General features: G+C 42.9%; 2 protein-coding genes across 2 annotated transcripts; both read right to left on the bottom strand.

Annotated features, from left to right (window-relative positions):
* Window positions 1-50,318: 50,318 nt before the first annotated feature.
* LOC139407257 (ras-related protein Rab-32-like) lies at window positions 50,319-90,976 on the bottom strand. Its single transcript, XM_071150881.1, has 3 exons — window positions 90,582-90,976; window positions 63,636-63,913; window positions 50,319-51,662 (listed from the first exon to the last, which is right to left on the bottom strand). The coding sequence occupies exons 1-3, from the start codon at window positions 90,793-90,795 to the stop codon at window positions 51,513-51,515; spliced, it is 642 nt and encodes a 213-aa protein (XP_071006982.1). The 5' UTR covers window positions 90,796-90,976; the 3' UTR covers window positions 50,319-51,512.
* Window positions 90,977-91,352: 376 nt separating this feature from the next.
* LOC139407245 (metabotropic glutamate receptor 1-like) lies at window positions 91,353-135,920 on the bottom strand. Its single transcript, XM_071150847.1, has 11 exons — window positions 135,869-135,920; window positions 133,983-134,844; window positions 130,512-130,764; window positions 103,649-103,884; window positions 103,346-103,354; window positions 103,063-103,074; window positions 101,779-102,025; window positions 100,867-101,035; window positions 99,616-99,742; window positions 96,036-96,966; window positions 91,353-94,747 (listed from the first exon to the last, which is right to left on the bottom strand). The coding sequence occupies exons 2-11, from the start codon at window positions 134,707-134,709 to the stop codon at window positions 93,922-93,924; spliced, it is 3,537 nt and encodes a 1,178-aa protein (XP_071006948.1). The 5' UTR covers window positions 134,710-134,844; window positions 135,869-135,920; the 3' UTR covers window positions 91,353-93,921.
* Window positions 135,921-144,179: the final 8,259 nt, after the last annotated feature.

Below are 144,179 nucleotides of genomic sequence, written 5' to 3'. Positions count from 1 at the left end.
CACCCTCTCTCTCTCCTCACCCTGCGGGATCGAATGAGTTTCCAGTGGGGCACGGAGGATGGTTTAGGGGGCTCCACCAGGTGAGGGTATGGGTCACCAAGACCGGGTGGCTGTAGAGCCGGGACAGACCGTAGTGCCTCAGCCGCTCAGATGAATCCATCTGGAACATCACAGGAGATACAGGGTCAGATCTTTCTTTATGTCGCCAATGGTTAACGTCAGGATTGAGGATTGTAAAATCTGACACCGGATCTGTGGTTGAGGGGGAAGTTCTCGAGAATATAGGGCTGGAAAAGCAGGGATGAATCATAGAGTTATAATGGGTTAGTATGGTGTATAAATTATGGAAGATGCGTAGTAGAGGCTAACAATCCAAATAGAGCAGAAAATGCCCCAGAACAAGATCCTTCGTTGGCACGTTTCATCTCCACCGCCACCCGCTGTTTATGAGGCCTGGGTACATTGGTTTAGTGCCTTCAGAAAGTATTCACACCTCTTGACTTTTTCAAAATGTTGTTGTGTTACAGCCTGAATTTAAAACTGCTTAAATTGAGATTTTGTGTCACTGGCCTACACACAATACCTTAAAATTGTACAAATGAATAAAACATATAAAGCTAAAATGTCTTGAGTCAATCATTATTCAACCCCTTTGTTATAAAAAATAATATGTTGGCCTCACTCTGTGTGCAATAACAGTGTTTAACATGATTTTTGAATGACTACCTTATCTCTGTACCCACACATACAATTATCTATAATATCTATAAGGTCCCTCAGTCAGTGAATTTAAAACACAGATTTAACCACAAAGACCAGGGACGTTTTCCAATGCCTCGCAAGGAATGGTACCTATTGGTAGATGGGTAAAAATTTAAAGGAGACATTGAATATCCTTTTGAGCATGGTGAAGTTGTTAATTACACTGTGGATGCTGTATCAATACACCCAGTCACTACAAAGATACAGGCGTCCTTCCTAACTAAGTTGCTGAGAGGAAGGAAATAGCTCAGGGATTTCACCATGAAGCCAATGGTGACTTTAAAACAGTCACAGAGTTGAATGGCTGTAATAGGAGAAAACTGAGGATGGATCAACATTGTAGTTACTCCACAATACTAACCTAAATGACAGAGTGAAAAGAAGGAAGCCTGTACAGAATACAAATATTCCAAAACATGCATTCTGTTTGCAACAAGGCACTAAAGGACAACAACAAAATACATGTACTTTATGTCCTAAGTACCAACGTTCATATTTTCAAGCATGGTGGTGGCTGCATCATGTTACGGATATGCTTGTCATCGGCAAGGACAAGGGATTTTTTTTACAGAATAGAGCTAAGCACAGGAAAAATCCTAGAGGAAAACCTGGTTCAGTCTGCTGGTAACAACCTTTCAGCAGGACAATAACCTAAAACACAAATATACACTGGAGCTGCTTACCAAGACCAAATGTTATGTTTTTGAGTGGCCTAGTTACAGTTTTGACTTAAATCGGCTTGATAATCTATGGCAAGACTTGAAAATGGCTGTCTAGCAATGATCAACAACCAACTTGACAGAGCTTGAAGAATTTTAATGTGCAAAACCATATTTTATATTGTACTGTATAATCCAGATGTGCAAAGCTCTTAAAAACATACCTAGAAAGGCTCTCTGTGATTGCTGCCAAAGGTAATTCAAATGTATTTTTCAAATCAAATTTATTTTTATATAGCCCTTCGTACATCAGCTGATATCTCAAAGTGCTGTACAGAAACCCAGCCTAAAACCCCAAACAGCAAGCAATGCAGGTGTAGAAGCACGGTGGCTAGGAAAAACTCCCTAGAAAGGCCAAAACCTAGGAAGAAACCTAGAGAGGAACCAGGCTATGTGGGGTGGCCAGTCCTCTTCTGGCTGTGCCGGGTGGAGATTATAACAGAACATGGCCAAGATGTTCAAATGTTCATAAATGACCAGCATGGTCGAATAATAATAAGGCAGAACAGTTGAAACTGGAGCAGCAGCACAGTCAGGTGGACTGGGGACAGCAAGGAGTCATCATGTCAGGTATTCCTGGGGCATGGTCCTAGGGCTCAGGTCCTCCGAGAGAGAGAAAGAAAGAAAGAGAGAATTAGAGAGAGCATATGTGGGATGGCCAGTCCTCTTCTGGCTGTGCCGGGTGGAGATTATAACAGAACATGGCCAAGATGTTCAAATGTTCATAAATGACCAGCATGGTCAAATAATCATAAGGCAGAACAGTTGAAACTGGAGCAGCAGCACGGCCAGGTGGACTGGGGACAGCAAGGAGTCATCATGTCAGGTAGTCCTGGGGCATGGTCCTAGGGCTCAGGTCCTCCGAGAGAGAGAAAGAGAGAAGGAGAGAATTAGAGAACGCACAATTAGATTCACACAGGACACCGAATAGGACAGGAGAAGTACTCCAGATATAACAAACTGACCCTAGCCCCCCGACACATAAACTACTGCAGCATAAATACTGGAGGCTGAGACAGGAGGGGTCAGGAGACAGGAGACACTGTGTAATTCTAACACATATTGTCCCAGGGGGTTGAATGCTTTTTTAATCAAGATATTTTAGTGTTTAATTTTCATAATGTTTGTTACAAATGTTAGAATTTTTCTTAAACTTTCAAATTACAAAGTTTTTTCTACAGATCATTGACAAAAAATGACAATTCAATCCATTTTAATCCCACCTTGTAACACAACAACATGTAGAAAAAGTCAAGGGGTGTGAAGACTTTCTGAATGCACTGTATAGGTTACTACAGATTGTTATTTACATGGATAGTGATCAGTTTCAGTGTAAAATGTTTTAAATAAGCAGGTTTTAGAGTTACAACGTGACAAGCACCTGGACGTGCTATAATGTAAAGAATTTAGACTGACCTAAAGGCTCATTTAAAAATAAATAGTATTTAACCACCACAGCTGGATAGAGTGTACCATGTGTCCCAGTAAAGAGGTGTTCTGCTTCAGGTGTAAAGACAGAGACAGAGAAAGAGAGAGAGAGAGAGAAGAGAGATTGGGGAATAGTATGTAGGCCTGGAAACATGGAAAATCAATTTGAGTAGTGCAGGGTAAATACACAGACACTGGATCTGTGAGGGACTGATATACTGTAGAAGATGCACACATAGAGAATTGAATGGAGAAGGAATGACGTCTATGCAAGGTTAATAATACAATCTATATGAAAATGAAAGGTAAATGTATCTACTGTATAAATACAACGTTTTAGTGTGTGTGTGTGTGTGTGTGTGTGTGTGTGTGTGTGTGTGTGTGTGTGTGTGTGTGTGTGTGTGTGTGTGTGTGTGTGTGTGTGTGTGTGTGTGTGTGTGTGTGTGTGTGTGCGTGTGTGTGCGTGTGTGTGTGTGTGTGTGTGTGTGTGTGTGTGTGTGTGCTTCACAGAGTTCAAGTAACAGACACATCTCAACAACAACTCTTCAGAGGAGACTGCGTGAATCAGGCCTTCATGGTCTAATTGCTGCAAAGAAACCATTACTGAAGGACACCGATAAGAAAAAGAGACTTGCTTGGGCCAAGAAACACAAGCATGTCACGCCTGCTCCCGCGCTCCCTCTCTGGCGCTCGAGGGTGCCAGGCTGCCCTTCATTACATACACCTGTCACCATCATTACGCACATAAGAGCTCACTGAACTCACCTGGACCCCTTCACTTTGTTGATTGCTCCATCTATATCTGTCTGTTTCCTCCGTTGGTTCCCCGTGTTAGCCTTAATGTCATTATGTTTTCATGTCCAGACGCTATCCTGTCCTGTTCCATGTCCGTTGTTAATAAAAATTTCACTCCCTGTACTTGCTTCTCGTCTACCAGAGAGACAGGCCGAGTCACCCCAACCTACACTACCGGTCAAAAGTGTGGGGTCACTTAGAAATGCCCTTGTTTTTGTCCATTAAAATAACATCAAATGTATCAGAAATACAGTGGACATTGTTAATGTTGTAAATTAATATTGCAGCTAGAAACAATTTATTTTTTATGGAATGTCTACATAGGCATACAGAGGCCCATTATCGGCAACCATCACACCTGTGTTCCAATGGCACGTTGTGTTAGCTAATCCAAGTTTATAATTTAACCTCTTGATCCTACTTGAGACGCAGACGTCTCAAGCAGGCACCTGGAAATGCAAATGCGCTACGCTAAATGCTAAATGTACTCGTTAAAACTCAAACGTTCATTAAAATACACATGCAGGGTATTGAATTAAAGCTACACTCGTTGTGAATCTAGCCAACAAGTCAGATTTTTAAAATGCTTTTCGGCAAAAGCATGAGAAGCTATTATCTGATACCATGCAACACCCCCAATATACCTGAAGGGGACGTAAACAAAAGAGTTAGCGTAGCCGGCGCTACACAAAAACGCAGAAATAAAATATAAAACATTCATTACCTTTGATGATATTCTTTGTTGGCACTCCTATATGTCCCATAAACATCACAAATTGGTCTTTTTCCCGATTAAATCCGTCCAAGTATGCCCAAAATATCCATTTGTATAGCCTGTCTGCTTCAGGAAAAAAGCTCTCTTCCAACACGCAACGTCATTTTTAAAAATTATATAAGTTGCCTATATTCTTTGACAAAACACTTCAACCTACTTTTGTAACCCAACTTTAGGTATTTGTAAACGTTAATAAGCGATCAAATTGATCACTGGGCGATCTGTATTCAATAGCAGCTACTCAAGAAAACAATGTCCATTTTTCAATCTTCCAAAATCGATTGTTGTAGGCTGGATGGAATGACGGATCTATTGGTAATGTCTCAAAGGATTTTTGTCAATGAAAATGACGTTTTTGGCGACATCGTGTGGAAGCTGTAGGAATTGCATCCGTGTCCATATTAAATTTGGTGTCCTTTAACTTCTTGAGAATACTTGACACGCAGACGTCCCAAGTATGCCCCTGGAAATGCAAATGCGCTACGCTAAATGCTAAATGTACTCGTTACAACTCAATCTTTGATCAAAATTCACAAGCAGGGTATTGAATTAAAGCTACACTCGTTGTGAACCTAGCCAGCAAGTCAGATTTTTAAAATGCTTTTCGGCGAAAGCATCAGAAGCTATTATCTGATAGCATGCACCCCCCAAAATGCCAGCTCGACACGTAAACAACAGATTTTGCGATAGCCGGCGCTACCCAAAACGCAGAAATAAAATATAAAACATTCATTACCTTAGACGAGCTTCTTTCTTGGCACTCCTATATGCCCCATAAACATCACTATTGGGTCTTTTTTTCGTTTAAATCGGTCCATATATACCCAAAATAGCTTTGTATGGAAGTTGTGTCATTCAGAAAAAATCATCGTTTTTAAACGCTGCGTAATTTTATAAAATTAAAAAAGTCGACGATAAACTTTCACAAAACACTTCGAAATCCTTTTGTAATCCAACTTTAGGTATTAGTAAACGTTTATAATCTATCAAAATGATTACAGGGCGATGTCTCTTCAATAGGTCTTCACTTCAAAAACAATGCCATCTGATATCTCCCTCAACTGCATCCGGGTGAAGACTGGGAAAATGGAGGTCAGATAGATGGATTTTCCAACAATTAATTCAATTGAAAATTAGGACAATGGCGCCATCGTGCGGAATTTGTATGAATTGCAGGCAGATTCCCATTAAATTCTGTTCTCTTTTAACAACTGGTGGAAGTGACTTATGGAAATTATTTTTTGCTTTCAGAGAGCAGTTTTTCTTGCGTTTTTCAATGAAACACACGATCTGTTATAGTCACAGCCGTGATTTAACCAGTTTTAGAAACTTCAGAGTGTTTTCTATCCACACATACTAATCATATGCATATACTATATTCCTGGCATGAGTAGCAGGACGCTGAAATGTTGCGCGATTTTTAACAGAATGTTCGAAAAAGGAGGGGGTAGGATGAAGAGGTTTTAAAAGGCTAAATGATCATTAGAAAACCATTTTGGAATTCTGTTAGCACAGCTGAAAACTGTTGTCCTGATTAAAGAAGCAATAAAACTGGCCTTCTTTAGACTAGTTGAGTATCTGGAGCATCAGCATTTGTGGGTTCAGTTACAGTGTCACGTATCCCTCGAGAACTGCCTTTACGCACACATGGTCCCTATTCCCATTGATTAGTAACTGTATAAGTTTGCCCTTTGTTCACCCTTGTCCTGTCAATTATTGTTCCAATGTCCGTTGGTCGTGTGAGTACTTGTGCTGTGTTGTTTTGGCTTTCGTGCCTCGTGTATGGTGCAGATGATTAGGGGTCTCGTCCTGTGTGGAATCATTGTGCGCTTGTGTATTTATTTGAGGTACTCCTCGCTCTTTTGTTTGGGTCTCAACCCTGTGTTTTGTATAATGTTTGTTTGGTCTTTGTCCCCGTGCCTGTACATGGCACGCTGTAATTTGGGTAAATAAAAACCCCTATTACGCATTCCTGCGCCTGTCTCCCGACCATATACCAACGTGACATACAGGCTCAAAATGGCCACACAACGCTGTGTACTACTCCCTTCACAGAACAGCGCAAACTGGCTCTAACCAGAATAGAAAGAGGAGTGGGAAGCCCCGGTGCACAACTGAGTAAGAGGACAAGTACATTAGAGTGTCCAGTTTGAGAAACAGACGTCTCACAAGTCCTCAACTGGCAGCTTCAATAAATAATACCCGCAAAACATTAACATGTAGACATTGTTCATCTTGTAAATGACTATTGTAGCTGGAAACTAATGATTTTTTATGGAATATCTACATAGTCAGCTTCAATAAATAATATCCGCAAAACATCAGTCGCAACGCAACAGTGAAGAGGCGATTCTGTGATGCTGGCCTTCTAGGCAGACTTGCAAAGAAAAAGCCATATCTCAGACTGGCCAATAAATTAAAAGATTAAGATGGGCAAAAGAACACAGACACTGGACAGAGGAACTCTGCCTAGAAGGCCAGCATCACGGTATCGCCTCTTCACTGTTGACGTTGCGACTGATGTTTTGCAGGTATTATTTATTGAAGCTGCCTATGTAGATATTCCATAAAAAATCATTAGTTTCCAGCTACAATAGTCATTTACAAGATTAACAATGTCTACACAGTATTTCTGATAAATTTGATGTTATTTTAATGGACAAAAAATTAGCTTTTCTTTGAAAAACAAGGACATTTCTAAGTGACCCCAAACTTTTGAACGGTAGTGTATTTACCTCAATTACCTCGTACCCCTGCACATGGACTCGGTACTGGTACTCCGTGTAATTGCCAAGTTATCATTACTCATTGTGTATTTCTTCCTAATTTATTCCACAATACAATTTAATTTGATTTGTGTGTGTGTATGCTTCAAAAGTAACACCAATAACTTCCCTTCATGTGTGTAAAACAAGAGAGACAGAAAAATAGAGAGGGGGCAGGAGCTAGAACAGCTGACAGAACAGTTCCAAACAAATCAACCAACGCAACAGTGATTTAATGACTTCAATAAACCTCTTCTGCATCATACTGTCCAACATGTATCTTCAAGATAACATAAAATAAAACCCCTATATATTAAATGTAGTTACAGTATCACAAAAGTCATTACCTCAACAAGTGCCGCATTATTAGGGTGAATGTTTCTTCTGAGTGCTCTGTCAGACTTTAACCACCCTTGACTGGGGTAGATCTTTAGCCCTGCAGGCTCACCAAATAATTCAGCCTGCTCTGTGGCTCTGTGGCTCTCTGCTATGGCTCTCTCTGTCAGGTGCTGGCTGGTTTATTCATGGCTGGGTGATACACACATCAAGCTACACTGGGCTGGGCTGGGCTGGCTGCATGGATCCATATTGCATGAGAAGAAGGGCTATAACAGGAAGTGATGCATGAAAAAGCAGGCTGGGCCATTTCCTGCTACCTGGGGTGGGTAGCGTGTTTTACAGACAATGTAACCTGACCTTGACCTTGGTCAGGTCACATGTGGTCACGGAGATGGGGTGAGGGGTGAGTTTTAGGGGTGATCAATAAATGATTTAGGGTGCAAGGGTATTATTGCCACCATACAGGGTATAATTATTAATGTGTGTTTTCAAAGAGAATATGGAGTGTTTCTGTATGACAATAAAATATTAATATTCACACTCCTTACTATCTGAATTATGGACGGGGAAGAAAGCTGGAGCTTTTCACATATACATGTACACCCATACACAAACTAACACACACATAGTAATACACACCCATACACAAACTAACACGCACATAGTAATACACACCCATACAAAAACTAACACACACATAATAATACACACCCATACACAAACTAACACACACATAGTAATACACACCCATACACAAACTAACACGCACATAGTAATACACACCCATACAAAAACTAACACACACATAATAATACACACATACACAAAAACTCAGCAAAAAAGAAACGTCCTCTCACTGTCAACTGTGTTTATTTTCAGAAAACTTAACATGTGTAAATATTTGTATGAACATAACAAGATTCAACAACTGAGACATAAACTGAACAAGTTCCACAGACATGTGACTAACAGAAATTGAATAATGTGTCCCTGAACAAAGGGGGGTCAAAATCAAAAGTAACAGTCAGTATCTGGTGTGGCCACCAGCTGCATTAACCTCTTGAAGCTAGGGGGCACTATTTTTATGTTTGGAAAAATGTTGTTCCCAAAGTAAACAGCCTATTTCTCAGGACCAGATGCTAGAATATGCATGTAACTGACAGATTAGGATAAAAAACACTCTAACGTTTCCAAAACTGTCAAAATATTGTCTGTGAGTATAACAGAACTGATATTGCAGGCGAAACCCTGAGGAAAATCCAATCATGAAGTGCCTCTTATTTTGAAACCCTTCTGTTCCTATGCATGCCTATCCTCCATTTTTAAAGAGATATCAACCAGATTCCTTTTTCTATGGCTTCCCTAAGGTGTCAACAGTCTTTAGACATAGTTTCAGGCTTAAATTTTGAAAAATTAGCGTGAAAGATCAGATTGCGTACGGTGGGGCAAAAAAGTATTTAGTCAGCCACCAATTGTGCAAGTTCTCCCACTTAAAAAGATGAGAGAGGCCTTTAATTTTCATCATTGGTACACTTCAACTATGACAAACAAAATTAGAAAAAAAATCCAGAAAATCACATTGTAGGATTTTTAATGAATTTATTTGCAAATATGGTGGAAAATAAGTATTTGGTCACCTACAAACAAGTAAAATGTCTGGCTCTCACAGACCTGTAACTTCTTCTTTAAGAGGCTCCTCTGTCCTCCACTCGTTACCTGTATTAATGGCACCTGTTTGAACTTGTTATCAGTATAAAAGACACCTGTCCACAACCTCAAACAGCCACACTCCAAACTTCACTATGGCCAAGACCAAAGAGCTGTCAAAGGACACCAGAAACAAAATTGTAGACCTGCACCAGGCTGGGAAGACTGAATCTGCAATAGGTAAGCAGCTTGGTTTGAATAAATCAACTGTGGGAGCAATTATTAGGAAATGGAAGACATACAAGACCACTGATAACCTCCCTCGAACTGGGGCTCCACGCAAGATCTCACCCCGTGGGGTCAAAATGATCACAAGAACGGTGAGCAAAAATCCCAGAACCACGACCTAGTGAATGACCTGCAGAGAGCTGGGACCAAAGTAACAAAGCCTACCATCAGTAACACACTACGCCGCCAGAGACTCAAATCCTGCAGTGCCAGACGTGTCCCCCTGCTTAAGCCAGTACATGTCCAGGCCCGTCTGAAGTTTGCTAGAGAGCATTTGGATGATCCAGAAGAAGATTGGGAGAATGTCATATGGTCAGATGAAACCAAAATATAACTTTTTGGTAAAAACTCAACTCGTCGTGTTTGGAGGACAAAGAATGCTGAGTTGCATCCAAATAACACCATACCTACTGTGAAGCATGGGGGTGGAAACATCATGCTCTATGGCTGTTTTTCTGCAAAGGGACCAGGACGACTGATCTGTGTAAAGGAAAGAATGAATGGGGCCATGTATCGTGAGATTTTGAGTGAAAACCTCCTTTCATCAGCAAGGGCATTGAAGATGAAACGTGGCTGGGTCTTTCAGCATGACAATGATCCCAAACACTGCCCGGGCAACGAAGGAGTGGCTTCCTAAGAAGCATTTCAAGGTCCTGGAGTGGCCTAGCCAGTCTCCAGATCTCAACCCCATAGAAAATCTTTGGAGGGAGTTGAAAGTCTGTGTTGCCCAGCAACCGCCCCAAAACATCACTGCTCTAGAGGAGATCTGCATGGAGGAATGAGCCAAAATACCAGCAACAGTGTGCGAAAACCTTTTGAAGACTTCCAGAAAACGTTTGACCTCTGTCATTGCCAACAAAGGGTATATAACAAAGTATTGAGATAAACTTTTGTTATTGACCAAATACTTATTTTCCACCATAATTTGCAAATAAATTCATTAAAAATCCTACAATGTGATTTTCTGGATTTTTTTCCCTCATTTTGTCTGTCATAGTTGATGTGTACCTATGATGAAAATTACAGGCCTCTCTCATCTTTTTAAGTGGGAGAACTTGCACAATTGGTGGCTGACTAAGTACTTTTTTGCCCCACTGTATGTGTCTCTATGTATGTGTACGTGTTTGTATCCATGTGTATGTATGTGTATACAAGGGTGGAAGTAGACTCAATTTCTTCCCGGTGAGGGACCTATGATGAGTGACCTATAGTGAGGGACCTATGGTGAGAGACCTACTGTATGAGGAGAGACCTATGGTCAGGGACCTATGGTGAGGGACCTGCTGTATGGTGAGGGACCTATGGTGAGGGACCTGCTGTATGAGGAGAGACCTATGGTCAGGGACCTATGGTGAGGGACCTGCTGTATGGTGAGGGACCTATGGTGAGGGACTTGCTGTATGGTGAGGAACTTATGGTGAGGGACCTTGATGGCCTCATCATAGAACTACATATAGAATCCCTACTAATTCAATAGGATCTCTGTGAGTCTTAAAGATTTGTGATTTAACTTTTAAAATGTATGACCTTTTACCTTGGCATAACCTCAACCAGTCATGATGTCTTCATCTGATTGTCAAACAATCACCTCAAAGGGCTCCTTTACTACCACGCATGTTCATCTACTCACAACATATCTCCAACCTCTAAACAGTGGTGAATGGAAAGATACCTCTTCTACACAACACACCAAAAAGTGTAATGACACTTGACGATTGTAATTAGGCCCAAATTGATGCGCCCACACTGTCAACGCGCATCTCGGTGTTGGTAGCTCATCTCTGCCATGGCAAAATGTCAGTGTTGTCATTGAACAACATTGCATTTTGGAGCGTAGGCTTTCCTAATGTTGGAAACAAACATCATTATATTGTCATCCAGGCACATTTTACCTTCATTTACCTTCATTTTACCTTCATTTAACTAGGCAAGTCAGTAGCGAACAATGTTTTACATACAGCATGTGTTTAAAGGACCAAAGACTTTGGTCTGCTTTGTGTTTTCATTTTTGCCATGGAAAAAAATATTGCGATACTGGCATCGTCACAGCCCTAATGTACAGTATGTGTGTGTGACTTACTGTCTATAGTGTTGGTCTGGACAGCATTGGGCTGGGATGACTTTCTGTCCCTGTCCATATCTTTCCATTTCGTCTTGGCTGAATCTGACACCGACATAGCACTCAAAAGGAAAACATACCAAATACCTGAGTGAATAGGAAGATGGAAAACATAATTTCCATTGTGGGAAAAGGTAGTGAAGCTCTGTCTACCACAGCACCTACATTTTCTCCCAGAGACAGTTCAGTCAATCCTTTTATCAGTTGCTTAACTCAAACCCTCTACACTCGATTAGATAAAACAGCCTCCCCCCCCCACACACACACAAGTGATACTAATCTAATCGATGACTTCATTGACTCTCTCAATTAGACGGTGTGTAATCAAAGCAGTTTAATCAGTGCATGTGTACTTGTTATCTGTGGTAGGTTCAGGGGGACAGACAGACAAAGCAGTTTAATCAGTGCATGTGTAATTGTTATCTGTGGTAGGTTCAGGGGGACAGACAGACAAAGCAGTTTAATCAGTGCATGTGTAATTGTTATCTGTGGTAGGTTCAGGGGGACAGACAGACAAAGCAGTTTAATCAGTGCATGTGTAATTGTTATCTGTGGTAGGTTCAGGGGGACAGACAGACAAAGCAGTTTAATCAGTGCATGTGTAATTGTTATCTGTGGTAGGTTCAGGGGGACAGACAGACAAAGCAGTTTAATCAGTGCATGTGTAATTCTTATCTCTGGTAGGTTCAGGGGGACAGACAGACAAAGCAGTTTAATCAGTGCATGTGTAATTGTTATCTCTGGTAGGTTCAGGGGGACAGACAGACAAAGCAGTTTAATCAGTGCATGTGTAATTGCTATCTGTGGTAGGTTCAGGGGGACAGACAGACAAAGAGAGAGAGCTTTTCTCTGGGGTCCTGGTTGCTATGGCAGACACGCTCTTACAATCATTGTGTCTGGATCCCCTACCTCTGGTGTTTCCCGTGGTCAGGTCCTTCTCCACCAAGCTCTTCTCCACATAATTTTTTTTATTGAACCTTTATTTAACTAGGCAATTCAGTTAAGATCAAATTCTCAATTACGGTGCCATTCAGGAAATCCCACACCTTTCCCAGGTCCAGTACATCACACTGTAATAAAGCACTTGCGAACACCTATCCAAGTGTGTTAGATTTATAGAATTAGACATGCTAGTGCTGAGTTGGAACATAAGGTACAGCTAACTGACTAATTAAAATGTTATTTGTGTCTTCTATGTAGTTTTAGTCCTGTCGATTAGCCACAATGATACAGAATATGTGTAAAAATAGATGAGTGTTGTGAGTGGTGATCAATGTTATTTACCTCTGGACATGTTCCATATGAATTCATTACAGGCTTTATTTGGAGACTTCCCGATGGTGATTCCAACCCAGGCATTTTAATTAGGCTAACTGAATGATTTGGTTGTCATTATGCTGTTTATAAAAAGCCTTTTGACTGTTGTCTCCTCCTGCCTTGGCTGCCTGCTCTGGAGTCGCTGTGAAGATATGCCTGGAGGTAAAACAGTAATATTAGCTGGCAGTGTGTGTTAGGGCTGCCCCCAACTAAACAAAATCTTGGTTGAGTGAAAGTTGTCTGTCCATTGGTCGACATTTTTAAACGCGTTTTTTTTTTTACATAGACAGACATTTTAATAAAATGATCTATACTGTACGCACTGTGCTTGTCTGATGCTTAAAGTTTGCGGTTTGATGAAATAAGACAAATGCCTCAAGAGGGCGGCAGATACAGTATCTAAATCATCAGAAGAAGAAAAAACTTAACCTGACCCAACTATTCTCCTCACACTCCTGCTGGCTTTTGCAGATTCTACCATTACTCTCTTGAAGTTGCTGGTAATAGGTTACATGAGAAGTCGGGAAACTTTCTCATGTGGAATGCCAATTTGTCTTACCATTTCTACCGATTTGCATGCCAGTTATGGTTTTCATATGCACATTTTTATGAAACAGGACAATCAGCTGTCCTTCCTATCTCCCTGCAGTGCTGTCTTAGGCATCTCACAGTACGGATATTGCAATTTATTGCCCTGGCCACATCTGCAGTCCTCATGCCTCCTTGCAGCATGCCTAAGGCATGTTCAAATCAAATCAAATCAAATCAAATCAAATCAAATTTTATTTGTCACATACACATGGTTAGCAGATGTTAATGCGAGTGTAGCGAAATGCTTGTGCTTCTAGTTCCGACAATGCAGTAATAACAAGTAATCTAACTAACAATTCCAAAACTACTGTCTTGTACACAGTGTAAGGGGATAAAGAATATGTACATAAGGATATATGAATGAGTGATGGTAGAGAGCAGCATAGGCAAGATACAGTAGATGGTATTGAGTACAGTATGTACAAATGAGATGAGTATGTAAACAAAGTGGCATAGTTTAAAGTGTCTAGTGATACATGTATTACATAAGGATACAGTCGATGATATAGAGTACAGTATATACGTATGCATATGAGATGAATAATGTAGGGTAAGTAACATTATATAAGGTAGCATTGTTTAAAGTGGCTAGTGATATATTTACATAATTTCCCATCAATTCCCATTATTAAAGTGGCTGGAGTTGAGTCAGTGTCAGTGTGTTGGCAGCAGCCACTCAGTGTTAGTGGTGGCTGTTTAACAGTCTGATGGCCTTGAGATAGAAGCTGTTTTTCAGTCTCTCGGTCCCAGCTTTGATGCACCTGTACTGACCTCGCCTTCTGGATGATAGCGGGGTGAACAGGCAGTGGCTCGGGTGGTTGATGTCCTTGATGATCTTTATGGCCTTCCTGTGACATCGGGTGGTGTAGGTGTCCTGGAGGGCAGGTAGTTTGCCCCCGGTGATGCGTTGTGCAGACCTCACTACCCTCTGGAGAGCCTTACGGTTGAGGGCGGTGCAGTTGCCATACCAGGCGGTGATACAGCCCGCCAGGATGCTCTCGATTGTGCATCTGTAGAAGTTTGTGAGTGCTTTTGGTGACAAGCCGAATTTCTTCAGCCTCCTGAGGTTGAAGAGGCGCTGCTGCGCCTTCTTCACGATGCTGTCTGTGTGAGTGGACCAATTCAGTTTGTCTGTGATGTGTATGCCGAGGAACTTAAAACTTGCTACCCTCTCCACTACTGTTCCATCGATGTGGATAGGGGGGTGTTCCCTCTGCTGTTTCCTGAAGTCCACAATCATCTCCTTAGTTTTGTTGACGTTGAGTGTGAGGTTATTTTCCTGACACCACACTCCGAGGGCCCTCACCTCCTCCCTGTAGGCCGTCTCGTCGTTGTTGGTAATCAAGCCTACCACTGTTGTGTCGTCCGCAAACTTGATGATTGAGTTGGAGGCGTGCGTGGCCACGCAGTCGTGGGTGAACAGGGAGTACAGGAGAGGGCTCAGAACGCACCCTTGTGGGGCCCCAGTGTTGAGGATCAGCGGGGAGGAGATGTTGTTGCCTACCCTCACCACCTGGGGGCGGCCCGTCAGGAAGTCCAGTACCCAGTTGCACAGGGCGGGGTCGAGACCCAGAGTCTCGAGCTTGATGACGAGCTTGGAGGGTACTATGGTGTTGAATGCCGAGCTGTAGTCGATGAACAGCATTCTCACATAGGTATTCCTCTTGTCCAGATGGGTTAGGGCAGTGTGCAGTGTGGTTGAGATTGCATCGTCTGTGGACCTATTTGGGTGGTAAGCAAATTGGAGTGGGTCTAGGGTGTCAGGTAGGGTGGAGGTGATATGGTCCTTGACTAGTCTCTCAAAGCACTTCATGATGACGGATGTGAGTGCTACGGGGCGGTAGTCGTTTAGCTCAGTTACCTTAGATTTCTTGGGAACAGGAACAATGGTGGCCCTCTTGAAGCATGTGGGAACAGCAGACTGGTATAGGGATTGATTGAATATGTCCGTAAACACACCGGCCAGCTGGTCTGCGCATGCTCTGAGGGCGCGGCTGGGGATGCCGTCTGGGCCTGCAGCCTTGCGAGGGTTAACACGTTTAAATGTCTTACTCACCTCGGCTGCAGTGAAGGAGAGACCGCATGTTTTCGTTGCAGGCCGTGTCAGTGGCACTGTATTGTCCTCAAAGCGGGCAAAAAAGTTATTTAGTCTGCCTGGGAGCAAGACATCCTGGTTCCTGACTGGGCTGGATTTCTTCCTGTAGTCCGTGATTGACTGTAGACCCTGCCACATGCCTCTTGTGTCTGAGCCGTTGAATTGAGATTCTACTTTGTCTCTGTACTGGCGCTTAGCTTGTTTGATAGCCTTGTGGAGGGAATAGCTGCACTGTTTGTATTCGGTCATGCTACCAGACACCTTGCCCTGATTAAAAGCAGTGGTTCGCGCTTTCAGTTTCACACGAATGCTGCCATCAATCCACGGTTTCTGGTTAGGGAATGTTTTAATCGTTGCTATGGGAACGACATCTTCAACGCACGTTCTAATGAACTTGCACACCGAATCAGCGTATTCGTCAATGTTGTTATCTGACGCAATACGAAACATCTCCCAGTCCACGTGATGGAAGCAGTCTTGGAGTGTGGAGTCAGCTTGGTCGGACCAGCGTTGGACAGACCTCAGCGTGGGAGCCTCTTGTTTTAGTTTCTGTCTGTAGAAACTGTAGAAACTCTCTTTCGGAGTCGTTTTTTTTGGGTCGCTGCATAGGATCCACTCCGTTGTCCTGTTTGTAAGGCAGAACACAGGGTCCGCGTCGCGAAAAACATATTCTTGGTCGTACTGATGGTGAGTTGACGCTGATCTTATATTCAGTAGTTCTTCTCGACTGGATGTAATGAAACCTAAGATGACCTGGGGTACTAATGTAAGAAATAACACGTAAAAAAACAAAAAGTTTCCTAGTTTCCTAGGAACGCGAAGCGAGGCGGCCATCTCTGTCGGCGCCGGAAGTGTTGACGCAGATGAGCAGGGACCCTGGGCATCTTTCTTTTGGTGCTTTTCAGAGTCAGTAGAAAGGCCTCTTTAGTGTCCTAACTTTTCAGAACTGTGACCTTTATTGCCTACCGTCTGTAAGCTGTTAGTGTCTTAACGACCGTTCCACAGGTGCATGTTCATCAGTTGTTTAGCATGGGAAACAGTGTTCAAACCCTTTACAATGAAGATCTGTGAAGTTATTTTGATTTTTATGAATTATCTTTGAAAGACAGGGTCCTGAAAAAGGGACCTTTCTTTTTTTGCTGAGTTTACATGCTTGACATACAAGCACACAGTCCCACATACACACACTGATGCATGCTTACCCATACACACCATATTTAGACTAAGAAACACTAGACAACTAAGATTTGTATACAGTATGTGTCTCTATGTATGTGTACGTGCTTGTATCCATGTGTATGTATGTGTATACAAGGGTGGAAGTAGACTAAATTTCTTCCCGATGAGGAACCTATGATGAGGGACCTATAGTGAGAGACCTATGGTGAGGGACCTTGATGGCCTAATCATAGAACTACATATAGAATTCAATAGGATCTCTGTGAGTCTTAAAGATTTGTGATTTAACTTTTAAAATGTATGACCTTTTACCTTGGCATAACCTCAACCAGTCATGATGTCTTCATCTGATTGTCAAACAATCACCTCAAAGGGCTCCTTTACTACCACGCATGTTCATCTACTCACAACATATCTCCAACCTCTAAACACATTTTTATGAAACAGTTTCATTTAATTTATAATAATGTCTTCATATCTCAAAATCATTGTCAAGTGGTTTAATCAAAATTAATGAAAATGATACAAACCTAAAAAGTAACAAGACGAACTACAAGACGGACATACAAGACAAACTGGCAACAAACAGACAGAGAACACAGGAATAAATACACAGGGGATGATATTGAAGATGGGCAACCCCTGGAGGGGGGGGGGGTGAAGACAAGCACAAGGACAGGTGAAACAGAGCAGGGCGTGACACAAATAAAACATTGCAGCCCACAGGTAGAAAATAACCTGATAAAAATAAATATCCTATAAATCACATTGGCTATACATGGCCTGTCTGCAACGAACTTCAAACATTGTATCAACTATAAACTTGGGTCCAGCCCGAAGCTTATGCTAGCAAATTTGCAACATTGTATAAAATATTCTGGGCCCTCAGCTTCCTGCACCAGTGAGCTCGGGACAGACACAGCTGTAGGCTATTTGCACAAGGGATAAGAAGCAGTGCTTGACTTGGACAGGAGCTCACCGGAGCTGAATACCGGCACCTCAAATGTTCTACTGCTTGAGCTCCTGTTCCTCATAGAATAGTAGAATACTTCCTCATAGAATACTTGAGTGTGTTCCAGTCCGGGTTGGCGCTCCCCCTTGGGTTGTGCCATGGGGAAGATCTTCGTAGGCTATACTCGGCTTTGTCTCAGGATGGAAAGTTGGTGGTTGAAGATATCCCTCTAGTAGTGTGGGGGCTATGCTTTGGCAAAGTGGGTGGGGTTATATCCTGCCTGTTTGGCCCTGTCTGGGGGTATCGTCGGACGGGGCCACAGTGTCTCCCGACCCCTCCTGTCTCAGCCTCCAGTATTTATGCTGCAATAGTTTATGTGTCTGGGGGCTAGGGTCAGCCTGTTATATCTGGAGTATTTCTCCTGTCTTTTCCGGTGTCCTGTGTGAATTTAAGTATGATCTCTCTAATTATCTCGCTTTTTCTCTCTCTTCCTCTCTTTCTTTCATTATTTCTCTCTCTTGGAGGACCTGAACCCTAGGATCATGCCTCAGGACTACTTGGCCTGATAACTCCTTGCTGTCCCCAGTCCACCTGGTCGTGCTGCTGCTCCAGTTTCAACGGTTCTGCCTGCGACTAAGGAACCCTGAACCTGTTCACCGGACATGCTACCTGTCCAGACCTGCTGTTTTCAACTCTCCAGAGACAGCAGGAGCAGTTGATATACTCTCAATGATCGGCTATGAAAAGCCAACTGACATTTACTCACACCTGTTGCACCCTCGACAACCACTGTGATTATTATTATTTGACCCTGCTGGTCATTTATGAACATTTGAACATCTTGGCCATGTTCTGTAATAATCTCCACCCGGCACAGCCAGAAGAGGACTGGCCCCCCTCAGAGTCTGGTTCCCCTCTAGGTTTCTTCCTAGGTTCTGGCCTTTCTAGTTTTTCCTAGCCACCGTGCTTCTACACCTGTTTTGCTTGCTGTTTGGGGTTTTAGGCTGGGATTCTGTACAGCACTTTGTGATCAGCTGATGTAAGAAGGGTTTTAAAAATACATTTGATTGATTTGATTGATTGATTGATTGATAGCTCAAAAGTATTGTGGAGCTCCTGCACCTTAAATATAAACGGTACCAGCACCCAAAATGAGTGCCCGAACCTATTTCAGTCCAAATCAAGCACTGATAAGAAGTAATCAGGTATGACGTTTCTATTGGATCAAAGTATTACATTTTTCCCTTTCACGCTGTGGTTATACATTGAAGAACTATTGTAATTATCAATAGATGTAAAAACAGACTTTGTTTGCTTGCTGTTTGAGGTGAAGAAAACATTACTTTGAGATGTTCCACAGTTCATTAGTTGTGGTGTATTACGCCAATCAGAAATACTATCAGATCCCCAAATGGGCATATTTTTATGCCTACATTTGAGTGCAGGCCAGGTAGCCTATAGGCCTACTTCTATGCTTGCGTGTACTTACTCAACATTGACAGGAGCGCTCCAAACAAAAGACAATGAATAAATTGACAAAACAAGTGTAGCATAGGTTGTGCACTCTGCAAACAATGTGTCCACTCCGACAATGAGAACGGGAAAACTGGAATAATAATATTGAATGCATTAAAATATATATTACCTTAACCAAAGTAATGAACATTGTAGATTAGAAATTACAGGAATTAAAACCTCTTAAGGATATCTACAGATCGGTGTCCCACCCTCGGAACGGTTGAGCTAATGTGCGCTAATGTGATTAGCATGACATTGCAAGTAACAAGAATATTTCCCAGGATATAGACATGTCTGATATTGGCAGAAAGCTTAAACTATTGTTAATCTAACCTCCCTGTCCCATTTACAGTAGCTATTACAGTGAAAGAATACCATGCCATTGTTTGAGGAGAGTGCACAGCTATGAACTTGAAATGTTATTAATAAACAAATTAGGCACATTTGGGCAGTCTTGATACAACATTTTGAACATAAATGCAACGATTCATTGGATCTACAACTTTGCACATACACTGCTGCCATCTAGTGGCCAAAATCTAAACGGGGCCTGGGCTGGAATAATACATTATAATACATTATGGCCTTTCTCTTTCTCTATTTCAAAGATGATGGTACAAAAAAAATACAAAAAAACTGTAGTATTTTTCTTTGTATTATCTTTTACCAGATCTAATGTGTTACATTGTTCTACATAAATTTCCCATTTCCACATACTTCAAAGTGTTTCCTTTCAAGTAGTATCAATAATGTGCATATCATTGCTTCAGGTCCTAAGCTACAGGCAGTTAGATTTTGGTATGTCTTAGGCGAAAATGGAAATAAAAGGGCAGATCCTTAAGAGGTTGGTAAATGTACTACTGGTGATATATGTAACGGGGAATTGATATACACTAACAATCAAACGCAAACTATTCTGGAGAGAGAAGGGCATTGTGCATCTGGGTGCATGGTCAATCCGACGTCTGCAGTGGCCATGCAGAATTATTGGTTATATGGCCTCAGCAGAAGTCAGGCCATTCAAACTTGTTGTCAAGGAAGTGAGTTTGTGTTTATACAGGATGTACTGCCCCCATCCACCGTCAAAAAATCATGTCAATGTGGTGCTATACAGAGCCCTCTGCATTGTTACAAAAATGTCGGAGGGGAGCTCGTTTTGGCCTCTGCAAGCCCCTGGAGTCTACGCTATTGTGTCACACCCTCAATATGGAGCCTCCTACCACATTTTCGAATCAAGCATAAATTGTCTTTTAGTCTAGGCGCCACAATGGATTAGTTGACTGAGATGGGTGAAAAATATATATATATATTTGTTACTGCTTGACTAAAACAATCTGCTTGACTAAAACAATCTCGGTCGACCAACAGCCTAACGACCAAACAATCGGCCAGATGACTAATTGAGGTCAGCCTTAGTGTGTGTGCATGTGTGTGCATGCATGTGTCCCCAACCCCACAGTAGTGTTAGCTAGCAGTGTGTGTGTGTTCCCAGCCCGAACCAGATTTAACATAGAGTAAATTACAATGGGACCTCCCACAGCCCCCTGTAAAGCTGCTGCACTAACATTTGCCTGGTGGGTGTCTGTGTGTCTGTCTGTGATAGAATAAAGTGAGAGAGAAATTGTAATTATTTGGCTAATAATAATAAGGGCCTCAAGGAAAAAAATGGACCGGTGTGTTAGAAATGCCAGGGACCATTTCTGGTCCCAGTCCGCCCCTGCACACACCCACACCCTCTCTGACTGTGTTGGCTGATAGTGTCCCCAAGGGGTCCAATAAACACAGCTAACCTACTGAGGCAGAGAGAACAACACCCTCCTAATTCCCCAAACACAGTTTCTCCACTTTAAGTTAAGACTCACTGCATCCACTTTAGGTTGCAGGTACCAGGCCTTTGGGTACCAGGCCTTTGGGTACCAGGCCTTTGGGTACCAGGCCTTTGGGTACCCGGCATCATAGGGCAAAATGGACTACATGTTTTTTTAGCAACAACAGCAATAACAGCAATAGTTGAGAACACATTCTATTGTATAAAACAAGGGCCTAATGAAGTATGGCTGTGAAAAAATAAAGCTGCAAGTGTGTCTCTTGATGTAGTGTTTATATGTCCTTGGATCCATCCGAGCGTGGATGACAGTAAACTCTCCCAGCTCCGTCCTGACACGACACTGCAACACAAACACACATACATACATTACACCAGAATATACATTGCACACATTAGAGTAAATTACAATTGTACCACTGTAGTGTGCACCAACACACACACACACACACACACACACACACACACACACACACACACACACACACACACACACACACACACACACACACACACACACACACACACACACACACACACACACACACACACACAGTATCACAGCAGCTATTAGAAGGGATAGTCAGAGATGGACAGTAGCTTCTCAGGCATACAGAGGAAAACAATGTCATTTTATGCTGACTGTTTATGAAATACACAAACAGAAGTTGATACGAGAGAAACTCTATCATATGATCTGCATGTGTGTATCTGTGTCTTTCTGTGTGCATGCGTCTGAGTCTATGTGTGTGTGTGTGTGTCCTGGTAGTGTTCTTGTAATGAAACAGATGGTCGTGGGTCTAATTGCACCTCGTGGGACACTGTGCCCAACCTGTCCAGTAGACAGTAATGAATCGCAAAAAAGAAGTTGATCGATGTTTACCGTATGGCCTTACTCATTATCTAACACTGAAAACTATAAACCATCCAAAAACTCTATACCAAAACGGATATGGAAGATTCCAGATTTAGACAATGCTTTTTATGAGGAGCTGTCCAGACAGACATGGGGAAAGTTCCTTCAGAGCTTTGTCTCCTCTGAACTTTAACTCTGAGCTGTAAGATTTCCTGGCTGGGATTAAACGTTTATGTCCCAACCTTTGACATCCATACAACCACAACTACATACAGTCGTGGCCAAAAGTTTTGAGAATGACACAAATATTAATTTCCACAAAGTTTGCTGCTTCAGTGTCTTTAGATATTTTTGTCAGATGTTACTATGGAATACTGAAGTATAATTATAAGCATTTCATAAGTGTCAAAGGCTTTTATGACAATTACATGAAGTTGATGCAAAAAGTCAATATTTGCAGTGTTGACACTTCTTCTTCAAGCCCTCGGCAATCCGCCCTGGCATGCTGTCAATTAACTTCTGGGCCACATCCTGACTGATGTCATCCTGACTGACAGCCCATTCTTGCATAATCAATGCTTGGAGTTTGTCAGAATTTGTGGGTTTTTGTTTGAGGATTGACCACAAGTTCTCAATGGAATTAAGGTCTTGGGAGTTTCCTGGCCATGGACCCAAAATATTGATGTTTTGTTCCCCGAGTCACTTAGTTATCACTTTTGCCTTATGGCAAGGTGCTCCATCATGCTGGAAAAGGCATTGCTTGTCACCAAACTGTTCCTGGATGGTTGGGAGAAGTTTCTCTCGGAGGATGTGTTGGTACCATTCTTTATTCATGGCTGTGTTTATAGGCAAAGGAAGCAACTGGCTGAGAAGCAACCCCACACATGAATGGTCTCAGGATGCTTTACTGTTGGCATGACACAGGACTGATGGTAGCGCTCACCTTGTCTTCTCCGGACAAGCTTTTTTTCGGATGCCCCAAACAATCGGAAAGGGTATTCATCAGAGAAAATGACTTTACCCCAGTCCTCAGCAGTCCAATCTCTGTACCTTTTGCAGAATATCAGTCTGCCCCTGATGTTTTTCCTGGAGGGAAGTGGCTTCTTTGCTGCCCTTCTTGACACCAGGCCATCCACCAAAAGCCTTCGCCTCACTGTGCGTGCAGATGTACTCACACCTGCCTGCTGCCATTCCTGAGCAAGCTCTGTACTGGTGGTGCCCCGATTCCGCAGCTGAATTAACTTGAATTAAGCTTGCTGGAAATTCTTGGGCGCCCTGAAGCCTTCTTCACAACAATTGAACTGCTCTTCTTGAAGTGCTTGAAGATCCGATAAGTGGTTGATTTAGGTGCAATCTTACTGGCAGCAATATCCTTGCCTGTGAAGCTATTTTTGTGCAAAGCAATGATGATGGCACGTGTTTGCTTGCAGGTAACCATGGTTGACAGAGGAAGAACAAGGATTCCAAGCACCACCCTCATTTTGAAGCTTCCAGTCTGTTATTCGAACTCAATCAGCATGACAGAGTGATCGCCAGCCTTGTCCTCGTCAACACTCACACCTGTGTTAACAAGAGAATAACTGACATGATGTCAGCTGGTCCTTTTGTGGCAGGGCTGAAATGCAGTGGAAATGTTTTTGGTGATTCAGTTCATTTGCATGGCAAAGAGGGACTTTGCAATTAATGATCACTCTTCATAACATTCAACATTTCCATCATACAAACTGAGGCAGTAGACTTTGTGAAAATTAATATTTATGTCATTCTCAAATCTTTTGACCACGACTGTACACTACCGGTCAAAAGTTTTAGAACACCTACACGGCTTGCGAAAGTATTCACCATCTTGGCATTTTTTCTATTTTATTGCCTTACAACCTGGAATTACAATTATTATTTTTTTTTGGGGGGGGGGGGGGGGGGGGCGGTTGTATCATTTGATTTGCACAATATGCCTACCACTTTGAAGATGCTAAATATTTTTTTATTGTAAAACAAACAAGAAATAAGACAAAAAAAACAGAAAACTTGAGTGTGCATAACTATTCACCCCCCAAAGTCAATAGTTTGTAGAGCCACCTTTGCAACAATTACAGCTGCAAGTCTCTTGGGGTATGTCTCTATAAGCTTGGCACATTTAACCACTAGGATTTTTGCCCATTCTTCAAGGAAAAACTGCTCCAGCTCCTTCAAGTTGGATGGTTTCCGCTGGTGTACAGCAATCTTTAAGTCATACCACAGATTCTCAATTGGATTGAGGTCTGGGCTTTGACTAGGCCATTCCAAGACATTTAAATGTTTCCCCTTAAAACACTTGAGTGTTGCTTTAGCAGTATGCTTAGGGTAATTGTCCTGCTGAAAGGTGAACCTTCATCCCAGTCACAAATCTCTTGAAGACTGAAACAGGTTTCCCCCAAGAATTTCCCTGTATTTAGCGGCAACCATCATTCCTTCAATTCTGACCAGTTTCCCAGTCCCTGCCGATGAAAAACATCCCCACTGCATGATGCTGCCACCACCATGCTTCACTGGGGATGATGTTCTCGTCGGGGTGATGAGAGGTGTTGGGTTTGCGCCAGACATAGCGTTTTCCTTGATGGCCAAAAAGCTCAATTTTAGTCTCATCTGACCAGAGTACCTTCTTCCATATGTTTGGGGAGTCTCCCTCATGCCTTTTGGCGAACACCTAACGTGTTTTCTTATTTCTTTCTGTAAGCAATGGCTATTTTCTGGTCACTTCTCCGTAAAGCCCAGCTCTGTGGAGTGTACCGCTTAAAGTGGTCCTATGGACAGATACTCCAATCTCCCCTGTGGAGCTTTGCAGCTCCTTCAGGATTGGTCTCTTTGTTACCTCTCTGATTAATGCCCTCCTTGCCTGGTCTGTGAGTTTTGGGGGGTGGCCCTCTCTTGGCAGGTTTGTTGTGGTGACATATTCTTTCAATTTTTTTTATAATGGATTTAATGGTGCTCCGTGGGATGTTCAAAGTTTCTGATATAACCCAACCCTGATCTGTACATCTCCACAACTTTGTCCCTGACCTGTTTGGAGAGCTCCTTGGTCTTCATGGTGCCACTTGCTTGGTGGTGCCCCTTGCTTAGTGGTGTTGCAGACTCTGGGGCCTTTCAGAACAGGTGTATATATACTGAGATCATGTGACAGATCATGTGACACTTAGATTGCTCACAGGTGGACATTATTTAACTAATTATGTGACTTCTGAAGGTAATTGGTTGCACCAGATCTTATTTAGGGGCTTCTTAGCAAAGAGGGTGAATACATACACACGCACCACTTTTCCGTATTTTTTTATTTATTTTTTAAACAAGTTCTTTTGTTCATTTCACTTCACCAATTTAGACTATTTTGTGTATGTCCATTACATGAAATCCAAATAAAAATCAATTTAGATTACAGGTTGTAACGCAACAAAATAGGTAAAACGCCAAGGGGGTGAATACTTTTGCAAGACACTGCACTCATTCAAGGGTTTTTCTTCATTTTGACTATTATCTACACTGTATAATAATAGTGAAGACATCAAAATTATGGAATAGTACATATGGAATCATGTAGTAACAAAGTATTTGAGATTCTTCAAATAGCCACCCTTTGCCTTGATGAAGAAAAACCCTTGGATGAGTAGGTGTACTCAAACTTTTGACCGGTAGTGTAAATCCAATAATCACACACACAAGTCACCAAATTATAAAGTGACAGACTGGGAAATCGACCCGGTGTATCTCTTTTTGCAATGTTAGCTAAGGAGCCCAGCAGAGAGTGTGTGTGTGTGTGTGTGTGTGTGTGTGTGTGTGTGTGTGTGTGTGTGTGTGTGTGACTAGACTGTCTGAGTGTGTGTGTGTGTGTGTGTGTGTGTGTGTGTGTGTGTGTGTGTGTGTGTGTGTGTGTGTGTGTGTGTGTGTGTGTGTGTGTGTGTGTGTGTGTGTGTGTGTGTGACTAGACTGTCTGAGAGTGTGTGTGTGTGTGTATGTGTGACTAGACTGTCTGAGTGTGTGTGTGTGTGTGTGTGTGTGTGTGTGTGTGTGTGTGTGTGTGTGTGTGTGTGTGTGTGTGTGTGTGTGTGTGTGTGTGTGTGTGTGTGTGTGTGTGTGTGTGTGTGTGTGTGTGTGTGTGTGTGTGTGTGTGTGTGTGTGTGTGTGTGTGTGTGTGTGTGTGTGTGTGTGACTAGACTGTCTGAGTGTGTGCTGCTGTAGTGTATTGTTAACGTTCCTTCCCCAGCATGTACAGCAGGGGTTCTGGGACCCAAATTAGAAATGCTTTGTTGTCCTGGGACCCAAGCTTATGAAAACATGCAACTATAGGTAAATATCGGTGTAACGATGTGCGCTGAGAGTCGGGAAGCAAGTTCAGGGAGTGAGTGTTTTAATACAATAAACGGAACATAATACTAACACTAACAGCACACAGACATGAAACAGAAACAAAAACAATAACGCCTGGGGAAGGAACCAAAGGGAGTGACATATATAGGGAAGGAACCAAAGGGAGTGACACATATAGGGAAGGTAATCAGGGAAGTGACGGAGTCCAGGTGATTCTGATGACGTGCATATGCACGTAACGATGGTGACAGGTGTGCGCCATAATGACCTAGAAGCCGGAGAGGGAGCACACGTGACAATCAGTACATGATGTCAGTCTAAAACAAATGCAATAAGGACAAATAACAATGAAAATAAATATAAATAGCTATTCATGTTATTTTACCCCATTAAAAACACTGTCTAGGTTGGAACTGTTGCTGTTAAAATGTAATAAATATGTTTTAGTTTTGACAGTGCAACCCTAAGTAACAGTACAGATGAAAGATTCAGGCCTACTGTACATGTACATGTAAAATCTAGGTTGTAACTGTTGCTGTTAAAATACAATAAATAATTTGTATTCTGAATTGGAATACAGTATTAAAGTCCTGTGTAAGCTTGTGATGGCGTAAAAAAAATCTATACAGTTACATATCACAATAACATTTTCAATTATATTATATCGATACTTTGACTGCAAGTCTAGATTTGATTTTTGCTAGGTAGAGTTAGCTAGATCTAGTCAGCTGTACCTGTGCCAAAACGACGGTATCTTATTTTTAAATAGCGAGCCAAAATGTTTTCAGCACTTTCCCTGACTGATCAAGAAAAATGTATAATGGCTCTCTCTTGTCACTCTGCAGCAGACATATGGTGAGAAATATGTTTGGATTATCGAATCGCAATAAAATCGCAATACGGATTGTAATACATATAGAATCGTGAGAATTTTGAGAATCGGAAAATACATATCGGCACCTAATTATCTTGATAATATCGTATTGTGGTCAGATGACGCGGATGCTGCGCTACAGGACTGTTTTGCTAGCAAAGACTGGAATATGTTCTGGGATTCATGCAATGGCATTGAGGAGTATACCACCTCAGTCACCGGCTTCATCAATAAGTGCACGACATCGTCCCCTCAGTGACCGTGCGTACATATCCCAACCAGAATCCATGGATTACAGGCAACATCTGCACGAGCTAAAAGGCTAGAGTTGCTGCTTTTAAGGAGCAGGACACTAATCTGGACACTTATACTTAATCCTGCTTGCTATGAATCGTCATACAGGCAAAGAGTCAATACAGGACTAATATTGAATCCTACTACACCGGCTCTGATGCTGTCAAATGTAGCAGGGCTTGCAAACTATTACGGACTACAAAGGGAATCCCAGCCGCGCGCTGCCCAGTGATGCGAGCCTACAAGACGAGCTAAATATATTTTATGCTCGCTTCGAGGCAAGAAACGCAGACGCATGCATGAGAGCATTAGGCTGTTCCGAACAACTGTGTGTGATCAAGCTCTCCATAGCCGATGTGAGCAAGACCTTTAAACAGGTCAACATTCACAAGGACACGGGGCCAGACGAATTAACAGGAAATGCACTCAGAGCATGCGCGAACAAAATGGCAAGTGTCTTCACTGACATTCTCGACCTCTCTGTGACCGAGTCTGTAATACCTACGTTTCAAGTAGACCACCATAGTCCCCGTGCCCAAGGAAGCGAAGGTAACCTGCCTAACCTCGGTAGCCATGAAGTGCTTTAAAAGGCTGGCCATGACTCACATCCACACCATCATTTCGGGAAACCCTAGACCCACTCCAATTCGCATACTGCCCCAACAGAACCACAAATGACGCAATCTCAATCACGCTCCACAATGCCCTTTCTCACCTGGACAAAAATAACACCTATGTGAAAATGCTATTCATTGACTACAGTTCAGCATTCATCATCATAGTGCCCACAAAGCTTATCACTGAACTAAGGACCCTGGGACTAAACACCTCCCTCTGCAACTGGATCCTGGACATCCTAACGGGCCGCCCCCAGGTGGTAAGGGTAGTTAACAACACATCTGCCATGCTGATCCTCAACACTGGGGCCCCTCAGGGGTACCTGCTTAGTCCCATCCTGTACTCCCTGTTTACCCACAACTGCGTGGCCAAGCACCACTCCAACACCATCATTAAGTTTGCTGACGACACAACAATGGTAGGCCTGATCATCAACAACGATGAGACAGCCTATAGGGAGGAGGTCAGAGACCTGGCAGTGTGGTGCCAGGACAACAAACAAACTTCTGACTTCAACTGTACATACTAATTAGGCGGTGTCAGAGGAAGGCCCAAAAATTTCAAAGACTCACCCAAGTCATAGACTGTTTTCTCTGCTACCGCATGGCAAGCTGTACGGGAGCGCCAAGTCTAGGTTCAAAAGGCTCCTTAACAGCTTTTGGGGCCCCTCAGGGGTGCCTGCTTAGTCCCCTCCTGTACTCCCTGTTTACCCACAACTGAGTGACCAAGCACCACGCCAACATCTCTCTCTCTCTCTCTCTCTTCTGAAAAGGAAGAGAGAGAGAGAGAGAGAAGAGAGAAAAAGGAAGAGAGAAAATGAAGAGAGAGAGAGAGAGAGAGAGAGAGAGAGAGAGAGAGAGGGAGAGAGGGAGAGAGAGGGAGAGGGAGAGGGAGAGAGAGAGAGAGAGAGAGAGCGAGAGAGAGAGAGAGAGAGAGAGAGAGAATATTAGGATCTGGCTAAAAATACTTGGTTGTGAGGTCTGGGGTCCGCTCACCAACCAAGAATTCACAAAGTGGGACAAACACCAAATTGAGTATCTGCATGCAGAATTATGCAAAACATATCCTCCGTGTACAATGTAAAAGACCAAATAATGCATGCAGAGCAGAATTAGGCCGATACCCGCTAATTATCAATATCCAGAAAAGAGCCGTTAAATTCTACAACCACCGAAAAGGAAGCTATTCCCAAACATTCCATCACCTACAAAGCCATCACCTACAGTGCCTTGCGAAAGTATTCGGCCCCCTTGAACTTTGCGACCTTTTGCCACATTTCAGGCTTCAAACATAAAGATATAAAACTGTATTTTTTTGTGAAGAATCAACAACAAGTGGGACACAATCATGAAGTGGAACGACATTTATTGGATATTTCTAACTTTTTTAACAAATCAAAAACTGAAAAATTGGGCGTGCAAAATTATTCGGCCCCCTTAAGTTAATACTTTGTAGCACCACCTTTTGCTGCGATTACAGCTGTAAGTCGCTTGGGGTATGTCTCTATCAGTTTTGCACATCGAGAGACTGACATTTTTTCCCATTCCTCCTTGCAAAACAGCTCGAGCTCAGTGAGGTTGGATGGAGAGCATTTGTGAACAGCAGTTTTCAGTTCTTTCCACAGATTCTCGATTGGATTCAGGTCTGGACTTTGACTTGGCCATTCTAACACCAGGATATGTTTATTTTTGAACCATTCCATTGTAGATTTTGCTTTATGTTTTGGATCATTGTCTTGTTGGAAGACAAATCTCCGTCCCAGTCTCAGGTCTTTTGCAGACTCCATCAGGTTTTCTTCCAGAATGGTCCTGTATTTGGCTCCATCCATCTTCCCATCAATTTTAACCATCTTCCCTGTCCCTGCTGAAGAAAAGCAGGCCCAAACCATGATGCTGCCACCACCATGTTTGACAGTGGGGATGGTGTGTTCAGGGTGATGAGCTGTGTTGCTTTTACGCCTAACATAACGTTTTGCATTGTTGCCAAAAAGTTCAATTTTGGTTTCATCTGACCAGAGCACCTTCTTCCACATGTTTGGTGTGTCTCCCAGGTGGCTTGTGGCAAACTTTAAACAACACTTTTTATGGATATCTTTAAGAAATGGCTTTCTTCTTGCCACTCTTCCATAAAGGCCAGATTTGTGCAATATACGACTGATTGTTGTCCTATGGACAGAGTCTCCCACCTCAGCTGTAGATCTCTGCAGTTCATCCAGAGTGATCATGGGCCTCTTGGCTGCATCTCTGATCAGTCTTCTCCTTGTATGAGCTGAATGTTTAGAGGGACGGCCAGGTCTTGGTAGATTTGCAGTGGTCTGATACTCCTTCCATTTCAATATTATCGCTTGCACAGTGCTCCTTGGGATGTTTAAAGCTTGGGAAATATTTTTGTATCCAAATCCGGCTTTAAACTTCTTCACAACAGTATCTCGGACCTGCCTGGTGTGTTCCTTGTTCTTCATGATGCTCTCTGCACTTTTAACGGACCTCTGAGACTATCACAGTGCAGGTGCATTTATACGGAGACTTGATTACACACAGGTGGATTGTATTTATCATCATTAGTCATTTAGGTCAACATTGGATCATTCGGAGATCCTCACTGAACTTCTGGAGAGAGTTTGCTGCACTGAAAGTAAAGGGGCTGAATAATTTTGCACGCCCAATTTTTCAGTTTTTGATTTGTTAAAAAAGTTTGAAATATCCACTAAATGTTGTTCCACTTCATGATTGTGTCCCACTTGTTGTTGATTCTTCACAAAAAAATACAGTTTTATATCTTTATGTTTGAAGCCTGAAATGTGGCAAAAGGTCGCAAAGTTCAAGGGGGCCGAATACTTTCGCAAGGCACTGTAAAAAGAGATTAACCTGGAGAAGAGTCCCCTAAGCAAGCTGGTCCTTGGGCTCTGTTCACAAACACAAACAGACCCCACAGAGCCCCAGGGCAGCAATACAATTAGACCCAACCAAATCATGAGAAAAAAATAAATAATTACTTGACACATTGGAAAGAATTAACAAAAAAACTAAGCAAACTAGAATGCTATTTGGCCCTTAACAGAGACTACACAATGGCAGAATACCTGACTACTGTGACTGACCCAAACTTAAGGAAAACGCTGACTATGTACAGATACAGTGAGCATAGCCTTGCTATTGAGAAAGGCCGCCATAGGCAGACATGGCTCTCGAGAAGACAGGCTATGTGCTCACTGCCCACAAAATGAGATGGAAACTGAGATGCACTTCCTAACCTCCTGCCCAATGTATGACCATATTAGAGACACATATTTCCCTCAGATTACACATATACACAAAGAATTAGAAAAAAAACGATTTTGATAAACTCCCATATCTACTGGGTGAAATATCACAGTGTGCCATCACAGCAGCAAGATTTGTGACCTGTTGCCACAAGAAAAGGTCAACCAGTGAAGAACAAACACCATTGTAAATACAACCCATTATGTTTGTTTATTTCCCCTTTTGTACTTTAACCATTTGCACATCATTACAACACTGTATATATATGTAATGTTTACTGCTCATTTTTATTGTTTATTTCACTTTGGTATATTATCTACCTCACTTGCTTTGGCAATGTTAACACATGTTTCCCATGCCAATAAAGCCCCTTGAATTTAATTGAGAGGAGGGGAGTTAGAGAGCGAGGGAGAGATAGAGAGAAATTGACAAAGTGAGAAAAGGGAGTTTCATTTCCCAGACCATTACAGGAGCAATACTTGCAATGTATCGTTCTTTTTTTTTTTGGATTAGTTTAATAGCTACATATAATCTAATTTCCACTGGCCAGACAGTTAACATTGAGATGACGACATAATATGGAAGTGTTTACTTCAACAGATTTGCTGTTTAAAACATTAAGGACCAATAGTGACCTGCTCTGTAAGAGCGCTGTGTAAGCAATGCTTTTTGAAACGGAGCTCTATAAGGGGTCGTTATGACCTCCATTGTCCATTTGTCATGTAAGTACTGTATTTGATTGCTGCACCCTTGAGTTTGATTTGCACACACCTGAGAGCACCACTACAGTTACTGAATACAGAAGGGAAGAGATGGAGAAGTGGTGGGCTGGGACTCTTTCGCACAGCACTGTTGATAAGTGAAAATTGTCCTTTTTGTCCTTTTTACCCCATATATTTTTCATTCCTATAGCTAGCCTATTAAATAGATATTGATGAAGGAGATTCCTACTCCCACCATTCCATTTACCCTGCCTATCTGCTTCCAGGCATCCATATTTCCCTTCCAACCAGTGGCAGACTGTCAGTGTATGTTCTCCATGTCCACTGGTTGTCTTTGGGAGTTACACAGTGTTATACAGTGATGTGCAGCTTCAGTCTTTAGACGCACACTGTAATTTGACTGACTGATCACAGCTGTGCCTCTCTCTCTCTCTGTCTCTCTCTCTCCTCCCCCCATCCTAATCATCACCCTCAGGAGCTGCTCAACCTCTCTGTAGATGAGACTGGACGTGCTGTGAAGGAGCTAACTTCATTAAGAGACAGGGAAAGATGCATAGGAGTATGGGAGAGAGAGTGGGAGGGAAGTGAAGAGGGAGAGAGATAAACAAGAAGAGAGAGGGGGGACGAGAGATAGAGGAGAGAGGGGGAGAACAGAGAGAGAGGGGAGATGGGGAGAACATTAGAGAAAGGAGAGAGGGGGAGAACATTAGAGAGAGGGGAGAGGGGGAGAACATTAGAGAGAGGGGAGAGGGGGAGAACATTAGAGAGAGGAGAGAGGGGGGAGCATTAGAGAGAGGAGAGTGGGGGAGAACATTAGAGAGAGGGGAGAGGGGGAGAACATTAGAGAGAGAGGGGGGACGGGTGAGAGGGAGAGAGGGAGAGAGATAAACAAGAAGAGAGAGGGGGGACAAGCGAGAGAGGAGAGAGGGGGAGAACAGAAAGAGAGGGGAGAGGGGGAGAACATTAGAGAGAGGGGAGAGGGGGAGAACATTAGAGAGAGGGGAGAGGGGGAGAACATTAGAGAGAGGGGAGAGGGGGAGAACATTAGAGAGAGAGGGGGGACGGGTGAGAGGGAGAGAGGGAGAGAGATAAACAAGAAGAGAGAGGGGGGACAAGCGAGAGAGGAGAGAGGGGGAGAACAGAAAGAGAGGGGAGAGGGGGAGAACATTAGAGAGAGGGGAGAGGGGGAGAACATTAGAGAGAGGGGAGAGGGGGAGAACACTAGAGAGAGGAGAGAGGGGGAGAACATTAGAGAGAGGGGAGAGGGGGAGAACATTAGAGAGAGGAGAGTGGGGGAGAACATTAGAGAGAGGGGAGAGGGGGAGAACATTAGAGAGAGAGGGGGGACGGGTGAGAGGGAGAGAGGGAGAGAGATAAACAAGAAGAGAGAGGGGGGACAAGCGAGAGAGGAGAGAGGGGGAGAACAGAGAGAGAGGGGAGAGGGGGAGAGCATTAGAGAGAGGAGAGTGGGGGAGAACATTAGAGAGAGGGGAGAGGGGGAGAACATTAGAGAGAGAGGGGGGACGGGTGAGAGGGAGAGAGGGAGAGAGATAAACAAGAAGAGAGAGGGGGGACAAGCGAGAGAGGAGAGAGGGGGAGAACAGAGAGAGAGGGGAGAGGGGGAGAACATTAGAGAGAGCGAGAGAGAGAGAGAGAGAGAGAGAGAGAGAGAGAGATGAAAAAGGAGAGAGGGGATGAGAAAGAGAGTACCCTAGGCCGTTTTGTGTCTCCATATCCATCTGTTGGCATGTCAGTGTTGCCACGGGAGCTGCTACTTCCAATCTTGTCATGCGTGTCAGTGAGTTTAACTGTTAGGTTCTTTCTTCCTATATCTATATCTCACAATCTCTCTGTTATTACTGTGTTTGAGCATTGACATAGTCCAGTGTTTTCATTTTCAGAAACATCTACTTCACATCGAAAATCCAACAATTTGATAAGAATGGAATAGGCCTTTCTTCACCACTCAAAACCTGTAGGAAAATACATCACAAGTACAGGAAATAGATTACCATATTCCTAAAAACCATTTGCAAATGCAGTCTGACAGAAGTGAGTTCCGTCATCATACCTTATTGACTACTGACATTGCTTTGGAATTATCCAATTCAGGACGACCCATAGCAAGACTCGGAGTGCCACCCCCTTGCTGTCTTAAAGGTGATATCCCGAGGCTGATGACTCCTGTAAAGCCCTATTTATTCATCAGACGACGTGCGAAGCATCTTCGCATTAGCACAACTGCGAGACTGATTGATTCGTGCCTGAGTGGATAAGGCTGCCTGCAACTGCGTCCTCCATTCTATGTGCAGCCCACTGAAATGAATTATGGATTGTCTTTTTCTCCCAGTTGCACCGGTGGAAATTAGCTGACCGGTGGAGTTCAGAGGCAGCGAGGTTGTCTTCGGGTATGGGGACGTTCCAGGATTTAACATGGTATGAACATGGGGGTAAATTCAAACATCTGGAAGCAACAAATACAGTAGCATTCACTGCATCTTGTAAAGAGTTTTCACAGACCCAGATTCACAGACTAAAAATGTGGGTCTATGAAACTGGCTGAAAATGACATTTATGTTAGCTGTATTCATACTTGGTTACTGTATTCATACTAACCCTAGAGGATATCGCTATGAATCACCATCCAGTAAAGTTTGACCATGTACTCCCCATAGACGTTATAGAGAGGCTTGTGGCCCTTGACCACCTTACACAGTGAGTAGATGTGTTCCCAAGGCTTCCAGACGTCAGACCCCTGCTCTACTGGCGGCCATTACAGATCTTCCACACTATGTAAATCTCACTCACTATCCACCTTAAGAGCTGGGGAGAGAGATAATGGAAAACACGAAGGAACAGAGACCTATAATGGTTTAATAACAAAACAATCAATTCATTAATAAATCAATGAATCAATTACTTGAATGAACCAAATCGATCAATCACTTAATCTATGAGTGTCCCTATCTCATTCATTGTTGTTCATCAGATATCACACAGGTAGATTACAACAGTGTGTGGCAAGAGCTCACCTCACTGCAGAGCAGGTGCTCAGTGGGCTCTGTGCAATTGATGATGCTCTGAATGTTACTGAACTGCATAATCTGTTTCAAAATGCAACATGACACAGACAATCTTTGTCAAACGGCATTGGGAAGATTACTAGATTACTCTCTGATAAACAGGTTACCTGTTTAAAATTAAAATATTCATGAAACTCAATAATCTTACTTTTCAAATATGCTTCTCTTAAAGAATCTGCCAGAATCTATCCAGGACTCCTCAAGAGGGCATGTTTTCAATGAATATTTGATTAGGGAGTTAATAGACTCCAAAAGGAAACTAATCAAATACAAATTAAAGACCCCACCGATCACCAATTGCTTTGGGTCAAGGGAGATTCTTTATTAATTTTTTCTCTTACACTCCCCCTTCATGGAGCGCCCTTCCATTGTCATGGCAACCGTACATAAAAGCCAAAACCTTGATTCATTCCGCCAATTAAGGGGTTCTAGAATGCGGCTCGTGGAAAGGGGAAGGAAGAGACAGAACAGTATCTGTGCCTGATTGCGTTGGTGATTATTCCTGTGCATTTCCTTTTAATTGGAAATTAATGAAACCCTTTTGACATCGCTGAGTGGAAGACGCCCCATGACCTGTGCTGGTAAGCACTAATTCAAAGAGCAGGAAGCTTAATTGCTTAGTGTTGCACAAAGAGAGAGAGAGAGAGAGAGAGAGAGAGAGAGAGAGAGAGAGAGAGAGAGAGGAAGAAAGAAAGAAAGAAAGAAAGCAAGAAAGAGAGCGTGAAAGAGTGGGGGAGTGGAGAGATTTGAGAGAGACACAGAGAGAAGATTCTGTTAATTAGGCCGTGTTACAGGGTGGAAAAGAATTACTCTTTGTTAACAGCCACACATTCCTGCTCACTACATGGTGGTGTGGCCTGGCCATCTATGGCATTCTGCTGAACTTTGTAATATGGGCTAGTAGTTTCAAGTTTCATTTCTTTAATGTCACATGCACAAGTACAGTGAAATGCCTTTCTTGAAAACTCAAAACCCAACAATACAATAATCCATAACAATGCTATACTAGAACACTTTCAGCGACGGTGGCAGCCCAACCTTTCCCTCTGGATCCTCAAAGAATGGATGTGGACCTGGGACAAAAGCCCCCTAGGATACAAAAACAAAAGGGCCTTTTGCAGAGGCCCAAACCAGATGGTGGACTAGGTCTACCAGATTTCAGATTCTATTATTGGGCCGCTAACCTTAGGATCATTCAGTACTGGTTACAGAGCAGAGAGATATTCCCACCCCTAATTTGGCTAGAGATGGAGGCCGCCTAATCTACACCGGCATCATTGTCTTCCCTTACTCCTCCTTCACCAAAAATATGTGTGTCAAAACAACATTGAAGATCTGGAATCAATTTAGGCACCACTTTGGGTTTCAAACAACCTCTTTTGCTCCGGTAGCCTCAAACCCAGCCTTTTCCCCATCTATGGTTGATGGTGCTTTCTCAACATGGTCTCGGTATTAAAAGATTCAGAGATCTCTATATTAATAATACATTTAGTACGTTTGAACAATTATCAGCTAAATTCGGTATCCCCAGACATCATTCCTTTAGGTTCTTACAAGTCCGGAGTTACGTCCACAGCATAGATCCCTGATTCCCCACCCTTCCTGGTGAAACACAGTTTGACACATTTCTTATACCACTTCCTACTGTGAAAGGCACCTTGTCAATAATGTAAAGTCAAATTTGTTCACTACAAACCACCTCATTAAACAATATTAAATCCTCATGAGAGGAGGAACTGGGTGAGGAAATATCTGATGAACTATGGGAAGGGGCACTCAAAAGGGTACATAGCTTATTTATTTGCGCTCGAGACGGTCTCATTCAATGCAAACTCATTCACAGGATCCACTGGACCAAAGAAAAATTTATAAGGATGTTAACCCTAATTGTGTACGATGTAACCAGATGTGGACAAGAGCCAAAGAAACATGAGAAGCACTGCAGGCCTACAGAGTCTATGAAATCCTTCCATAGATGGATACCCTTAGGTACATGCAGAGCACATGCCCCTTTGTCTTTCCATTCTCCAAAGTGTCCTTTTGAGTGGTGGTATGATTCCCAATTTATTTATTATTATTTTATTTTTTTTGTCATCATTATTCTGAACCCACTACCCGCAAGTCGTCGTCAAGTTCAACCTGAACCAGGTTTTCCTCTAGGATGTCACATTCTGACCTTTATTTCCTTTATTTTGTCTTTATTTAGTATGGTCAGGGCGTGAGTTGGGGTGGGCAGTCTATGTTTGTTTTTCTATGTTTGGTTTCTGTTTTGGCCTAGTATGGTTCTCAATCAGAGGCAGGTGTCGTTAGTTATCTCTGATTGAGAATCATACTTAGGTAGCCTGGGTTTCACTGTTGGTTTGTGGGTGTTTGTTTCCGTGTGTGTGTTTGTCGCTGTTTCGGTTGTTGTAGATTTCACGTTATCGTTTATTGTTTTTGTTCGAGTGTTAATTTGTCTGCATTAAAAACATTATGGACACTTACCACGCTGCATCTTGGTCCGATCCTTACTCCTCTTCAGACGAAGAGGAGATCTGCCGTTACATAGGACTTTGCCTCTGCTTAACTCTATTCTTTTTATTTTTATCCTAAAAATCTCTCTAGTCCTTGCTGATGACAAGCATACCCACAACAGGATGCAGCCACCACCATATTGGAAAATATCAGTGATGGTACTCAGGGATGTGTTGTGTTGGATTTGCCCCAAACATAATGTTTTGTATTCAGGACAAAAAGTGTATTTTTTGTCACTAAAAACTTACTTTAGTGCCTTATCGCAAACAGGATGCATACTCTGTACATGCTTCCTTCTTTTCACTAGTGATTGGGTGTATTGATACACCACCCAAATTGTAATTAATAACTTCACCATGCTTGCTAAAAGGGATATTCAATGTCTGCTTCTTTTTTTACCCATCTACCAATAGGTGGCCTTCTTTGCGAGCTATTGGAAAACCTCCCTGGTCTTTGTGGTTGAATCTGTGCTTGAAATTCACTGCCCAACTGAGGGACCTTACAGATAATTTTGTGTGGGGTACAGAGAGGCGGTGGTCATTCAAAATTCATGTTAAACACCATTATTGCACAAAGTGCTAGTCCATGGCATGCAACTTCTTATCTGACTTGTTAGGCACATTTTTTATCCTGAAGTTATTTAGGCTTGCCATAGCAACGGCGTTTTCTATACTTATTGATTTAAGACATTTCAACTTTTCATTTTTTATTAATTTGTAAAAATGTCTAAAAACATAATTCCACTTCGACATTATTGGGTATTGTGTGTAGATCAGTGACACACAATCTAAATGCAATCCATTTACTGTGTGTGTGTGTGTGTGTGTGTAGTGCAAGGCCAGCCATGCTGTGGGATCCATAAACCCAAGATGAAAGAAAAGGGATGCCTATATTTATCCAGCCTGCTCAAGTAACTCCTCTCTTCGCTGGCATAGGCCTCCAGTGCTTTGTGGAAGCAGGGCATAGGCCTATCTTCAACTGATGATGAATAGCTTTCCTCTGACCTCACAGTTGCTGAAATTCAACCCACAGCACTGTTTAGGCTCTGCATATTACTTCTGATATAGACTGATACATTTTCCTTGGTGGTGGTATTGACACAATAATATGACCCCTTCCCCACACAGTCAGTAGCTTGGATGGGAAGAGCCAATGGGCAGGGATTTCAAAGAAGAACCCTGGCAAGTTGCCCCCTGTACAGCTGGTGCATGAATTCAGTGGTTGGGCGTTTTGGAAATCGAGAGCAAAGCGAACCCTGAAGCTAGAGAAAACTAATGGCAGCTTGCAGGCTTGCTACATATCCAAAATAACAAGAAGCTGTTATTTAAGAGCAAGCTACCTAGCTAGTGAGAAAGATGCTGAAAATTGTCTAAACTTGTTGTGTCTAAAATTACGCAACTTTAACTATATTTCTTCTGGCAGAGGTTCAAATTTCAAGGGCTTAAGCGCAAAGAAGACGGAAGTGACGAATCACGTACAGCAGTAAGCCTGGTTCGGAGTCCCCGCCCAGGTCGCCCCTCCCACATTAACTGAGAGGGACATGATGATTGATTGACAAACGTTCCTCAATCAAGGGATGAAAAATGCCTTGTACTCTGAATTGTCCTCATATCCTAACTGTTACACAAGCAGATGAAATACTGCTAGTTTTATGGAAAACGGTCTATTTCAAATAAAATCTAATTGTATTGGTCACATACACATGTTTAGCAGATGTTATTGCGGGTGTTGCGAAATGCTTGTGTTTATAGCTCCAACAGTGCAGTAATATCTAATAAGTAATATCTAACAATTTCACAACAATACACACAATACATACAAATTTAAAGTAAAGGAATAGAATTAAGAATATATCAATATTTGGACGAGCAATGTCGGAGCGGCATAGATTAAAATACAGTAGAATACAATATAATACAGTATATAAGAGATGAGTAGTGCAAAATATGTAAACATTATTAAAGTGACTAGTGTTCCAATTATTAAAGTGGCCAGTGATTTCAAGTCTATGTATATAGGGCAGCAGCCTCTAACATGCTACTGGTGGCTATTTGACAGTCTGATGGCCTTGAGATAGAAGCTATTTTTCAGTCTCTCAGTCCCAGCTTTGATGCACCTTTACTGACCTCGCCTTCTGGATGATAGCGCGGTGAACAGGCAGTGGCTCTGGTGGTTGTTGTCCTTGATGATCTTTTTGGCCTTCCTGTGACATGTAGGTGTCCTGGAGGGCAGGTAGTTTGCCCGCGGTGATGTATAGGGCAGACCACACCACCTTCTGGAGAGCCCTGCTGTTGCGGGCGGTGCAGATGCCATACCAGGCTGTGATACAGTCCGACCGACAAGACGCTCTCAATTGTGCATCTGTAAAGGTTTGTGAGGGTTTTAGGTGCCAAGCCAAATATCTTCAGTCTCCTGTGGTTGAAGAGGAGCTGTTGTGCCTTCTTCACCACACTGTCTGTGTGGGTGGACCATTTTCGTCCTCATACTATGTAGAAGGGCTGAGAATTGCCAGAAACTTCACTATACGATCACAATACTTAGGTGCCGATACAATACAGTGGGGCAAATAAGTATTTAGTCAGACAAAAATTGTACAAGTTCTCCTACTTAAAAAGATGAGAGAGGCCTGTCATTTTCATCATAGGTACACTTCAACTATGACAGACAAAATGAGAAAAAAACATCCAGAAAATCACATTGTAGGATTTTTTATGAATTTATTTGCAAATTTGCAAAGGGTATATAACAAAGTATTGAGATAAACTTTTGTTATTGACCAAATACTTATTTTCCACCATAATTTGCAAATAAATTCATTAAAAATCCTACAATGTGATTTTCTGGATTTTTCTTCTCATTTTGTTGAAGTGTACTTATGATGAAAATTACAGGCCTCTCTCATCTTTTTAAGTGGGAGAACTTGCACAATTGGTGGCTGATTAAATACTTTTTTGCCACACTGTATGTATTGCAATTCTCACGATTCTATATGTACTGCGATTCAATACTGTGATTATATTGCAATTCAATGGTCCAAACATATTTCTCACCATATGTCTGCTACAGAGTGACAAGAGAGAGCCATGAGATAACTAGTTTTGATCAGTCATCAAAATAAAAGTGCTAAAAACAAATTGGCTCCCTAATTAAAAAGAAGAAGGAGAACAAGCTATGAAGAAAAAATACTGGAGTTTTGGTGCATGTACAGCCAACTAAGGCAAAAACAATATTGAGATATTGTCAAAACGATACGATACATTGTCAAAAATAATATCCCGATATGTAACTGTATTGATTTTTTCCCCACATCACTACTAGGTAGCAGAAATCAAAGCAGCCATTTTGGAATGGCAGTCAGCCAATCAACTCATTTATTGTTCAACACGAAGTGCCATTCTATAATCGATGCTGTGGCTAGTACTAGCTCGTATGAGGACAAAAACAGTAGTTTACTTAAAAAACTAGCAGTCATTAAATCTTCTTGGTGTAACAGTTTGGACAATGGGACAATTCGGAGTACAACGCATTTCTCATCCCTGGATTGAGGTATATGTTTCCAAGCCTTGCACCGGCTCCGCTGTGTCTTAATCTACACAGGAATGCTGTCTGACTATAGTGCAGCTGTAAGTAAGCGGGTCGGCTCTGCTGGTTACCAGTGCTTGACTTATGCTGGGGGAACTGTGTACCAGCTCCTCTATAAAACAAAGTGACCTATCACTGGCCCGGATTCACACACAGCGTCAAAAAAAGGTTGATCAATGCGGAATGAAGGCAGGATCTGCATTCAAATCAAATCAAATTTATTTATATAAATTTATTTATATATTTATACAGAAACCCAGCCTAAAACCCCAAACAGCAAGCAATGCAGGTGTAGAAGCACGGTGGCTAGGAAAAACTCCCTAGAAACGCCAAAACCTAGGAAGAAACCTAGAGAGGAACCAGGCTATGTGGGGTGGCCAGTCCTCTTCTGGCTGTGCCGGGTGGAGATAATTCCATTGAATAGCAATGGAGAGTGGGCATTCAAATCCTTATTCAAGATTAATTTCCACTAGTCTGTGAATCTGGTTTATGCACACCAGTAGACTTTGAGTTTGAGAATGCGCAGATTGAAAATGCGCAAGCCTGAATGCGCAGGATGCGCTGTTCAAAATGGTCAAATTAGGGGTTTTATGGTTATGAAAAAAGAAAAGTAATGCAATTTTAATATTGTGTTTTCCTTTTTAAATATATTATGAATCACTTAAAAATCTACATATCACATATCACCCATAATCAGAATTAGGCCTATACCCTGTGTCTCTCTGTGTGTGCTGCATATCATCTGAGTGTGTGACAGTGGAAATGGGCCATTGTCAGAGGAGCAAGAGAGAGACATTTTAGCAGCAGGTAGCCTATAAAATAATGATAGACTAATTATATAGCATAGCCTGTTAAAACGGCCAGCTGATTCTAGCCATCCCTTCCGGTTAGTTCTAGTGGGACAGTTTAGTCTCCCATTCAGAGGACCCCCACTTTTGTTAGTGTCTTATTGGTCAAGGTCACGCCAAATAATTATCAAGACATCTCCTTCAGCCTATCAGAGGCCTTGATTTGCGGGACTACAGTTTCAGTTAGTATATGACCCCAGCCCGCTGTGTGGTCAGAAAACTGCTTTCCCCATGCTGATGAGCACTTCCGCAGTTTTCCCATCCTGCTGAACTTCCTCCTGTGGATTGAGTACCTGTATGTCTGATGTTTAATTGTGAGTGCATCTAAAGCTAAGTTTGGTGGTTTATTGTGTACAATTACCGTGTGTTGAGCTTGTTAGCTAGCTCGCGCTCCCGCTAGCGTTAGCACTATTGTTAGCATTTTGCATTGGAATGCATGAGCGTAGGCTGTTAAGTCTATTGCCATGTGACTAGGCCTTCTGCCTGCTGTAGTGTATACCCCTTGCTGTTTTATAGTTACCTGTGCTAGCCTATACAGCGATGTCATTCATATTATAGAAGTGCTATGGCCTGTTTTCTTTCACCTCTTTTCTTTCAGGACCACATAGTTTTTTGTCAGTTCTCACAAGACATGATTCTAAGTTATCTGAACCCTGAGTGGTCCACATTCACACACACATCTGACATCTTATTCCATTAAACTTATCTTATAAAGAACAATCAATCTTCACATTATCACTAGTTAACTACACATGGTTGATGATATTACTAGGTTAACTAGCTTGTCCTGTGTTGCATATAATCAATGCAGTGCCTGTTAATTTATCATCGAATCACAGCATACTTCAACTTCGCCAAACAGGTGATGATTTAACAAAAGCGCATTCACGAAAAAAGCACAATCATTTGACAAATGTACCTAACCATAAACATCATTGCCTTTTTTTAAATCAATACATAGAGGTATATTTTTTTAAACCTGCATATTTAGTTAAAAGAATTTCATGTTAGCAGGCAATTTTAACTAGAGAAATTGTGTCACTTCTCTTGCGTTTAGTGCAAGCAGAGTCAGGGAATATCCAACTGGCTCCATTTGCGAACTGTGTGAAGACTAATTCATTTGCCAAAATGTTACATAATTATGACATAACATTGAAGGTGCAATGTAACAGCAATATTTAGACTTAGGGTTGCCACCCGATATCATGAAAACAGCCTACCCAGCTCAGCTAGAGCAAGTAAAATGGTCAGAGTGAGGTGTTCTCTCATTTGTCTGGCATTAGCTACCAAGCTAGCCAACTTTAGCCGGTTAGCTTGGGTGCTTGACTGCCATTGTGAGGTCCAAACGCTCACAGATCAACCCTACTCCTCCGCCAGTGTGCGCTCTGAACCCTTCTAGAGCAAAACGCTCTGAATCAGTCTACTGAATTTATGAATAGACAAGCTGACAATACTCTGAATTTACAAATGCCCAGAGCGCACTTTGAGCACTCTGAATTTACAACCACACCCTCACTCTTTTTGGTGTCTGTCATTGTGTGACTCGGCTGGAGGACTACTCATGTTTCTTTGGTGGAGCTTTTGACATTCTGGCTGTCTCTCCTGAACTAGTACCTAAAATAAATGATAGTGTTAGCTAGCTAGCTAATGTTAATGTTACATGACTTGAGAGAGCAGTTTCTTTTAACTGGGAAGCCAGAGAAAGGTTGATATGTTTCTTAACGACAAAGCCCCAGCCACAGAAGATCGAGGAGACCTTTGGCTGGAGCCTCCCTGGTCCCTAGGTTATCACTAGTTACCACAGCCACAATGTCAGGTTGACTTTAACAACAAATTTTTGAAAACAAACATTAGTTCTTTGGTCTGAATTTAAGGTCAGGCATAAAGTTAGCAGTGTGGTGAAGGTTAGGGCTAAACTTAATCTGATGTTAAGAATATAAATTGTAGAAATAGGCGTGGTTTATGATGTTGTGGATGTGGTAACTAGTGACGACAGGGTTGCCATGTTCGCAGTAAATCGACATTGTACGAGTTTGAAAACGATCTCGCTGGCGAAAATGCATTGGTCTCGGCAATTTCACTGTGCCCTTCTGCTGCTGACTATCAGGCAGTGAGTCAGCCTGTTTCTGAGTGAGTGAGTGAGTGGTGGGCAGGGCGGGGGCCCGGGCGGATGTGTGTGTTGAGACTGTGGACTGCAGCAGGCAGCTTAGTCTCGTGAGTGAAAGGAGACAGAGAAGCACGAGCGCACGTCGTGACAACCTTTTACCAAGTTGTAGGTAGGCTATTTAAATTGCCATTATGGAGAACTATTTCCAACCCTTTTTCGATAAAACATATTAATGCGCTAGAACTGATGCGCATCAAGAAATAACGGTGACAAAGCACAGAAAAGCGATTTTGGCAATCTAGAGCACATTACATAAATTCGCTCGGAGGTGGTTTAAACTGCATTCTAACATCGACTTTGCTTATGGAAGACCATATCAAGCCATGGGTTTTACGCATGCTTAGTTCTTGGGCCTCGGGCGTTGCGCGAGTGGAAATTTAAAATAGAAGTTAAAGAACTCCCTGGCAGTCGTTCTGGGGAGTCCACAAAGAAACTGACATTAAATGTGGACAATGATACATTTACATCTGTTGTCCATCAATTATCCTATTAATTTATATGCGTATGTAGACTACTGCAGTCTTCCACTTTATACAATAAATGCGTTGAAATGATCTTTTTTTTTACCCCATTTTCTCCCCAATTTCGTGGTATCCAATTGTTGTAGTAGCTACTATCTTGTCTCATCGCTACAACTCCCGTACGGGCTCGGGAGAGACGAAGGTTGAAAGTCATGAGTCCTCCGATACACAGTACTGCTTTTTAACACAGCACGCATCCAACCCGGAAGCCAGCCGCACCAATGTATCTGAGGCTACACCGTGCACCTGGCAACCTTGGTTAGCGCGCACTGCGCCCGGCCCGCCACAGGAGTCGCTGGTGCGCGATGAGACAAGGACATCCCTACCGACCAAGCCTTCCCTAACCCGGACGACGCTAGGCCAATTGTGCGTCGCCCCACGGACCTCCCGGTTACGACAGAGCCTGGGCGCGAACCCAGGGACTCTGATGGCACAGCTGGCGCTGCAGTACAGCGCCCTTAACCACTGCGCCAGAAATGATGATCACTGGAGTCATTGCAAGTCAATTTGTGCCACTTGTGTAGCCTACCTGGAACTGGCAAACAGATTTAATAAACAGCCTATAACTTCAGTTTATTGTTCTTGTAGCCTTGTGTTATTAAGCTATTATTAATGGCCATGTTTAGTTAATGAAATTGGAAGTTAGAACTGTGACTATGATCACAATCGCCATCAGCTGCATGTTTTTTTCCCCCACCTTTATTTAACCAGGCAGGCAAGTTGAGAACAAGTTCTCATTTACAACTGAGACCTGGCCACAATAAAGCAAAGCAGTTCGACACATACAACAACACAGTTACACATGGAGTAAAACAAACATACAGTCAATAATACAGTAGAAAAATAAGTCTATATACAATGTGAGCAAGTGAGGTGAGATAAGGGAGGTAAAGGCAAAAAAAAGTAAATACAATATAGCAATTAAAACACTGGAATGGTTGATTTGCAGTGGAAGAATGTGCAAAGTAGAGAGAGAAATAATGGGGTGCAAAGGAGCAAAATAAATACAGTAGGGAAAGAGGTAGTTGTTTAGGCTAAATTATAGATGGGCTATGTACAGGTGCAGTAATCTGTGAGCTGCTCTGACAGCTGGTGCTTAAAGCTAGTGAGGGAGATGTGTTTCCAGTTTCAGAGATTTTTGTAGTTCGTTCCAGTCATTGGCAGCAGAGAACTGGAAGGAGAGGCGGCCAAAGGAAGAATTGGTTTTGGAGGTGACCAGAGAGATATATCTGCTGGAGCGTGTGCTACAGGTGGGTGCTGCTATGGTGACCAGTGAGCTGAGATAAGGGGGGACTTTACCTAGCAGGGTCTTGTAGATGACCTGGAGCCAGTGGGTTTGGCGACGAGTATGAAGCCAGGGCCAGCCAACGAGAGCGTACAAGCCGCAGTGGTGTGTACTATATGGGGCTTTGGTGACAAAACGGATGGCACTCTGATAGACTGAATCCAATTTATTGAGTAGGGTATTGGAGGCTATTTTGTAAATGACACCGCCAAAGTCGAAGATTGGTAGGATGGTCAGTTTTACAAGGGTATGTTTGGCAGCATGAGTGAAGGATGCTTTGTTGCGAAATAGGAAGCCAATTCTAGATTTAACTTTGGATTGGAGATGTTTGATGTGAGTCTAGAAGGAGAGTTTATAGTCTAACCAGACACCTAGGTATGTAGTTTTGTCCTTGAGCTGTTATTATCTATTGATGTTCTGTATTATGTAATTCTGTATTATGTTTCATGTTTTGTGTAGCTGCTGCTTTTGCCACAGCTATTGGGGATCCTAATAAAATACCAACAAATCTGTTGTTAGAATGCTTTAGATTTAAGGTAAGTCAATCAAATTAGGCTACAGGTATAAAATTGTTGAAATTGTTGCATGTTGTGTTTATAGTTTTCACCTTGCTACAGTACATACATGCACACAGTCTACTACTGAACTGGGAGGGCAACAACAACACCGGGACACAGTGCCCTTGACAAGCACTACTGTCCGGCAACAGTGAGGGAGGGAAGTAGCTACCTGGTAGTCCATAAGCAATATGGGTGACAGTCATGAAGCAACAGTAAACCCATCATCAGTAGTTTTTATTTTTTAAATGATATTGTCAGTTTTATAACGGAACATTTACAAATATGTGTAAAACTAACAGTACTCAGACTCATCCTCTAGTCTCTAGTCTCAAAACAGATGACAAACTCTTGCAGTATGGTCAAAAAAATAAAACATCACTCAATCAAAACCGTCTAGAACGCTTTTAACACACCCACTCCTTTCCACACGCCCACTACTACTTTCCTTTCAACACACCCACTCCTTTCCACATGCCCACTACTACTTTCCTTTCAACACACCCACTCCTTTCAACACACCCACTCCTTTCCACATGCCCACTACTACTTTCCTTTCAACACACCCACTCCTTTCAACACACCCACTCCTTTCCACATGCCCACTACTACTTTCCTTTCAACACACCCACTCCTTTCCACACGCCCACTACTACTTTCCTTTTAACACACCCACTCCTTTCCACACACCCACTACTACTTTCCTTTCAACACACCCACTCCTTTCCACATGCCCACTACTACTTTCCTTTCAACACACCCACTCCTTTCAACACACCCACTCCTTTCCACACGCACACTACTACTTTCCTTTCAACACACCCACTCCTTTCTACACGCCCACTACTACTTTCCTTTCAACACACCCACTCCTTTCAACACACCCACTCCTTTCCACATGCACACTACTACTTTCCTTTCAACACACCCACTCCTTTCCACACGCCCACTACTACTTTCCTTTCAACACACCCACTCCTTTCAACACACCCACTCCTTTCCATACGCACACTACTACTTTCCTTTCAACACACCCACTCCTTTCCACACGCCCACTACTACTTTCCTTTCAACACACCCACTCCTTTCAACACACCCACTCCTTTCCACACGCCCACTACTACTTTCCTTTCAACACACCCACTCCTTTCTACACGCCCACTACTACTTTCCTTTCAACACACCCACTCCTTTCCACACGCCCACTACTACTTTCCTTTCAACACACCCACTCCTTTCAACACACCCACTCCTTTCCACACGCCCACTACTACTTTCCTTTCAACACACCCACTCCTTTCCACACGCCCACTACTACTTTCCTTTCAACACACCCACTCCTTTCCACACGCCCACTACTACTTTCCTTTCAACACACCCACTCCTTTCCACACGCCCACTACTACTTTCCTTTCAACACACCCACTCCTTTCCACACGCCCACTACTACTTTCCTTTCAACACACCCACTCCTTTCCACACGCCCACTACTACTTTCCTTTCAACACACCCACTCCTTTCCACATGCCCACTACTACTTTCCTTTCAACACACCCACTCCTTTCCACACGCCCACTACTACTTTCCTTTCAACACACCCACTCCTTTCAACACACCCACTCCTTTCCACACGCACACTACTACTTTCCTTTCAACACACCCACTCCTTTCCACACGCCCACTACTACTTTCCTTTCAACACACCCACTCCTTTCAACACACCCACTCCTTTCCACACGCCCACTACTACTTTCCTTTCAACACACCCACTCCTTTCTACACGCCCACTACTACTTTCCTTTCAACACACCCACTCCTTTCCACACGCCCACTACTACTTTCCTTTCAACACACCCACTCCTTTCAACACACCCACTCCTTTCCACACGCCCACTACTACTTTCCTTTCAACACACCCACTCCTTTCCACATGCCCACTACTACTTTCCTTTCAACACACCCACTCCTTTCAACACACCCACTCCTTTCCACACGCACACTACTACTTTCCTTTCAACACACCCACTCCTTTCCACACGCCCACTACTACTTTCCTTTCAACACACCCACTCCTTTCAACACACCCACTCCTTTCCACACGCCCACTACTACTTTCCTTTCAACACACCCACTCCTTTCTACACGCCCACTACTACTTTCCTTTCAACACACCCACTCCTTTCCACACGCCCACTACTACTTTCCTTTCAACACACCCACTCCTTTCAACACACCCACTACTACTTTCCTTTCAACACACCCACTCCTTTCCACACGCCCACTACTACTTTCCTTTCAACACACCCACTCCTTTCAACACACCCACTCCTTTCCACATGCCCACTACTACTTTCCTTTCAACACACCCACTCCTTTCCACACGCCCACTACTACTTTCCTTTTAACACACCCACTCCTTTCAACACACCCACTCCTTTCCACATGCCCACTACTACTTTCCTTTCAACACACCCACAACTTTCCTTTCGACACACCCACTTGTCCATACTCCAGTTGCCATATCGGGATGCAGTTACCCCGTCTTGTCAAATGACTTGCATCTGCCCTCATGCAGATTTACATTTTTGTAAAAAGCAATATCCCTTTCCTCTCTTCCCTTTAACATTTATGGGGGACTTTACTTTTCATACACTGACAAGATACACTGAGAAAAGAAGTGTGCATTAAAATAAAATTGCTTTTTAAAATTCTGTATTTCAAATCAGATTTATATAGGCCTATTGTACTCGTGTGCAGGCCTAATCTAATTTTCCGTTTATGTTTGGCTCCTGCTGACTAAAGGAATGCCACTGGTCAAAATAGAAAGACTGTTTCCTTGTCTGTTTCTGGGTATTGTCATTTATGAGATTAATTTGACTGTTGCGATTTCTTAAACAAAACATTAATTGGCTTCTTAAAACATATCCTATAAAGATAACCTTGACTATTTGAGTAGTCAAAGCTATGCATTCAAATCAAAACAGAAGGGAATGTAGCAACATTTCCTTTTCCTTTTGTATACATTACATTGGGTAGTTAAAAGCATTATTGTTATTACTAAATTAAGGGACACTGCTGGAGTGTGTTTAAGTATCAGCCAACTTGGCATAATGTCAAAACAGCTTTACTGTATATGGGGGAAATAGCAAGTAGGCCTAGTGTACATTTTGCCTTTATAAAATTCCACTTGTGTCCACTTTATAAAAGTAATCAGAGGCTTAGTTTTGTTGAACTGGCACTGATAGACCAGTACTGTTTTACAGTATAAATGAGCGGAAGTCAGTAGTGAGAAAGTGAATGGGCAGTAGTAGACATTGCTGAGTGTGTCTGTGTCCTGGAGGCCTTTGTGACGTTGGTTTCTTTTCTGGTAATAATAGGAGCATGGGAGAGCACGAGCTGCAGCGGTGAGCAGAACAGTCTGATGACTATCACACAAACACACAGCCTCCCCTAAGTGATACCGCATGGACATGCCTGACACACACACACACACGAGACCAGCGAATTATGTTGTGAAACATTTTATAACGTGAATTTCCATTTCTCTGATCACATTCAGTTCCTCCTATGTTGAGCCTTGAGGGATCACCTCCTACTAGTGTTTTCATTAACACACACTTTCAATTCCATTCTGTTAAATATTGTCACTAATAAAGGATTAAGCCAAGACGACAAAACATGCAATTAAAATGTTTTATTTTTTGTTCTTGTAGTTGATTCAATGTATAATGTCACATACATTTGATAGACCCAGCACTTTAAAAAAGCATTTACACTTGTCTATGATACTCAACTTCCTGGGCAGAGGGATGGTTCACTCCCCTGCCTGATGCTTTTTGTACCTCACAAGGAATTATACATCCATGATCAAACACAATGTTTAAAAAAAATACACCTCTTAGTACGAAAGAGTACATCTATCACAAAGACATCAAGTGAAAATCCAGCAACTGCAGAAAGAGGAAATTAGGAATATATGTATAATTAGTTAACTACATGCACCGTACATGTGAAAGCTGTAAGTAGCAGTATAAGTATTGTTGTCCGTTAGTTTACTCCAATCTGGGGAGGGGTGGTAGTGTTGGGTAAAAATAAACGGGATTAGAAATTATGCAAACTATTAGATTTTAGGTTCTATCAAATTATCTGTAATATTAAAACTGATCTATCCTATGGTACCCTCTATTTTTTTTCTTTCAAGACTTATTTGTGTGACTAGCATTGTCTAGAACACTCGAACATTACACAGATCATCATGATAAAAAACAGACAAAAACGTATTAGTTATGCCACAGCCTTAGTCCCACCTTTGTTCACACCTTAACATTATTATTCTTTTTAAACCTCTTGGCACCATTTATGAAACATGACAGTTACATGCATGATTGTGACAACAGTGTCAGAACAATGAGAACATACTGGTAACGGTAAGAGGGTAAGTTTCTATGTCTAATGTCACCTCCATCAGGGTGCTCCTCTGTCTTCCACAACCAGAGCCTCATAACACAGAGCATCAGGGAGGGCACTAGATCACGTCTGGGGGCAAGGAGGGGGGAAAAGTGGGGTGTTGGGATGGGGTTGGCAGGGTCCAGAGTCAGTGGGTTGAGATCTGCCGGGACCCACTCCCTGGACAGTACCCCTTCCGCATGGGGGGGTTAGAAGTTAGGAAGTCCATAGTAACGACAGCTTGGAGTGAGGGATTGGGTTCAGGGTCACACCCTCCCTGAACAGCAGCCCCTGTTGTGATAGTAGAGACAGAAGATGGGGGCTACGGTAGGGGGGGCTCGGAGACCCAGTCCTTGACCTCTAGGCCTTCTGTGTGAGGCGGGCTGGGGTGCGAGCCGGAGGGTGGACACAGAAGGAGTCCTCACTGCTAGCAGCAGCCTGACTTACTCTCGGCAGCCATCGTCTCCTGGTCCAGTTTGATGCGGTCTCCGTTGCTCTCCTCGTACGGCAGGCCCTTGTCATTCAGCAGGATGTTCTCCACCAGGAACCGAGCTGCCTCATCCACGTTGATGTTGTCCTGGGAAAGGTAAAACAAAGTCAACAGGCTTAGGGTTAAAGGTCATATCAACTCACATGAAAACACAAATACAGTTGCTGGGGGATATGGTTTTGGCAGTTACCTAATGAGGTGCAACATTGGTGAAACCGGTTTGGCCGCATCCATTTGTTACACAGAACATTAGTCTAAAAAATATATAAACCACTGGTTATTTCTCTAGCTTTCTCCTCTATCCAAGTAAAAGAAGATATGTTCTCAGCTGTCAACTCAAGATGACCACCTTCCCCATGACATATGGATGGAGTTTATGGTAGAGAAAATGAAAAAAATTATGGAACGATGCAGGGTCTCTTTCTGAGCTGTCCAACAGTTGATGTCCTGACCACAAGATGTCACAGAAAGTCATGTGACCCGTGTGCCTTCCCCAACCTTTAGGGACTGTAGCCTGAGGCGTGCTTCTGAATGCTTGGCCAACGCTTCACATGGTGACCAATGTTCCCTCTAAGCTGTGCACGCGCCCCCGGGACTGCCGCAGAGAAATATTAGCCCATAGAGCAGTGGCGGATTTAGGTATAGGCGACATGGATAGCCGCCATCTTGCCGGGGGCGGCACAGGGCCCCCGCACAAAAAAATTTGTGCAATCGGTTTTCTATCGCTCACTTGCACGTCACGTCAATGATATCATGTCACCGTGTGGAACTGTGGGTCAATTAACCTTGTCGGAGTGGGCGCCCTGATTCTAGTTTGTGACCCAGGCAGGCTACTGCCTGGGAAGGTCTCCCACTCAGATGTACGAGATGGGGGGGGGGGGGGGGGGGGGGGGGGGATAGGTTGACATTAGGTCTCCCCCACTGGAAGCCCGAGGGGGGAATCTATTAAATAGCGCACCTCTAACTTTGTACAGTACAAATGCAATTAGTAGTGCAATTTAGTTTGTGTTTCTTGTTTGAAGTGCAATAGTGTAATAATCAGGTTCTCTTCTTTATAAGTGTGTTATTCTATTTGTGTTTTTGTGTGATATAGGATTTGTGCAATTTAGTTTTATTTGTGTTTTTTGTTAGCAATAGGGTAAGTGTAATAATTCAGTTAATACAGTTAATGCAGAAAGGGGCCATTTTTTTGCCGTGGCAGCGGGGGTGCTGAAGGGGGCCATACAAGCTACAATTGCCACAGTGAGAAAGCACGAGATTGAACTTCACTCAACTCTCTAGAGCACTGGTCACCAACTGGTCGATCACGCTAAAAACCATAAAATACACGTTCTTCCTATTTCCCCTCAGCACTACAACAAGCACTGCAGCAGTAATGAAAGTAGGAAAGTGTATCTTTTAAGCTTGCATTGTTGTTATTATTAACGACTTGGGTCTTTTTTAATATGGAGGAATATTTAACTTTTTCTGTTCAATAGGAGTAGCATGAATTTGAGGCGGAAATAATGCGATGCGACTCGAGTTTCACCATCATATGGAAGATGGTGCTCCTTTTTGGTAAGGGAGAGCGGAGGGATGTTGAGAGGTGGACCCTCAGTCTGCTGCTCTCACCCTCTGCTGAGATACAGGCACAATCAGCCCAATAAAATAAAAAGCAACTTATTTAAAATGTATGCTGACTCAGCTGTGCTTCACAAGTAATACAACATCAGATCTATTACTGGTGTGATCATATAGCATACCCCAAATGTTGTAATATCATTTTTTCAAAGGCCCGAAAAACGATGCATTGGCAGGGCCATTCAAGCAAAGCCAATAAGCGGTGGTAATGTATTGTGCCTATAGCTTACTGCACAAACTTCATTGCAACAGTTCTGTTTCTAATTAGTTAATGTTGAATAGGCTTACATTTTTAATCATGTTAAAATCTGAGTGGTAGATCTCGGCTTGCATTTTGACACAGAAAAGGTTGGTGACCACTTCTAGTTAATCGACACTAATCGACGTTTCCCTTTACTGTGGCAATTGTGATCGAATCAGCTCAATATTAGCCACTTTCAATGCAACATACCAAAACAAATGAACTATGCAAGAGATTTTGTTGTAGGCAGAACGCATCGGAGTAGGATTCTATTGCATTGACATGCACTACTCAGCCCATACTCGTCTACACAGACCAGTGTGGCATAAACAATTCAGAGCTGCAGTAGGCCTATATGCAAATAGACCATTGCCATATATGGATCTGTGCCATTTACTTTGAACTGGACTGTGTTTACAGCATGAGCGGTTGTGAGTAGATGCACTTGTTTTAAGATCAAAGCGAGAGCTGCATGTAGCCACATGATTTAGCTCATAGGGCATGAAAATAATGCATTTTATTTTGTAAAGTGGTTTCTTGCATCAAACAACATTTTCAGTCACCTCCTTGTCTGAAAGACAAGTGGATAAACAGGTTAAGGTCAAGCTCTGCATGTTTTGTTTTTTTCCAAAAGTCTCATGGAATGTGGAATGTACATTGAACACCACACATTGGCTGCTACTTTAGGCTGAATGAGAACAGCTATTTCCTTGTTAAAATGTTACGGGATGCATTTTAGCCATTGTTTTTGATAGTAGGCAACACTCTGGTAGGCCTACATTATGATCAAATAGCCACAGTCGCCTACTTGGCCACTGTTAAAATTTTAACTTAAAAGCAGGTACAGCCTCAGTGTTCACAGTAAACGCGCGCTGGAAGTTGCACAGAATTTTAAATGTTCAAGGTAGCGAAATGCCTAACACTCAGAATTAGAGGTTATACCAGATTTTAGTCATTCTGATCAGACAGGTTTTTTACATGAATGATACATTGGAGACAATATACTGTATAACAACTGCTAGAAATAGAAGAAGAAACATCTAAGAAGCCAGGCCTGGTATTCATAGAAGATTTTTTAAAGGCTTTTTATATATGGATTGTATATATAAATGCCTGGATTTTTTCTAATCTTGGTGAGTCTCTTCTTCAAATGTATAGCAAACCCATGTGTAAAATAGTAAATAGCGGCTACTTCTCAGATAGTTTTGAACTGTGAAGAGGAGTTAAACAAGGTTGTCCGTGGTCACCATATCTATTCATTATGGCCTTCGAAATGCTATCTATTAAAATCAGATCAAATAATAATATTAGAGGATTAGAAATCCAAGGCTTAAAAACAAAGGTGTCCATGTATGCCGATGACTGAAGTTCTATATTAAGTCTGCAAGCAAGATCTCTGAAATGTCTCATTGAAGAGAGACTTTTTCTGGCCTCTCTGGACTAAAACCTAATTATGCTAAGTGTACCATATTATGTATTGTATCTTTAAAAACACAACATTTTTATATTACCCTGCAGCTTACCTATAAATGGGCTGACGGTGAAGTAGATGTACTTGGTATTCATATCACAAAAGCTATAAATAAGCGCTCTACAATGAATTTCAATAGAAAACTAGTAAAAATAGACAAGATCCTGAGGTAAATACCTGTCTATTTAATGGAAAAATTACACAGATTAACTCCTTAGTCATATCTCAGTTTACTCACTTATGGCGCTGCCTACTCCTGATTCGTTTTTCAAATCATATTTCACTTTATCTGGGACGCTAAACCAGACAAGATGAAGCGTGCCTATCTATAAAATGAATATGAACTGGGTAGGCTGAGATTATTAAATGTAAAAGCACTAAAACTCTAAAAGCTTCACTTATACAAAAGTTTTACTTTAACCCAAAATGGTTCTCAATTAGATACTAAGAAAAGCTCATCCCTTGTTTAAAAATTGCCTTTGTGCAGATTGCGGTCTCATTTTCGATTAATTGAAAATTAAACCCTGTTCAAAGTTTCTCTTTTTCAAACCAGCAATGCAGAGCAATTTCATCCCCCAGAAAATATATTTTAACAAATAATTATTTTGTTTTTAAATTATATTAGAATGGTAGAGTTCTGTCTTTCATGGAGCTATCGGAATTGTATGGGAAGGTCTGCGCAATCCAAGATTACAGCACTACTCCCCCCCAAAAAACTGTCAGAATAACAAAAATATAATAAATAGGAAAGTATACCGGTTTCATTTTGAGGACCAGGATGTTGACGGCTGTGCCATACAGATTGCAAAATAGCTGGGAAGAGATTTTTGATGTACCGATTTACATGGTACAAGGTGTATGAGTTGATATATAAAACGTCGCAAGATTCGAGACTTTGTGCTTTTTAGCTAAAACTATATATAGAAAATTCTTGAATATTTGGGGCATAGAATAACAGCAGCTCTGCAGATTTTGTTGTACTGAATCAATAGACCATTTGTCTGGTATTGCCCTCAGGTAGCCTGTTTCTGGTTTCAGGAATGACTAAAAAAGCATAATATTAAGTGTAAAATTGACTGTAGAAATAGCATTGTTGGGAGATTTGGAAAGACCTGTTCAGTAAATTACTAATATACTAATACTCTTAGTATAAGTATTTATCTTCAACTCACAATCTGTGGATTCTATTATTTGATAGATTCAAATTGTATGTTAAACATCACAGCATTGTTGAAAGATACACTATATATACAAAGGTATGTGGACACCCTTTCAAATGAGTGGAATCGTCTATTTCAGTCACATCCATTGTTGACAGGTGTATAAAATTGAGCACACATCCATGCAATCTCCATAGACAAACAATGGCAATAGAATGGCCTTACTGAAAAGCTCAGTGACTTTCAATGTGGCATCGTCATAGGATGCCACCTTTCCAACAAGTCAGTTCGTAACATTTCTGCCCTGCTAGAGCTGCCCCGGTCAACTGTAAGTGCTGTTACTGTGAAGTGGAAATGTCTAGGAGCAACAGCGGCTCAGCCGCGAAGTGGTAGGCCACACAAGCTCACAGAACTTGACCGCCGAGTGCTGAAGCGAGTAAAAATTGTCTGTCCTCGGTTGCAACACTCACTACCGAGTTCCAAACTCCCTCTGGAAGAAACATCAACACAAGAACTGTTCGTCAGGAGCTTTATGAAATGGGTTTCCATGACCGAGCAGCCGCACACAAGCCTAGGATCACCATGCGCAATGCCAAGCATCGGCTAGAGTGGTATAAAGCTTGCTGCCATTGGACTCTGGAGCAGTGGAAACGAGTTCTCTGGAGTGATAAATCCACCATCTGGCAGTCCGACAGACGAATCTGAGTTTGGCGGATGCCAGGAGAACACTACCTTCTCCAATGCATAGTGCCAACTGTAAAGAGTGGTGGAGTAGGAATAATGGTCTTGGGCTGTTTGTCATGGTTTGGGCTAGGCTCCTTAGTTCCTACAGCATACAATGACATTCTAGACGATTCTGTGCTCCCAACTTTGTGGCAACAGTTTGGGGAAGGCCCTTTCTGCTTCAGCATGCCCCGTGCACAAAGCGAAGTCCATATAGTAATAGAAGGGGAGATCTCGGATGGTTGAGGGGCATCTCTCGGTGAACTGTGTGGGGAGGGGCACTTGACCCTGGTTGCTCCTGTGGGTCGCTCTGGATGGGAGTGTCTGCTAGATGACTAAATGTAATTGTTGAGTGGCTACATTGCAGGTAGATTGTATGTTTTGAAAATTCAATACAAAAAAATGTATAATAAAAAGATGAATCCTGTATGGCTAACGTGGCCAACGCATTACTGAGCATCAACTGAAGTGTGAATGTCTAGGGCAAATGATTGTGCAAACTGCGTGTGTGTTCATGAACGTGGGGTGGTATACTTTGTCTTGTAACAAGTTCAACTAGCGTTTTGTTTGTTGTTTTGAGTCTATTTTTCCTGCTTGCTACAGTATATCTGCGGTGTAGCTGGTCGGTTCCCTAGAGCCAAGTAGTTTTTTCAGAATTCCTCAGTAATTCAGAAACATGAGGCTGGTGAGCTCTTCAGAGAGGCTTTCATGTTAGAGAGGGAGAGAAAGACAGACGAGGAAGGGAAGGAGAAAGGGAGAGAAGGAGGGGGACCGATGGAGAGAGGTAAATAGAGAAAGACAGCGAGAAGCAGAAGGAGAGAGAGTGATATTTCCCTTGAGTCTCATATTTAAGGAGATGGTTGTTAGAATAGAGGTTCAGCACAAAATAAGAGCAGACATGTCTCTAAAACACACGTGTGGTACGTGCCTTCACAGCCAGAGCTCCATGCCAACCATCTGAGTTATGTCCCCTAATAGAGTTATTTATCTCAGGAACATGTGCTGGTGCATGCTGGGTACTAGCACACCTTCTGTCACTCACATGAACACACACACACACTCACATGCGTATGCACAGCTGCAGGTGATGACAGAAAAGTAAATTCAGCAGCAGGGACATTTTGCGTTTCACGAAGGCTGAGATTTCCTGAAGGCTAATGTTTGCCATTCTGTTGAACTGTTTGACAGAAGTGCTTACTGCATACAATCCCACACACTAAAACACACACACACACAATTCTCAAGGCTTTGAACAGACATAGATAGTCTTTCTCACAATGAAGGTTAATAGGTGACCCTATGAGAAATTACACAGGAAATCAAGTTTAAAGCAAAGAACCTTCTACAGTACATCAGTATTTGACCATCAAGCTGTTGCAACAATCAGGGTGGCTTTATGAAGGCCATTTTACATTGGATATGAATATGGATTGTGCTACAAGATTCAACATGATGGCCTATTATGAGTATCTGTATAAGGTTGGACTTGACCGATTCTGCAGAGAGGAATTCTCTCCTATGGCAGAGATGGGGCTGAAATAGCAGTGGCCTGCTTTGGTTTCTAGTGGCACACGCTATGATCAGTCAAAGGACATGTCCACGCTCTTACAGGTCTAACAGCTCAGGATTAGAGCTGATAAAGACACTACGTTTGTGTGGCTCTAAAAGGTCTCCCCATGGGCTAGCGCAGTGGTTCCCAACCAGGACTACCTATCCACTGGGGGTACTTGAGAAGACTCATGAGGCCATAGACCTACTGGTGAAATGCATAGGAAGGGCTACTTCAGGGGTTCTCCATGCAGAGATAAACATATGTTGGTGGTGCAGTAACCTAAAAAGGTTGGAAACCACTGGGCTAGGGAATGGGGATGTCCCTGTGTGTGTGTGTGTGTGTGTGTGTGTGTGTGTGTGTGTGTGCGCATGCGTAAATGCTACAACTGCCTAAACAAACTCTGCTCAAACACATTGGTGTGTGTGACCCCTTGCTCAGACCTGGTACAGTGTCTGTCTGGAATGGTGCTACTGTGTGTAGAGGACAGGGACACTGCAGAGGGACATGTGTGAGAGGTAACTGTCATTTACCCAGGGTTGGTGGCTCGTGGGGGCATTAGAATTGAGGTGACAGGGGCAAGCAGAAACCGAAAGCCCCAGTGAATTGAGGCGCGCACACACAAACAGAGAGAGAGAGAGTACCCTCCAATGCTTCATGACAGGCAGACCCCAGTTTACCTAATTTTCACACAGAGAGCCGATTGCAGTACATTCGGAAAGTATACAGTATACATATACTTTTTCCACATTTTGTTACGTTACAGCCTTATTCTAATATGGATTAAATTATATATTTTTTCCTTGTCAATACACACAATACCCCATAATGACAAAGTGAAAACAGGTGGCATTGTGTTGTGCGACTAAACTGCACATTTTATTGTAACCAGCACAAGGTGCACCTGTGTAATGATCATGCTGTTTAATCAGCTTCTTGATATGCCACATGGATGGAGATGCCAGGGGGATGGATTATCTTGGCAAAGGAGAAATGTCCTTTTACAGGGATGTAAAGAATTTGTGTGCACAACATTTTAGAGAAATAAGCTTTTTGTGCATATGGAACATTTCTGAGATCTTTTATTTCAGCTCATGAAACATGGGACCAACACTTTACATGTTGCGTTTATATTTTTGTTCAGCATACATACTGTCGTATGAAAAAGTTTGGGCACCCCTCTGAGGCTGCATAATTTACTCTGTCGTCACAGAAAATGATCACAGTGGCATGCCATTCATTTTCTAATTAAAGCTGAGTGCTGGGGTATTGTCCAGACAAAGATTTTTAGTGTAGCAATATTAAGTTGTATGAAATTAAATCAGTCATGTCATTCTGTTGATTTGAATACCTGTAACTACTTAGCACTGATTAATTGGAACACAGTTGGTTTGGTGAGCTCATTAAGCCTTGAACTTCATAGAGAAAAGGTATTTAAGGTGGTCAATTGCAAGTTGTTGTTCTCTTTGACTCTCCTCTGAAGAGTGGAAACATGGGGGCCACAAAACAACTCTCAAATGACCTGAAAACAAAGATTGTTCAACATTATGGTTTAGAGGAAGGCTACAAAAAGCTATTGCAGAGATTTAAGCTGTCAGTGTCCATTGTGAGGAACATAGTGAGGAAATGGAAGACCACAGGCACAGTTCTTGTTAAGGCCAGAAGTGGCAGGCCGAGTAAAATATCAGAGAGGCAAAGACGAAGGATGGTGAGAACGGTCAAAAACAGCCCACAGACCACCTCCAAAGACCTACAACATAATCTTGCTGCAGATGGTGACACTGTGCATCGTTCAACAATTCAGCGCACTTTGCACAAGAAGAAGCTGTATGGGAGAGTGATGCGGAAGAAGCCTTTTCTGCACACACGCCACAAACAGAGTCGCTTGAGGTATGCAAATGCACATTTGGACAAGCCAGCTTCATTTTGGAATAAGTTGCTGTGGACTGATGAAACAATGATTGAGTTATTTGGTCATAACAAGGGACGTTATGCATGGAGGCAAAAGAACACAGCGTTCCAAGAAAAACACTTGCTACCCACAGTAAAATTTGGTGGGGGTTCCATCATGCTGTGGGGCTGTGTGGCCAGTGCCGGTACTGGGAATCTTGTTAAAGTTGAGGGTCGCATGGATTCCACTCAATATCAGCAGATTCTTGGGAATAATGTTGAAGAATCAGTCACAAAGTTGAAGTTATGCCGGGGCTGGATATTTCAATAAGACAACGACCCAAAACACTGCTCAAAATCTACCCGGGCATTTATGCAGAGGAACAAGTACCATGTTCTGGAATGGCCATCCCAGTCCCCAGACCTGAATATCATTAAGAATCTGTGGGATGATTTGAAGCGGGCTGTCCATGCTCGGCAACCATCAAACCTAACTGAACTGGAGACGTTTTGTAAGGAGGAATGGTCCAAAATACCTTCATCCAGAATCCAGACACTCATTAGAGGCTATGGGAAGCGTCTAGAGGCTGTTATTTTAGCAAAAGGAGGCTATACTAAATATTGTGATTTTTCTATTGGGGTGCCCAAATTTATGCACCTGTCTAATTTTGTTTTGATGCATATTGCACATTTTCTGTTAATCCAATAAACCTAATTTCACTACTGAAATATTACTGTGTCCATCAGTTATTTGATAGATCAAAATGAAATTGCTGATCCAAACACCCAGTTATTTATAAATGGAAAGCATGGAAATTGTCAGGGGTGCCCAAACTTTTTCATACGACTGTACATACACAAACTAACTAAATCCTGCTCACTGATCCCTAATTTAATTTCTCCCTAAAGGCCTTGCCTAACCACCTCCTTTAAGTTGTCAAACAAAATAGTGTTTTCAGATGAGGAAAAGCACTCAATTGAAGGCCTTTAACATATCTTGGAATGGCATTGAAGACAGCTTCCATTTTCGTTGTTATTGTGATGCTGGCTGGAACTGTTGGCGAGCATGCTAAAAGTGCTCAGTGTGGGGCCTCCCGGGTGGCGCAGTGGTTAAGGACGCTGTACTGCAGCGCCAGCTGTGCTATCAGAGTCCCTGGGTTCACGCCCAGGCTCTGTCGTAACCGGCCGCGGGGCGATGCACAATTGGCCTAGCGTCGCCCGGGTTAGGGAGGGCTTGGTCGGTAGGGGTGTCCTTGTCTCATCGCGCACCAGCGACTCTTGTGGCGGGCTGGGCGCAGTGTACGCTAACCAAGGTGGCCAGGTGCACGGTGTTTCCTCCTGCGCATTGGTGCGGCTGGCTTCCTGGTTGGATGCACGCTGTGTTAAGAAGCAGTGCGGCTTGGTTGGGTTGTGTATCGGAGGACGCATGACTTTCAACCTTCGTCTCTCCCGAGCCCGTACGGGAGTTGTAGCGATGAGACAAGATAGTAGCTACTACAACAATTGGATACCACGAAAAAGGGGTATTTTTTAAAAATACAAATAAAGTGCTCAGCGTGGCACGGTGGGGTATGCTTGTGTTTCCCAACTCTGCTCCTTTCAACAGCAGTACAAATACAGTACAAATAGTTAGATTTGGTAGTTAGTTAGTTAGATTTGCTATCAAATGTTTTGATTTAACTCCCCCTAGTCAGGGCTTAAACCACCAGTGACTTAACACGTGTGTTACATTACCTTTTCATGCTATTCTTGCCTTTGATTTTTCCCCATCTATTCAGTGTTCGATGTTCCACACTGCCTTTTCCCCCCTGGACAAAAGGAAGGCCTATGTCAGAATGCTGTTCATTGACTACAGCTCAGCATTCAACACTATAGTGCCCACGAAGCTCATCACTAAGCTAAGGACCCTGGGACTAAACCCCTCCCTCTGCAACTGGATCCTGGACTTCCTGACGGACACCCCCCAGGTGGTAAGGGTAGGAAACAACACATCTGCCATGCTGATCCTCAACACTGGGGCTCCTCAGGGGTGGGTGCTTAGTCTCCTTCTGTACTCCCTGTTCACCCACGACTGTGTGGCCAAGCACAACTCCAACACCATCATTAAGTTTGCTGACGACAAAACAGTGGTAGGCCTGATCACCGAGAATGATGAGACAGCCTATAGACAGGTGGTGAAAACAACCTCTCCCTCAATGTGAGCAAGACAAAGGAGCTGATCGTGGACTATAGGAAAATGAGGGCCAAATACACCCCAATTAACTTCTTAAGGTATTGGGGGCAGCATTTTCACTTTTGGATAAATAGCGTGCCCAATTTCAACTTTCTGCTACTCATGCCAAGAATATACGATATGCATATTATTAGGATAGAAAACACTCAGAAGTTTCTAAAACTGTTTGAATCATGTCTGTGAGTATAACATAACTTAGGTAAGGTATGGTCAGAGGAAGGCCCAAAATGTGTCAGTCTCTAGTAACCCAAGTCATAGACTGTTCTATCTGCTACCGCACGGTAAGTGGTACCGGAGCGCCAAGTCTAGGTCCAAGAGGCTTCTAAACAGTCTCTACCCACAAGCCATAAGACTGTGAACACTGCGACCTGGACTATTTACATTGACACCCCCCCCCCCCCCTTTGTTTTTACACTGCTACTACTTGCTGTTTATTATCTATAAATAGTCACTTTACAAATGACCTTGACTAACCTGTACCCCCGCACATTGACTCGGTACCGGTACCCCCTCGTTATTTTTATGTAATTTATGTAATTTTCTTGTTATTTTTTATTTTTTTTACTTTAGTTTATTTAATAAATATTTTCTTAACTCTATTTAACTCTATTTATTTTACTGCAATGTTAGTAAAGGGCTTGTAAAAGTAAGCATTTCACGGTAAGGTGAATTTATTTAAAATGAATCGAACAAAAGGAATACCTGTCGTCTTCGGCGTGTGTGACCAATAAGACTTTATTTGACAATCCACTTTCTTTTTTTTTTACTGAAAAGCAAACCTGTAAAACATCAGGAAACAACCTTGGAAACAAAGACCTACATTTACCTTCCATTCAAGCTGATAAAAAAAAGCCTAATGCACACACTAGCAATAATAGTACTTGTAGTACCATCACTGTAGTTAATGCTTACTGATTAGGGGAGATCTAATGGCAACAAAGCACACTGTTATAGCAGAGGAGGCTAGTCAGGGGAGGACTGCTCATAATAATGTCTGGAATGGAGTGAATGTAATAGTATCAAACAAATGGAAACCAGGTGTTTGATGTGTTTGAAACCATTCCAGCCATTACTATGAGCCTGTCCTCCCCATTTAAAGTACCACCAGCCACCACTGTGTTATAGTCTTATGGTGTAGGCATATTTGTGTGTCTGTGTGTGTGCGTGTCTTACCTTGGCCGAGGTCTCGAACCAGCCCAGGAAGCCAGTCTCTTTACAGAAGTTGTCCATGAGGGAAGTGTTGTTGGAGGTCTCATTTTTCTGGTCACACTTATTGGCCAGCAGCACTGAGGGGATAGGGCTCCCATTGGCCAGTTTCACCTTGCTGTCCAAGTCGTGTTTCCATTTGGACACGGCCTCAAACGTGGAGCCCCTTGTCACGTCAAACACCACGAATGCCCCCACCGCCTCCTTGTAGTACACCCGCGTCATGTTCCCAAATCGCTCCTGACCTGCATGGGGACAGGGAAGCAACACGATCAGTAACTCAATGGGTCAATGGTACAGTACACAATTAAACCTAGTAGGCCTGCATCAAAGTAACTAAGGAGATGGACTAGTTAGTAAACAAAAGGCTGTTGGGTCAATGGCTCAATGGGTTACCAGATGCAGAGATTCTGTTAGCCCATAAGAGGACATCAGAAAGGATTCAAGGAAAAAACAAGACATCTGAATGTACAAAACACAGGAGCCTATAGAGGGGTGGAAGCGACTTAGCCTTTGAGTGTTGCTAATGAGACAGCAAAGCAGGGTCTGTTCCTTCTGTACACACACAGATAGACCTGTGACAGGAGATTCCACAGGCCCCATTACCCAGCGCAGTGAGTACAGCACAACAAGGACCACTTGTGAGATCGATTACTCCACTAAAATCACTCACCACACTCCCATGAGACATTTAAAAAGGTGCCAGTTTGGGGAGAATTAGCCCAGTTTACCAGGAATATGTACATGTTTTAGACATGGATATAAAACTGAGTGAGGATTTGCCAGTGTTTCATCAGATGACAGAGGAAGGTAAAAGTAATTCAGAAGACAAACATATTTTATTCTCCTGCTCTAAAGTGCTGTGTGAGAGTAGTGTTTTGCCTTCATTTTGGTTTCCCTTCCCCACCAAATGACCAAAACGGATCTTGACCCACTTTTTCTAGTTTGTCATGACTCTAATCCAAAGACTCAAGCCAAGGAAGAAATCTGCCTCCTCGATAATGAACCCATTCTCTCCAGTCTTACTGGGAGAAATCTGGAATGATGCTTTACAAAGTGAAAGCAAGGGGAATTACCACCGGGATACTGGGTGTCACTACCAATCTAAGCAAGGCACTACTCAAAATACAGTCACAACGATGGCAAGACTATTATTCCATAGCCATATTATCAGTCTGTGTATTAGCTATTAATCTCAGAGAGGAGTGAACATGCAAACACTGATAATGAATGGCCAAAAGCCTGCGGCATTGATTAACAATTTGCATGCATAGGATTTCGATCTGCAAGCTTTAGTTGACATGGAGCATGGGTTGTACTCAATAATATGAGTATGATTCTCCTATCTAAATCACCCCCTTCGGTTTCTCACTTCATTTCTATGTATACCTTAAATAGAACTGAACAAACTACAAATTGATATTATGCTTTCAAGCATGTCCTCTATTGTATGTGTGGCAATTTGTTTGGGATATTACAAGATAATTGACCCTAACAATTTCAAAGTTCCATCAAATTACATTAATGAGCACTGGACAAAACCTTTAGAGCAAACAGATTTGAGGTGGAGCCCCATCTCCACAAACTATTTCCAGGACAATAATTTATAGAACCTTCAAGACTGCTGAAATCAATCAACCTGTGAGTGATTGTTCACTGAGGCGTACCTCAATTAAAGGTGAATCTTTGGTCGGGGGATTAATGGGAAGACTTTACCTCTGCTTTACCTGTTTGGGGTCCAGGATCACAACCATGCAGCAATTCTCTCTCTCTCTCTCTCTCTGATCCAGCCCTCTTCTACATGTTACGTCATTTGCAGATCATAAGGATTCCTACAGTTGTGTCAGGCAGGTTGTGTGTGAGACTGACAGCCATATCAGGGGATGAAAGAGCTTCTGCACTCCACTGAACCCTGAACACTGCTGCCTGCCCCACTGCCTCACAGACACAGTCCAAAAAGAGAGGAAAAAAGTGGAACAGGCAGAGCTGTGATCATCCTCCCATATCTGAGCTCTTGCGAATCCACACCTCTGCCGTCTCTCAGCAGAATACTTAATCAGAATGGAACATACAAGACTTCAGATTGTTCTGAGGTGTTCTGTTCAAGCATCCCAGAATGTTCAGGAATCATTTTTAGAATGCTAGAAGGCTCTGAGTTCCATGTCCGCGTGCCTGTATGGATGTTTACAACCATGTCCCTGTGTCTGTACGGATGTTTACAACCATGTCCCCGTGTCTGTATGGATGTTTACAACCATGTCCCCGTGTCTGTATGGATGTTTACAACCATGTCCCTGTGTCTGTATGGATGTTTACAACCATGTCCCCGTGTCTGTATGGATGTTTACAACCATGTCCCCGTGTCTGTATGGATGTTTACAACCATGTCCCCGTGTCTGTATGGATGTTTACAACCATGTCCCCGTGTCTGTATGGATGTTTACAACCATGTCCGCGTGTCTGTATGGATGTTTACAACCATGTCCCCGTGTCTGTATGGATGTTTACAACCATGTCCCCGTGTCTGTATGGATGTTTACAACCATGTCCCCGTGTCTGTATGGATGTTTACAACCATGTCCCCGTGTCTGTATGGATGTTTACAACCATGTCCCTGTGTCTGTATGGATGTTTACAACCATGTCCCCGTGTCTGTATGGATGTTTACAACCATGTCCCCGTGTCTGTATGGATGTTTACAACCATGTCCCCGTGTCTGTATGGATGTTTACAACCATGTCCCCGTGTCTGTATGGATGTTTACAACCATGTCCCCGTGTCTGTATGGATGTTTACAACCATGTCCCCGTGTCTGTATGGATGTTTACAACCATGTCCCCGTGTCTGTATGGATGTTTACAACCATGTCCCCGTGTCTGTATGGATGTTTACAACCATGTCCCCGTGTCTGTACGGATGTTTACAACCATGTCCCCGTGTCTGTACGGATGTTTACAACCATGTCCCCGTGTCTGTATGGATGTTTACAACCATGTCCCCGTGTCTGTATGGATGTTTACAACCATGTCCCCGTGTCTGTACGGATGTTTACAACCATGTCCCTGTGTCTGTACGGATGTTTACAACCATGTCCCCGTGTCTGTATGGATGTTTACAACCATGTCCCTGTGTCTGTACGGATGTTTACAACCATGTCCGCGTGTCTGTACGGATGTTTACAACCATGTCCCCGTGTCTGTACGGATGTTTACAACCATGTCCCCGTGTCTGTATGGATGTTTACAACCATGTCCCCGTGTCTGTATGGATGTTTACAACCATGTCCCCGTGTCTGTATGGATGTTTACAACCATGTCCCTGTGTCTGTACGGATGTTTACAACCATGTCCCTGTGTCTGTATGGATGTTTACAACCATGTCCCTGTGTCTGTATGGATGTTTACAACCATGTCCGCGTGTCTTTCTGGATGTTTACAACCATGTCCCTGTGTCTGTACGGATGTTTACAACCATGTCCCCGTGTCTGCATGGATGTTTACAACCATGTCCCTGTGTCTGTATGGATGTTTACAACCATGTCCCCGTGTCTGTATGGATGTTTACAACCATGTCCCCGTGTCTGTATGGATGTTTACAACCATGTCCCTGTGTCTGTATGGATGTTTACAACCATGTCCCTGTGTCTGTACGGATGTTTACAACCATGTCCCCGTGTCTGCATGGATGTTTACAACCATGTCCCTGTGTCTGTATGGATGTTTACAACCATGTCCCCGTGTCTGTATGGATGTTTACAACCATGTCCCCGTGTCTGTATGGATGTTTACAACCATGTCCCTGTGTCTGTATGGATGTTTACAACCATGTCCCTGTGTCTGTATGGATGTTTACAACCATGTCCCTGTGTCTGTATGGATGTTTACAACCATGTCCCTGTGTCTGTATGGATGTTTACAACCATGTCCCTGTGTCTGTATGGATGTTTACAACCATGTCCCTGTGTCTGTATGGATGTTTACAACCATGTCCCTGTGTCTGTATGGATGTTTACAACCATGTCCCTGTGTCTGTATGGATGTTTACAACCATGTCCGCGTGTCTGTATGGATGTTTACAACCATGTCCCCGTGTCTGTATGGATGTTTACAACCATGTCCCCGTGTCTGTATGGATGTTTACAACCATGTCCCCGTGTCTGTATGGATGTTTACAACCATGTCCCCGTGTCTGTATGGATGTTTACAACCATGTCCCTGTGTCTGTACGGATGTTTACAACCATGTCCCCGTGTCTGTACGGATGTTTACAACCATGTCCCCGTGTCTGTATGGATGTTTACAACCATGTCCGCGTGTCTTTCTGGATGTTTACAACCATGTCCCCGTGTCTGTACGGATGTTTACAACCATGTCCCTGTGTCTGTACGGATGTTTACAACCATGTCCGCGTGTCTGTACGGATGTTTACAACCATGTCCCCGTGTCTGTATGGATGTTTACAACCATGTCCCTGTGTCTGTATGGATGTTTACAACCATGTCCGCGTGTCTTTCTGGATGTTTACAACCATGTCCCCGTGTCTGTATGGATGTTTACAACCATGTCCCTGTGTCTGTATGGATGTTTACAACCATGTCCGCGTGTCTGTACGGATGTTTACAACCATGTCCCCGTGTCTGTACGGATGTTTACAACCATGTCCCTGTGTCTGTATGGATGTTTACAACCATGTCCCCGTGTCTGTACGGATGTTTACAACCATGTCCCCGTGTCTGTACGGATGTTTACAACCATGTCCGCGTGTCTGTACGGATGTTTACAACCATGTCCCCGTGTCTGTACGGATGTTTACAACCATGTCCCTGTGTCTGTATGGATGTTTACAACCATGTCCCCGTGTCTGTATGGATGTTTACAACCATGTCCGCGTGTCTTTCTGGATGTTTACAACCATGTCCCCGTGTCTGTATGGATGTTTACAACCATGTCCGCGTGTCTTTCTGGATGTTTACAACCATGTCCCCGTGTCTGTATGGATGTTTACAACCATGTCCCCGTGTCTGTATGGATGTTTACAACCATGTCCCTGTGTCTGTACGGATGTTTACAACCATGTCCGCGTGTCTGTACGGATGTTTACAACCATGTCCCCGTGTCTGTATGGATGTTTACAACCATGTCCCCGTGTCTGTATGGATGTTTACAACCATGTCCCCGTGTCTGTATGGATGTTTACAACCATGTCCCCGTGTCTGTATGGATGTTTACAACCATGTCCGCGTGTCTTTCTGGATGTTTACAACCATGTCCCCGTGTCTGTATGGATGTTTACAACCATGTCCCCGTGTCTGTATGGATGTTTACAACCATGTCCCTGTGTCTGTACGGATGTTTACAACCATGTCCGCGTGTCTGTACGGATGTTTACAACCATGTCCCCGTGTCTGTATGGATGTTTACAACCATGTCCCCGTGTCTGTATGGATGTTTACAACCATGTCCCCGTGTCTGTATGGATGTTTACAACCATGTCCCCGTGTCTGTATGGATGTTTACAACCATGTCCCTGTGTCTGTATGGATGTTTACAACCATGTCCCTGTGTCTGTATGGATGTTTACAACCATGTCCCTGTGTCTGTATGGATGTTTACAACCATGTCCCTGTGTCTGTATGGATGTTTACAACCATGTCCCTGTGTCTGTATGGATGTTTACAACCATGTCCCTGTGTCTGTATGGATGTTTACAACCATGTCCCTGTGTCTGTATGGATGTTTACAACCATGTCCCTGTGTCTGTATGGATGTTTACAACCATGTCCCTGTGTCTGTATGGATGTTTACAACCATGTCCCCGTGTCTGTACGGATGTTTACAACCATGTCCCCGTGTCTGTATGGATGTTTACAACCATGTCCGCGTGTCTTTCTGGATGTTTACAACCATGTCCCCGTGTCTGTATGGATGTTTACAACCATGTCCCCGTGTCTGTACGGATGTTTACAACCATGTGGGCACGGATGTAGAGACAGGCAGGCAGAGAGAGAGAGAGAGAGAGAGACAGACAAAGATTATCTATTCTAATGATATCACTCTGGGTTCTTTACCCTTTCACTATGACAGAAGAGTCTCATTAGAAGACAACAGAGCACCCATGGTATGTTATTGAAGAGATCTGGCAGGTTGCTATGCTAATATGGCAACAGCTCAGTTGGTTTTGATACATCTGAGCCTGGTGAATGATTGATTTATGGTCTAATTGCCAGTTCCACAAACAACAAACTAGTATGTACCAGCTCTGAGAGCAGGTGGCCAATGCCAATGCCAATATTTTAAGGGGTTGCATGACTCATGGTTACCTACTCACCTAATTCTAAAATGACCATCCAAGAAATAACTTTGTGTTGGAATGTGGACATCAAATTAGAAGGATAATGCCGTGGCAGTGTTTAAAAATGTTTGCACTGTCTGAACACATGCAACAGAAATGGACATTGCTGCTGCTGCACACAATCCAATTAAAGAATGAGGAGTAGCTCACCTCACTGCACAGCACTAGTCTCCACTGCATCCAAGTTAAACACTGAATAAAGAGAGCTGTTTCAGGAACCGTGACGGCAGTTTCTTCCCCTGCAGTTTCACTTCATTACAGGTACTTACCCAGCTACGTTTGGAAACTGCGTGTTGCCGTGCGGGTGTGAGTGAGGGAGTCAATACACTGAGGGGCCTACAGGCCTGCTCAGTAATTGCTCATAATTGAGAGTCTAAATTTAGTTGGTTTAACCCCAGGTGAATTCACTGGGGACACGGCACAGTGGGAAGGCGAGATGATGGATTGAAATGAAGGCTTTAATTTCCAGGCCTTTTGGTGCCCAGAGATCCAAGAGAAGAAGTCTTAGAAGAGGAATACAGAAATAAAAAACCTCACTTTATTAAACCTTTTCCGAGCATATTTCTTGGGTATCAATTTATTTTAAAGGGTAACTAAAACAGGTGTCAAGCCCTCAGATGTCCTTTTTAATATATACATATTTTTTAAATGTAAAAATGTTGTCGTTTCTCTGTAATACCACTAGCCACCTAGACATTTTATGAAGTTGGCTTTAGCTGCCCAGAGACTCCCAATGTACCAACCTCATAACTAGCTACCAAGAAGCCATTTCAGGCTATCAATCAAGTTAGAGTAGCTAGCCTGCCTAACTACTTTAGCTGGCATGCCTGTTGGCAACAACTTTAGAAAATAAAGCATTTACTTAATAAGACTCACATTCCTTTCAATCTTTTACCCAGATTCAGAGAAGCAGATTCAGTAAAAAAACAACATGTAAATATATATAAATTACCACACACATCAGGTGGATACAGACGGCTCAAGAGGTATGCTTAGATAAGCAGAAAAATATTATTTTTTTTGACATAGAATTAAGCACAATGATTATGTCTCTAGATTTCAGTAAAGATGTGTTTCAGGTGTTTGAAAAATGCTAAATTCCTACAACTTCCAGACCTAGCCCCTTGTCGAACCACCCCCCCAGCCATCCTCACTTTGTGCCCCCTCAGATTTTTGGGGTGCATGACACCCCTGGTACCTAATAAACCATTTATAAATTGTGTTCACCATTTATTAATCATTACTCCCACATTTGTAAAATGTTAGTAAGCTAGTTAGTCACCCATGTATATATAGATACTGACGGAATGTATCCCAATGACATGCCCATCCTTCTGTGAGAAGTCACACTGGCCAATCAAAACATTTATAAAGTACTTATAAAGTATAAAGCGCTCACTTTAGATTAGGGACTGCAAATATACTTAAATGATTAGTAAATTGTGGGAGTAATGATTAATAAACGGTGAATACACCATTTATATATGCCTTATAAATGGTTAATTAGGTACCCCTAAAATAAAGTGTTACCATTTATTGGCTTTTATTCGACAGGCTCCACACACACTTAACCCTCAGTCCGACCTCGAAGGAAAAAATACTTTTCAGTGTGAATCGAATTAACTAGTAGTCTGGGTAGTCAACAGAGAGAAAAAAATACTGGCAGAGGTACTCTAATACTTTCAAAATGTCAGCTATTTGTTGATGAGAGACGAGAGAGGATGGTACATTGAGAAGCTTCTGAAGGATACTCTCTTATTATTACCTATCCTGATGCCTAGTCACTTTACCATGCCAATATATCATACCCCTCCTGCACATTGATCTGGTACTGCTACACCCTGTATAGCCCCATTCTTGTGTATGCTTTTCCTCTGAGTTACAATTTTTTGTACTCTGCATTGTTGGGAAGAGCATGATGTATTCGGCGCATGTGACAAAACATTTTGATTGGATTTTATGTGGTTTTCACTCCCAACCTCAAAACAGGTTCACATACTGTAAATACCGAACTTTAGAAGTCTGTTTTCGCAAAAACCATACTTTCTAAGTTTGGTATGTATAGTATGTGAACCTGTCTCCAGGTTGTGAGTGACAACAAAGCAGTGAAACTCTCATTTTCATTGTTCTTCCTCTTTTCACCACTGTGCAAAAGTCAAGTAAGATGTTATGAAATGTTCCCTGCACATGGCCTTGTCTCTCTCTATTCACTGTAGTCAGACTACAGTGAGCGCTCTGCTACTTTTAAAGTTCTGATACATTTTATGAGCACCACCAAAACAGTGAATGGGAAAATGGATTGTCTGATTGGTCCCAGAAACTGATGGGTTGGACCAGAGCCAGAACACACGTAAGTAAAGCAATATTTGAAAATTCTGATTGGTTAGACGATTCAATCGCTGTTGACTGTTTAGTACAACGGCCCTCGTCAACACAAACGACTTCAATGATGGCAGATGTAGCGATAGATATAGCAGTGGAAGAATTCAGTCTGTCGGAGAAACTAGAATGATTTTCAAAAAAAATGTGTGATACAAATGTAAAAAGCATGTTTAACATTCTTCCAACATGCAGTTGTCATCCTGTTTAAAAGACACCACTGACTTTATATCGAAAATACAAAGTATACCAGTTATTAATGAAGGAAATTGGCCAGTCACTCGGTGTCTCACCATTATACACCAATATTACGAATGATGGAGGCCCTCAAATTCTTCCTCTCCGACCACGGATGCCTTGTGCCTTCAAATTATATAATTGAACTTGCGCAACTAGTGCTCACTAAAAACTATTTTGTATTTGACTAATATTACTACCTACAGACCTTTGGAACAGCAAATCTCTTTGGATTTAAATTTATGAAAATAATCAATACAAAGAACATTTCAAATTTTGGACCCGCTATAGACCAGACATTGGCAACTCTAGTCCTCAGGGCAGGAGTGGTGTCACACTCTGTCCACATCCCTAGCATCCACAACTGATTAAACAAATTGCATTCTAAACTGAAGATCATGATTAGTTGATTATTGGAATCAGGTGTGTTAGCTGGGACTGGGGCAAAAGTGTGACACCAATCAGGCCCCTGAGGACTGGAGTTTTTCCCACCCCTGATGTAGACAATTTCTTTATGATCTGGACGGGATCCGAAATTAAATTCAAATGAATATCTTAACTACATTAACTCTAGGGTACAATCAATTTCCTTCACTATGGAAAAGAATATCAACTCTGTCACTTTTTTGTAACCTAAGAAATGTATAATCTCTAAATACTACAGAAAACCTACAGATGAAAATACCATCCTGACAGATGATAGTTACTGTACCATCCTCTCCCCCTAAAAATAGGTTTACTAGTCATCCAACTCCATAGGCTGCATTGCATATCTGTGACACAGATTTTCAGCTCGAGGACACCCCGAGACCTGGCTTGATGAAGCTCCAAAACAAGTTAAAAGCTTGAACTGAAGCCAGTTACTTAATAAATCCCGACAAAAACTGAAGAAACAGTTTTCTGTAAACGGTTTACTTACTTTCAATGACAGCCGTAATGGCATCACGTCTTCGTCAATAAGCACTGGCATATACTATCAGACTCCTCTTTGCATTCTGCCATCCAGAATCCACCTTTTATTTACCTAGAAAACGATCAAGAAATCTACCAAACATATTGGTTTGATCAGATGTGGTCAGAGAGAGAAAAGAGACATTCATAAAAGGATGTTTCCCAGGTAGATCATGTACCTCATGTAGGACCATAACAAAATGTACTTGTATGCCCACAGACTTCTAGGACCTATGAGTTAAAGTCATGTATAACTTTTACTACTAAAGTAGTCATTTATATTTGACAATGTTCTTGCAATAAGATTTATATTGGAAAAACATCCCGCGCCTTGAAAGTACGCCGTGGTGTGAAACACTTTCTAGAACAAAATCACTCTAATCATTAATTGTGTTGCGTCATGATTTTAACAAAATCCACCACGCAGAGGAGTTGATGATGACAACAAATTACTCCAATCCATGTGAATATATAAATTCAACTCTGTATCCCCACACGTTTTAAACAACTAGATTACCTCCTTCCTACAGGCCAAATTTAGACCATTGTTCAAGGACAGTGTCCATATCATATTTTGCATATCATTTATGAGATAGCCCCACACATTTAAGAACGGCCGATGCGGAGGTCCTTTGTGGAAAGCTATCTCATGAATATATACAGTGCCTTGCGAAAGTATTCGGCCCCCTTGAACTTTGCGACCTTTTGCCACATTTCAGGCTTCAAACATAAAGATATAAAACTGTATTTTTTTGTGAGGAATCAACAACAAGTGGGACACAATCATGAAGTGGAACAACATTTATTGGATATTTCAAACTTTTTTAACAAATCAAAAACTGAAAAATTGGGCGTGCAAAATTATTCAGCCCCTTTACTTTCAGTGCAGCAAACTCTCTCCAGAAGTTCAGTGAGGATCTCTGAATGATCCAATGTTGACCTAAATGACTAATGAGGATAAATACAATCCACCTGTGTGTAATCAAGTCTCTGTATAAATGCAACTGCACTGTGATAGTCTCAGAGGTCCGTTAAAAGCGCAGAGAGCATCATGAAGAACAAGGAACATGCCAGGCAGGTCCGAGATACTGTTGTGAAGAAGTTTAAAGCCGGATTTGGATACAAAAAGATTTCCCAAGCTTTAAACATCCCAAGGAGCACTGTGCAAGCGATAATATTGAAATGGAAGGAGTATCAGACCACTGCAAATCTACCAAGACCTGGCCGTCCTTCTAAACTTTCAGCTCATACAAGGAGAAGACTGATCAGAGATGCAGCAAAGAGGCCCATGCTCACTCTGGATGAACTGCAGAGATCTACAGCTGAGGTGGGAGACTCTGTCCATAGGACAACAATCAGTCATATATTGCACAAATCTGGCCTTTATGGAAGAGTGGCAAGAAGAAAGCCATTTCTTAAAGATATCCATAAAAAGTGTTGTTTAAAGTTTGCCACAAGCCACCTGGGAGACACACCAAACATGTGGAAGAAGGTGCTCTGGTCAGATGAAACCAAAATTGAACTTTTTGGCAACAATTCAAAACGTTATGTTTGGCGTAAAAGCAACACAGCTGAACACACCATCCCCACTGTCAAACATGGTGGTGGCAGCATCATGGTTTGGGCCTGCTTTTCTTCAGCAAGGACAGGGAAGATGGTTAAAATTGATGGGAAGATGGATGGAGCCAAATACAGGACCATTCTGGAAGAAAACCTGATGGAGTCTGCAAAAGACCTGAGACTGGGACGGAGATTTGTCTTCCAACAAGACAATGATCCAAAACATAAAGCAAAATCTACAATGGAATGGTTCAAAAATAAACATATCCAGGTGTTAGAATGGCCAAGTCAAAGTCCAGACCTGAATCCAATCGAGAATCTGTGGAAAGAACTGAAAACTGCTGTTCACAAATGCTCTCCATCCAACCTCACTAAGCTCGAGCTGTTTTGCAAGGAGGAATGGGAAAAACATCTCTCGATGTGCAAAACTGATAGAGACATACCCCAAGCGACTTACAGCTGTAATCGCAGCAAAAGGTGGCGCTACAAAGTATTATCTTAAGGGGGCTGAATAATTTTGCACGCCCAATTTTTCAGTTTTTGATTTGTTAAAAAAGTTTGAAATATCCAATAAATGTCGTTCCACTTCATGATTGTGTCCCACTTGTTGTTGATTCTTCACAAAAAAATACAGTTTTATATCTTTATATTTGAAGCCTGAAATGTGGCAAAAGGTCGCAAAGTTCAAGGGGGCCGAATACTTTCGCAAGGCACTGTATATAATGTATCGAAGTGAGTAGACACCTAAGGCAATTAATTCATTAACAGTTTGCACCTGATGCCCCCCAATTACCCTTCGTGCCTGCATCCATACCCTATAATTCTGTACTTCTTTGTGAATGTAACTTGTAGACAAGGGAAGCCAGATCCCTGATTGGCAGATGAGTAGCAACACTGGTGCTCATCGATTGCTTTGAATGAAAAAGGTTTGTACCTACACACTGAAGGTGTCATGCTGGCATGGAATCAACCTGGAGCCGACTTAATAAGCTTCACTTCATTGAAAGCCATTGGAAATTGATTTATTCAATGCAATCATAAAAGGAGGTAAGAAGCTTAGGGGAAGACGATGTCAGAAGGAAACTTTTTTCCTTCAACACCTGGCTCAATATTCAGTGCCACTCAGATGGTGTGTTCGATATGTAAGCGTTGCTATTCTGCTGGAGTAGACCTCTAGCCTTGCTCACACACCCCATGTGACCACACAGCGAGGAAGACCTGTGACTCACTGGTCTGGACAGAAGGCGGTTTGTTAATGCAATATTTGTTCAGAAATTGAGCGGACGCATTGATTGGTTCTCTCAAACATTTTTTTTCTGGGAGATTGAGACCTCTCGTTGCTTGGAATTGAAAATCCAACAGTTGTAATGGAAGGGGGCAGCACTTAGAGGCTGTATGTGGCTGTGCCTGATTGATTGAGAAAGACACAAAGGAGAATCATCATGTAAAATCACAGCCCCCTTCATTATCAATGCATCATGCCGACAACATCAAAACAGCCTTACAGAACTCTGAAGTCAGGAGGACTTCTAGTTAAGTGCTAGCCAGACTAGTAGCCCTCACCTTCCCAGTGGGGGGGGGGGTCAAAACGATTCATAGAGATTGATTAAAGCGTTCAATACACCATAGTGATGATTTTAGTTTGTGCTGAGGTGTTTGGCCATTCGAGGCAGGATGAGGTTCAATGGTTAGACAATAGATGACTTGCTCTCTATCTATTATACTGCAACCTCCAAGGCAGTCTTGTAAATAGCTCCCCGATGGCATTACTTCAATGTAGGCTGCAATTCAACATTGTTAAGGTAGAACAGGATAACACTTAGGGTTGCAAAGTGTCGGAAACTTTCCGGTATATTTTCCATGGGAAGTTGAGCCCGGGAATTTGGGGAATTTTGCTTAAATTCATCAAAGAAGTTATTACAGTGAGCCTTTTTTGTGGGACACACAAGGCAATTTTAGGTCTTGAGGCATATTTTAGTTAAACTATCCCCAATTCAATGGAATTGCAACCCTCTGCATGCACAGTGTATTCTTCCATCACATCTACAGCTGATTCTCAAGATCTTGCACACTAATGAGATGCTATTGAGCCCACACTACTACATTGTCGGAGCCAAGGACTACATGCTTTCTGGTAAATTCTGATTACAATACTGGGTGGGGTGAATATATTTTATATGACATATATGATTTTTTGTTAACTAGTAAATAGTAACCTAAAGCAAAGTGTTTAAATGTTTTCTAACTTTAATCATTCTTCTAATCTTTACAGGAAAATGCCACAGGCACTATCTGATGTGTGGAGACATCTCACTGCAGCTAATGTTGAAGTAAAAGTTGTGTACATTTGCAAATACTGTGCCAAATGTGAAGAATGCAACAAAGATGCAGAATCATCTGACCAAGGCATAAAGTTCCCTCAGCACTCACAACAAGCAACCTTCTGACAAAAGTCCCTATACTTCTATTGGAGGTGAAAATGATGAACAAGATACCTTATCGATAGCAACAGCTCATGGTCCTCCCGGAATCAGAAGTTTTTGTTGACTTAATGTAGTCAGAGAAATGTTGAAGAATGTCTTGCTCGAGCTGTGTATGCAACTGGTTCAACCCTGATGCTCACAGGCAATGAGTATTGATAGAGATTTCTGACTGTTCTTTGCCCAGCATACAGCCCTCCAACCAGACGTGCTTTATCTACTCATTTGCTGGATGCAGAGTTCAACAGAGTTCAAGTGAAGGTCAAGCAAATCATAGAGAAAGCAGATAATCATCTCTGATGGGTGGTTGTATGTTCGTGGGCAAGAAATAATTAACTACATCATCTCCACCCCTCAACCAGTATTCTACAAAAGCACAGACACAAGGGACAACAGACACACCGGTCTCTACACTGTAGATGAGCTGAATGAAGGCAGTCATCAATGACCTTGGACCACAGAAGGTATTTGCACTGGTGACAGACAATGCTGCGAACATGAAGGCTGCTTCATGTTTGGTCTAAAGTGGTCAAAAGTGAAGGAGTCCTACCCTCACATTCATTGGCTGTGCTGCTCATGCATTGAATCTGCTCCTCAAGGACATAATGGCACTGAAAACAATGGATACACTCTACAAGAGAGCCAAGGAAATGGTTAGGTATGTAAAGGGTCATCAAGTTATAGCAGCAATCTACCTCACCAAGCAAAGTGAGATAAATAAGAGCACCACATTGAAGCCGCCCAGCAAAACCCGTTGGGGTGGTGTTGTCATCATGTTTGACATTCTTCTGGAGGGGAAGGAGTCTCTCCAAAAAATGGCCATATCACAGTCTGCCGATATGGAGAGCCCCATTGAGAGGATCCTCCTGGATGATGTATTTTGGGAGAGGGTGGTAAGCAGCCTGAAACTCCTGAAACCTATAGCAGTAGCCATTTTAGGGATTAAGGGAGACGATGCCATCCTGTCTGATGTTCAGACTCTGCTTGCAGATGTAAGAGAAGAAATCCGTAGTGCCCAGCCCACTTCACTGTTGCTCCAAGCAGAGGAAACTGCAGTTCTGAAATAAATCAAAAGGCGTGAAGACTTCTGCCTGAAGCCCATACATGCCGCAGCGTACATGTTGGACCCCAAGTATGCTGGCAAGAGCATCCTGTTTGGTGCAGAGATCAACAAGGCCTATGGTGCCATCACTACTGCATCTCGCCACCTTGGCCTGGATGAGGGCAAGGTTCTTGGCAGTCAGTAAGTACACTTCCAATCAAGGGTTTTGGGATGGAGATGCAATATGGCAGTTGTTCCAACATATCTCATCAGCCACCCGGTGAAAGGGACTTTGTGGATCTGAGGCTCTTTTCCCTGTTGCCTCCATCATCCTCCAAATCCCACCAATATCAGCCGCCTCAGTGCGCAACTAGTCCTTGTTTGGGAACACACACACACACCAAGGCACGCAACAGGATGACCAATACAAAGGTTGAAAAATTGGTGGAAATCTGGGCAAACTTGAGGCTTTTTGAGCCTAACAACGAGCCATCCTCAACAAGGTTGGAAAATGACAGTGAAGACAGAGTCTGATGTTCAAGAGGTGGACATTGAGGAGGTCCAGGGAGAAGACATGGAAGCCTGAGAGGAAGACAACCAAAGCCTTAGTTTCTTGACAATAATTTTACAGATGTGTTGAAAATGTTTTGGGGAGATGCGATGGATCCTTGGGGATCATCCCAAGTAAAGAGTCAACTCTTTTAATTACAGTTCAATTTGTAACTAAATAGTTTTTTTTTCTATTGGAAGGATTTAATCATTTGCAATTTTCTACTTATGATAAGGTAAAAGGTTTCTGTTTCTTTCTCCATATATGGTAAATATATACACTGCAAAAAACATCTACATTTAAATGGTATTAATATTAATTTGCATATATTTCCGTTAATTCCCATATATTCCAGTTAATACCCATATATTCCCTTTAATTCTCAAAGTTTCCACCTCTGAATTTTCCCAAAATAAAATAGCATTCATTGCTTAAGATCCTATGAGACCATTCTCATAGAACTTACAATGTTTATTCCAAGCATCAATGTCAGTAATTTAATGTATTTTAAAGTGGAAATGACAGCGTTTTAACACCTTTGCAGATATGAAACAGATAATCATAATATCAGTCAAAAATATCAAATTCCCAGTGGATGCTTCAAAACCAACTTTATAAAAATAGGTTATATTTAGCTCAAACGTCCATTAAGTACACTAAGGCATTGTTGGCAGTGGATGCAAGGCATGGATGCAGTTCAATGCATGATTAATATAATTCACCAATACATTTCTTGATAGTCCGAAAAATATTGCTATCAGGTTGTAAATCACAGCTGGCCTGGTACAATGTTTGCTGCCTCCACCCATTCAGGATGATGCACTGTTTCAGTTTAATGACTCAATATTCAGAATAAAAACGGACAACTGTAACGAAGGCTGGGAATGTCAATACAATCCAACTAGCAAGGGCAATGATCACAAGTCGGTCATAACATGGGTAATAGTCTAGAGCACGTGTCAAACACAAGGCGAGACACATTTCTATCCGATCCCGCACAATGATTTGGGTTGTCAATTTATTTTGGCCCACTACTAGAGGTCGACCGATTATGATTTTTCAACGCCGATACCGATACCGATTATTGGAGGACCAAAAAAGCCGATCCCGATTAAATCAGCCGATTCAAAAAAAAAATGTATTTGTAATAATGACAATTACAACAATACTGAATTAACACTTATTTTAACTTAATATAGCCTCAAGTAGATAATGAAACATGTTCAATTTGGTTTAAACAATGCAAAAACAAAGTGTTGGAGAAGAACGTAAATGTGCAATATGTGCTATGTAAGAAAGCTAACGTTTCAGTTCCTTGCTCAGAACATGAGAACATATGAAAGCGGGTGGTTTCTTTTAACATGAGTCTTCATGGCGGCAGGGTAGCCTAGTGGTTAGAGCGTTGGACTAGTAAACAGAAGGTTGCAAGTTCAAACCCTGAGCTGACAAGGTACAAATCTGTCTTTCTGCCACTGAACGAGGCAGTTAACCCACTGTTCCTAGGCCGTCATTGAAAATAAGAATGTGTTCTTAACTGACTTGCCTGGTTAAATAAAGATTTAAAATAATAATATATATATATATATTTTTTTTTAAATATTCCCAGGTAAGAAGTTTTAGGTTGTAGTTAATATAGTATTTCTCTCTATACCATTTGTATTTCATTAACCTTTGACTATTGGATGTTCTTATAGGCACTTTAGTATTGCCAGTGTAACAGTATAGCTTCCGTCCCTCTCCTCGCTCCTCCCTGGGCTCGAACCAGCAACACAACGACAGCAGCCACCACATCGAAGCGTTACCCATGCAGAGCAAGGGAAACAACCACCCCAAGGCGCCGAGCGAGTGAAGTTTGAAATGCTATTAGCGCGCGCTAACTAGCCAGCCATTTCACTTCGGTCACACCAGCCTCATCTCGGGAGTTGATAGATTTGAAGTCATAAATAGCGCAATGCTTGACGCATAAGGAAGAGCTGCTGGCAAAACTCACGAAAGTGCTCAGTCAGATACTTGTATGCTTGTATGCTCAGTCAGATTATATGCAACACAGGACACGCTAGATAATATCTAGCAATATCATCAACCATGTGTAGTTAACTAGTGATTATTTTATTTTATTTATTTTACCTTTATTTAACCAGGCAAGTCAGTTAAGAACAAATTCTTATTTTCAATGACGGCCTGGGAACAGTGGGTTAACTGCCTGTTCAGGGGCAGAACGACAGATTTGTACCTTGTCAGCTCGGGGGTTTGAACTCGCAACCTTCCGGTTACTAGTCCAACGCTCTAACCACTAGGCTACCCTGCCGCCCCCAATTATGATTGATTGTTTTTTATAAGATAAGTTTAATGCTAGCTAGCAACTTACCTTGGCTTACTGCATCTGCGTAACAGGCAGTCTCCTTGTGGAGTGCAACGAGAGAGAGGCAGGTCGTTATTGCGTTGGATTAGTTAACTGTAAGGTTGCAAGATTGGATCCCCCGAGCTGACAAGGTGAAAATCTGTCTTTCTGCCACTGAACGAGGCAGTTAGTTCCTAGGCCGTCATTGAAAATAAGAATGTGTTCTTAACTGACTTGCCTAGTTAAATAAAGATTAAATAAAGGTGTAAAAAAAATTACATTAAAAATATTTTTTTTTCTTTTTTTTCTTAAAAAAAAAATATATATATAAATAAATAAATAAATTTTTAAAAAATCAGCACACAAAAAAAATACAGATTTCCGATTGTTATGAAAACTTGAAATTGGCCATTCCGATTAATCGGTCGACCCCTACCCCCTACCATACAGCCAGCGTTGCACTAGTCACAGCAAGCACTGCCAACATGCTGCACACAAAACGGCAGTGCGTTGCCACACGCACACATAACCCTCCTCCCAGAACCACAAGCACATGAGCAAGCCAGTGCACTATATCATATCATCACTAATAGCACTGACCGAATCTCCTGCCGGACCGACAGTTTAGACATGTTGAAGGCTAAACGTCCATGCCAAGTTTCGGGTTCCAACAGCTCATTGCTGTAACCTACAGAAAATGCAATAAAATAAAATTGTATTTGTCACATCTGCCAAATACAACAGGTGTAGGTAGACCTTACTGTGAAATTCTTACCTACAAGCCCTTGCCTACAAGCCCAACAATGCAGTTCAAGAAATAGAGTTAAGAAAATATTTACTAAATAAAATAAAAGTAGAAAATAAAATAAAAACAAAATAACGAGTCTATATACAAGGAGTACCGAACTGAGTCAATGTGCAAGCGTACAGGTTGTCAATATGACATCAGATTTTTATTTATAAATTAAAACCAGTTCTTGCTTTTTGTCATTATGGGATATTGTGTGTAGATTGAAAACTATTTACTAAATTTTAAAATGAGGAAAAAGTCAAGGGATCTGAAACATTTCTGAATGCATTGTAAATCACTACTAAAGAACAATAGACAACAGGACACACAAACCAGTATAAATTAGTCAACAGTTTATGAAATTACAGCCTGATGCAGTGAATTCAACTTCAATTGTGCTGCTTTCATGTGTCCAGTTTACAGCGCTTAGTAGAGGGAAAGTGTACATACCACAGTACTAGCTAGGCTACTAAAAATGTTGCAGTCTGGCTTCGGTTTTTAAAGCTAGAGAATTAATAACAAAAAAAACTAAACCTGCATCAAAACACCATGCAAAGGAGAAACATGTAGGCCTATTACAGCAACAACTGAGCGGTAGCCTAGGCTGGCTACTCAACTACAGTACAAGACATTGAGTCCACCATACAGAAATGCTGTAGCCTAGTGGTTAGAGCGTTGGGCAAGTAACCGAAAGGTTGCTGGATTGAATCTCCGAACTGACAAGGTAAAAATCTGTTGTTCTACCCCTGAACAAGGCAGTTAACCCACTGTTCCCCGATAGGCCGTCATTGTAAATAAGAATTTGTTCTTAACTGACTTGTTCTTAATAACTAGGCAAGCTAAAATGATCTTATATAATTAAAAACACAGAGCCTAACATTAGCTGCTAGGATGTGTTGTTGAGTGACCAACTTTTTCCCCTCAGATAATTTTTCGGTAGCTACAGTTGAAGTCGGAAGTTTACATACACTTAGGTTAGAGTTAATAAAAATTGTTTTTCAACCACTCCACAAATTTCTTGTTAACAAACTATAGTTTTGGCAAGTCTTTTAGGACATCTACTTTGTGCATGATACAAGTAATTTCTCCAACAATTGTTTACAGACAGATTATTTCACTGTATCACAAGTTTACATACACTAAGTTGACTGTGCCTTTAAACAGCTTGGAAAATTCCAGAAAATTATGTCATGACTTTAGAAGCTTGTGATAGGCTAATTGACATAATTTGAGTCAATTGGAGGTGTACCTGTGGATGTATTTCAAGGCTGACCTTCAAACTCAGTGTCTCTTTGCTTGACAGCATGGGATTTTAAAAAACTTTTTTTTTTTTATATATATATTTTTTTAATCAGCCAAAATTGTAGACCTCCACCAGTCTGGTTCATCCTTGGGAGCAATTTCCAAACACCTGAAGGTACCACGTTCATCTGTACAAACAATAATACGCAAGTATAAACACCATGGGAGCACGCAGATGTCAAACCACTCAGGAAGGAGACGCGTTCTGATGAAACAAAAATACAACTGTTTGACCATAATGACCATCGTTATGTTTGGAGGAAAAAGGAGGAGTCTTGCAAGCCGAAGAACACCATTCCCACCGTGAAGCACAGTGGTGGCAGCATCATGCAGCATCATGAGGAATCACGCTTCGCCATCTGGCAGTCCAATGGACGAATCTAGGTTTGGCGGATGCCAGGAAAACACTACCTGCCCAAATGCATTGTGCCAACTAAAGTTTGGTGGAGGAGGAATAATGGTCTGGGGCTGTTTTTCATGGTTCAGGCTAGGCCCCTTAGTTCCAGTGATGGGTAATCTTAAGCTACAGCATACAGTGACATTCTAGATGATTCTGTGCTTCCAACTTTGTGGCAACAGTTTGGGAAAGGCCCTTTCCTGTTTCAGCATGACAACGCCCCCGTGCACAAAGCAAAGTCCATTGAGAAATAGTTTGTTGAGATTGGTGTGGAAGAACTTGAACACCTTTGGCATGAACCCCGTAGAACACCTTTGGGATGAATTGGAACGCCGACTGCGAGCCAGGCCTAAATGCCCAACATCAGTGCCCAACCTCACTAATGCCCTTGTGGCTGAATGGAAGAAAGTCCTCGCAGCAATGTTCCAACATATAGTGGAAAGCCTTCCCAGAAGAGTGGAGGCTGTTATAGCAGGAAAGGGTGAACCAACTCCATATTATTGCCCATGATTTTGGAATGAGATGTTCGACAAGCAGGTGTCCACATACTTTATAGATACTTTAGGTCATGCAGTGTTAGTCAGAGAGGGAAAGTCAACTTTCCTTTCTACAGACACATAATGGAAAGTGTGTACATCTTCTCCATGGTCCTTGTGGGAGTTGTATTCATGAAAGAGGGAAACACAGAATGTGAATCTATTCATCATCCTGCACCCTAGGAGACTGAGATTCCTCTACGGCAGGGTTCTCCAACTGGCGGGGGGCCATAGGCTGAATCTTGGCAATCTTGGCAATTATTTATTTAAAAAAATATACTGTTGAACATAAAAGACAAAAACACCAGGAAATCAGCTTAAATTAATTTTGGAAATCTATTCCTAAGTATTCCCATGCATAATAGAGAGACACGTGATCATATACAATTTTAAGCAAGGGTTGAAATGATTGTATAAGTCTATTATATTTGTTTGGGATTCTTGCGGTCAATTTGCAGTCTACAAATTATTTGTAATTACCCCCGACCATCAACGCAAGAATGTTTTTTTTTTTTTTTTTAAAGCCCGTGGCTGATTGTAGTTGATTCCTGCTCTACGGTCTCCATTGAGATGCTATCTGTGAGTGGGTTACCATGGAAACTGTCCAAGACAGATGCTGCAGGGGCAACAGAGACAGTCTCACCAGTCTGCTGCACCCAAACCATATCAAAGTTTATTTGTGACATGCTTTGTAAACAACAGGTGTAAATTAACAGTGAAATGCTTACTTACAGGACCTTCCCAACAATGCAGAGAAAGAAAAGAGAAAAAAAAGAGAAAAGTAAAATCCTCAGTTACACCAGCTCTGTCAGGACGAATGGGCCAAAATTCACCCAACTGATTGTGGGAAGCTTGTGGAAGGCTACCCGAAACATTTGACCCAAGTTAAACAATTTAAAGCCAATACACTCAATTAGTATTTGGTAGCATGTAAACTTCTGACCTACTGGGAATGTGATGAAAGAAATAAAAGCTGAAATAAATCACTCCACTATTATTCTGACATTTCACATTCTTAAAATAAAGTGGTGATCCTAACTGACCTAAGACATGGAATTTTTACTAGGATTAAACGTCAGGAATTCTGGAAAAACTGAGTTTAAATGTATTTGGCTAAGGTGTATGTAAACTTCCGACTTCAACTGTACTTCCTGTTTGAGTTTTTGCTTGTAAGCAGGAATCAGAAGGATAGAGTTATAGTCAGATTTTCCAAATGGAGGCCGAGGAAGAGCTTTGTATGCGTTTGTGTGTGGTTGAAAGTTATCTAGTTTTATTTAATCTCTAGTTGCACAGGTGACATGCTGTCAGAAAGGAGGTCAAACGGATTTCAGTTTTCCTGCATTAAATCACCAGGCCATCACCAACGCTTCTGCTTCTGGGTGAGCATTTACTTGTTGGCTTCTGGCCCTATACAGCTCATTAAGTGCGGTCTTAGTGCCAGCATCAGTTTGTGATGGTATATAGACAGCTAAGAAAAATATAGATGAAAACACTTTTGGTAAATAATATGGTCTACAGCTTATTATGAGGTATTCTAACTCAGACGAGCAGAACCTTGAGACTTCCTTAATATTAGAGCTGGCGCACCAACTGTTAACAAAGAGACACACACCTCTCCCCTTGAGCTTACCAGACACTGATGTTCTGTCCTGCTGATGCATAGAAAAACCACCTAGATGTTTATTATCAATGTCCTTGTTCAGCCACGACTCCAAGAAACCTAGTATATTACAGTTCTTCAGGTCCTGTTAAGAGAGGCGGGCACGCTGAGGAAACGACGTCGGTGAGTGCATAAACTGCCTCTACCCTCAGTTCTATTGGCGAACGTACAATCACCGGAGAACAAACTGGACGAGCTCCGTTCGAGACTATCCAATTAAACCGCATTGTTCTTTTTTGAGTCTACGGGATTAGGGCCTGGTCCGGGGTGAGCAGTATGAAGTGCGCCTCTGACTCATTGAAGTAGAAATCTTCATCCAAATCAAGGTTAGTGATTGCTGTTCTGATGTCCAGAAGCTCTTTCGGTCATGGTGGAAACATTATGTCCCCCACAAAATTTGATTAGCGCAAAAAAACACAAAACAGCAGAGTTGGTCAGGAGCCCATAAAATGGCTGCTTTCCATTACAGACCCGTTCTAGTTGTTTGGAGGCTCGGGGCTATGAACCAACCCCCACAGAATTATATTCAAATGCCAGCCAAACATTTCTCTGGCAGAGATACTGTACATATGGTGGTTATTACGAGACAGCTAGGGCCAATAGGAAGTTGCAACATGCAGAGTGAGTTGCATAGGAGAAGCTGTAAAACAAAGACCATAACTAAACCACATGACTCACAGTCACATTCCACTAATGAGCATGCAAACTTAAGCGTTACTCTCTACAGTCTTTAAGACTATGACCATTGCCACATAATCCCATACTGTAATATGGTAATACCCTTGTTGGACAATTGCCCCTCCCTCCCTTTCACCCATTCTGCTTTTCCTTCCTCACCTCCCCTCCCAGTGAACCAGTGAGGTGCCCTTCTCTCAGGATGTCTAAATCCTTGGCACAAGGTGCTGGCTTATTTACTTCACCATCGCCTCATGGTTGTAATTATCCTGTCCCCAAGATCAGACAAGCCCAGAGAAGGGGCAGCTATTCTGGGCCACAAGGGCGGGCAAGGCCCTGGCTTCACGCTGACTTCCAACGTACATCCATCTTCCACTCGGCCCTGATTACCATCATTCCATCCCAGATTGTAATCATTATGGGAGAGTAAAGATGTTGGTTTGACGTTGGTTGGTCCTTATCGTTGCCATGAGGACAAGCCCACCCCTTTTTTCTGCACAATTAAAAGGCTTAGCGACTGTTCTTAATGACACAGTTAACCCACTGTTCCCCGGTAGGCCGTCATTGTAAATAAGAATTTGTTCTTAACTGACTTGCCTAGTTAAATAAAGGTAAAAAAAAACAAAAAACTTGGCAATACAACTCTCACTTTCTCTCCCTCATTCCTTCTCTTCTCTGACTCATTGTCATCCTCAATGTCTCCAGAGTAGACCTTGGTGTATAGGTGTGTATATGTCTGTGTGTGGGAGGGTGTGTATAATGTATATAATTGTGTATGTGTGTGTGATCCCCCTCAAAGCTCATCCGATGTGATATCTGTGTGGGTGTGAGTGTGTTCTCTCTCTCACAGCTTGTCTCTCGCAATGATACAATCAGTAAATATGAATGAGGAAGTGTGTGTGTTTTGCCCGCAAAGCTCCTTTGCGGTCAAGCTGTGACAGGCCGCCTTTCCTGGTATGAGCTAACACCCATGCCCGGTGGGTATCTGCACCCTGTCCTACTCTCTCTGTGTCACCTCATTGTCTTACATCAGATAGCACATCTATTCTGCCTGCACTGTCTCGTATCTCGCAAAGGGTAATGGGATAGACAAAAGTAGTCTGGCGACAATGGGCTGCCATAACATTCAAAAATATTACCTAGGTGACATCATCTGCCGAACCCCATTTCTGCCTCAAAACTGTTTTTTGAATTATGAATCATGAATTAATCTGTTAAAACAATTAAAATTGTTTTTTTGGTGAGAAAGTGTCACCCCATTTTACATCTAGCTAAGGATTATTGTGCTTCAAATAGCAGTATTTCTGAAGTTTGACTATGGGCACAGAAGCTAGCATAAACACGTCTAACAGCTGAGCCAGTCACTGAAATCCTCTTTAAGTGAAATGCTGCTGCTGACCAACTAGCTACCTACTTAGTGCTGCACACACAATGTTGAATCTTCCAACAAAAGCTAGCTAGCAAGCTACTGTAGCTAGTAGTGCTAATGCTTACATTATTATTGGTTTTCATGAAGCAGATTATCTTCTGCTACGAGACATTACAGTAGCCTCCCGAGTCAGCTGCTGTGCTCAGCTGACCCAACAATACGATCGTAGAGAAACATGCTGATCTACGGACTGATTTCTGATAACTGCCAGTGCTTCTTAATTGTGCATGAGCTGCAAGTCTACAACTTCAGGGTAATTTAAACAGGATAAGCAAGCTTTTTATGTCAGTGACGGAAGAGCTACCTAGCTATCTATGTCAGTAAGCTAGCTACAACAGTTAGCTACACAGCTGACCAAGCCACTGCACTGGCGACCAACGTCCCTGCACAGAATCTGTTTTTTTATTTTCTCACAATTGCAAACTATTAAATCACAATTTAGCAAGATAGTTATTCTGCCTATTTCATACGAGAGCAGTGATATCAAAAATGTTGAACGATGTTTGCAATTTTGTAATGGTGGATGCTCAATATTTGAATGTCAGTTCAAAGTCTTAGAAGACAGATCAGTTGAGGGACCAGCGTCACGGAGGAATGACGCCATCTGATTGGAGACAATGGTGTCACCTATCAGAGCTAGTGACAGACGATGGTTGTCGTGACGACCTGTCTCATTGCGCTGCCAGTGTGTGATGAGATCACAAATACGGTTGAAGACTGTTGAAGACTGTTTTATTGTGTAGACTGTGTGTCCGGTCTGTCTCTGTCCATGTCAGTCTGCCAGACTGTCAGACTTGTCTCCTCAGAATGGTTTTCCCTAGTCCTATATCTAGTTTCAAATTCAACCTCATTCATAGTAAATTTAACATCCGTCACAATGTAATTCACAAATTCAAATCATGACAGTTATAGACTACAGTGCATGTCCTGATCCCAATCCCACAACCTCATGATTGGCTATAAAACCAATAGATCACTCTCCCGTTCTCTCTCTCTCACACACACACACACCCCTTTTAAAACTGAATCACAGAGCTTTTACTCCTGGCCTGACCGTGACTGCTGGCTAATGGCTAACTTGTAGCCTCTCTCTCAGCTGCTAGGTGTATAACAGAGTCAGCTGTGCCCATATGGCTGCCTGTATTCCTGCCTGGCCTAATAAAGGACTTGCATGTGACGCATAGTGGAAGCCAATACTAAATGTATCCATTCATTGAGAGCCCTGTTGGCAGATTGCATTACCGTCAGTTCGGAAGAGTCTGTGTCTGGGACTGGAGAAATATGTGAGAAGAAATATAATTACATATAGGATCATGTGAGCTGTGTATTGGTCATGGTAGGAGGCTGAGGTTGGCCTTTAAGTCAAACTAATTGATTTATTGTGATGATGGATGATGATGATTTCTTCCCATGAATCCCTGACTGAATGCCCCCCACTAGAAGTAGGGCCTCATATGGCAGTGAAGTGCCGAGGTCATAGAACCAAAACCCATTGTAAATGTTTGCAGAGTCACAACTCAAACGTGTGATGAGGATCTTTTTAAACACAGTGTAAACAGTTAAGTGGCCTGTGGCAATCTACCTCCCAATCTAATTTTAGAATCTTAATTTTGAGATCCTGAATGGAGGACTTGTCATGAGGTTTCCAAAATGGGTTGTCATAAGGTTGACAAAAGAAGAATGGAGGGTTAGAGAGACTGGAAAGAGAACAGAGAAAATGTGCTGGCATGCATGACTGAGTTTGGAAAACACCCCACAGACTAGATTGTAGGCTATTCTTAAGTCTCTCTCTCACTCTGTATGTGGACTGGGCCAACTGAAACTTACTCAACCTGTAGAAATATGTTGCCAATTGGCAAAGGTTGGATTCCTCTCTCCGTACAGGGTGGGCACTAAGGCGACCAGCCCATGACCTACATTCCGTTGGCAATTATATGCGCTAACCTGATCATCATACCACGGGGGGAACAAAACAGACCAGTCTATACAGGAATTTTAAATTCAATCTGAATATTCTCCTACGTACTTGGGTAAAAAGTGAGAAAAAAAATAAACGTATTGCGATTGTGCGAACATCGTGATTTCACGAGCGCCTGTGATTTCCAAAACTTCCCCTTTAGAAGTGCGCAGTCACTGCACTCAATCACTTTTCAGTGCATAACATTTCATTCTCAATTTTGTGTTACATAATCTCAAAAATATTGATTAATGAAAATGTGCATCCATGTCCTACCTGCGATATCCCATAGTTGTAACCGCACCAACGTTTTGCTGTCCCAGTTGATCACTTTGAGTGCAAAATCTACCCCAATAGTCGCTCTGTAGTGTTGGGAGAATAGCTGGTGGACATATCGTTTGATGATGCTGGTTTTCCCCACACCTAACTCCCCGATGACCAGGACTTTGAACAAGTATTCCTTACACTCCGATACCGAGCCGCCTGCCATGGTGTAAAACTCTTGAGTGACACTTACAACTTTCTCAAACTCAACAACTTCCTTTTTTTCTCACTAGATGAGGAAAAATGAATCTGTCCTCTCTGTTTCTGTGTTGTTTGGAAATATGGTAACTACAATAGAAAGCGCTCTACTTCCCTCCTCCTCGTTGCTCAAAACCACCTGATAAGTCATAGGACCCGGAAATGTTTATTTTCGGTTCAACTTTTTTTCTCTACTCCAGTGTTTACATGGTAACCAGGGTGAGTCTGACAGAGAGACACACTTGCACTTTGTTTTTGTTGAGCGGTTCTGCTTATGCTAATTCCTGAAACGCACTTTTTGCTCCTCATATATTATGTTTTCTATTCATGCACATTTGACCTGTAATCAAAATGTCCAAACAAATAGTAGGGACCTATTTGGACCAAATGCATTGTAAAAGTTTATCGGGACTGCCATTTAACTGCCATTTAACAAATTAAAGCATAATGAAATCATGCAATCAACAGTCATCTTACTATAAAATATGTTTATTTTACAGCATTGTTCAACCTTGCCAAAAACATGTAGGCCTATCTCATTCAAGCTGAGACTGTGTAAAACGTGATCTTTCTGTTACTTTACATTTAAGAAATGTTAAAATCTTCAATCAACTTACACTAATAGACTAAATATAACATTTTGTAATAACAATTACAATACTATAGTACTATACATACTGTATATTCATGTTTATATACTTTGGATTTTCATTCTTACAGATAAAGTACTAATAAACTTATGATCAAGTAAACCAACTGCAATTTTATAGTACAAGATCTAAGCGAGATTGAAGCGTGTATAATCTTACCACAAGAAGCAACTAACTACCCATTGGTAAGCTTTACATCTTAATATTTCCAAGTGGATACAGTTGACTTGTAAAGTTTATCTGAAAAGTTACGCAAAATCAATGTCAACACACAGCTCTTCTACAAGCATCTGTAAGACAAGTTTTAAAATGTATAAATAGTTGAACATTCTAAATATATAAACATTTACTGATATTACAAACATACCATCCGTGTGAAAAAATGAGAGATGGCTCAACAGTATTACAAACTTTGAAAACATACACAAGTAGATTCCCATTACAATGACACTGCGACCTCAGAAAAATATATATATCATCACACACACAGTATAGGGTGTCCAATCAGAAACACATCTTTTGACCTTTGGGTAAAATATGTTAGTTGTGTAGATAATCCTCAAAGAAAACGAATGGTCCAAGCCTCATATCTCTATCATAATCATTTCAAATGTTATTGGAGTATTTACCCTTATAGGATGGCCACAATTAGGGTGACTAAATCAATGGAGGCTAGAAAAAAAAGTGGTACAAAAATCAGGAAATGTACATTGTGTCAGATAGGCTGGATTATGTGCAAGAATTAAGGCTATGGTTACCTGACAGGTTCACTTTCCTGTTGAACTCGTCATTTTTCTTCCCAAATTCGCAGGGCCTTATAAAAATATAGATGGGATATTGATTTTGAGACATGTCATGTAGTATTTTCATATTTTAGTATACGCTTTTCATATTAATTCAAAATTCCTGTCATTTTTAAAGATTTGTCACCAAAACATGCTTATCTCTGTGAAATGTCAATGAAGCACAGAGCGTATACCAAGCTTTTTATTTTCAAAGCCCTTTACCTTTAATTCAGCTCGTCATGCATATGTTGTTTTTTGCGACCCGCGGAAACAACTTTGGAGACGACGACCACAAAATGTTAAATCCTCAAAAGTTGTTAGGAGAAACTTGCAACGCTACTGTATGTCAACGGAGCTCTGTGCTTATTATCGAATGTATTAAGTTAAGAAATCCGTCTTTTTGGTAATAATGTTAATGATATGTTAGAGACTGAATGATTCAGAACATGAAGAATAATATTTGTCTTGGTAAAAATGTATTGTATAACATAAGGAAGTGAAATGTCATCACCAAAACATGTTTTCAAACACTCTGGGCAATGTGGGTGGACACCCTACACAGTATGGAAAACAGAACCACATCTTCATAGCGTTCTGTGTGAACCAAACATGTCTCAAGATTTCATAGAATATGTTTAAACCTATATCATAACATTACTGTCGCCTACAATCAAACCCACCATATAATGTAGAATACTGTACACAATCTCAGAATCTCCTGAAGTTGCCTTATCACCAGTCTCTGCAAAGTGCGATCAAAGAGCAATACAGTAAACATTAATGCAGAGAACTGGAAACCTACTTTCAATGGCACAATAACAAAACATGTTGCAAAGTATCTCACAGCGCAAATACTCAATCTCCAATTCAAGTATACTATGTTACAGTACCTTGGGGCCTTGTATGCAATGTCAGAGACACATAATACTGCATGAAAACATCAGTCTTATATAATATACTGTAGCATATCCTGCTGTTCATAAATAAAATTTATTTCCTATCAGAGAGCAAATGTTTGAGCTGCAATGAGGTCAGTAGTAAAAGTACTGGTAAGCTGAGGTGAATGCTTCTTATTGACGACTAAGTCTATGAAAAAAGGCAAAGGGTCTTGAAACAGCTGCGTCTGCTACACATAATATTATAAACTGCACAGGTACAGTATTGGACCAAACAGGCAGTGCATTCTGTGATCTGTAGTCTTTAGCCAGCTTTGTCCCTGTATCTCACTGAAATCATAGAAGTCTCAAGCACCTTATACACAGCAATAGGGCTTCCCTCCATTTGTCTCATAGGATATGTTAAATGCACAACAATAGCAGAACCAAACCATATAGCTGCAGCCATCATTGTGATTGCCAATCCATTTGGCTCAAGAACCAGGTAGTTTGGGCTCTGTTCCCAGTCTCAAAGTTTGCTGACAGGCTGGTGGGAACTCACAGCCCTTCAGAAACATGATTGCTACTATTCCATTTATTTATTTATTCCTCTCACTTAGACTCCCCCTTGATGTAAAAAGTATTGTATAATCCAAGCAAGCGAATGACAAAGCAAATGGAGAAATGTATAAATAAATAAATAATACAATTGTTGATGTTACCTCTTAGTAACATGGTGTGTCGGTGTGTGAGTCTGTGTGTGTGTGTCAGTGCCTGGTAGCTCTCACAGTGTCGAGGAGCTCTGTCTGAAGTCCTGGAGGATGACGGAGGAATAAGCGGAGCTCGGGGGGCTGCAGAAGACCGACTCAGAGACAGGGGAGCCGGGAACCGACCCGGCAGAACACACTGAGTCCCTGAAGGGGGAGGGGGGAGTCAAAGCCAAGGAGTCTTCCAGAGTCAGCTTACTCTGAGCCAGCTCCTCCTTCTCATCGTCCTCTTCCTCCTCCTCTGTGTAGCTGTGTAGGAGGTCCAGTGCCCCCCCCTCAGCCCCCTCCAGGGAGGAGATGAGGTCCTCCTCTCCAAAAGAAGCACCCCCTTGCAGGGGATGGGAAAGCTGGGAGAAGGTGAAGCTTTGGGGTTGGTTGGTGGAGCTGGCCTGAATGCCGGAGGCACCTATTGTGTCATTAAATCCAGGGACATTGGAGCTGTGCGTGTCCACCATCGCCCCCTGCAAATGCTCAGTGGTACAGTCCGTTAAGTGAGAATAAGACGGTGGCTCCTCCGAGTCCTGCCCGTGGAGCATTCCAGAGTGGGAGTGGGAGGGAGTCCAGAGAGGGCGTGCTTCCCCCCCCTCGTCCTCCTCCTCCGCCAGGTTGTACAGAGCCTTGGTGCCGGGGTGGGGGAGGTGGGGGTCTGTGCCAGGGCCATGGTGGTGGGGGTCGCAGCTGTGGGGGTCGACGGTGGCGTTAGTTAGGGGCCTGATGACCGCCGTCTGATTCGAGCCGGCTTCCTGTTTCCTCACATGCACAGACAGTCTGTGCCACACATTCCCCCCCCTCTGAGGGTGTCTTGCACCTGGTTCAGACCATGACACAGACTTGCCATTAGAACTATGAACGAGATAAAGACTGCAGTTACTAACAGAGACAACCAGGGGGAAGGGTTAGACAACAGCAACAAAAAACAACATAGCACAATAGAACATAACAGCAGCATTTCAACATTTCTCTATGCATGTTAAAATACTTTAAAGACATTTTAACGACATTAAGAGGCAACAATGCTGTGGGTCATTCATTCATTCTAAGAGCCAATGCTTTTAATAATCATTCTGCGCACTTAACTAAATACTTGGTGATTCATCATTTCATAATGTTCTGTTTGAACAGAATTATGAACCCTAGATGGCTGAATTCAAAGCATTTTGAGCCGTCCACCAAAAGTAGACCTGTCTATCTACAGTAAGTGCTTATCAAGCTGAGATGGGCAACATGCACTTGCAAAATGTGGTGCCTGTACTGTCTGACACAAAGTAATGACACAAGGTTTTAGTGCTGTGCTTAGCCGGCTAGGTTAGATTTGTCTCTCTTATGTGATTAGTGAGGGAGACAGAGAGGCATTCATGCTTTCGACACTGGGATAAATGTGAGGGCAATTCAGGATACACCAAAAGCACCTAAACCAGGGGTGTGCACATCTTCTTCCCTTGAAGGCTGCAGTGTCTACTGGCTGTCATTCATACCTTGTAATCACCAACCAGTCTGGAGCTATAAAGAAAGATTAGTAGACCCTCCTACTAACCACTGAGCCCTTATTTTCCGAAGACACTGCAGCCCTCAAGAATAGGAGTTTGCCAAGCCCTGTGTCTAAAAATTAGCCTGTCAGAGTCAACCTCTGTCCGTTGGAAGAGTTTGAGAGGAGCATATTAGAGCAATGGTGAGAAACAACACTCAAAGACAACATTCTCTCATCTTCCGTCTCAATCCTTACTGTCAGTGTCTTTGTGGAACGCCTATTAGGAATCCACTTTAAATCTATACAATCTATTCTTTAATCATCATACATAAAGTATACGCTCCCATTATTTAGTGCTAATCTTGCAATCGGACTAGCTTTGAAGATACACCCAGTTCTGAGTTAAATTAACATATATTACCTAAAGATTACATATGTTAATATCTAGAACATTTTGTTTTTAATTGGCTAATCTACCACACATTATATGTCATCATATTTGGGCAGAAAACTGTAGAATGAAAGAGTAGGGTCTACAGAAAATTGTTAATTGTAGTCACAAGACAACTTTTGGATCCAAATACGTGTGCAGGCCCTATTCTCTCCTTCTATATGCCCTCCTCTTTAGGCCCTGAGTTCTGAACGTCACTGAAGGTTACTCACTTGGTGCTTCCGTTTCTGTTCTTCTTCCTACGGAACATGTTGAGAATGCTCTTGCTCTGCTGAGCCGCCTGGCCGTCTCCCACATGCATCCTGACTACATCGGACGTGGTGAAGGCGCTCCTCACGTTCCTCTCTGGCTTGGCGATGATGATATACATCTTGGGCGAGAACATGCACCCCAGCGCCACGGTGACACTCAGGCTCACGGAGAAGGACGTGGTGATGATCTTGTAGTTGGAGCCGAAGTAGATGGGAACGAAGGCCAACCAGATGATACAGGTGGTGTACATGGTGAAGGCGATGTACTTGGCCTCGTTGAAGTTGGCCGGGACGTTGCGCGTCTTGAAGGCGTAGTAGGTACAGCTCATGATGAGCAGGCCGTTGTAGCCCAGCGGGGCCACCATGCCCACCGTGCTGGTGTTGCAGATGAGGTAGACCTCACGGATGCTGGGGTAGTACTTGACGGGCATGGGAGGCTCCAGGATGATCAGGGTTATCTCCAGGATGAGTTGCAGGCTGATGAGGAAGAAGGAGATGAATACCTGGGCCCAGGCCGACATGAAGCGGGGCTTCTTGGTGCAGATCTTCTTCTTGCTGCCGGCCAGGATGCGGGCGATGCGGTTGGTTTTGGTGACCAGGGCGGAGTAGCACATTGCGGCTGAGAGGCCGACTAGGAGGCGCTGCAGGTAGCAGGATGCCACAGTGGGATAGGCGATCAGGGTGAATGGGCAGATGTAGCCCAGTAAGACGCCCACCAGGATGATGTAGCACAGCTCACGACTGGACGACTTGACCACGGGCGTGTCGCGGTACACCACAAAGATTAAGATAACCCAGAGGGTGACCAGGATGCCCACGCAGGACAAACACACTGCCACGATGGACTCCACGTCTGACCAGTCCAGGTAATTCAGAGGCAGGGGCACACAACCTGCAGATGACAGAGGAAAGGAGAGATGCTGTTGTCTTTCTAATCATTGAAGTGTATAAATTGTGGAAAAGAAATAGGAAGCTTTGTAAATGGAAAAGAGGGGAACATGGATAGACTAAATAATTACTCAAGAACACATACATACGCTCCAAATCTGTCAGATTTTCCTCCCATGCTTATGCTGCAGAGTAAATTGTGTGTGTGTGTGTGTGTGTGTGTGTGTGTGTGTGTGTGTGTGTGTGTGTGTGTGTGTGTGTGTGTGTGTGTGTGTGTGTGTGTGTGTGTGTGTGTGGCTGTCCATCATGCCTCATTGGTGGTGATTTGTCATCTGACACACACTGAGAGTCGCAAGGGCTTAATGGGAGGAATATGACATCCCCAGACTCAGCTTAAAACCCCTGTATTACACAGTGCTCCTAGGTAATAGCATTACAGCGCCACCACAGGCCAGGCCTGCCTACATCTATGCCACCACAACCAGCCTAATTTAGTCCTCAAAGCCAAATCACAAGAACTTTAACATTTCTGGCCTCCAAGCTTAGTTAATTAGGCTCACACACCGCCAATGGAAAAGGGAGGCAAATATGAAATGCACTTATCATCATCCTCTTTCTCAAAAATCTTCAAATCCCATATTTCTCTTCCCTACACAATCCTGTCAGAGCTTTAAGAAGACCTTTGAATAATTCCAGCATTACTTATAAAAGATTCACTCCCTCCTCGCTCCTCGAGTTCACAACACCTCCCCTTCTCTAAATGTGGGTTTCCCCAGTAACCAAGAATGACAGAGCTATGGGAACCAAAACAACTAGTCATAAAAATATCCACCTTTCCACTTTTCCATTTGGATGTGGGAATGATATTCCCTATTAGTATTCCCCAGACATGCTTAGGAACACACAGGAAAGGGAGCAATTTCATCTCAGATGACAAACTGTTGGAAATCTATCCGTGTCCTCTGAAATAGCTAATGGGATTTTTCACCTAGCAGCTTGAGAGAAGAGAGCTCCCCTCAGTTGGAATCGCTGACAAAACAACTCCTGGGTCAGGGAGAAGGCACCGAGGGGAAGGGGGAAGACAGTGGAGAGAGAGAGAGCTGAGAAGAGAAGGCAAGAGGGAGGGGAAGATGAGACAGACAGACTGATAGACAGCAGGTAAGAGAGCAGGAGGTGAGATGAAAGGAGTTGGGGAAGGCAGAGCACATGACGGAGAGAGTAATGTCTTTAGGTGATAAGAGTATAGAAATCAAATATTAAAATATTTTCAAAAATTCTGTCGTCCCTTCTCGAAACTTACTAACCCAAATTGGTAAAAAGCTATTGTTCTCAGAAACTCCGTTGTCTATTACATATGTTATATCCTTCATCAGAAACCAACGCTTCTTGGGCAGTTCTATCTCTCGATGCAGAAAAAGCTGTTGATAGACTAGAATGTTCATATCTTTGGTTGGTTTTGGAACCTATGGGACTTGGCTCCAATTTAATTAATATGATTAAAATAATATATGCCAATCCCTCAGCCATAGTAATAACGGGCAATACCTGCTCTCTTCCGTTCAGAAAAACTGGAAGTAGCAGACAAGGTGATCCCATCTCACCTCTGCTATTTTTTTTTGTTGTTTCTGGAGCCCCTGGCCCAGTTAATTTGACAATCAAAATAAAGTACACCAATATCTCTAAATTCTACAGATCACGCCATCTCCTTATACTCTGACAATATCTTACTTTATCTAGACCTTAGATAAAAACCATTGTTTGAAACTTTAACAGAATGTTCAAATCAATTAAATCCCACCTCAGCAGATGGGATAACATCCCAGTTGCTTTAACCTGCAGAATATCGATTGTCAAAATGAATATATTGCCACGGCTGAATTTCTGTAGTTCAATGTTTCCCTTGACTCCCCCTTCTGGCTTTTGGGATAAAATCCATAGTTCGGTTTAAAAATGTATATGTCAAAGTAAGTGATCCCGGATAAAATTAACAAACCTACAAAGAGGGAAAGACGTAGCCATAATCCATACCAACATTTTCAATCTGTTTCCAGGCATTTAATCCCATCCTGAATTGGTTTAGACATGATCCTTCCACCCCCTGGCTAAGTATAGCAAGAAGTATGGTGTCTCCTATTGCCCTGGAAGCAGTGGTCTTCACTGATCTATCCCTTAAACTATGTAAACTACAGATTGGTTCTATTATTGCTTACACAATCTCTATTACACAATCTCTAATCTCTACCCCCCCACCCCCAACAAGAGAATGACAAAATTAAAAAATATTTCACAAAATAAATCAGTATATCAGCAAGGCATGGGGAAGAATAGACAGACATTGGCAGTCCCTTCACAGGGAGAACAAAGCAGAGTGCAGTCTGCAGGGAGTTGGGGACTAGGTTTAAGCAGAAACCTGGGATATATTGTCAGTATGTGGTGGTGGATTGGGAGACTAGGGAGGTGGGTGTTAGAGGAGATGAGGGTGGGCCAAGGCTGGGGGAGGTATAGATAGAGGGGATAGTGGCTGGGACGGACATACAGGTTAGAGAAGATGTTAGGGTTAGAGGGGGTAGGACCTGGAGGAGATACAGCCAGGTAGATCCATGTAGTCAGTCATCATGGCTCATAAATACATAGTTCCCAGTTAGTTAGTTACCTTCCAGCTCGTCATCGGGCCACCAGCCCAGGTCACAGGCTTGACAGGTGAACTCATCCCGGACAATCTCATTGTCCTTACAGGTAGTGCAGATCCAGCAGCAGCTCACCTCACCCTTCCTGATCACCTGATCACACAGAGGTCAGAGGTCACAGGCTATCAGTCAAAACAGTAACAATACCCAAACCACAACAAATCACAACCCCCACACCACTAACCCCAATCAGATATAAAGACGGGTATTAGTGTCTAATATGGCCTTGATGGTGCAAGATTAGGCCCTTCGCACCCCTAGGAGCTAAAATAAATAAGTCAAGTCAGGTGCATAATTATTTTTTATTTTTTTGTATTATGTTTTTAACCTTTATTTAACTAGGCAAGTCAGTTAAGAACACATTCTTATTGACAATGACGGCCTACCCCGGCCAAACCCTAACCCAAACAATGCTAGGCCAATTGTGTGCTGCCCTATGGGACTCCCAATCACAGTAGGGTTGTGATACAGCCTGGAATCGAACCAGGGTCTGTAGTGATGCATATAGATGCAGTGCCTTAGACTGCTGCACTACTTGGGAGCCCATTTTATAAGAACCTATATGGTGTAACAGTTTTTCCTTAGCGGTACACAAATTATATTCCAAAAGACAAGCTCAGCTGCATTTACTTTGTCCTGTTCCCAGAGTGTATGTTACCAGAGCATTGATATGTAAAACAGGGTGATGCACAGCACAGGACTGTAAACAAAGCTTTAGCGGGTCCAACTAAAGCAGACAGGAGAGTGGTCATGCTCCCTATGGTGGGCTTATGGCCAGGCTGAATAATACTGGCCCTGGTTGAAGAGACTCAAGGTGTTTCTATACCTGCATTGCTTGCTGTTTGGGGTTTTAGGCTGGGTTTCTGTACAGCACTTTGAGATATCAGCTGATGTAAGAAGGGCTTTATAAATACATTTGGTTTGATTTGATTTGAGTTTCCTCAAGATAATATACGCTTCACTGCATTTTGTTAATATACAATGAAAGTATACATTTTCAACCAGGAATGGAATCTGCTCATCAATTCCTAAGCTAGGGATCAATTTACAGAGCAAACTTAGTTCAAATAAGATTAAACAAAAGCATTAAAGCAGAAAAATAGTGAAAGTAGTTGTGCACTAAACTGAGTTCTGGGTATTCCTGACAGACTGGTTCAGGACCTATCCCAATCCAGCCTGGCCCAGCCTGGCTCAGCGTGGTTTTTCAGTGTCTGTACCTTGATCTGTCCCCTGGAGCAGGGCTCGCTGCAGACGGAGCGGACCATGTCACTGTTGTTCATCCACAGCTTCCAGTCATCGATGTTCAGAATGCCCTCGTGCCACGAGCCCACCTGCTGGTAGTCATAGCTACCGTCTCCCACACTTTGCAGGTTCATGATGTCATACCTGAGAGGGGGAAAGGAGACGGTAAATGGGTGAGAGAGAGAGAGGGGGGGAGACATGGAGAGGGACAGGGAGAGATTAAGGGAGAGAGAGAGAGAGAGAGAGAGACACACAGAGCAAGGACAAAATGGAGAAAGAGAAATTAAGAGTGAGTTAGTGGCATGGCAGGTGTTTTAATGATAACTCCTAAATACTTTGCTTAGAGCAGAACCCTTTATTCAAAATCACTAACAGTTCATAGACTATATGGTTGGAAGTTTTGCCAAGCAATTTCAGGTAAAGCCACTCAGAGGGGTACAGAACATCACCTTTGGGCTTAGAACCCAGATATATTTTGATTATGAGGCCATGCCTAAGTACTAGCTCTGACCTCTGGCTGAAAAACAGATGACTGGGGGTGTTTTTCACCTGTCTTTCAGGGAATGTCTGTAGCTGGCTGGCAACAAGATCTCATATTCTCCATTCGAAATTCAACTTATTATTTTCGATGCATTAATTCCACTTGGTTAAAGGGTTAAAATAATTCAAAGGTTAACAGTTCATGCATTCATTCTGAGTGGTTAAGGTGTGTGAGTGTGTGTGTGTGTGTGTGTATGTGTGTGTGTGTGTGTGTGTGTGTGTGTGTGTGTGTGTGCCCATGCATATGTTTTCATAGTTATTTCACACAAAATCTCCTCGCCAACAATTCCCCATAGCAACCCTCATCCCCCTCTTCCTCCTCCTCCTACTCCATCCATCGCCCTCACCTGCCAGGAGTGTCCCCGTTCTCATCGAAGTACACATCCTCCCCTGATACCCCTCTGAAGGTGGTCTTGAGCAGGTAATCCAGCAGCTTACTGCCATCGATGGGGTCCATGGCCTCACACAGGCCTGGCTGGCCAGGGCACAGCTCACTGTGCATGTCATGGAGACCGTGGGCCATGGCATAGATGGCATTAATAACGAAGCCCATCTTACTGTCCTGGACGTAGTTCTCATGAAGACTCTCATTGCCTAGGGATTGGTGAGAAATTTACAGAATGTCAAAATGGGGGATTGGTTGATGTTGTTTTCCTAAGAAGGCAAACATTTTGTTTGTTTGTGCTGAATTTACAGTGTCGTATCAATGGGAACATTTTATCACGCAGAATATTGTACTACAAGAGAATTATACAACTTCTTTCTCCAACCCATGAAGAACTGAGTTTTGAATTATAATTGGATCAAAACGTACAACAAAAACATCTCTCTTTTGCAGCACAATAGAATTGGCACACACCATACAGTAAATCACAATAAGATGTCCAAAGGCTTATTTTTTCCAAAGGATACAGAACTTGGAGGAATCTTGAGGGAGAAAGAGTCTGTGGACACCATATTGTGTAACAGGCATTTTTGGTCAGCCAGCTGAAAGCATTGTCAGGCAATACAACTGGCAAATCAAAGGTGGACATTAACAAAGCACAGGGAATAGGGCAACCATAGCACTAATAGTGACATTTTTGTAAAGATACATTCATTCACCTTATAATCATACTGTACCTGAGGTGCTACTCCGTGAAATGTTTAACTGCTTAAATCTCAAACAATTTTCTTGACATATTTTCCTATTGTTTCTTAATTCATTTACAAAATGGCCATATTTTGTCTGTGGTGATCATGCAGATAGGCAGCATTGGGGTATTCTATATACACATCGCTCTCATACTCTGGTGTTCTACTGAAAGGGGTCGTGAACAGTGTGTTTCAGTGACTCATTCTTCCTTGTGCTCCCTCCACATTGCAGTACTTAAAAAAAAACAACCCAAAAGCTTGTACAGTAGAGTTTGACTGATTTGACCCTACCCCCGGCTTTCTCCGAACACAGCAGCCAATTTGAAGCTTTCTATTTATTTCACTGGTCTAGAGGTAGAACAAGGGTCCAACATGATCCTCAGAGACGGCACCAGTCAAACTCTACAAGTCTTGCCGAAGTGAAGTGATGTGCTTATACAGTACGATGCAAGTGCGGGAAAAGTCATCATCTTCTTAATCCTGAAATATACACTTACCACCTTGGAGATCTTTAGGAAGAGAACATAACATGAGATACAGCAAACTATCATAGATCAACCCGTATTGGTTTAATAACTCTTCAGAGAGTTGAGGTGAGGTGAATATACTCACAACAGCATCGATACTTCGAAAAGCTTTTCTAACAAAATGTTTGAAAGCATGCTTATTGAGCATTGCTTCAGGTGATCAATCGAATCGGTATGTTAATTGTGATTTGTTGTGAATAATATCCATAAAAAAATGTGTTAGTGATTTTGGTGGGGCAACAACTCAGTTTACCTAGATCACCTTTTGTTCGAAAGCAGAGAGAGTATTTGGAAAGGGGAAAAAAGGGAGACATCAATATCATTATCATACAATTGCCATTTCAAAATATTAAGATTAACTATTCATGTTATCCCGGCCTAACTCATCATGTATTGAAATTGCAGTCAATATATAACCTCCTTTTTTGTGATGATTTTAGATCATTTTCTTCCGATTGCTTTCGTTGATTTTAAGATGTATTTCCTTCCTCCTCCCAACGTAAACCCTGCTAATTCCTCATGACTCTGGGTAATGTAGTTTATTAGTGATTCTCACCGGAGCAGACTTTCTTGTATTTCTTCATTTCCTGTGGATGTCCGGCCAGTCGGCACTGGAAGCGGTACTGCCAGAACTCTGGGAACCACGGGTTCCGTGAGTTGGTGTCCAAACGCAGCTTCAGGAAGTAGTCATCAAATGACTTCACTTCCTCTGACTGCAGCTTCATCGTGATACCACCTTCAGCTTCCTGTTCATACCCCTCTACCACCTCATCACGATCTGCCCATCCATCACTGGAGAGAGGGGGGGGGAGAGAGAGACTTTTGTAAAACAATGAAAATGCCGCTGATCGGGCACTTATTGGTAAAACCCCATTTCACTTAACTCCCAATTACCCTTAAATCGTGCATGGTTAACTAATCAATTATCAAGAAAGGCTATTTATACTACAGTATAATGAATGTTTAATGTAATAGTTAAATCAGGGCCCTGATGCACAGTCAGTTCAATATTTTGGAGAGGGAAGAGCAAGTTCATTCTGAAGAAAAAAGCTTTCAACCCAAAAGAAAACCAATTAAATAATTTACTAAAGAATTATGTCTGTGTTACATTTCCACATGAATTCATAAGGAGGACTTCCGGCATTCATCCAGTAACACTGCTAGCCAGAGCAATGGTGCTGTTACATTCTGGCTGCTTACCATTCTGAGGTGAGCAATTTAGAACAGTCTCACTGTCTTGTCATTGTTAAGTTCACTGACAATATCCTTTCAGACCACGCCACATTGAGAGAAGGGGAAAAAAGTGTAGCAGAGCTTAGGCCATGTGTCAAATTGTCCCAACAATCAGATAACAACCACTGCAAAGGTCCATCCTTTGCTCTTCAAGCTAATAGGCAGTGACCTTCAAGTCTACTATAGTTTCTATGGTCTCTGTAGGGACCACTAGCCCCTTAGCTTTAGCTCTGTGGCCATTGATTAATCCCTATGTGTAAGGACCGACTCCGGACAGGAGAAGCAGGTTCACAAGGAACACATTTGCTTCAATGACGCATAAGGTTTTCCATTATGGATTTTCCACCATTTCCAATTCTTTGATAAACTAGTCAAACATTTATTCAGACGGACATAGAACATGACAGGTACAGCGTCAGCACACGGAAAAACAAGGACATATGACAAACAATCCCGAAGCAGGGAACAGAGCTAGGAAACAGATGAGGAATGGGGCAGAGGAAAGGCAGGTGTGTGTACTGAAGGTGGCTTGAGTGCGTAATTTTGGGGAGTCTGGTGCCCTCGAGCGCCAGAGGAAGGAAGAGCTGGAGCAGGCGTGACAGTACCCCCGCCACCCGGCCTCCCACCTGGGCGAGCCGGCCGAGACATGGGAGCCGGTCAAGCTGGCTGGGGGTAAACTCCCAACGAACCGGCAGGGGCGTGGGAGCCTGGCGAGCCGGCTGAGGCATGAACGCCTGTCGATCCCACTGCGACGTGGGAGCCCAGTATTTCGACGGAGACGTGACAGTCTGACGAGCCGGCTGGGAGAACAGGACCTGACGATCCGGCTGAGGCCCGACATGGGATGGGCTCCTTCCGAGCCAACCGGGGCAAGGAAACCTCATGAGCCAGCTAGGGAGTGGAAGCCCAACGAGCTGGCTAGGCACCCCCGGGTTCCAACGGCGGCGACCCAGAACCGACGTTACCACCAAACGGAACACCAGTACTACCCGATGCTTTGTGTGATGGCTTCGGGATTCTGTAAGGAGTGACACCGGAAAGGAGAAGCAGGTACGGGGAGTCAAATATTTATTCAGGAACGGACATAGAACCCGACAGGAACAGCATCAGCACACGGGAAAATAAGGACATATGACAAACAGCAGGGAACAGAGCTAGGAAACAGACAGATATAGGGAAGGAAATTACGCAAGTACTTGAGTCCACGTGAGTCCAATGAGCGCTGATGCGCGTAACGGGGAACGACAGTTGTGCGTACTGAAGGTGGCTTGAGTGTGTAATGTTGGGCAGTCTGGCGCCCTAGAGCACCAGATGAAGGAAGAGAGGGAGAAGGCGTGACACAATGTCTCTCTCCACTACTATCTCCATCTCTTTGTGGATAATATAACAAAGAAACGACAAAGATGGCTTCCATCTTAATTGTCAGCTCCAGTAACAGTGGAAGCTCTTCAGAGGAAGAAGGGAGGGACCATCCTCCTCAGTGAATAAAAAAATAAATAAATTGTGAAACATTTAAAAAGTGATCCTTTTTAGATAAAACTATTCTAAATATATTCACTTCACCAAATAATGAATTAAAACACACTGTTTTGCAATGAAGGTCTACAGTCCATTCGGAAAGTATTCAGACCACTTTACTTTTTCCACATTTTGTTAAGTCACAGCCTTATTCTAAAATTGATTAAATAAATAAAAATCCTCATCAAATCAATGCAAAATACCCCATAATGACAAAGCGAAAACAGGTTTCTTGAAATTTTAGCAAATTTATTACAAATAAAAACAGAACGAACTTATTTACATAAATATTCAGACCCTTTGCTATGAGACTCAAAATTGAGCTCAGGTACATCCTGTTTCTGTTGAGCATAACATATTTGCTCATTTCTAAAAAAGAAATAAAAATAATCACATTTATTCAGACCCCTTACACAGTACTTTGTTGAAGCACCTTTGGAAGTGATTACAGCATCAAGTCTTCTTGGGTATGACGCTACAAGGTTGGCGCACCTGTATTTGGGGAGTTTCTCCCATTCTTCTCTCCATATCCTCTCAAGCTCTGTCAGATTGGACAGGGAGCGTCGCTGCATTTCTATCAAGCCCGGGTTCAAGTCCGGGCTTGTCCCGAAGCCACTCATGCGTTGTCTTGGCTGTGTGCTTAGGGTCGTTGTCCTGTTGGATGGTGAACCAGGCTGAGGTCCTGAGCGCTCTGGAGCAGGTTTTCATCAAGGATCTCTCTGTACTTTGCTCCGTTCATCTTTTCCTCTATCTTGACTAGTCTCCCAGTCCCTGCCGCTGAAAAACATCCCCACAGCATGATGCTGCCACCACCATGCTTCACCGTAGGGATGGTACCAGGTTTCCTCCAGACATGATGATTGGGATTCAGGCCAAGAGTTCAATCTTGGATTCATCAGACCAGAGAATCTTGTTTCTCATGGTCTGAAAGTCTTTAGGGGATTTTTGGGAAACTCCAAGCAGGCTGTTATGTGCATTTTACTGAGGAGTGGCTTCCGTCTGGCCCCTCTACCATAAAGACCTGATTGGTGGTGTGCTGCAGAGATGGTTGTCCTTCTGGAAGTTCCTCCCATCTCCACAGTGGAACTCCAGAGCTCTGTCAGAGTCACCATCGGGTTCTTGGTCAACTCCCTGACCAAGGCCCTTCTCCCCCGATTGCTCAGCTTGGCTGGGCAGCCAGCTCTATCAAACGTCTTGGTGGTTCCAAACTTCTTCCATTTAAGAATGATGGAGGCAACTGTTCTTGGGAATACAATCCTGTCTCGGAGCTCTACGGACATTTCCTTTGACATCATGGCTTGGGTTTTGCTCTGACATGCACTGTCAACGGTGGATCCTTATATAGACAGTTGTGCCTTTCCAAATCATGTCCAATCAATTGTGTTTACCACAGGTGGACTCCGATTAAATTGTAGAAACATCTCAAGGATGATTAATGGAAACAGGATGCACCTGAGCTCAAAGTCTCATAGCAAAGGGTCTGAATACTTATGTAAATAAGGTATTTCCTGTTTAATATTAATACATTTGCAAACATTTCAAAAAAACTGTTTTGCTTTGTCATTATGGGGTATTGTGTGTAGAATGCTGAGGAGATGTTTATTTTTTTTAATCAATTTTAGAATAAGGATGTAACGTAATTTTTTTTGGGGGGGGGGGGTCAAGGGGTCAAGGGGTCTGAGTACTTCCCGAAGGCACTGTATACAACGAGCTGTTTGTATGTGGTTGCTATGAAAGTTAACTTTGTGGGTGTGTGATCAGGGGTGTATTCATTGCTCCTATTTTGTTGAAAAATGTTTCTCTAACGGAACGAAACAGGGATAAACACACCTGAATTTGTCCAATAGAAACTTTTGTTTGCAGCTGTTGGACTAATGATTGCACCCTAGACCAGCTAGGTGCAGGCAAGTGTGTGAAAGGAGGTATTGAATGTTTCACTGTCACATTGATTACTCAAAATTCTCTCGACCTGTGCACCTACGTTGTAAATGTTCAGTCATAGGCTAGGTTTTAGCAACCTCATGATGGCTACAGGGAAAATTTGCGTATCATGTAGTAGCCTAAACCTATCTTACATTTAACTGGTTGAATGGAATATGAATGACAGTCATCCAACACGCTGTAATAGAAACAAGGCCATGCCCATTCAAAATGTAATCATCCTCCATCTTAAACGGCACAGACTGCCACTGTCTACTAGGGTCCCCCAATTTGCCTCTTTGTTTGTTTTCTTTCGCTCTGTGTTAGATTCCCCATTAAATGAAGCTCATTTAGACAAGCATCTGAAGCCTGAGACAGACAAAGAAAATAAATGACTAGATTTACAGTGCTCCTCTAAGCTGTGCTCTTCTCTTCTCTGGCGTGTTCGTTTTGGTGTGGCTGTCAGTGTTTGTGGGCGGTGGCTATACTCTCTCTCTCCATCTGTAATGTGGCTAGACTCATTGGCTCTTATTTTCTCTGTGCTGCTGGCTGCAGCATCCTTGAATACCTGTACTGTTGACAGCTATCCTCCAATTAGAGAGTGAGTCAGCCAGTAGCCAATTATCCCTGACAAGAGCAAACACTGTGTACAAAACATTAAGAACACCTGCTCTTTCCATGACATGGACTGACCAGGTGAATCCAGGTGAAAGATATGATTCCTTATGGGTGTAACTTGCTAAATCCACTTCAATCAGTGTGATGAAGGCGAGGAGACAGGTGAATGGGCTAGACAAAATATTTAAGTGTCTTTGAACGGGGTATTGTAGTAGGTGCGAGGTGCACCAGCTTGTGTCAAGAACTGCAGCGCTGCTGGGTTTCTCACGCTCAACAGTTTTTCATGTGTATCTTGTGTAACTTGACACAACTGTGGAAAGCATTGAAGTCAACATGGAGGCTGTTCTGTTCTGAGAGCAAAAGGGGGTGCAACCCAATATTAAGAAGGTGTTCCTAATGTTTGGTATACTCAGTGTCTATGTGTGTGTGTGTGTGAGGAGTCTGTATGAGAGGAGTGTATGTGGATGCCATGTCCAACCATTTTAAGGGTCTACAGTGCCTTGCGAAAGTATTCGGCCCCCTTGAACTTTGCAACCTTTTGCCACATTTCAGGCTTCAAACATAAAGATATAAAACTGTATTTTTTTGTGAAGAATCAACAACAAGTGGGACACAATCATGAAGTGGAACAACATTTATTGGATATTTCAAACTTTTTTAACAATTCAAAAACTAAAATTGGGCGTGCAAAATTATTCAGCCCCTTTACTTTCAGTGCAGCAAACTCTCTCCAGAAATTCAGTGAGGATCTCTGAATGATCCAATGTTGACCTAAATGACCAATGATGATAAATACAATCCACCTGTGTGTAATCAAGTCTCCGTATAAATGCACCTGCACTGTGATAGTCTCAGAGGTCCGTCAAAAGTGCAGAGAGCATCATGAAGAACAAGGAACACACCAGGCAGGTCCGAGATACTGTTGTGAAGAAGTTTAAAGCCGGATTTGGATACAAAAATATTTCCCAAGCTGTAAACATCCCAAGGAGCACTGTGCAAGCGATAATATTGAAATGGAAGGAGTATCAGACCACTGCAAATCTACCAAGACCTGGCCGTCCCTCTAAACTTTCAGCTCATACAAGGAGAAGACTGATCAGAGATGCAGCCAAGAGGCCCATGATCACTCTGGATGAACTGCAGAGATCTACAGCTGAGGTGGGAGACTGTCCATAGGACAACAATCAGTCGTATAATGCACAAATCTGGCCTTTATGGAAGAGTGGCAAGAAGAAAGCCATTTCTTAAAGATATCCATAAAAAGTGTCGTTTAAAGTTTGCCATAAGCCACCTGGGAGACACACCAAACATGTGGAAGAAGGTGCTCTGGTCAGATGAAACCAAAATTGAACTTTTTGGCAACAATGCAAAACGTTATGTTTGGCGTAAAAGCAACACAGCTGAACACACCATCCCCACTGTCAAACATGGTGGTGGCAGCATCATGGTTTGGGCCTGCTTTTCTTCAGCAGGGACAGAGAAGATGGTTAAAATTGATGGGAAGATGGATGGAGCCAAATACAGGACCATTCTGGAAGAAAACCTGATGGAGTCTGCAAAAGACCTGAGCCTGGGACGGAGATTTGTCTTCCAACAAGACAATGATCCAAAACATAAAGCAAAATCTACAATGGAATGGTTCAAAAATAAACATATCCAGGTGTTAGAATGGCCAAGTCAAAGTCCAGACCTGAATCCAATCGAGAATCTGTGGAAAGAACTGAAAACTGCTGTTCACAAATGCTCTCCATCCAACCTCACTGAGCTCAAGCTGTTTTGCAAGGAGGAATGGGAAAAAATGTCAGTCTCTCGATGTGCAAAACTGATAGAGACATACCCCAAGCGACTTACAGCTGTAATCGCAGCAAAAGGTGGCGCTACAAAGTATTAACTTAAGGGGGCTGAATAATTTTGCACGCCCAATTTTTCAGTTTTTGATTTGTTAAAAAAGTTTGAAATATCCAATAAATGTCGTTCCACTTCATGATTGTGTCCCACTTGTTGTTGATTCTTCACAAAAAAATACAGTTTTATATCTTTATGTTTGAAGCCTGAAATGTGGCAAAAGGTCGCAAAGTTCAAGGGGGCCGAATACTTTCGCAAGGCACTGTATATCCACGAGAAACGAAGCATAAGGAGTGATATAGTTGGCTGCTCGAATATTTCGTAGTGTTAATGTTTTTAGCACTGATAGAGGCACAGGGAAATGTCTCCCCACGTTTTCGAGCTCACTTATGTTCACCACTCCAATATTGTTAACACCTCATCATCCTCCACTGACTCGCTTCTGAATTCTGGGTGTTTTTGTTCTATTTTTTAGAAAGGTTGGCCAACAGAATCCTATCTTCCCCTCTCTTTATTGAGTTCAGGCCAGAAACACATGAAATTGATTAGTCACAGTTTCTTTTGCCTCTGAGGCTCTATGTGCATTTCCATGCGTATCTCAAACCACCGTCACTCTTCCTCCCATCAGATATTCACAATCAAAACAACCATCATTATTGTGCACTGTGCCTACCCCACCCTCAAACCCCTCCCTCCCTTCCCATCACCAGTCCATGCTCAGGGCATAGGTAGCTAACCGCATTTGCAGTGCTATATTTGATACAGTGTTATACAGGGACCTCCAATATGTGTCCACACAGAGAAGTGGAGTAGTGCAAAAGCAGGTTATGGCAAAGACAGATTGGGTTAGGGAAATAGACTTGTGTGTGTGTGTACTTGTGTGCGTTTGGGAAATAGACTGCGTGTGTGGAGCATTTATTCAACGCCCCCATAAATGATTCATGAACTGTTGCCAAGGTAGACATACATTGCTAAATATTTACCAACATTTCGGCATCACTGTGCCTTCCTACTCCTTATTCTGGGTGTGCGCCAGCTCATTTTTTTTTTATTTACAAGTCATTTTTCCAACTATTGTTTACAGACAGATTGTTTCACTTATAATTCACTGTATCACAATTACAGTGGGTCAGAAGTTAACATACACTAAGTTGACTGTGACTTTAAACAGCTTGGAAAAATTCCAGAAAATAATGTCATGGCTTTAGATGCTTCTGATAGGCTAACAGATATCATTTGAGTCAATTGGAAGTGTAGCTGTGGATGTATTTCAAGGCCTACCTTCAAACTCAGTGCCTCTTTGCTTGACATCATGGGAAAATAAAAATACAATCAGCCAAGACCTCAGAAAACAAATGGTAGACCTCCACAAGTCTGGTTCATCCTTGGGAGCAATTTCCAAACGCCTGAAGTTACCACGTTCATCTGTACAATAGTACGCAAGTATAATCACCATGTGACCACGCATCGGTCATTCCGCTCAGGAAGGAGACGCGTTCTGTCTCCTAGAGATGAACGTACTTTTGTGCGAAAAGTGCAAATCAATCCCAGAACAACAGCAAAGGAACTTGTGAAGATGCTGGAGGAAACAGGTACACAAGTATCTATATCCACAGTAAAATGAGTCCTATATCGACATAACCTGAAAGGCCTCTCAGTAAGGAAGAAGCCACTGCTCCAAAACCGCAATAAAAAAAGCTAGACTACGGTTTGAAACTCCACATGGGTACAAAAATCGTACTTTTTGGAGAAATGTCCTTTGGTCTGATGAAACTAAAATAGAACTGTTTGGCCATAATGACCATCGTTATGTTTGGAGGAAAAAGGGGGAGGCTTGCAAGCTGAAGAACACCATCCCAATCGTGAAGCACGGGGGTGGAAGCATCATGTTGTGGGGGTGCTTTGCTGCAGGAGGGACTGGTACACTTCACAAAATAGATGGCATCATGAGGCAAGAAAATTATGTCTATATATTGAAGCAACATCTCAAGACAGTCAGGAAGTTAAAGCTTCGTTCCAAATGGACAATGACCACAAGCATACTTTCAAAGTTGTGGCAAAATGGCTTAAGGACAACAAAGTCAAGGTATTGGAGTGGCCTTCACAAAGCCCTGACCTCAATCCTATAGAAAATGTGTGGGCAGAACTGAAAAAGTGTGTGCGAGCAAGGAGGCCTATAAACCTGACTCGGTTACACCAGCTCTGTCAGGAGGAATGGGCCAAAATTCACCCAACTTATTGGGGGAAGCTTGTGGAAGGCTACCTGAAACGTTTGACCCAAGTAAAACAATTTAAAGGCAATGCTACCAAATACTAATTGAGTGAATGTAAACTTCTGACCCACTGGGAATGTGATGAAAGAAATAAAAGCTTTTATTTTATTTCACCTTTATTTAACCAGGTAGGCTAGTTGAGAACAAGTCCTCATTTGCAACTGTGACCTGGCTAAGATAAAGCAAAGCAGTTCGACACATACAAAGTTACACATGGAATAAACAAATATACAATCAATAATACAGTAGAAACATCTATATACAGCTTGTGCAAATGAGGTAGGATAAGAGAAGGCAATAAATAGGGCATGGTGGCGAAGTAATTACAATATAGCAATTAAACACTGTAATGGTAGCATGTGCAGATGATGAAAGTGCAAGTAGAGATACTAGGGTGCAAAGGAGCAAGATAAATAAATAAATACAGTATGGGGATGAGGTAGATTGGATGGGCTATTTACAGATGGGCTATGCAAAGGGCCTGAATACTTATTTACATAAGGTATTTCAGTTTTTTCTAAAAACCTGTTTTCACTTTGTCATTATGAGGTATTGTGTGTAGATAGATGACGAAAAGCAATCATTTAATCAATTTTAGAATAAGGCTGTAACGTAACAAAATGTGGAAAAAGTCAATGGGTCTGAATACTGAATGCACTGTATCTCATCATGAAAACACAGACCTAACCACAGTTAGACTAAGACTGTTCAACACCTACCACTGCTACTACTATTAGTCGCACCACATCACAGCTATTTCAATCACTGGAGGCAGCACCCTTCCTTTTATTCTTACAGAAATATATTAAAGTCCAAATTACCACATGCATCAAGTGGTCAATTAGAGATCAATGTGTGTGTGAACACTGGCTAGATGATTGACTGATCCTCAGTGTTGTGAGACATTGCTTTGGAGGAGCTGCTGAACCAACAGTTAGATAATTCATGTCTAAAACACAACAGAGCTTTCAGCCGAGTGCCAGGAGAGAGAACAAACGAACGAATCCCCTGACTATTTCAGATGATCTAGTTCCAGTTGGATAGCTAACACATTTGTATATTTATGAAGCCATGAATTAATTGGCGGGGTAGAATCTTAATCACATGCACCGTCTCCTGAGGGAAAGAATTGATTGTACAAGAGTTTCCAAAAAAAGTTCAAGTAAGAGATTCATTATGCATTCCCTTGTTTTGACCCATTTGACACAAGCAGACAGCGGGCATGGCCAATGGCGCGGCGCGGCTCCCACCAAAAATGTAAGAGTCTGTGTTCTTGGCCGAAGAGACAACATTTAGCTATTTTAAAGCTAATTTTCTGCAACTCTACACATTTCCCACATAGGGAGAGAACATTTTACACTTAGACTGTGTGTGTGTGTGTGTGTGTGTGTGTGTGTGTGTGTGTGTGTGTGTGTGTGTGTGTGTGTGTGTGTGTGTGTGTGTGTGTGTGTGTGTGTGTGTGTGTGTGTGTAACTGTGTGTGTAACTGTGTGTAATTGCTTACTTGTGTATGTGTGCAAACTATAAAAACAGAAAATAAGCAAGGGGGCCATCATAACAGGGACATTGTTTCAACCTCAGCGTGTTCTGTCACAATGACATCCAGATGCCAACCCAGGCATGCTCTTCTGATCATTTCATACTAGTCCTTCATACTAGAAAAAAAAACAAGGCATCCGTGACAATGTTTTTCTGCTTTCAATTAAAGTCTGTGATACGTTAGGAATATTCTAATTCATCTTGTAAAACCTCTTGTTCAGTGAAACATAAAGAGATGCAACTTAGATGCATAAGTCAATTGTAAAATACTTTGGAACTACTATTGAGTATAATCACCCAGAAAAGCTGCAGACCTATCGTTGCCTTCTCTGTGACATTTTATGTGATATATGCTAGAATTAAAACTGTGGACTTCCAGAGTATTGAGCTATTTTCCTTAGAGGCTATTGTTTGACTGACTGACAGGTCTAGACTCAGAGACAATCAGCCAAGCCTCCTAGCCTCTCATCAAACAAAACCAAATCGCCATGGTGATTGTAACGTTAGCAACATGCTAACATCGGGGAGCAAAATGGACTTTCTCTATAAAATCACAAATCCCAGTTATAACAGAAAAGGGGCATGCTGTAGTGTACATATCTGTGCAGTATCACCCGAAAGGCCAACGCCCCAGAACATGCCCTAATCAACTGAATCTAGTATCACCCGACAAGCCAACGCCCCAGAACATGCCCTAATCAACTGAATCTAGTATCACCGGACAAGCAAACGCCCCAGAACATGCCCTAATCAACTGAATCTAGTATCACCCGACAAGCCAACGCCCCAGAACATGCCCTAATCAACTGAATCTAGTATCACCCGACAAGCAAACGCCCCAGAACATGCCCTAATCAACTGAATCTAGTATCACCCGACAAGCCAACGCCCCAGAACATGCCCTAATCAACTGAATCTAGTATCACCCGACAAGCCATGCCCCAGAACATGCCCTAATCAACTGAATCTAGTATCACCCGACAAGCTAACGCCCCAGAACATGCCCTAATCAACTGAATCTAGTATCACCCGACAAGCCAACGCCCCAGAACATGCCCTAATCAACTGAATCTAGTATCACCCGACAAGCCATGCCCCAGAACATGCCCTAATCAACTGAATCTAGTATCACCCGACAAGCTAACGCCCCAGAACATGCCCTAATCAACTGAATCTAGTATCACCCGACAAGCCAACGCCCCAGAACATGCCCTAATCAACTGAATCTAGTATCACCCGACAAGCAAACGCCCCAGAACATGCCCTAATCAACTGAATCTAGTATCACCCGACAAGCCAACGCCCCAGAACATGCCCTAATCAACTGAATCTAGTATCACCCGACAAGCCATGCCCCAGAACATGCCCTAATCAACTGAATCTAGTATCACCCGACAAGCTAACGCCCCAGAACATGCCCTAATCAACTGAATCTAGTATCACCCGACAAGCCAACGCCCCAGAACATGCCCTAATCAACTGAATCTAGTATCACCCGACAAGCCATGCCCCAGAACATGCCCTAATCAACTGAATCTAGTATCACCCGACAAGCAAACGCCCCAGAACATGCCCTAATCAACTGAATCTAGTATCACCCGACAAGCCAACGCCCCAGAACATGCCCTAATCAACTGAATCTAGTATCACCCGACAAGCAAACGCCCCAGAACATGCCCTAATCAACTGAATCTAGTATCATCCGACAAGCCAACGCCCCAGAACATGCCCTAATCAACTGAATCTAGTATCACCCGACAAGCCATGCCCCAGAACATGCCCTAATCAATTGAATCTAGTATCACCCGAATCTAGTATCACCCGACAAGCCAACGCCCCAGAACATGCCCTAATCAACTGAATCTAGTATCACCCAACAAGCAAACGCCCCAGAACATGCCCTAATCAACTGAATCTAGTATCACTCGACAACCCAACGCCCCAGAACATGCCCTAATCAACTGAATCTAGTATCACCCGACAAGCCAACGCCCCAGAACATGCCCTAATAAACTGAATCTATTGTCACTCGACTAGCCAATGCCTCCCTAATCAACTGAATCTGGTAACACTCGACTAGCCAATGCCTCCCTAATCAACTGAATCTAGTGTCACTCGACTAGCCAATGCCTCCCTAATCAACTGAATCTAGTGTCACTCGACTAGCCAATGCCTCCCTAATCAACTGAATCTGGTAACACTCGACTAGCCAATGCCTCCCTAATCAACCCCACATAGCCTGGTTCCTCTCTAGGTTTCTTCCTAGGTTTTGGCCTTTCTAGGGAGTTTTTCCTAGCCACCGTGCTTCTACACCTGCATTGCTTGCTGTTTGGGGTTTTAGGCTGGGTTTCTGTACAGCACTTTGAGATATCAGCTGATGTACGAAGGGCTATATAAATAAATTTGATTTGATTTTGATTTGAACTGAATCTCGTATCACTCGACTAGCCAACGCCTCCACAACGTGCCCTAATAAACTGAATCTAATATAACTCGACGAGCCAATGCCTCCACAACATGCCATAATAAATTGACTCTAGTATCACTCGACTAGCCAACGCCCCCACAACATGCCCTAATAAACTGAATCTAATATCACTCGACTAGCCAACGCCCCCACAACATGCCCTAATAAACTACATCTAAACCCAGATTCTAAACCCAGATTCTAAACCCAGATTCTAAACCCAGATTTGTAAAATGGGTAAAAAGGGTAGCAACATGGCAGAGGGAGGAGAAGAGTAGAGATATATTTACTTATTTCTGTCTGTCTGTCTCTCCCTCCCTCTCTCACTTTCGCTCTCTCTCCCTCTCTCTCTCTCTCTCTCCCACTCTCTCCCACTCTCTCTCCCTCCCTCCCTCTCCCTCTATCTAGGGCCGTAGCTACATATGAGGACAACTAGGTCCCGACCTTGGTAATTTCTTCAAATAGAGTGAGGCTCAACTTCTCTGCTGTTTTGGTCCCGTGGCTTCCACACTGTGAAGTGAACCTGTCCACATGCGATCTGTGTGTGACTGTGGGAGAGTGAAGTCTTGCATCTCACAAATTATCTGTGGTGCTGCTCATGGCAACGTTGTTTGGCAACGTCATCTCCCCAATTTTGTGATATCCAATTGGTAGTTACAGTCTTGTCCCATTGTAAGGACTTGGGAGAGACGAAGGTCGAGAGCCATGCGTCCTGTGAAACACGACCCTGCCAAGCCGCGCTGCTTTTTGACACACTGCTCACTAACCCGGAAGCCAGACGCACCAATGTTTTCGGAGGAAACACCGTACAACTGACGACCGTGTCAGCGTGCATGCGCCCGGCCTGCCAGAGGTGTCGCTAGAGCGTGATGGGACAAGGACATCCCGGCCGGCCAAACCCTCCCCTAACCCGGACGATGCTGGGCCAATTGTTCGCCACCTCATGGGTCTCCCGGTAGTGGCCGGCTGCAACACAGCCCGGGATCGAACACGGATATGTAGTGATGCCTCAAGCATTGCACTGCAGTGCCTTAGTCCACTGCGCCAGTCGGGAGGCCTGCTGAGTCTACCTTAAAAAATGTTAAATTAGTCTAGTTAAGTCTAGTTAATCTAGCCAGCTGTAGTAATCATGGTCGAATTACTGACCGGGCACACGGGGCACATGCCCAGGGGCCTTAACCTTAAGGGGCCCACATTGATTTTGTTCTCATTCTCACTCAGATATCATATTAACATGGCATAAGTCATGGCAAAATGTGTAGAATTGTAGAAAATTGTAAGAAAAACCCTTCACTTCACAGCCTTCTCTGAGAAAAGGGTATAAATATAAGCTGTAAGGCAGGAATCACAGGCAGGCCTCCTCTGTCCCACTATACTGACCTACTTCACTATAATGCACCCCATGCTGTTTGCCCAGGCTATCCTAGGCTGTCCTAGGCCTACCCAAGCAACACTGGGGATGAGGGATGCCAGTACAGGAGTAAATCAAGAAGAAGGTGAGAAGTCTCCCTATCAAATGTTCATAATGTAGCCCTACATTACCTGACTACATAGGTCCTTATTCAATCTGAACCATTATCAGTGATTGCAGAGCCAAGTCCTAATCTAATGAGAAAGTAGCCCATTAATTTAGGGAGATAATGAATCTGCTCACTCCATTCTGTTCTGGCTGTGCAATAATGAATATGCAGGAATTACTTCCTGTTCTTTCATTCCTCAGAGATGGAGATAGGGAAGAGGAGAGATAAAAGCCTGTGAAAAGCAGGACACAGCTAAATATGTCGTCGTACTCCTCTCTCTCTCTCCCTCTCTCTGCCTCCTTAAATGTTTCATTTATTTAAGCTGGGAGAAAAACCAGAGCCCAGTCGTTAAGGAAATGGAAAAGGCACTGCCTCACAGAGAGAGAGAAGAGAGAGAGGGGAGAGACAGAGAGAGAAGAGAGAGACAGAAAATACTGATTCACCTCCATCTCTCAGACACAAAAGTACCTGGGCTGCTAATGTGCCTGTCTTCCTGTCTGTCTCTCTGCCTGCCTATCTCCATTTTGCAAAATAAAATTGAAGAGAGTGAGGAATTTATGGTTGCCATACAAAATAGGAAACAGACAAAAATCTAAATGTAAAAAAGACTGGGGCTAAAATGAGTGAGTACAACAAGTGGAAAAGCAGCTTATGCAAATGTCTGTAGTAATAACAGCATTGATGCAGGCAGCATTAGAGGGGGAGATATAGGATATGAATGGTACTAATTGCGAGCAGGTGGGTGGGACTGACTCTGCTCCCCACACAGTCATTCTAATGGGGGAGGTTGGGTAATGGATGGAACAGTGGTGGTGATGACTAAAGGTAGATATGATGTGACTAACAGCCAACACCGTTGAGGGAAATAGTCTCTTAGCAGTGTTTCTTCACCCCACTAATCGCTACTTTGTGTGTCAATCATGATCAAACAGACAGATTCACCGCTGAGCTAACAGAACTGTACTTTACCCCATGGATAATTAAGTCAAATCAGTAAGAAGGTCAGGCATATTATTCCATACAAGAAAGAGATATACTATGAGTGAGAGGAGACAGCTCGCAAGGGTTCTAGAGTCACAGATGTGCTTCTCTCCACAGCTCAGTCCGCTATGCTGGGAGGCTGTGTAGAGTAGACCAGTGTCTGTAGCTCACTCCGGGGTCAAAGCTCAATGTGTGATAATAGTCCCTTCTCCCCAGATCTATGATTCCCTCTACGGGACACCCATGACATGAGGTGCTAGTGCCCCCTTGTGATGCGACATCTGTTCAGTATTCACACCCAAGCACATCCTGGGTTCGAATATACAGTTCCTCTCACATGCCTCCAACACCAGCCAAGACATCACGCCATCAGACATCAAATCTAACGCCAAGTCACTAATCAGAACCCTAAACCCCGAAGGTCTGGTCTCAACCTGGGACCCATGGCTGTGATAAGAACGATATAACTAATACTGAACCATACATCTCTTTAGACAAACCCAACCACACAACAGGCAGGATCAAATTCATTCATTTTTCTATCTACTGACGGCCAGGGAACAAAATGTAATTGAATAAATAATGCTGTAAGTAATATACTTTCATCCATTCAGCGAGGGAGGAGCATTCAATCTTGTTTAAACTCAATGGAAACCTTCATTTTATTTGAAGGAATCACTTGCTCATGCTATTGCTAGGCACAATGACCACCCAGACAATCTAAGGTAGGGAACCAGACATGTAAAATACCTGCTTGGATTATTCACTCTTAATGGGAAATCCATGGGTGGCTGCTTGTAAACGCTACTCCACTAAACATGTTTTATGAAAGTAAATATTTGAGTTACCTAAGATGATCCTGAGTAACATTTTAATGTTCAGCCAAAAAGAAAGGGGGGAGACTCATTTTCTGGGCTGTCGGATGTCATCAATGAAAAACTGCTCATTTATTGTGATCTAGTGCTGCATGAGTGTATGACAGTCAGAAGAGAGAGATAGAAGGGGATATTAAGTATGTAACAAAGAGCTCCCAGACAATGAGAGCCATTCACCATAGTGACATGGCATGCAACATCACACCCAACCTAACTACTTTCCACTTTTGCTTAGCTGTGCCTTGACACATAATACAATTGCTTACCAATCACATTCTCTTTCTGAATACATTTATCTATCTATGCTGACATGAAACTGGCTGAAGTCATGAAAAACACTTTGATTCAATGTACAGGCCAAGGCATTGGTTTAATCCCCAGAGATCTCTACAGACAGATCTGTCATGCACAGATTGCGACACGGCCCAAAAGATTGACACAAACGTCCAGAGCAAAAGATACAACGCTCTGTAGTGAAACCATGGAGACGATCAATCTGCAACAGTCTGATTCCTTCCCCCGCTAGCTACCCTCTGCAACATCACAGAGAGACGGAGACAAAGGACGAGCCATATGACTGAGAATAGAATAGAAGAGCAGAGGAGAGTGAGTTGGGGAGATATGGTTGTGGGGCAGGCCTAGGGCTGCAGGAATAAAGTGTTCCCGTATGAGAGTGCACCTGGCCCTCGTCTGAAGAGCAGGCGAGTGTTCAACAGCAGAGATGTAAAACAAGAGTTCTCAGACTCTAAACCTGCCCATCTGCCTGTCTGTATCTCTCTCTGTCTGATTCTCCTTCTTTCTCTCAGGCCCTTTCTCTCTCTCACAATGTGATTTTATGTATTACTGTCAGCCATAGAGAGAGATCCTCTACCCCCTCACTCTCTCTGTCTCTCTCTGTCCTCGCTATGTCTCACTCAAGTCACTCTCCCTCTATCACACTCCCTATTTCAACTATGAGCCCTCCTAACCTTGTTTCATCTCTGTCTCTCTCTGTATCTCTGCCTGTCTTTCACACTCCCCCTAAAACCCTAAACTCTAAATTAAATCTCTCTCTCTCTCTCTCTCTCTCAATTCAATTCAATTCAATTCAATTCAAGGGCTTTATTGGCATGGGAAACAAACTTGCCAAAGCAAGTGAGGTAGACAACATACAAAGTGAATATATAAAGTAAAAAACAACAAAAATTAACAGTAAACATTACACATACAGAGGTTTCAAAACAGTAAAGACATTACAAATGTCATATTATATATATATATATATACAGTGTTTTAACAATGTACAAATGGTTAAAGGACACAAGATAAAATAAATAAGCATAAATATGGGTTGTATTTACAATGGTGTGTGTTCTTCACTGGTTGCCCTTTTCTCGTGGCAACAGGTCACAAATCTTGCTGCTGTGATGGCACACTGTGGAATTTCACCCAGTAGATATGGGGGTTTTTCAAAATTGGATTTGTTTTCGAATTCTTTGTGGATCTGTGTAATCTGAGGGAAATATGTCTCTCTAATATGGTCATACATTGGGCAGGAGGTTAGGAAGTGCAGCTCAGTTTCCACCTCATTTTGTGGGCAGTGAGCACATAGCCTGTCTTCTCTTGAGAGCCAAGTCTGCCTACGGCAGCCTTTCTCAATAGCAAGGCTCTCTCTCTCTCTCTCTCTCACAAACACACATACACATCAACAGCTTCTCACTCGGCTGGCAGGCGAGGGCACAAATTAGCATGGAATAGCAGGCTGTGTTTTGATGAGCTAATATCTGTCAACCAACCTCCAAGCCTGTGACCATGACACTGTAGCCAAGCATTACACAAACACACACACACACACACACACATACACACACAGGTTTGGCGTATGTGATGCTCCATCAGTCTTTCTTTCTTTCTTTCTTTCTCTACCCTCTCTGTCCTCTCTCTCCACTCTCTCTCACTCCATTATCCATCTCTTTCACACTCCTCTCTCTCTGTCTCTCCTTTCTTTCTCTCACTCTCTCCTCTCTCTCTCGCTCACTCCGCTCTCTCTCTCTCTCTCTCCTCTCTCCCTTGCTCCCTCTCTCACTCCTCTCTAACTCATTCCTCTCTCTCTCCCTCTCACCCTCCTCTCTCTCTCTCTCTCTCTCTCATTCTCATTCTCTCTCTCACTTTCACTCCTTTCTCTCTCTATCTCTCCCCTCTCTCTCACTCCTCTCTCTCACTTTCTCGTTCACTTTATTAATCTCTCTCTCTCTCACTCCTCTCACTCCTCTTTCTGTCTCTTCTCTCTCTCTTACTCATCTCTCTCTCCGGTCTCTCTCAATCTTCTCTCTCACTCCTCTCTCACTCCTCTCTCTCCCCTCTTTCTCACTCCTGTCTCTCTTTTTCACTTTATTTATCTCTCTCACGCCTCTCACTCCTCTTGCTCTCTCCTCTCTCTCACACGCCTCTCACTCCTCTCTCTCTCCACTCTCTCACACGCCTCTCACTCCTCTCTCTCTCTCACTTTCTTCCTCTCTCTCTCGCACTCCTCTCTCTCTCTATCTCTCCCCTCTCTCTCACACTCCTCTCTCTCACTCCTTTATCTATCTATCTATCTCTCTCCTCTCTCTCTTACTGCTCCCTCTCACTCTCTCTTTAACTTTATTTATCTCTCCCTCTTACTCCTCTCACTCATCTTTCTCTCTCTCCTCTCTCTCTCTTACTCCTCTCTCACTCCTCTCTCTCTCTCACTCCTCTCTCTCTCCCCTCTCTCTCTCACTCCTGTCTCTCTCTTTCACTTTATTTATATCTCTCTCACTCCTCTTTCTCTCTCTACTCTCAATCTCTCTTTCACTTTATTTCTCTCTCTTACGGCTCTCACTCATCTTGCTCTCTCTCCGCTCTCTCTCTCACGCCTCTCACTCCTCTCTCTCTCTCACTTTCTTTCTCTCTCGTACTCCTCTCTCTCTCTTTCACTTTATTTATTTCTCTCTCTCACTCCTCTCTCTCACTCTCTCACACTTTCTTTCTCTCTCTCACTCTCTCTCACTTTCTTTATCTCTCTCACTCCTTTTTCTTTCTCTCTTCACTCTCACTCATTTCTCTCTCTCCTCTCTCTCACTCCTCTCTTTCTCCCCTCTCTCTCTTTCAATTTATTTATCTCTCTCTCACTCCTCTCACTCCTCTTTCTCTCTCTCCTCTTGCTCTCTCACTCCTCTCACTCCTCTCTCTCTCTCTTATTCCTCTCTCTCGCTCTCTCCCCTCTCTCCTCTCACGCACTCTCTCTCTCTCACTTTTTTTCTCTCTCTCACTCCTCTCTTTCTTTCTTTCACTCTTTCTCTTCCTCTCTCACTCCTTGCTCACTCTGACCCAGAAGCATGTGGAGCTAAGCCACCAGTTTCCTTCTCTCTCCCATAGAGACCTCCACACCAGTTAAAAAAAGACCCACTCTCCTATGGAGAGGAGAGAGAGAGCGAGGAAGGAATGGGGAAGGAGAGAAGAGAGAGAGTGGGAAACACCGTAGCTTCATTAGGATGGATAATTAATATGGAAAAGAGAGAGTGCCTCTGTTTCCCCTCCAAAAACCACTGAATTCCCATAGAATAGAATATGACACAAACAACACAAAGACAACCTGACGAAGGCAACTGATTTCCCTTCATCCCTGCTGTTTAGACATTACAGCCTCCATCTCCAGAGCTGTGAGAGAAAAGAGGAGCAACAGAAGGGCTCTCCACGAAGATGGCCCTAATGATGGAGCAGCGTTTGGGCAATGTTTTGAGAAGCGTTCATCAAATCCACTAAGAACGGTACTTACCCTGGCTTAGAGTCTACTGCCTCCTCCATCACTCTGCCTGTCTCATCAATGTCCTCCTCCTCAGACATAAGCCTGGCAGCTAGAAGAACCAATGTCCTACAACCAACCTCCACACCCCAAAAATCCCCAATAAATAGAGAGGATGTCATGCACCATGAAAGGAGACAGTGGAGGTCAGGGTTGAGACATCACTTTTGATGACAACAGAGGATTGTCCTTGTCCTTGAAGGTCTTGATTAGGGTTGCAAAGCTACCGGGAATATACCAAAGTTACCGGAATCTTCTGAAATGTTGGTAATTAACATGTAATCTATGGCAATTTATGGTAACTTTGGTAATTTAAACTTGAATAACTTTTAATAAATGTATTCATGGCTATTTTTTTTAAATCATCTTATTTTATTATTTTGTATATATTTTACATGTAATAAGGCCACACAAAGGGGTAGAGATCATTACAGACACCTGTGATCATCCGAAGTACGCAAAAAGACCACTAGATATCATCTTATAAAATACCCTCCAAAAACTTGAAAGTTACCAAAATTTGGGTACTTTACCGTTAAACTAAAGTATTTAGTAATATACCCTCCCTTTGCAACCCTAGTCTTGAGGGTGTACTGGATGTTTGTCACACTGTGAATGTAGCTCTCCATTTCCCCCCTTCCTCTTCTTCTAATGGGAGAGATTCACGCTGGAGTCACCCAGCGTTGACACATAGAGAGCCTCTCAGACAACGATGGCTGTGCCCTCTGCCACCAGGATGGGCCCATCAGAAAAGAGAGAGGGTGGGGGAGGAATGAGAAAGTGGGAGGTAGAGAGAGGGGGAAGGGTTGTTTTGACTTCAAAAGAGCAGCTGAAAGCCCTTTTGTCACATCTGCTCCTGCAACGCCCTCTACTGCTCATCCCGTGTCTCCTTGACCGGCCGCCCCTCCCCAAGTACTCTCTCTCTCTCTCTCTCTCTCTCTCTCTCTCTCTCTCTCTCTCTCTCTCTCTCTCTCTCTCTCTCTCTCTCTCTCTCTCTCTCTCTCTCTCTCTCTCTCTCTCTGTTTGATTGTGTGGGCAGAGACAGGTGTGCTGGAGAGCAGATCCCCACCAGCTGCAACGTGTTCCATAATCAAGACCTCTACAAATACTCAGCCCTGCCACTTCCACGCAGACAGATCGTAATCTCTGCTCAGTCAGTCTACGGTTCTAGCCGTTTGTTACTATTCATATCCTGTTTTGCCTGTTTTCCTTGCCTGACGCTGCTTTCCTCTCTGCTACAGTTCTGTGAGGGAACCGTCCCTGTCATCATGCGTCTCTCTGAAAATCACCAGGAAAAGATCAGTTTCCACATTGACTGTCCTTACTCGACTGCCCTGGTTCTTGGCCATCCATGGTTAAAGCTACACAACCCACAGATTGACTGGACCCCCGGAAAGGTAACCACTTCATTTTGAGGAGTTAATTTTGTCACTCAACTTGTTTACATTTTGTCCTTCCCCCTGCCTTGTCTGTGCCCCAGTTCATTTCAGAACCTCCGGATCTGTCATCAGTTCCTCCCGAGTATCACAATCTCTAGCGCCTGTGTTCAGCAAACACCATGCCCTGTCGCTGCCGCCTCATCGGCTGTACGACTGCGCCATTGAACTCCAGCCTGGAGCTCCTCTCCCCTGTAGCCGGTTATTTAACCTCTCTCACCCCGAGAAGGAGGCTATGGAGCGGTACATCCAGGATTCTCTGGCTGCAGGACTTATCAAGCCATCTTCCTCCCCAGTGGGTGCTTGGTTTTCTTTGTGAAGGATGGGTCACTGAGGCCATGCATAGACTTCCGTGGGCTGAATAATATCACTTAAGAACAAGTACCCCTTTCCACTCATCAGCTCTGCTTTCCCCACCTCCATGGTGCCACTGTTTACCAAACTCGACCTCTGGAATGCCTACCAACTTGTCTGCATAAGAGAGGGGGACTAGTGGAAGACTGTGTTCAACACACCACTTGGTAACTTTGAGTATTTGGTAATGCCTTTTGGTCTTACTAACGGAACACACTCACGCTCCTGCTGTTTTCCAGAACCTAGTCAATGATGTGCTGAGGGATGTGATTGGATGCTTTGAATGTGTCTATTTAGATGACATCCTGGTTTTTTTTCCAAGGACCCTGAGGCTCACCAGTAAAACGTTTGCCAAGTTCTTCAATGGCTGTTGGAAAATAAGCTTTTTGTTAAAGCTGAAAAATGTGAGTTCCATGCTGCCACAGTGTCTTTCCTGGGTTATATTATTGCACAGGGACAGTTACGTATGGACCCCGCCAAGGTCATGGCAGTCACAGTGGTCTGCGCCCTCCCACCTGAAGCAAGGAGATGAGTACAGCGTTTCCTGGGGTTTGTTCATTTTTACCGATGTTTCATCCGTTGCAGCCATCTGGCTGCACCTCTCACCACTCTCCTCCACCTCCACTCCATTCCACTGGACTCCTGAGGCAGAGGCAGCGTTCCTGGAACTCAAGCATCACTTCACTTCCGCTCCGGTCCTTACTCAGCCCAACGCAGAACTCCAGTTCATTGTGGAGGTGGACGCCTCTGACACCGGGGTAGGTGCTGTTTAGTCTCACTATTCCCCCTCTGATCAGAAGGTCAACCCATGTGCATTATTTTCCCGTAAGCTCTCACCTGCAGAGGAATTTTGACATCGGAAACCGGGAACTCCTGGCAGTTGAGCTGGCTCTAGAGGAATTGTGTCACTGGCTGGAGGGCTCTGTAAACCCCTTCATCGTGTGGACTGACCATAAAAACTTGTCCTACATCCAGACCACCAAATGTCTGAACTCCCGGCAAGCCAGGTGAGCCTTGTTCTTTGGTAGAATCAATTTCACACTCACTTAATGCCCCGGTTTGAAGAATACCAAGCCTGATGGCCTCTCTCGCCAGTTCGCTATTGTGCCATCCACCTGCAACGTTGCCGCCGTCACCTGGGAGATCGAGTCCCGTATTCCGCCAGGCTCAGCAGAACCAGCCTGACCCAGGTAACGGTCCTAGTAATGCTCTGTTTGTTCCAGATTGTGTTCGCTCTGATGTTCTTCAGTGGGGCCATTCTACCCACATCACCTGTCACCCTGGTATGAACCTCACCTTCCTGCGTCAGTGCTTTTGGTGGCCCACCATGGAGAGAGATGTCCGGGGGTTTGTCTCAGCCTGTTTGGTTTGCGCCCGGAACAAAACCTCCACTAAACCGACTTCCGGTCTGCTGCACCCTCTTCCCATACCCAGTCACCCCTGGTCACACATAGCTCTGGACTACGTCACTGGCCTTCCCCCCCAGCTAACGGTAACTCCGTCATCCTCACCTTTATTGGCAGGATTTCCAAAATGGCTCAGTTCTTCCCCTCTCCAAACTCCCGTCCTCCAGAGAGATTATGGACCTGTTAGTAGCCCATGTGTTTGGTCTGCATGGCATCCCCACTGACATCGTTTCCGACAAAGGTCCCCAGTTTACCTCCCAGGTATGGAGATCCTTCTGTTCAGCTCCTGGTATCAATGTCAGTCTTTCTTCTGGATATCACCCCCAGACCAACGGCCAGACCAAACGGGCCAACCAAGAGATGGAGACTGCCCTACACTGCTTGACTTCTGCTAACCTTTCCTCCTGGAGCGCTCCGGTACCCTAGGTTGAATATGCCCACCTCACCAACGACTCATCAGGTATGTCGCCCTTCGAGTGTGCTCTGGTTTACCAACGCCCCTTGTTCCCTGCCCAAGAGGTTACGGTTCCCTCTGTCCAGGACCATCTCAGCCGTAGTCACCGTACCTGGAGGAAGGCCCGGGCTGCCCTTCTTCGTGTCTCAGACAGGACCCAGTCCCAAGTCAACCGTTGCCAGGCCTCAGCTCCAGACTACACCCCAGGTCTAAAGGTATGGCTCTCATCGAAGAACCTGCCATTGAAGGTAGCATCGAAGAAAATTTCACCCCGAATCATTGGTCCCTTTGAAATTGACCGTGTCATTAACCCCTCTGCGGTGCGCCTAAAACTCCCAACCTCTCTCAGGATCAAACCTAACTTCCATGTATTCCTGATTAAACCTGTCTGCTCCAGTCCCCTGTCTCTTCCTGCAGCAGCTCCTCCACACCCTCGGCTCATCAATGACCATCCTGCCTGTACCGTCCGGCGGTTTCTGGACGTGCGCCGTCGTGGCTGGCAGTACCTGGTGAACTGAGAGGAATACAGGCCTGAGGAGCGCTGCTGGGTGCCCCGCAGTCACATTCTGGACCCCTCCCTCTTACGGGATTTCTATACCTCACACCCAGATAAGCCTGATCGGGCGCCAATAGAGGGGGAGGGGTAATGTCACATCTGCTCCTGCAACACCCTCTATTGCTCATCCTGTGTCTCCTTGACCTGACGCCACTCCCCCAGTACTCTCTCCCTCTCTCTCTGTGTGATTGTGTGGGCGGGGACAGGTGTGCTGGCAACATGTTCCATAATCAAGACTTCTACAAATACTCAGCCCTGTCACTTCCACACTGACAGATTGTAATCTCTGCTCAGTCAGTCTCCGTTTCCAGGCATGTGTTACTATTCAGAACCTGTTGTGCATGTTTTCCTTGCCTGATGCTGTTTTCCTCTCCGCTCCAGTTCTGCCCGCTCTGACTCTGGTCCCTGTCTCCTGTCCCACATCTCGTCGTCCTGGATTCCCCACTCTACTACATTGGACTCCCCTCCGGACCTGCTTACCCTGCCTCAACCCCTCCCGCTCCAGCCTCAGCCTCTGCACCTGGTTTCCAGCAAACCGCCCGCGCTTCCCCTGACCTGCACTCCATCTCCCCCCTGTGTCAATAAATACCTGGGTTACTTCATGCCAGTCTCCTCATCTGAGTCTGCTCTTGGGTTCCACTCCGTGTAACACCTTTGAAGGCTTTGTGGATATACTTGTAAAGATCACTTTCAACAACTCTTTCTTTTCATACCGGTACGCTTATAGCTAGCTACAGTATGTACCTAGCATGTGATACTGGTAGGTCCTCATAGTCTGTGGAATGTTTTATGTAGTGGATATAGGTGATTATCCTACAATGCCCTTGCCAATTCTTAAAGTCTCCAAAAGCTACACATTGAAACAACATATGAAGAGACAGCACTTCCTCTCCAGTTTTGTGTCTTTAACAGATACAAATTATTAATTACTGGCAAACATTTCTCACTGGCACTAGTGGTATCTGCTTTAGTTCCACTTGGTTTAATTCTACTCCAATTTGCATACTGCCCAAACAGATCCACAGATGATGCAATCTCTATTGCACTCCACCATGCCCTTTCCCACCTGGGCAAAAGGAACACCTACGTGAGAATGCTATTCATTGACTACAGCTCAGCGTTCAACACCATAGTATCCTCAAAACTCATCACTAAGCTAAGGATCCTGGGGCTAAACACCTCCCTCTGCAACTGGACTTCCAGACGGGCCACCCCCAGGTGATGAGGGTAGGTAGCAACATATGTCATGCTGTTCCTCAACACTGGAGCCCCTCAGGGGTGCATTCTCAGTCCTGTTCTGTACTCCCTGTTCACCCACGAATGCATAGCCAGGCACGACTCCAACACCAAGTTTGCAGACGACACAGCAATGGTAGGCCTGATCACCGACAACGATGAGACAGCCTATAGGGAGAAAGTCAGAGACCTGGCCGGGTGGTGCCAGAATAATAAAGTATCCCTCAACGTAACCAAGACAAAGGAGATGAGTGTGGTCTACAGGAAAAGGAGGACCGAGCACGCCCCCATTTTCATCAACGGGGCTGTAAGATTGAGAGCTTCAAATTCCTTGGTGTCCACATCACCAACAAACTAATGGTCCAAACACACCAAGACAATCGTGAAGAGGGAACGACAAAGCCTATTCTCCCTCAGGAAACTAAAAAGATTTGGCATGGGTCCTGAGATCCTCAAAAGGTTCTACAGCTGCAACATCGAGAGCATTCTGACTGGTTGCATCACTGCCTTGTATGGCAATTGCTCGGCCTCCGACCGCAAGGCACTACACAGGGTAGTGCGTACGGCCCAGTACATCACTGGGGCTAAGCTGCCTGCTATCCAGGACCTCTATACCAGGTGGTGTCAGAGGAAGGCCCTAAAAAATTGCCAGACCCCAGCCACCCCAGTCATAGACTGTTCTCTCTAGTACCGCATGGCAAGCGGTACCGGAGTGCCAAGTCTAGGACAAAAAGGCTTCTCAACAGTTTTTTTTACCCCCAAGCCATAAGACTCTTGAACAGGTAATCAAACGGCTACCCGGGCTATTTGCATTGTGTGCCCACCCAAACCCTCTTTTACGCTGCTGCTACTCTCTGTTTATCATATATGCATAGTCACCTTAACTATACATTCATGTACATACTACCTCAATTGGCCCGACCAACCAGTGCCCCCGCACATTGGCTAACCGGGCTATCTGCATTGTGTCCCGTCACCCACCAACTGCCAACCCCTCTTTTACGATACTGCTACTCTCTGTTTAACATATATGCATAGTCACTTTAACCATATCTACATGTACATACTACCTCAATCAGCCCGACTAACCGGTGCCTGTATATAGCCTCGCTACTATATACAGCCTCGCTACTGTTATTTTTCACTGTCATTTTACTGTTGTTTTTATTTCTTTACTTATCTATTGTTCACCTAATACTTTTTTGCACTATTGTTTAGACCCTGTAAGTAAGCATTTCACTGTAAGGTATTCGGCGCACGTGACAAATAAACTTTGATTTGATTTGGTTGCCTTGGTGACATGCGTGTCTGGAAGTATGCGGCACAAAGCCACCCTTTGCCCAAAACTACCCAGAAATCAGTACCTTAAAGGCTTGTGCCTTACCTGCCAATGAGGAGGAACTCTCCTCCAGCCACACCCAGACGTCTCATGGCCATTAGGAGGCCGCGTACAGTCATTCCCTCACAGAAACACACCACCACGCGAGCCTTGGGCAGACGTTCGCGGAGCTTCTTAAGTAGGCGGTCAAAGTGCTTCTCCCCAGCGTTGCTGTAGATCTTGTCAGAGTGGGCGATGCACAGACCCTCCTGGGTGGCCAGCTCCTTGAAGGCCTCCATGCCACTCTCCCCATAGTTTCCTAGGGTTCAGAGAGAAAGAGAGGGGTAAGTCACCACTGCAGACACAAAATGGCCAACGAGGAGTCACCATTTTGGAACAGAAAATGCTCAAGTTCCTCCAGGCTGATAGTGACTGGATTCAGCCATACTAACAACTGTGGTAGTCTGATGACTTTGAGTCATCAGGCCGTGAGTGTATTGTGACTGTGCTGCTGTCCTGATCCATCTTCTGATATAGCCAGATAGTCTAGTGCCTACTGATTGCAATCAGGGATGCTGAATGGGGTGGAGAGGACTGTGCTACATTCTCCCATGATAACATCCTAATCAGTTGTACAAGCTTTGCAATGCTGTCTTATTTTACATAGACTGTGTCTGAAATGGCATCATATTCCATATGCAGTGCACTGCTTTTGACCGGAGCTGATGAAGCTCTGGCCAAAAGAAGTGCACTGTAGAGGAAGGGTTGCCATTTGGGACATGGTCCTAGTAGTGCATGGAGGATGCTGCAAAGAGGAATATGTATATTCAAAGTACTGGCTTCAATCAAAGATGTGTCTGCAATGTTAATGCAGTGCATTTGTTTACACAATCATTGTCCTCATACACACCTGTCTTATTCTGAAAAATGAGAAAGGGCTGAATTGGCAGCACACTAATGCATTACTCTGGCATGATATTATAGACTAGGCTCCAATTGTTAGTTTGCCAGTATAGCAGTTCTATCTGAACAGGTGAATTCACATAATGGTTGATCAATTATAAACCCCTTAGATTCATAGCATTTCAATGTAAGGATTTCAGTGTTGTATTCAGTCAAATGTTTCATATCAATTAACATATTCACTCAATGTTCATCTCACCGCAGATACTACACTTTTAACCAATCCAAAAGCATTCCCAAAGTGCAGAAACACCATTTACCCAATACACTTAATATTCTAAACGTCAAATAGGCAAGTAGCCCTATAGTTCAAACTGAAGAGATGTGTTTAGTTAGATCCAATGAATCCAATGTTGTGGTCATCACATTGGGAAAAATGGTCCTTGTAGAAGATCAAAACAGGGGCCCTGTACTCTGACTGTGGCTACTACACATACTGTTATCCTCCACTGTTTTCCTTCACACACAACACCCTTATTATGCCAACACTCTTATCTTTGGTCCCAGTGGACTGCTACCTACCAGGTCTGGTGACAGTCAGATACCTGGCACCCCCTAGCTGAGCCTCATGGCACTTCACCTCCACTCTCTTCTGGCCCTGCCTGCCCCTCAACCTGACCGTGACCTGTGAACTTTGTGACCCCCCTACAGGTTTCTAGTCTTGAAAAAACAGACCCTAGGTAACACAGTAACTAATGTCTGGTTTCAATGATGTACTCTTTTGGCATAGAGGAACAATGTCATTGCCTCAACGCCAATAAGAGGAATAAAAACCTTCTGAGGAATCTCCCAACAAATCACGATGCAGACATGCCAAAATGTCATGATTCAAAAGCGACGTTTTCAGGCACAACCTTTACAGTGGTTTTGGTTAAGATAGTTGATGCATACTAGCCACTTGTGAAAATCACTCATTAAAAATAACCTCTGTGATTTCCATCTTGCTAGCGACTATTTTGTATTTTATTCAAGCGGATAAAGTAGTAGCATAGGCAGTGACGTAGTTGCAAAAGAGTTCATCATTGAAACCAGACCTTAGTCACTGTGTTGCCTGGGGTCTGGTTTTCTAGACTAACTGGTTTCTAGGTTCCACCTTTACAAGCGGATTCAAAGTGCGACCCTCCCTTTAGGGCCTGTCTATCACATATCCCTCTAACAACTCTCAGAATTCCTTAGTGGCCATACACTCCGCCTGTCAATCATTACCTACTCTCATCAGTAGGTACATTTCATTGAGGTTTACGCTGAGGAGCCTTGGCTAATTGCTAATGGCAGAGATTTACTTGTAGTAACTACAATTTAGCTATCTCCACATCTCATTCTACCCTCTTCCACTTACAATAGTGGTAAACTGGTGAAAGAGTTTTATGTGATTGAGTTACATGGTGTGTGTTTGCATTGTGGAGTACTCTACTGGTATATTAACAAGTTCAGCACCCTGGACAGCACACTCACAAACAGCCGATAACACCTTCAGACAAGTGCTGCTGAGAAGCTATGTGGGCTGCTGTATTGATGTGCTGGTATTTCAGGTATTGAGGGGCATTGCCAGAACCCCTTTGTGCTTAGACTACACATCCCTTCCAACCAGGGGTTAGATATGATGGAAACACCCTCAACACAGTAATTCCGCTACATCTGAATAGCAATAACACAGATGGGAGTTGATTTCTATCAATACACATAACGGGGGAACTTTCGTATGTATTAGTTACACACATAGAATTAGAATTACTAGTATGGATGGACCAGCGGGATTCTATTTCTATGATTCCACCCAGAGATACTTTAAATGACTATTTAATGATGTGGTTCCACCACCTGTAACCCCAGCCTGATAGTAGGCTACACCGCACAGAGCAGAGGGGAAACAGTCCATTAGTGCCCCTGTTGAATATGGATAGGCTGATTGATTAATTAAGACATGCTTAGGAATAATGAAGACGATAGAGCATGCCTGTTATTTTCTAATGGAATAGAATTAGCATCAAATTTAACATCCTGGGAGACAGAACATCTAGCATCTAATTTCCTTTTAATATAAATAGATACCAATAAACACGCAAATGCATTTCCATTCTGATAACATTGACCACAATTGGACCGAATTGTGGCTTGAGAGATTGGATGTGTTGCTGGGGTGTAGGTGTGATGAGCGGCTAAAGAACCGACTTTGCCTGTGGTGTGTGAATACTTATACTGCACCAGATGTATAGTTCTGTCTGGAGAGCAGGAATTCCATTACACAGCAAGTTTCCCTCCAAAGCAATATTGCACATAGGAGCACACACATAGGGAGGACGACAGGGAGGAGGACACACATGCTTGCTAGCAAGTACTTATCTGTGTACAAACCACATTAACAATTTATCCACCACCTCTATAGCTAGGCATATTTACCTTAAGCATTGATTTCTTATCTCAAACTCAAACACATAGGAGACAAAATCAACTTGACAGCAACTTGACCCTCTCCAAAGCCGAGCCAGTCCTCCTATGCCTACTGGGCCTAATCCTATCCTACCCCACACACAGCTTTCAGAACCCCTGTGTTGAGTGGGTTGAGTGACTCACCCTCCGTGTGCACCGCAGACACGTAGGTCCAGTTGTAGCGTTGGACTATGTCCAGCATGGCCCGGGCCTGGAGCGTGTCAGAAGGCACGACCCGCAGGAAGTACTTAAACAGAGTCTTGTCGCTCAGGTCGATACTGGTCGCTGAGTAAGCAATCTGAGGAATGTTGAAGAGCTGTAGGAGGTTCTGTACCTGGATGGCAACGGAGCTGGAACCCGGCCCAATCACCCCCGCAATAGGCTTCTTGGAGGGCGGGGGTTGGTTGGACGGCGTGCCGTCTATGCACCACTTGGAGCCGTCCTTGTCATCCCGGATGGAGATGAGGGAATCCCGGATGAACTCAATGCTCTGCTCCAGGGCCACGGAGGAGTGCCAGCAGGAGTCCCGTATCTCACAGCCCAGGCTGATGTTGGGGAGCAGGAAAGGGTCGGAATTGATTCTGTCCAGTGTGTGGAACATGGCCTCTACCCGCTGGATGCCGTACTGCTCCCGAACATCCCCACACTTTCGATCAGCCACTTTTTCAGCAGACGGCTGGTGGTGGACGGAGAAGAGGGCACCGATTATCACATCTCCATCCATCCGGGCCACGGAGCGGGGTGCGGCTCGCGGGACTGCCGACCTCTCATAGATGTTGCTTTTGTGGGACAGCACGAGGATGTCGAAGAACAGCGTCGGAAGACACAGGAGCGCGAGGAAACCCATATTTACATGTGTCATATTCCACATCCTGTGAGCGGTGCCACGGGCATACTATCCGCTCCGGGCAGTTGAGCAGAAACGTTGACAGTCTCTCAGTATATCCACGTTTAACCCAGTGACCATAGTTTGGAAACACAGCGCCCTGAGCATATCCAAACAGACCTGGAGAGAGATCATAAAAGATCAAGCAAGATTGTGAAGGCAGCAACAGATATGCAACGTCTTACAGTTATCATATAGTCTCTATATTACATGGGTTTGAAAATAATGGTGGCCCTCGCAATAAACACGAGCATATTCTTATTAAATTGACTAGGTTCATAGCCCAAACACAACATGCCTACTAGAAATAAGGCTAATTCAGTATCCATTTGCAAACAAGACCTGCAGAACATAAAATAAGAATTCGATTAAATGCAATATACTTTATTTATCCCACGGGGGCAATTATCATTACAAGTTTATTGAGAATAACACTGAAGTCAAAAAAAAATTGTCGTTCGATTGTCTCAGACAGGTAACATAAATTATAGCATACTTAAAATGTGAGAGAGTTTATCATCGTTTCCCCCAATTTCCCCATAAGAGCATATGGCAATCGTTGAGAAACCGAGTTGCCCGGAAGGCAATTTCAGCACATTGGACAGCGCACTAACGAAGTCATACGATGATTGAGGAAACGGCGTCGTACAGGTGCTGCTGATGTAGGCTACTGCCTAGTGAAGCTATGTGCTGGTATTTCCACGGTTTAGAAAGTATCTAATTGAGTTCCTAAACCAATCAATGTCCATGTATATTCCCTTCATTAGACACTACTGAACAAATCCTTGATACCCAGTCTGATGACATGGAACATCGTTGCACTGAGTGGTGTGAAATTATATTTGAACATACAGATCAGATTTCCATGCTGTCTCTAGGTATATAAGCCATATATCATGCTCTGTACGATCCAACGCGCAGCATGCAATATTTTTCACCCTCATCTGTCCGAATTCATTGCTCACAAACCTCAGTGGCCTGATTCCAAACATTCAATGATATTGCATTATCGAACAGGAGAGAAGCCGATACATAGTCCTTACACTTAGCTGTCCTTGTCACGAGCATATCAAAACCGACACATGCCCTAACCTGTACATCTCTTCTTTCATAAATTAATTTGGTAGAAAAACTTGGGACGTACCTGAATCCGCGAGACATATCGCGTGTCTTGCTCGGTCTTCTGTGCAGCGCGGTCCTTGGCTTTGATAGTTGAGTTTGTATCGCTCGAACGGACGTTTTTTTCTCGCTCCTCCAGTGAGAGCACGAGAGCCCCCCACCCCTCCTCTTCTTCTTCTCTCGCTCTGACAGTTTCTCACCACATTTCATAAACCGGGTCATAAAAGCTGCAGCCTTAATAGGGCAAAACGCTGAACGTTTAAAACCCCACTACAGGTCACTTATTCTTATACAATAGACAATGGTATCATTCTTCACACGAGGGTTAATCAGCTTCAAACAGTGGTGCCGCAATGGAGAGTTGAGCGGTGCGCGAGCCGCTTAGACAGGTAAGATAAATGGTGTTTGTCTACAGAATTGTGACCCTGCCATTACCCCATGCCACAACGGGACCCGTCTCACAGCAAAAACACATTCAGTGTGAGAATACCCCCATTTTTTTGTAAATGGTTGACCAGGTAATGGAGGAATCATCAAACAAATGTTATTTTTTTATATTAAGGGTTCAGAGACCATCATCGTGGTACACCCTAGCTAATCCACCTATAGGCTATACATTGTACATTTTGATCCACACTATCTGACCTTTAAAAGCGGAGGGCACTGGATGGATGCCAGAAATGCCTGCTGGTTGCAGTCTGACTTAAATCGAAGTAGTACCCTTTTAAGGAAGCACCTCAAGGTTCGAAAAAATCTTGGCTTCCCGCCTATATTTGAAGTTGAAGACCTTAACTGGTAGCTGGTGGCAGAAGAGATAGATTTAATTAATTGGTAAAAGTCAACTGGTATTTTGCAAATGCGAAAGTTCTGCAAATTTGGAGGGGTGCTTGGTTTAGAGTTGGGTCATGTCTGTGCCCAAATGGGTTTGGGCGACAGCAGAGGAAGAACTGTACATAATATCAAACAGCGTTTGAAAAAATAATTAGAACTAACAATGACTCCACGAAGCTAGAGAGGGGCGTGTTCCGTGGGCACGCGGGGAGCCAGTAGCAGAAGGCATTTAATCAGTAAACAACCGGAGCGCATACGAGGACATGTCTCCCTGACACGCACCCCGTGGAGTGTGGATATGGAGACCGCGCATAATTATGTGTGTGTCTGAGAGAGAGAAAGAGAGAGCGAGAACACTTAATAGGAATGGTTGACACACGGCGTTAGCCTACTGTAGTAGCCTGCCTACCTATTTCGTCGTTGTGACTAGCAACGACCGGAAGTTAATTTTCGTTGCAGGTTAGGAGAGCATTTTAGCTAACCCGTACCCTTTTCCTAACCGTAACATAATTGTCCTATTTTACTACGTTAATTTTCCTAATCTGCTATGAAAAAGTCACTTTTGGTCGTAGCGGTATACCACATAGCCAAAACCCTATTTGATAGCCTACCGAGAACAGTCAATGGGATCAGTGATGTAAAGTACTTAAGTAAAATATACTGTAAAGTACTACTTGTCGTTTTTGGGGGTATCTATACTTCACTATTTATACTTTTGACAACTTTTACTTTTACTCCACTACACACATAAAGAAAATAATGTACTTTTTACTCCATACATTTTTCCATGACACCCAAAAGTACTCGTTACGTTTGTAATGCTTAGCAGGGCACGAAAATGGTCCAATTCATGCACTTATCAAGAGATCATCCCTGGCCATCCCCACTGCCTCTGATCTGGTAGACTCACTAAACACAAATGCTTCGTTTGTAAATTATATCTGAGTGTTGGAGTGTGCCCCTGGGTATCCGCAAAAATGTTTTTAAAATGGTGCTGTCTAGTTTGCTTAATATAAGGAATTTGAAATTATTTATTCTTATACCTTCAATACTTAAGTATATTTAAAACCAAATACCTTTAGACTTCTAATCAAGTAGTAATTTACTGGGTGACATTCACTTTTACTTGAGTCATTTTCTATTAAGTTATCTTTACTTTTACTCAATAATGACAATTGGGTACTTTTTCCACCACTGAATGGAATTTAAGATACTGAAGGCTATAGCAGATGTTACCTGAGCAGAATGACAAGCGTGACTGTAGGCCAGACAGAACCGTGTGAAAACGCACTAGAATAACATTATAAGTCACTGACTGTCCCACTCAACCATATCCAAATATGCCTAACAGTCAAGACAACCTGAGTCCCTTACAGTACCAGTCAAAAGTTTGGGCACACCTACTCATTCCAATGTTTTTCTTTATTACTATTTTCTACATTTTAGAATACTAGTGAAGACATCACAACTATGAAATAACACATGTAGAATCATGTAGTAACCAATATATCAAAATATATTTGAGATTGGAGATTTCTTCAAAGTAGCCACCCTTTGCCTTGATGACAGCTTTACACACTCTTGGCATTCTCTCAATGGGCTTCATTAGGTAGTCACCTGGAATGCATTTCAATTAACAGGTACGCCTTGTTAAAAGTTAATATGTGGAATTGCTTTCCTTAATGCATTTGAGCCAATCAGTTGTGTTGTGACAAGGTAGGGGTGGTATACAGAAGATAGCCCTATTTGGTAAAGGACCAAGTCCATTTTATGGCAAGAACAGCTCAAATGAGCAAAGAAAAACAACAGTCCATCATTACTTTAAGACATGAAGGTCAGTCAATCCGGAAATGTTAAGAAGTTTGAAAGTTTCTTCAAGGGCAGTCACAAAAAACATCAAGCGCTATGATGAAACTGGGTCTCATGAAGACCGCCACAGGAAAGGAAGACCCAGAGTTACCTCTGCTGCAGAGGATAAGTTTCACCTCAGATTGAAGCCCAAATAAATGCGTCACAGAATTCAAGTAACAGACGCATCTCAACATCAGCTGTTCAGAGGAGACTGTGTGAATCAGGCCTTCATGGTCGAATTGTTGCAAAGAAACCACTACTAAAGGACACCAATAATAAGAAGAGACTTGGTTGGGCCAAGAAACACAAGCAATGGACATTAGACCGGTGAAAATCTGTCCTTTGGTCTGAAGAGTCAAAATTTATATTTTTGGTTCCAACCGCCATGTCTTTGTGAGACACAGAGTAGGTGAATGGATGATCTCAGCATGTGTGGTTCTCACCATGAAGCATGGAGGAGGAGGTGTGATGGTGTGAAGGTGCTTTGCTGGTGACACTGTCTGTGATTTATTTAGAATTCAAGGCACACTTAACCAGCATGGCTCCACAGCATTCTGCAGCGATACGCCATCCCATCTATTTTGCACTGTTTTTCAACAGTACAATGACCCAAAACACACCTCCAGGCTGTGTAAGGGCTATTTGACAAAGAAGGAGAGTGATGGAGTGCTGCATCAGATGACCTGACCTCCACAATCACCCGACAACAACCCAATTGAGATTGGGTTGGACCTCAGAGTGAAGGAAAAGTAGCCACCAAGTGCTCAACATATATGGGAACTCCTTCAAGATAGTTGGAAAATCATTCCTCATGAAGTTGGTTGAGAGAATGCCAAGAGTGCAAAGCTGTCATCAAGGCAAAGGGGTGGCTACATTTAAGAATCTCAAATATAAAATATATTTTGATTTGTTTAACATGTTTTTTGTTTCATGATTCCATATGTGTTGTTTTATAGTTTTGATGTCTTCACTATTATTCTCCAATGTAGAAAATAGTAAAAATAAAGAAAAACCCGTGAATGAGTAGGTGTGTCCAAACCTTTGACTGGTACTATATGTTGAGCCAGAGAGCAATGTAGGCCTATTGCAACCCCCCTCAATCAGAAATAAATTCACATAGACTTGATGGGAAAATATAGCCTGCGTCAATGGTAAAAAATAATGAATTAATAAACGTATCCACAAATTCAAATAAGTGGCACACAGCATCATGCGTTGGACAGCTTCAGCACCAAGGACAGTGACTCCATCCAACCTTCTTTTTTAAAGCAACAGACTGCCCTCTGGTGTTTGTCAAATATCTTTTTAAACGTTCTTAAAGTGCTTTCAGAAAGTATTTATACCCCTTGATTTATTCCACATTTTGTTGTGTTACAGCCTGAAATCAAAATGGATTCAATCTATTTTTTTCTAATCCATCTAGACACAATGCCCCATAATGACAAAGTGAAAACATACTTAAAAAAGGTTTGAAATGTATTGAAAATGAAAAACAGAAATATCTAATTTCCGTAAGTATTCTCACCCCTGAGTTAATACATTGTAGAAGCATCTTTTGTAGCGATTGCAGCTGTGAGTCTTTCTGGGTAAATCTCTAAGAGCTTTCCACACCTTTATTGTGCAACATTTGTTCATTATTCTTTTCAAAATTCTTCAAGCTCTATCAAATTAGTTGTTGATCATTGCTAGACAACCATTTTCAGGTCTTGCCATAGATTGTCAAGTAGATTTAAGTGAAATCTGTAACTTTGTCACTCAGGAACATTCATGGTCTTCTTTGTAAGCAACTCCAGTGTAGATTTGGCATTGTGTTTTGGGTTATTGTCCTGCTGAAAGGTGAATTCAAATCAAATCAAATTTTATTTGTCACATGCACCGAATACAACATGAATACAACACCTTACAGTGAAATGCTTACTTACAAGCCCTTAACCAACAATGCTTTAAGAAGTTTTAAGAACAATTTACATGTAGGTAGAGTTAATCTCCTAGTGTCTGGTGGAAAGCAGACTGAACCAGGTTTTCCTCTAGGATATTGCTTGGGCTCAGCTCATTCCGTTTATTATTAAAAACGACCCAGTCCTTAATGATTACAAGCACACCCATAACATGATGCAGCTACCACTAGGCTTGAAAACATGGAGCGTTCTACTCAGTAATGTGTTGGATTGGATTTGCCCCAAACATAAAACTTTGTATTCAGGACAAAAAGTGAGTTGCTTTGCCAAATTATTTTGCAGTATTACTTTAGTGCCTTGTTGCAAACAGGATGCATGTTTTGGAATATTTGTATTCTATACAAGCTTCCATCTTTTCACCCTGTCTTTTAGGTTAGTATTGTGGAATAACTACAATGCTGTTGATCCATCCTCAGTTTTCTCCTGTCACAGCCATCAAACTATGTTACTGTTTTAAAGTCCCCATTGGCCTCATGGTGAAATCCCTGAGTGGTTTCCTTCCTCTCCATGGAAGGACGCCGTTATCTTTGTAGTGACTGGGTGTATTGATGCACCATCCAAAGTGTAATGAATGAAAATTCACTGCTCATCTGAGGGACCTTACAGATAATTGTATGTGTGGGGTAGAGAGATGAGGTAGTTATTCAAAAATTATGTTAAACACTATTATTGCACACAGTGAGGCCATGCTATGTATTATTTGACTAATTAAGCATATTTTTACTCCTGAACTTATTTAGGCTTGCCATAACAAAAGGGCTCAATAGTTATTGACTCAAGACATTTTAGCTTTTAATTTTTAATGAATTTGTCAAAAAATAACTAATTATGTGATATTGTGTAGGGCAAGTGACAAGAAAAATCTATATAATCCATTTTAAATTCAGGCTGTAACAACAAAATGTGGAAAAAGTCAAGTCGTGCACTTTCTGAAGGCACTGTAGGTCTAGTAACTTTGTAGTGCAACTTGTCTGAGCAAAGAATAGTTTATGAAACAATTTCGCCCTCTTGTGGTTATAGCTTCGACCAGCATGTAGGCCAACATGATAAAAAAAATCATGATAGGTCTCACTATCTGACATTGCAGGTGTTCAAGGCTTCATTTACACAGGCAGGCTAATTCTGATATGTTTGCCACTAGTCTATGTTTGCTATGTTTGCCATTAGTCTTTTGACCTATCAGATCTGATATTTTGCCTATAATTGGGCAAAAAATTAGATCTGTGTTGCCTGTGTAAACGCAGCATAGGCCTAGCCTATGAATGTCATGAAAATGTGTGAGGTCGAATTAAACCAGTTTTTACTGAAAAAGTAGGCCTTACGCCTAAACATCAAATAGACTACAGACAGATAGTTATTTGCTTGCTAGTCCTTATTGATAAGTACTCTGGGTCTGTGGTTTGTCTCAACCAAGTTTACGAAGTAACTTTTAATATTTATTTTTAGGCTACATCAGTACATCAGTCTGCAACCCGTGTGAGCATCCCACACAGACCCTAGACAGATGCGACCCGGACCCTGGGGCATGACCGCGGCCTCCTCTTTACATTATAGGGTCGAGGTGTGAGTCAAGTCCGTCCGGCGCTCCACAACACAAATAAACATTTATGGAGACTAGACGCTATGAAACTGCAACTGCTGCTGCCCCAGGATCGTGAAGCTGATATTGATCCAGACTAACAGTGACATTTTGAGGGGTAGGGAGATGTCGGCAGTAGGTGCTTCGGGGGACCTCAGTGTTTATCGTAGAGTTAATTTGAGATATAAGTCGGACGTAGCCTAGATACAGGTCCTATTATTTAAGAAGGGTCTCCCTAAATATTCTCCTGCTATAGCTTGGGCTATATGCGGTCTCTGCAAGGTGCAAATTAAGTCCATGGATAATAGCTAAGAGTGCCTTCATCAGGGAATGCACAACTGAATGTTATTGCCAAGCCTTGGTAGTGTTTTATCCCTCAACAATATTGATGTCACTATCATGACCGGACATTGTGACAAATGGTGTGATCTCAAATCTCAAAACGAGTCAAATGTTGTCGACCTATGTTTCCGTGTGAAGTGAAGACCCATCAATCAATCACCTTTTGAGAGGACAACCCTTCATGTTCGGCCTGACGTCATTGGTGACAGCTGGAACTGTCTTGAAAACGGGTGGTCTACACCCATCCATCAAAGTTACTGCAACAAGATTGATGGCCCGTCAGAACTATAATGAAGAGTTTATGTAGCTTGTCATATAGAGTGAATTGGGATTTACAAAATGTAATGTATTTAATAGGTTTACTTGAATTTCAATCAAAGATCCAACATTACTTTATTTATATCACACTGTAAAACACTTCTGGCCTAAATATGCAAAAATACGAATGTTTCAGCACTGGCTACAATGAACAGCTCCGTTGCAATACAAGATATCGGAGCTGGTTAACTGCTGAACCAAATAGGCCTTTTAAGGGTACTTTAGTTCCATCTCCAGAATAATGGATGCCCAAGTGACGGCCTGTTGCTCAAGCATCATGGCCAGACAGAACACTTACTGTGCTAGCTGCACAAACAAGGAGTTGTTAGATCTAACCACCGTTTCGAAGTCGACCACACTTACCGCTGTGTCCCTATGTAGGCTGTAGTGACGTGTATTCATGGATGCCAAGGAAAGCCATGCTTCCACCCAAAAATGTCCCTTCAATTCGCAAGAGGCTGAATGTATCTCACCAGAGAAAGCATCTGTCTCTGCATGTGTAGGCCATATATCTGATAATGTCTGGTCAAAATAAGTATGGTATTGAATGCAAGGGAAGCCAGCGAGCATTTGGCCTCACTTCATAAAAAAGTATAAAATAATAGCCAGTCAGCATTGAGCTAAAATGAGTGAGCTCAACTCTATAAACAGTCCTGGCACACCAAAATAGAGTCAAGGGAAGACAGTTTGGATTTGGCTTTACCCCAATCACATCAAGAGCCAAACATCATTGACAGAAACAACTTGAATTGTTGCACCTTGTTGTATGTCCTCCGGTGGAATAGGTATCTAGCTAAAATAGGATATTTCCTAAATTAGCCATGGATGGAGATATGGATTTGGACTTGTAGTTTCACTACATTCTCCGTACTGGCCAATGATTTTAATAGCTATTCTGGTCCAACCATTGTGCCCCTGGCCTGGTAGGATGGAAGTTCAATATGTAGCAAAATGTAGAAGGCTGATGTTAACTAGCTGACTCAACTTGTACTGTATGACAGAGTCATAGACCGTTTCGTCAACATGAAAGAGAGGAGGATGGCATTGAAGTTTCTCTACAAGTGAGTCAACATGTTTTTTTCTACTTGCACGAACGCACACACACACACACACACACACACACACACACACACACACACACACACACACACACACACACACACACACACACACACACACAGAAATCATAACCATGGACAGCCACATATTTACACTGAACAAAAATATAAACACAACATGAAAAGTGTTGGTCCCATTTTTCATGAGCTGAAATAAAAGATCCCAGAAATGTTCCATATGTACAAAAATCTTATTTATTTCAAATGTTGCACTCAAATATGTTTATCTCCCTGTTAGTGTGCATTTATCTTTGGTCAAGATAATCCATCCACCTGACAGGAGTGACATATCAAAAAGCTGATTAAACAGCATGATCACACAACACAATGCAACAGATG

The sequence above is a fragment of the Oncorhynchus clarkii genome, chromosome 4 (assembly GCF_045791955.1).
Source record: "Oncorhynchus clarkii lewisi isolate Uvic-CL-2024 chromosome 4, UVic_Ocla_1.0, whole genome shotgun sequence".
Taxonomy (NCBI): Eukaryota; Metazoa; Chordata; class Actinopteri; order Salmoniformes; family Salmonidae; genus Oncorhynchus; species Oncorhynchus clarkii.
The sequence above is the reverse complement of the archived record's forward strand: the minus strand, read 5'-3'. Positions and strand labels throughout refer to the sequence as shown.

Coding starts and splice junctions, on each gene's coding strand:
- LOC139407257 (XM_071150881.1), bottom strand. CDS start 90,795: ATGGCAGGCGGCTCGGTATCGGAGTGTAAGGAATACTTGTTCAAAGTC. Junction 63,914..90,581: donor ACAACTATGGGATATCGCAG/GTAGGACATGGA, acceptor GTCCCCATGCAG/GTCAGGAGCGATTTGGGAAC. Junction 51,663..63,635: donor GGTTCGAGACCTCGGCCAAG/GTAAGACACGCA, acceptor TACCTTTCCCAG/GACAACATCAACGTGGATGA.
- LOC139407245 (XM_071150847.1), bottom strand. CDS start 134,709: ATGTGGAATATGACACATGTAAATATGGGTTTCCTCGCGCTCCTGTGT. Junction 103,885..130,511: donor GAGTTCCTCCTCATTGGCAG/GTAAGGCACAAG, acceptor CCCTCTCTCCAG/TGATGGATGGGCAGATCGTG. Junction 101,036..101,778: donor AACGGGGACACTCCTGGCAG/GTGAGGGCGATG, acceptor TCCCCCTCTCAG/GTATGACATCATGAACCTGC.